The 118900-nt window shown below is 39.2% G+C and overlaps 2 protein-coding genes across 7 annotated transcripts; one reads left to right on the forward strand and one right to left on the reverse strand.

Moving 5' to 3' along the window:
- Positions 1 to 12879: 12879 nt before the first annotated feature.
- On the forward strand, positions 12880 to 34522 carry LOC104606595 (uncharacterized). Of its 4 annotated transcripts, none has more exons than XM_010271884.2 (4): positions 12880 to 13492; positions 13725 to 16270; positions 16369 to 16512; positions 34290 to 34522. In XM_010271884.2, exon 2 carries the CDS (start codon positions 13742 to 13744, stop codon positions 16061 to 16063), a length of 2322 nt encoding a protein of 773 aa, XP_010270186.1. In that variant the 5' UTR covers positions 12880 to 13492; positions 13725 to 13741; the 3' UTR covers positions 16064 to 16270; positions 16369 to 16512; positions 34290 to 34522. The 4 variants fall into 4 exon arrangements, with proteins under 4 accessions (XP_010270186.1, XP_088750810.1, XP_010270187.1 ...); XM_088894684.1 differs by having other exon boundaries at positions 12880 to 13303; XM_010271885.3 differs by having other exon boundaries at positions 12880 to 16270.
- Positions 34523 to 43259: 8737 nt separating this feature from the next.
- Positions 43260 to 109491, reverse strand: LOC104606596 (putative DUF21 domain-containing protein At3g13070, chloroplastic). Of its 3 annotated transcripts, XM_010271887.3 has the most exons (15): positions 108647 to 109491; positions 89975 to 90072; positions 89777 to 89870; positions 83669 to 83746; positions 83183 to 83286; positions 80935 to 81016; positions 80344 to 80483; positions 80185 to 80263; positions 79294 to 79357; positions 64658 to 64749; positions 63092 to 63157; positions 62761 to 62877; positions 46976 to 47149; positions 44495 to 44745; positions 43260 to 44386 (listed from the first exon to the last, which is right to left on the reverse strand). In XM_010271887.3, exons 1-15 carry the CDS (start codon positions 109211 to 109213, stop codon positions 44383 to 44385), a joined length of 2010 nt encoding a protein of 669 aa, XP_010270189.1. In that variant the 5' UTR covers positions 109214 to 109491; the 3' UTR covers positions 43260 to 44382. The 3 variants fall into 3 exon arrangements, with proteins under 3 accessions (XP_010270189.1, XP_088750811.1, XP_088750812.1); XM_088894685.1 differs by having other exon boundaries at positions 43260 to 44745; XM_088894686.1 differs by lacking the exons at positions 89777 to 89870; positions 89975 to 90072.
- Positions 109492 to 118900: the final 9409 nt, after the last annotated feature.

Genomic DNA, 118900 nt, shown 5'->3' on the forward strand with positions numbered 1-118900 from the left:
CGGCGGCTTCCGACGATGTTTCGACGGTTGATAAGAGTTCCGAAGGTGAATGCGATCCCAAGGAAGTCGGGAATTCGTCGGGAGCTTTTCCGGCGGGGAAGTAAATAGAGATGAACACGATGGACGAGAAGAAGCCAAAGAAGAAACGAAAGAATTTTCGAAGATCACGAATCTCCAAGCCCAAAACTCGGAAATCCGCAGTGAGCAGAGAAAGCAGACGAAAAAGAAGAGCAAGAACAAGAACAAGGAGAAACGACGATACCTAACTTTAACGGAGAAGACAATGAATAATATAAAAAGGGTAGTTTGGACATTTAAAAATCACAGTCGAATTTTTTTAAATTAACTGACAGAATGTCAATGGAAGGGAGTCTTTGTCTAATGGTTAAAATTCAGAGAGTCTTTGTCGCAAAAAAAAGTACAAGGGGATTTTATCACTAACCTCATAATATAAGGGGGTCTTTGTAATTTCATCAAACTCTGTTAAAATGTGACGCATATGTGGGTTAATTTTTTGAAAAACTCAATTTTGCCCTTTAGAATCCCTTTAGCAATTCAAATCATTCTCTCTCTTCATTTTCTATGATGTTTAACTCCAAAGCAAGCACATGTTTATCCAAGACTTCTACAATAAATTGGGTCTTTTCTCTGCTTTCATCACAAATAATAAGGGCATCATGCTTAAAGCGGTTCTTTGCAACATTGAATTCAAAGTTCTTGCATCTGGGTTTATTTTCTTAATAGGGATAGTGATGGAGGAGACAATTGAGGTCAGGGCCTTAAAGTTGTTAGGATTGGGGTTTGATTTAACAAATGATTTTAAGTGAAAAGCATGCAAAGGAATATCCAATATATGGAAAGTTTGTTGTGTTAGGTGAGAGAATAGGTAGGAATTGACATTTTCTAGATGTCTGAATGATATGGTGTGTGATAAAAGGACTACCATGTGCTTAAGTTCAGTGAGATGATGGGTTTGAATCACTTCAGGTTTTTTGTTTTGATTTGAATAATTATTTGTGCTATTTGAGCAAGTGTTAAACACTAGAAAAAAAGAGCTCCCTCTAACGTTGGAAAGATGTGTATATTAATTCCTATGTAAATAAGTCAAATCCCTTTTAACTTTCTAATTTAAATTTCTGTTTTTTAACTCTTCTCTATTACCAATTGCAAATGGTTTCTTCTGGATCAACACTAAGCAATAACCCTAGAAATCTTGTTCTATTTTCAAACCTTCCTAGGGAAAATCCCATACTTGATTATATTGATTGGTTTTAAAGCTCAATAAATATTCTTTTTATTCTATATGAATCCTTTATTTTAATCTTCTTTTTATTCCAAACTCTTTGAGATATTGGATGGAAAAAGTTCTTGGGTGGATCAAGACAAGACAATCAAAAAAATATATTGGAACAGGGATTCCCCTGTTTTGAAAATATGAAGAAGTAGTAAGGATAAAAAAGACTTTTTAATGGTTCCGTTAGATATAACTCTCACGGGGGAGGTCTTAGTCCAATTTTTTTTTTTAAAAAAAGAGGGGATGTTTCAGTATTTACAAGAAAATTCAGGGGAGGTTTAAGTCTTTTACCCTATATATTATATTATATTATATTATTTATATTTTAAAATTTTTCTTTATTTTAAGTAAATCTATTTTTTAAAAATTATTTTTTAACGGAGAAATACGAACTGGTCCATTGCAGATTTCTAAATCCCACTGCAGAACTATAAACATTCAAAATGTCAAATACCCCCACTCTACACACCAATGCCTACCCATTAATTGCATCAATTCCGAGCTAGCACCTGCCCCAAATGTATTTTGTGCCTAAAAATTCTGACCCTGGGCTGAATCATCATTCTTCCTTGTTTTAATTAAAAAATTTCGATGATCAAGAATTGAGAACACATGTTATCAAGGGTAGGGATTTGTTTCAAAGTCAAGGATGGGAATGGGGAACTCCACCTCTAAATACTCTTAGTCACTACGAGGGCCAACGTAGCTCAAAGAAGTCTTCTCATATTTATAGAAATATAAGGTCTTCTCATTCAAAACAATTAAAATTAACTAGGGGATCAGCACAATGATTTTCTTCTCTGAGTGTGTGAGTGAAGTTACCACCCTCTTCTCAGCTGTGTAACTTGGATACAGTTTTAGTAACTTCCAATCCTAAATGCGCTTTTAATGCTAAACTTTCGTGGATCACATCAACATGCTCGAACCCCACGTTCCATGCACAACTTGCACACCAACGTTCGTGGATCACATCAACATGCTCGAACCCCACAACTCTGACGTGACAATAGAGTTGCAAAGAGCTATATATATGCAAGGATCTTGTGACCCCATCTAAGGAAATAATTGTTGTTCTGACTTTTCGAGAGCTAGAACCAGAGACTAACAACTCCCCTCAACGAGACGGCAGGTTACTCTCTGATAGCCTCGGTTGTGAATCCACCAAATCAGGCAAGCTCAAACCCTCTTTTGTCATAAACTTAATTTTTCATCTTACTTCATCCTCTAATGCAATATTTATCTCTGGTTCTCTTGGATCACCACCTTTATCTCCGATGGTGAAGGAATCTCACAAACTGCATGGACAATCAAAAAGTTTCACGCCTTGCCCAATGCAAGTTGATGGGAAGAAGAGAGCACTGGAAGAGAATAATATTAAGGCTGGTATAGTGAAAAAACTCAAGCATTCAGACATTTGGTCGAATATGTGTAACCCCAAAGCTTTGTCTCAACCTGATAGTATCATCATTAGTGTTTCAAATGATTCATGGGTCCCTAAGCAGGCCCCCACCATGCCATGAAAATTCTTGCCTGGAACTGCTAAGGGCTGAGGAGCCCCAAAGCAGTTCGACATCTCTTAAAGCTCCTCTACAGCACGAAGTCGGATATTGTTTTCTTATTTGAGACAAAAGCAGATGAATCTAAAGCAAGGTGAATTTTTAATTTCTTCTATGGGTTGGGATGATTACTGTTGTGTTGAAGCAAAGAGGACTCTTTGGAGGCCTAACTAGCTTTACTTTGGCATTCAAATGTAAATTTAAACATCCTCACTGCCAATGCAAACATTATCATTGTGCGTATTTATGATGCTATAGAACAAGGGGTTTGGGACTTATTAAGTACTTATGGTTTTCCAAATAGAGAAGGTAGAAGGCATTTGTGGGACCTAATTGCTAACTACCATACCTTGGGCCCTTTATTGGTGATCTTAATGCAATTATCAATGGCAAAGAAAAGTATGGTGGTTCCACTATTACACTTAGCCAGACAAGAGGATTCCTTGATTTCATAAATGGTTGTGGCCTAATGGGTATTGGTTTCTAGGGGCCTGCTTATACTTGGACTAACAGACGCTATGCTCATTTCTTGGTCAGGGAAAGACTCGACAGAATGCTGGTTCAACCTTCTTGGCTTACTTGGTTTCCTAAAGCAGTTGTTAAACACCTACCAGGCATTGGGAGTGATGATTATCCAAACACTCTCCAGTAGTTGTGGGCCTCAGACCATGGATTTTTTTCTTGGCAAATGTAGGTGTGCCAAGCTCCACCTCAATAAATGGCAAGGTTTTTAAAACCGACCCAGACGACGAACCAATCAGGGGTTTGATTCTCGGGTCAAACGGTCTGATCGTTCGAATTGAATGGTTGACCCATTCTGACAAAAAAAATAAAAAACGGTCAAAATTGTTGAACGGTTCAATCACCAAAATCAACGTTTTTGGCAAAAGTCCAATTTTGGGGAAAAACGGAACCGGTCACCTGACCAGTTCCTAATTTTTCCGATCTGACCATCCAGTCCCGTATGGTTTTGAAAACCATGATAAATGGTATATATCAATCAAAACTGTAATTCAGAACAAAAATCAAGGATTAAAACCCATATTGCAGAAATTGAAAATAATGATTTGACTGACTCAATGTTGTATTGGAAGCAACACTTCAAATGTAATTGGCTCCAACATGGAAACAAGAATACCCAACACTTTCACATGTTAGCCACTAATGGTCGAAGGAAGAATGGTATTTATTGGCTCAAAGACCCCACTAGGGTTTGGAACTCATACTTGGAGGTAACTGAACATACCATTATTTCTTACTATATTTAATCTCTTCACTACTATAAGCTCTTCTTAATCTGGTATGGATGGCTACTTGCTTACTTCCTTCATCTCAACTAAAGAGAATGTGGACCTTTGTACTCTCCAAATGATGTTAAAATTAAGGATGCATTTTTTAATACAACCCCACTAGAAGGGGTCCGGATGTAGTAGGCACGTTAGGCAAGCACAATGAGTGAGCACATAATAGCTGTGTGACATATGTCCTAGTTAATGTGCCTTTCATCCAAACGTTTTTATTCTGATAGATAGAAATTGTCCATTATTTTATTATATTTGTCAAAATAATTAAAAATAAAAAACAATGAAAAAAAAAACTAAATGAATCCCAATTCCCAACACGTTTAGGTTTTATTTTTTCATTATTTTTATTTTTAATTATTTTGATAAAGATATTAAAATAATGGACAATTTCTGTTTAACAGAGCAAAAACGTTTGAATGAAAGGCACATTAACTGGGACATGTGTCATACAGCTATTACGTGCTCACTCATTGTGCTTACCTAACGTGCCTACTACATCCGGACCCCACTGGAAATAGGTCCGGATCTTGTAGGCACAATAAAGTAAACACGTTAAATGAACACTTGATAAATATTTTAACAACTGACAAAAGTGGATATTAATCTTTTTCAAAAATAGGTTAGGGGTATTTTAAGGACAAGTATCAAAAAAATTTCCAAGTGCTCATTTAACATGCTCAGGTCTCCATGCCGTCTTTTATCAAAATGGTTGGGATATTTTGGACAAAGATCTATGCTATTTTATTCAGATCCTATTCATCAATCCCTGTCTCATCTCTATAGTGAATGCTACCCACATCGTCCTCATTCCCAAAAAAGGACAAGCTGCACTGTGCCTCATACTTCCGGCCAATTGGGCTCTCAAGTATTACCTATAAATTAGTTGCTAAAATAATTGCATATAAGCTAAAGCCCATTTTGGGAAAAAAAAAATTATCTCACCAATCACCATATCAGAATGCCTTCACACACTATGATTACTAGAGAGTTTATTCACTCTATGAATAATTGTAAGAAAGGTTGGGGCCACTTTGTGCTAAAAATTGATTTATCAAAAGTTTACGACCAAGTTGATTGGAATTTCTTATTTCATTGTGCGGCTCTCCTTGGCTTTTCATTGGACTTTGGCTCTTTGATTCAGGCTTGCATGACATCAAGTAGTATGAGAGTTGTTATTAATGGTGCTCTAAGTAAACCCTTTGTACCTGTAGAGGTATCCAACAGGGGTGTCCTATTTCCCCACACCTATTTATCATCTATATAGAGTTGTTAACTAGACTGCTCACTGAATCTCTTTCCACTGGTGCTCTTCAAGGCTTTAAAATCAGAAACCCAAGTATCAAGCTCAATCATCTTTTATTCGTGGATGATCTCCTTATTTTTGGTGTATGATGAAGTACAACATTTGAAAGATCTTTTAGAAAGACTTTGATTGTGGTCTGGCCAGCTTATTAATTATGAGAAATCAACTATCTTCTTTACTAAACACACTCCTACTACAGTGAGATGCTGAATTCTTTAGATCTTAGGAGTTTCAGAAATGCATCAACATGAAACCTATATGGGAGGCCCACTTAGAGATTTATTGTTGATGGAGTGAGATCCGAACTGAAGAGATGGAAATCTAGTGTGTTATCTTCATAAAGTCTACACTTTCCTCAATACCTCTCTACCACATGGCTGGACACAATAGGAGTTGAGCTCTATCTATAGAGATTTTTGGTGGGGTCTAACCCAAAACAAAAAAACCCTTGTATCTTAGAGCTTGGAGCTCCGTCCACCGACCATTGGATAAAGGGGGTTTAGGCCTAAATAAATCTCTAACTATAAAACTGGCATGGAGATTCTTACATGAAGATGAAGCAATATAGGCGCAGTGGTTGAAGGCCAAGTATGTGAAACCAAGTGATTCCCCTGTGGTACGGTTGAGTTTGCTGAATTGTAGGTCAAATGCTCATTCACTTTAAATGGGTGGGAAACTCACATTTTCAATGAACCATGGCTTAACCACAGACTTCTTGAGAATCCAGCCTCGTGGTCATTACCTTGCAAAAAGTTATGCCTCAATGATATATTGAATCCTTGGATTATCTCTTCTTCAACTGATCGACGGTTAAGCCCATTTGGCTCTCTTGTATGGGCTTACCTAACGTTGCTCATCCCCTAAAGAGACGGAGGCTATGGCTATTTTGGAAGCCCTTAAATTTGTTAATTCCTTATCAATGGATAATATCACCCTGGAGAGTGATGCTATATATATGCAAATTATTCTCTCACTGAATTATTGCTCTCTGATCCACCTTGGAAAGCCTTCACTATGATTTCGAATTGTAAGGCCCTCTCTTTGTCTTTCTCCTTGATCTCTTTCTTTAATGTTTAACGTCTTTGTGATAGAGCTGCCCACGGGCTTGCGCTTGGTCCTCTGTACCAGACTGTATCGAATCTATTGTACTGCATGAGCATGAGATGAACAATTGATGCATGGATTGTGCCTTACTGGATTCAGAATAAAAAGTTCACCTGAATATTCCCCATTAATTTCTTAATATCTTGAAAATTATAAATGAGCTTCTAAGGAGGAGAAATATTGCTAACTAAAATTTCGACATTTAAACTCTTATTGAAGTTTAACTTGATTCATGACAACACCCCCACCTCTATTAAGGCCTGGGCTACCCCTACAAGCATCATCCACCGTTAATTTAAATAGAAAAGTATGGAGTCTCTAACTCTCTTATTGTTTTTTGGCTTTATAAGAATATTAAGGATTTGAAGGATCAAAGTACTATCTTCACCAAGAGTGGGGTTTCTTTTCAATACACTATTATCCAAAAGCCACCTCTTAATTGCCTTGATAAATAAAACAGTGTGGTTCCATTACAACTAAATGAAACAATGCAAATGGAGTGTAAATCTCGGTTTAGGATAGATTTGTATCCATTACAACTAAAAATCTGTTTGATAAGAAGGTAAATTTTCTAGTGCAAAATTAATCCAATTTTATAATTTATATGAACCATTTTACATTCTACATATTTGCATTCACACTTATTTGCATCGTTTCCAAACATAGCCTTAGCTTCAAGAATTCATTTACACATTTCATTCCAAGGAACCCATAAAATAATGGCCGGAGTGATTGCGATTAGATGATACAATTGAGTCTTTTGAAATTGAGTTTCATCATAATTTGATATTCTAAATAATATGTTGAGAATGATTAAAAGAATGCCAAAAATATGTAAAGTACATCCAAATCTTATTCTTCATAGCAGTGTAAGCAAAAAGATGATTAAACTTTCTAACTATATTATCTACAAATCATAAGGGGAATTGCCCCATGCACGAATCTCCACATAAAGATTGAGATATTAGTTGGAAGATTTGTTTTTCTCAAATAAGTTTTGACCGATCCAAGTTCAAAGTATTAATATAATTAGATATGTTGATGTGGTGTGTCCGTCTATCAGACTTTGTAACAGCTCCAGGCCCAGATGGGATCCATGCGGTTGTTCTGTAAAAGGGCTGACACTTCATTGGAGCTGATATCACCCATTGGGTTCAACAAGTGTTCGGAAACCCAGAAGCAATTGCTGAGGTAAACTCTACTTATTTATGTTTGATTCCCAAGACAGATTCAATTGAAACTCCTAAGGATCTTCGACCAATTGGTTTAAGTAACGTTCTTTATAAAATCATTACAAAAATCTTAACCAAGACCATCCTCCCAAATCTGATTTCTTCAGTTCAGAGTGCTCACACCGGGAAGAAATATAGCAGGCAATACTATTATCACTCAAGAAGTAATTCACTCAATGAGGAAACTAAAGGATCATAATGGATATTTCTTACTTAAACTCGACCTCTCAAAGGCCTATGACAAGATGGAATGGTCTTTCTTGTTGAATGTTCTCCATCACTATGGTTTCTCTGATGAATTTTGCAATTTGATTCACTATTGCTTATCTACTGCAAACTTCTTAGTTCTTTATAATGGAAAGCCGGGTGATTCATTCCCCTCTACGAAAGGTTTGAGATAGGGGTGTCCTTTATCACCCTATTTATCCATAATTTGCACTGAGATTCTTTCTTGCTTGTTGGAAAAGAAGATGCAGCAAGGGTTGATTCATGGTTTCAAATTTGGAAACTCTGGTGTTCGACTCTCGCACCTTATGTTTGCAGATGACCTAATTATTTTTGGCAGATGTAACAACAAAAAAGTATCTCACATTCTACAAGTCTTGCATCTATTCTGTATGTAATTGGTCAAGTTAAGAAATTAATTTTCAAAAGTCATCAATTTTTTTCAGCTCCAATACCCAGTGCTGAGTCAAAATCAAAATAGCACACCTTTTTGGAGTCAAATTCATGAATCCAATAGAGAGATACATGGGTGGTCCTCTATTCCTAGGCCACTCGAAGACTCAAGAATGGCAATATCTGGTTGATAGACTTAAATCAAGACTATTCGGGTGGAAGAAGCAAACATTGCCACACATGGGCAGAACTGTTCTTATCAAATCCGCCCTTCAATCCATGCCACAGTACATAATGCAAAATTATCTCCTTACAAAAACCATTTGTACAGCCTTGAACAATGTGTGTACGAATTTTTGGTGGACAGATTCTGACAAATCCAGTCTTCACCTAAAACCTGGGATATTTTTCTTTCACCTAAGGATCTTGGGGGTCTGGGAATCCGAGATGCTGTGCTTAAAAATCAAGCTATGATTATTAAACTAGGATGGAGATTCCTCACTTCAACTGATTCACTTTGGGCTCGAGTCCTTCATGTCAAATATCTAAGAAGTACTTCCTTTTGGTGTTCCAAGCAAAAATCCAATAACTCCTATATTTGATGGCATTCTTAAATGCAAGGAATTCCTAGAAAAGGGTTGTCAATGGGTTATTGACGATGGTTGGGCTGTTGATGCAATGAATGACCCATGGTTACCATTCAAACCACAATGCTAGAACTCAGAATCTCCCACGAGTAAGATAAGAGTTGCGGAACTCATTAACCAAGATACTATGACATGGCGAAGGGAGGTAATTAATAATTTATTTGATACCCACACAACACAGGAAATATGTGCAATTCATCTTCCAATCTCAGCCTCAGATTTGTAGGACAAACTCATCTGGAAATTCACTCCCCATGGTCGGTATACTACGGCTTCTGGATACCTTCTATTAGCATCTTCCTGGGCCTTTTGTTCTCGAGCACATATTATTTCTAATAAGTTCACATGGCGAGACTTCTGGAAACTGAAGGGTATTCCACCAAAATTTCATATATTCATTTGGCGCACCCCATTCATAATATGCTCCCCACTAGAACTCGGCTGAGAAAAATTTTCAAACACATTGAAGCGCTTTGTCCTTTTTGTAATGAAACAGTGGATCGATCGCATATTCCTGTACTGCCCTTTTGCGTCAGTGGTGTGGTTTGGATCTAGTCTGAGACTCCATATATCTATCTAACTATCTCAACAAAACTTTTTCAGACTGGATTTCTGTTTGGAGCCACTTGAATGTCAGTGAAGATTCAGCAAATAACATGATTTGGAGATGCATCTCAATTGTATGGACCATCTGGAAGGCTCGGAATGATTTAATTTTTAACCAAAACAAATGGAGCCCTGAAATGATTATCAACAAAGAAAACTCACTCTTCCTAAGCCAGAGTCTACCTATTTTGCAGAATTCTGATGCAAACCCTCAAATTGCATCTTCCCGATCTGTTCAAAACCATTGGGTAAAGCCACGTTAGGGATTCCTAAAACTTAATTTTGATGGGGCCAAATCAAATTCTAAGTCGGGGTATTGGTCTGATTGTTCGGGATGATAAAGGAGAAGTTGTGGTGGCTTGGGCTATTCCTATTGTGGCCAATTCGACATCAACCACTAAAGCCTTAGCACTCTTTGAAGGCATCAAACTAGCTTTGCAACTAGATCTTCATTCTATTGTTTTTGATGATGCAAAAATTCTAATTAATTCTTTGTTGGAGGTCAGCCCAAAACCTCCTTGGAGCCTTCTTGTGTTCAGTTACATTCACTCACTGGCAAAGTTTGCGATGTCTTGCTCTTCACCCAAAACTTGGTCTTCAGTTCCAAATTTTTTGAAAAATATTTGCATTTCAGATGGAACTGATAGTTTCTTTGAATGACTATCTACTCGCTTAAATAGGGCAAACCCTGCAACACCAAGGGTTTCATGTATTTTCAAATTAACCTATTCAAGGGGTTGGTATAAGGATTGTGTACCCCCTTAAATAGGGGAAGCCCTAGAACACCAAGGGTCTTGTTTATTAGTGACCCACACGATATACATCGCCTGATACACTATGAAATTTTGATGCTTAGACCAATCTCCAATATCACTAATTGGCTCCCAAGCATATTAGATTGAAATTTTTCCACCTGCCCCTCTCCATTTTATGTAATCACTGTTATATTGCCATCTATTTGACATGATCGAGAATTGAAAGAGCTAATTCAAATCTCCATTAACCATTTGGTTGAAGAACTTGGTTTAACTTGAAGTCTTGAATATTTTGATCTTTTGATTCATTTATAATAGCGTTAAACCCAACTAATTATCAAACCAAAAAAAAAAAAAAAAGAAACATTACCTAACTCATATAACCCATTAGCAATGCTTGAGGACAATATTTTTTAGGTCCATTTGTTTTTCAAAAGGCCACTACTGAGATTAGCACTTACCCAGGTAAATGCTTCTTGTTTCATGGGAAACACTTACATGGGTAAGTTCACTTATCCATGTTCTTTTAATTCCAATATAAGTTATATAATAACAATTTTACCCATAAAAAGCAATGTTAAAATGACAAACTTGTTCCATTATGTTTTGTAAACTTTCCTCCCAAAGAAACCAAATTTACCATAGGCAAGGGTCAAAGTATCGGAAAGGCAATTTTAAGAGATGTATATACACATGTGTATCGGAGAAAAACTAAGATATGCATAGATACGGTTGGAAATACAATAAATACTTTAATAAATCATAAAAATGCATCAATAACACCTCAATGAGGTGTATATACATTAAATTAATATATTCTAATGGTTTTATGAAGAAATATATTGTAGTTAATTATAATTTCATTAAAAACCCCATTCTTAACTATAATTTATAAATTATAATTCTTAAGTTTTAATGTTTTATGGAATGGGAAAACCCAACTCTCCTATCCAACCATAAAACATGCATTGTCACAACTTTTTAGTGAAAACATAATTAATAATTATTTATTATTTAAATAGTTTTTATTTATTATTTATTTCCATAAATTATAAAAAATAAATAAACATTATATAATATATTCAAAAAATAGTTATTAAAGAAGAAATTTCAATTGCTTCTTGGATATGATAGATGATCCATATAATTATAATTATTCAATCATTTTGATCAAATGATAAAATATAATTAATTATTTATTTATTTTTCAATTATAAAAATATAAAAATAAAAATAATTATTAAAGAAGAAATTTCAATTAGTTTGTGGATATGATAGAACATCCATAGAATTATAATATATTCAATTGTTGTGATCAATTGATAAAATTATAATTAATTATTATTTATTTTTTTAATTCTAAAAATATAAAAATAAAAAATATTAAAGAAGAAATTTCAATTGCTCTATCAATATGATAGATAAATCCATAGATCTAAAACATATTTAGTCTGTATAGGCAGAGAAAAAATTACATTTTCAAATTGTTTGTTAATTTATATTTCCCCAATTATCTTCCTGAATTTTCCATAAATCTACTGATAACACAAAAAATTGTGATTTTTAATGTAAGAAATGTAGTTTAACATAAATTTAAACATTTAGAAAAAAAAGAAATTGCACATTTAAAAAAAAATAAGGCTTTAAAAAAGAAATGCAGTTTAACTTTCCCCATCTATTTCCCAAAAAAACAAAGAAAACAAGGCTTTAAAAATAACATCTCTTTCTATATTTATTCTAGTACATTTCTTTGGAATAGTCACTTGAGCCAATTGCACATTTTTAACATACATTGAAAAAATGAAATTGGCCCAAATATTATTTGGTTGTAATAGTCTTCCTTTAATTTGAAGGCTTTTGTCTCAAAGCATTCTGATGCCAAGAGTACAAGACCACCTTCATAAATATGTTTACAAATTCTACCCTCGCTTACCATTGCATTTTGTTCCCAAGTTCTAAAGCACTCCACATAGATCTAACAAAGAGTTGCTAAATAAAAATTCCAAAGCATCAAATATACTATGGATGGTAGGATGATGGATGAAAATTAATACATGTAATTCAATACATTGATCATATATGAAATAAGTTTTTGGTCAAAATTCATAAATCTGTATATAATAATACCATTGGATAGGAGCAGATCTGGTATAGTAATCTGTGCATCAAATATAATCCCCTTATTCTAAATCCATCAGACCCACCACCCCAATAAAATAAGTAATTTGTAAATAAAAATAATAATTATATTGGGCCAAACGGTCAAACCCAGCCATCGCTTGCCCTTCTCCATTTCTCGTTTTCACATAAAATAAATAAATAAATAAAGAAAATAACACTCTTCTCCAGTTCTCCTTCATAACTTCATTCTCTTTCCTTTCCTCCCCCAGGGCCCGTTTGGTTGCCGAAAAGCAAATGAGAAAAGGGTAAGTAAATACTCCCTTTTGATTCGTTTCTCGTTTTGTTTTGACTTTTAAGTCATGGGACGAAAAACCTAAGGATGCGGTTGCTCAAAACCAGGAATGCAGGGTCTCACCAAAACCATGCGACCCCGGTGAGAAACGAAATTTTCATGTTTTTCTTTTCTCTGAACTCCATTAATGGCCGGTGAGAAGACACCACCGACCAGATCGCCATGGATTCCAATGACCACAGCGACGATTGATTGCTGTAAGAGACCTATTTTTGGGTACTTATCTTTTCTCTTCTCTCACTCTCAACAAACATAAGCCGATAAGCGTGGCCCCTCAATGTCCACGTTTGTTGGGCCGCCAAAACCTAAAGGCTCTAGCCCACCAATCGTGGTTTCACCATCGCCGGATCTGCAGAGCAACAACGACAACAGGGGCATCAAAACCTCTTTCGTTATATGATACCGCTACAGGTAACTCATGAATCCATATCGCCGGAAATGGTAAAGCCCCTCAAAACCCAATATCTTATTCATCTCCACAAGCACTGTTCTGCATTGGGTTCTCACCATTTTATCAGGTTTTCATCAGAACCAGACGTTTCTTCCGAATTCCATTTTTCGTCTCCCCCTCGGCAGGATTTCTCCAACTTAGTTTCTAAGGTCTGTGACATCTTACACCAGCTTCAGTGGCAACGCAGCCCTGAAATTAACCGTTTAAGTTCCAAACTGACGCCCCGTCACGTGGCCAGGATTCTGGAAATCCACAAGGACTCGCAATCGGCGCTTCAGTTTTTTTACTGGGTTTCTAAGAGACCTTCTTACAAACATAGTTTGGATTGTTTTGTTATCCTGCTAAATCGTCTTGTTCGTGATAGGCTCTTTGCTCCTGCAGATCATGTAAGGATACTGATGATCAAGACCTGTAGAAATGAGGAAGAGATGGCTAGGGTGATTAATTTTCTTGATGAGATCTGTGTCAAGGGATTTAGGTTTACACTATATACCTATAATACTCTACTGATTCAGTTGGGTAAGCTTGACATGGTTGGAGCTGCCCAAAATGTGTATAAACAGATGCTGAGCAGTGGGATAGAACCTAGTCTTTTAACGCTCAATACAATGATCAATATACTGTGCAAGAAGGGGAAGGTCCAAGAAGCCGAGTTGATTCTGAGTCGGATTTTTCAGTGCGATTTGTCCCCAGATGTTTTCACGTACACGTCTTTGATGCTTGGGCATTGCAGAAACCGTGATATAGATTCTGCTTTTGGGGTTTTTGATCGTATGATTAAAGAAGGTTGTGATCCAAACTCTGTGACATATTCTACTTTGATCAATGCACTCTGCAATGAAGGTAGGTTAGATGAGGCACTAGACCTGCTCGAAGAAATGGTTGAGAGAGGCATTGAACCTACAGACCATACATATACGGTCCCCCTTGCTTCACTGTGCAATGTTGGTCGTGTCAAGGAGGCATGTAACCTGGTGGCTGATATGAGGAGGAGGGGTTGTCGTCCAAATGTACATACTTATACCTCTCTAATCAGTGGATTGTCTCGATTAGGTGCAATTGAGGTGGCAATTGGATTGTTCCACAAGATGTTGATGGATGGATTGACTCCAAATACGGTTACATATAATGCCTTGATAAATGAGTTGTGTATGAGAGGAAGATTTGAATTTGCTCTCAAGATTTTTGATTGGATGGAGAGGCGTGGCTTGCCAAATACCCAAACATACAATGATATTATCAAGGGGTTTTGCTTACTGGGGAAGATTGAGAAGGCAATGGTACTACTTAGTAAAATGCTAAAGGTGGGTCCCTCTCCAACAGTGATAACATATAACATCCTTGTTAATGGATACTGCAAAAAAGGCAACATGAACAATGCAGTGAGGCTATTGGATTTGATAAAAGAGAATGGATTGGAACCAGATGAATGGACTTATACCGAACTTGTCTCGGGCTTCTGCAAGGTAGGCAAGTTGGATTCAGCTTCTAAGTTTTTCAACAAAATGGTTGAACAGGGATTAAGTCCAAACTTGGTCAGTTATAGTGCTTTAATAGATTGCCACTGTAAAGAGGGGAAGGTAGATATTGCCTTGGATTTGATGGAGAAGATGGAGCAAAATGGTTGCTTCCTAAATCTGGAAACCTACAATGCTCTCATCAATGGTTTGTGCAAAGCAAACAAGTTATCCATAGCAGAGAAACTCTGTAATAAGATGGTAGAGCAAGGATTGTCACCAAATGTCATTACATACACGACTTTGATTGATGGGCTATGCAAGAATGGTGGGACAAGCCTTGCATTTAAGGTTGTTGATGAAATGAAAAGGAGGAATTGCCAACCAAATCTTCATACCTACAGTTGTCTTATATATGGGTTATGTCAAGAAGGCAAGGCAGAAGAAGCAGAGATGTTAATTACAGAAATGGAAGGAAAAGGACTGGTTCCTGACAAGGTTACATATACCTCAATAATTGATGGTTTTGTTATGTTGGGTAGGCTAGATCATGCATTCTTGCTTCTGAGGAAGATGATTAATGTTGGTTGCAGACCTAACTATCGGACTTTTGGTGTGTTGATGAAAGGTTTGCAAAAAGAGCATCAGTTTCTTGCAGGGGAGGGTGTGGACATATGCAAAGCAATGAATAGCTGCCACTTAAATGATAAGGATGTTAATACTGAAATATTATGTCGCCTCTTAGTAAGATTGTCAGAATATGATTGTGAGCCTACAATTGATACCTACAGTACTCTAGTAGTTGGTTTATGCAGAGAAGGGAGACCCTTTGGGGCAGATGAGTTGGTTAGAAACATGACAGAGAAGGGTTTACACCCTAATGCAGAAATATGTAATTCTCTATTAGTTTTTTACTGTAAGAATTTGAAAGTGGATGCTGCTTTAGGCATATTAAACACAATGGTAGTTAGAGGTTTTGAGCCTCATTTATTTATTTATAGAGCATTGATCTGTGCTTTATGCAAAGTGAGCAGAACAAATGAAGCTCAATCTTTGTTCGAAGGCATGCTTGAGGGACAATGGAATCCTGATGAGATTGTTTGGACGGTCTTGATTGATGGGTTACTGAAGGAAGGGGAGTCAGAGGTGTGCATGAAGTTTCTCCATATTATGGAATCTAAGAGCTATGCCCTCAATTTTCAGACTTATGTAATCTTGGCTAGGGAAATGTCAAATCAAGACAGCTCTATTGAAAAAGATTGAATATCTGACAAGTTGAGTTTGAGAAGGGTATTCATCCATTAAGGTTCTGTACATGTTAATGGGTTAAAAAATCACATATCTCCTACAGAGACAGATGAAACCTGTCAAGACCACCAAAAATTTAATGATAATGGGTTTGTTCCTTTCTATCCACAAGATGTAAATTTAATTTTGAACATTGTATGCGGCTCCGCCATCTAATAAATGGTAAGCAGAATCATTTTTCCTTTTTACTAAGTGTCTATCTTTTTAAGTTTTAGCTCTCATGTCCTAATAAGGTTTGGACTTGTTTACTTTTGCTCCAGGTGAAAATGCTTAAGGTAATTGAAGTTTTTTTATTGCTTTTGTTTTGTGCCATTGCTTCAGTGCATGAAGGGGACAGTACTGGAATTTCTTAACTATGGAAAAGAGGGCAAAGTTTTGGCATATTGGCATGACAACTTGTTGAGGTACCATCTAAACATGAGTTATGTACTGCTAAACAAAGAAGATTGTTAGTTTATTACTTGTAATTTGCTTCTAAAATTTACATAAACAGAGATGTATGTGTAATTGTTAGAGTTAATGAAACCTGACTCTATGGCAAAGAAGGTTCTTCTAGACCACTATTCATATGTTAGTTGGTGCTCTCCTCTTCGAGTCAGAACAGTCTTCTTTCACTGAAGCCTACAGCTTCATATAAAATGATGAAACCATAAAAATACTTCTGGATCCCATGTCCAAGTCCTATCAAAATTTCATTAGGCTTAGGAAGATTAGAAAGCAGCAGCCTCAAAAACAAGGAACTAGAGAATCATCTATCAATCATTAAGTAGAACCTGAACTCTAGGCTTTAAACAACTGCTTGGAGACTTTCTTCATTGCAATTCTTGACGAGGAACAGCTCTATTACAAGTCTCTTGTTGCAGCAAGGATTATACAAGAATTGCATCTGTATGCCACTGTTCAATTTGCATTTTATTCCATTGATGGAGGGATAGAATTTTCTACTCCTTTCGATAGAGCTCATCCATATGATTGATTCACCATTTATTTTGTAATCACCATTAAAGTGTAGCTACTTCTATTTATCTCTTACTTTTTTGGCATCGACTTGGTTATTGGCTCTATTGTTGAAATTATTGTCCCACCATATCCTTGACATAAATAAAAACCACATTGATAAGCTCCTGGACGGGACTCCTTCCGTTCTCTTAATTATTTGAAGAACAAATAAAGATGGAAAAGAGAAGGGGGGGGGATCTCAACTCCCTGATCTGTTCTCATTTGAGCTTATTTATAGCTTTCTTGCATCAGGACTCATTCACACCAAATGCATGCACAGTCAATAACTAACAATTGATTGGGTAGCGTGGCTTCTTTATGTAGACTTATTTAATAAGAGGCTTGAAGAGATTGACTGCTCTTGGGCTCTCATCCCAACTTGCTCGAACTGCTAGGAATGGGCTTGGGCCATCTTCTCTTGGGCTGCTTCTCCTTTTAGACCTTGGTCCTTGTATTGTTTCACCCCCCTTAAGAACTTGTCTTCAAGGTTCGCATTGGGAAATTGGCTTTAAAGCTTCGAATAATCCTCGCAGGTGGAAGGCTACTCCAAGCAACTAGAGCATGCTTGATAGTCTTTTATCCCACCTTGATCTAGCGAATGCCTATCTGCTATGTCTCTACAAGAAGTTCTTCATCATCTAAAAATTTTCTAGGTAGTGTTGGGTAGGTTACTAGAGGAGGGCCCACACAAAGCTTTAGAAGAGAGACATGGAACATTAGGTGCAATTTTGAAGGAGGAAGGTCTAGACAATAAGCCACCTGTCCAACTTGTTTCACCACACGAAATGGACTGGGCTGGCTTCTGCCAAGCTCATTGAGGTAGTGATGACTGCTGATATGGTTGCAACTTGAGATATACCAGATCTTCGACATTAAATGTCTGCATTTTTGGTCTCATATATTGCCTTCATTCTTTGTTGGGCCCTATGTAAATGCATCTTGAGAGATTTCAGTAGAAAGCATAAATAAAGAAAAATAAGAGAAGTAAGAATAAAAAGATAGTAGAAAATTCTTGGAGAAGAAGAGGAAGAAGAAAGAAGTTGGGAGAAGAAAGGGGTGCCAAAAAGTGTTCTGACCACCCCACACATTAATATTTACATTAAAAGCTAAAGATGTGTACAATGACAATAATGCCCCCACTAAGGCAGCTGTAACTAGAACCACTAAAAATAAGTTGAAAAAAGGTGTTGTCCCAACAATAGATAATAATAAGAAGAAACATAACAAAACATAAGCTGTCAACAATTTCAATATGGTATCTCTTGTAGACAATTGGGTGCCCACTTCTGCCCCTGCTGACAATCCTTTTTCACAAGGTAGGATGCCTGGCAGTTCCATCCCATATAAGACAGTAAACGGTGTTGTGCCGGTTGACACCTGAAAGGAGGTGTTGTACCATATTCAGCCCACGATAGCCACTAGGCTCACTACTTGGGCTTTTCTCTAATCAAACATCTCAAATATGCTTCTAGTCAGTTCACTACTTCCGATTGTCCATCCATCTGTGGTTGGTAACTAGTAGTGTGCAATAGATCCACTCCTTGTGCTTTAAAGTAGGCTTCCCAAAAATGACTCACGAAAAGATCCCTGTTGGTCAAAATAGTGTTGGATGTGCCATGAAGCTTGGCTATCTCTTGAATGTAAGCACATGCCACCAACAGAGCTGTAAAGGGGGATGGAGAAGAGCAATAAAATAAGCATACTTGCTCAACCAATCCACCACCACCAACACTATGGGATTACCAGCCGATTTGAGCAGCCTGGTGATAAATAAAGTTCATGGTGATGTTATCCCGCACCTTTTTAGGAATTGGCAAGGGTTGCAACAATCCAGCTGGAACACTGAGTACTATACTTGTATTGTTGGCAAACATGACATTGAGCCACATAGTCCCAAACTATCTTCTTCATCCCTTTCCAATAGTAGTGTTGGGCTTGCTGTCTATAGGTGAGAACACTGGAATACCATGGAAGAGCTTCAATAACTCCTTATGGTAATCAGATTTGCTGGCTACTACCAAACAACCCTTTTGGGATAAGGTGGAGTCAACTACAACATATCCTGGATTTGTTGTAGGGTCTTTGGTGCATTGTGCTTGAATATGGGCCAAACCAAGATCTTGTTGGGCTTCAAGCTTCAGCTTATCTAGCAAAGGGTATTGAAGCCAAGACACACCCATCATATACAACTCATTCTGTGAAAGGGCACTTGCTACAACATTGGAGGGCCCGTGCTTGTACTCTATTTTAAAGCCATAACCAAGTAATTTGGAGGCTCACCTTTGTTGCTTCGGGCTCGAGATTCTTTGCTCCAATAAATGTTTAATGCTCCAATGATCCCTAAATACTACGAATGTGTTACCCAAAAGATAGGCCCACCACTTTTGGATGGCAAGCACGATGGCCATTAATCCCTTTTCATAGGTCGACTTTAATTGAGTTGTTATGTCAATGCTTTGCTGAAATAGGCCAATGGCGATCATTGTTGCATCAGGACTACCCTAATCCTTTTCCCGTATGCATTAGTTTCCACTATGAACTCCTTGGAAAATGTTGGTAATACTAGAGTGAGCGGGGATAGAGGTGTAAAACAGACCCTTCCTGCTGCCCACGCAAAGTGCGGGTTGTGTTGTGCTGGCCCGCGGGCCGTGCTGCCCTCCCTAGGGATAATTTGGGGGGTCAGCCTGGCACGGCCCACGACCCAAGTATGTGCGGGCCTAGGCCGTACCATGGGCCTGGGCCACAGGCCGTATCGTGGGCCTAGACCGGGCCAGACGAGACCGGATCTGCTCCTCACATAGAGCGCCTCACACGGGCCTCACATGCACATCTTACCATGCATTGGGAACATCTCCCACACTTATAAATTATTATTCACGGGAGATGTTCCCAATGCACGGTGGATGTGCATGTGAGGCGCCCAAGTGTGAGGAGCAAATCCCGTTCTGGGCCAGACTGTTCTTTTTTTTTTGTTTTTGACATTTTTTATTTTTATTTCTTTGCTAAGTAAAACTAAAATATTTAACTTTCCTTTGGGAACTATTTGAAAAAATAAGAAATCTAATAAAGAAATGAAAAAAATACTTAACCAAATAAGAAGTCAAAGAGACAAAGACTCAAAAGTGAATAACAAATTGGAAGAAAAATAGGAATTTATTTCATTTAAATTTGAATGATACAAAGCATACAATGGTTGGATGAATGAAATAAATTAATAAAAGATAAAAGATACAATATAGTTACAAATTGAAAATAAAAAATTACGTTATTAAAAAAATATCAAATAAATTAAATAAAATTAAAATAAAGTTTACAATAATTTGAAAAAATGCTATACAACTATTGAGTAAACAAAAAATATTGACTTCATCATTTTCTCCTATTTGCTCTTGACTTTGATCATTTGCTTTAGGTGAAACATCAGGTGTAGTGTCATGCCCTCTTTTGTCTTGTAATCCATCTTCAACATCCAACCAATCTTTAAAACAGATGCACATCTCTAGACTTTCATCATTCGTACAACTCTTGTCGTCTGGTACCCTAGTACCTACACTAAAACAAGACTCCGATGGAATTGTAGACACCAGAGGGGTTAGTAGATCACATGCTATGATGGCGAGAACTGGATAATTTTTTGCATGTTCACTCCAGGCCAAAATATCAAGATTATTTGTTCCCTCCAAAGTGAATGAAGAATCACCTAAAGTAGAAAAAATTGCTTGTAAATAAAAATTAAGTTCAGTAAATGAACTTGTTGCATGCTATGGTGGCGAGAACTGGATAATTTTTTGCATGTTCACTCCAAGCCAAAATATCAAGATTATTTGTTACCTCCAAAGTGAACGAAGAATCACCTAAAGTAGAAAAAATTGCTTGTAAATAAAAATTAAGTTCAGTAAATGAACTTGTTGACGTGGCAGTGGATTTCTACCTCTTATTAAATAAAAAAGTTTTTCTCTTCCACTACTGGACTCAAGTTTAGAAGTGGAAGATGTAGATATACAAGTTGTAGAATTTTTATTATTCTCTGTTACTTCAAATTCATATAAACTATACATTTCAAATAATAAACTATTAATTTCTTTTTTTTTATTTCCAATTTCAATATTCATATTTTCACAATATGTTTCAAGTAAAATATCTAAACCATCTTTCCTACTCCTAGGATCTAATATTGTAGCTAAGCAATAACGAGTTGAAATGTTTTTCCAATATTTTTTTAAATTTATTTTCCATTATATCAATAATACATTTAAATTGTGGATTCTTTCTATATTTTGCAAAACAATCACCAATCATCATTAATCAATAAGCTAAATTACAACTAGTTGGATGATAAATACCTGATAATTCATTAGTTGCATCATAAAAATGTTTTAAAAAATCTCTTATACAAATTGCCATTTCCCAATCTTCTTCAAATATAATATTTGTTGACACTTTTGCATTATAAAAATCACTAAGAATTTGTTTGTGAGAAATACAACTTTCTAACATAGCATAGGTAGAATTCCATCTATGTTTAACATCTAATGTAAAATGTTTATATTTTAAACCATAATTTTGACATAAATATTTAAAGTCTTGTTTTCTTGCACCAGAACTTTTAATATATATAATACAATTTTTAATTTTAGAAATATGAGTAGAAATAATATTTAAAGCATCCTGAATACATAAATTTAGGATGTGACATGCACATATGACATGAAATAATTTACCATTTAAACATGGTTTTAATTGAGATTTTAAAATATTTATTGCTAAATCATTATTACTAGCATTATCAAAACTAATAAAAAATAATTTATTGTCAATTCCATAAGCATGTAAAGTATTTAAAGTACTTGCAGCAATAGCTGGGCTAGAATGTGGCCATTCAAGCCTAGTAAAACTTAAAATTCTTTTATTTAAAAGCCAATTTTCATCAATAAAATGACTGGTAGCACAAATATAACTTATGTTAAATTTAGAAGTCCAAATATTAGAAGTAATTATAACCAAGGTTCAAAGTATTGATACGTATCAGCCTGTATCGACCGATACGTATCGTATCAGAGCCTTCCCAATACACCCCTACAGGGGGTGTTTTGGGTTGGCAATGGGTTGGCAAGTGGTTCAGGGGGTAGACCGGCCTTAAACCGGCCCCTCTGAACCAGATTAAAAAAAATTAAAAAAATAAAAATGAGTATCGATACAGCCCGATACGCCCTACTGGCGTATCACCTTATATCGATACTTAGAACCTTGATTGCAACTTTAGAATTAAGATCTGATAACATATAAATTAAATTTTGTTTATATGAATAAAAAATTTTTAAAGCATATGATCTAATAGTATTCCTAGAAACTTTTTCAAATTGTGGATTTACAAAATTACATAACCATTTTTCAAGTTTAGTATCTTTAGCTAACAAAAATGGTTGTTCAGCATGTACAATGTATTTTGCTAATTATTGCCTCATTTTTTCTTGAGAATATTTAAAAGTACCAAAACCCCCCGCCCGATTTGTGTTTGTGTTTCTGTTTCTCTCCATTCTTCTTCTTTCTCATGGGTGAGCAAATGTCTGCCCAAATGTCCAATACTACCCTTGCTACAATAGCTAAAGTCTTTCCTACATTTTTGGCAAACAACTCTTTTTCCCTTCCCTTGAACTTCCTCTACTTTAAATATTTTCCAAACTGGGCTAATCAACTTAGTGACCTTTTTCTTTCCCCTAGTATCAATACTAGGGGTGGAAGTTCCGTCAATATCAATAGCATCCATATCGATGCTAACACTACCATGCTGCGACTGAATATCATCGACATTGAACATGTTGGGGAATTGGTTTTGGGAGGAGCCGTCCATTTTTTTTTAATTCTAAAAAATTAAAAATTAATTTAATTGCACTTACTCGGATTGTTGATTTGGAATCCCAACTTGATTTCAATGGTTGAAGCCTTTCAACTCCAAGAGTCCAAGCTTCCCAAATTGCTAACTTGAGATACTTGAGCTGTTGAGCAAGCCTTCTTCTTATTGAAACTTCAATAAAGTTGGTGTGATGAGAATGGTGGAGGATAGGACTATTTATAGGAATTGAAAATAATTCAATTGCCCCAAATACCCTAAAAACTAGCAATTTTTTAGTTGTTGGGAGGGGTATTTTGGTCATTTTAAAGTTATTTATCACTTTACCCAAAATGCCCCCCAAATTGGCTATTATATAGTTGTCGGGGGCATTTGTGTCATTCTTTCTCCCCCCCAAAACCAAAACAATAAATACCCCCATATATAGCTGTTTATAGCTATTAGGGGGTATTTTTGTAAAAAAACCCTAGAAAACTGAATCGGGTGGGCTGAGTGTGGCTCGCTACGGGCCCGTGAGCTGCGCTATGCCGGTCCGTGACGGGCCATGCCCGCGTGCCGTGCCACAGGCTGGGCAGTGCCACCACATGGGCCGCGGGCAGCACGACATGCACAGTCTTGTTGTGCCATGCCAGCCCGTGGACTTGGAACCCCAGGCCCAACACGGCTTGGACCATCGTGCCGGGCTTGGAACGACCCTTGTGCTGGTTCGTGGGTGGCACAACCCGATTTACACCTCTAGGCGAGGAGGACACTGCATGCATGTGGGCCTAGAAGTAGGGGTGGATATGAATTGAGCTGAGCTGAGCGAAATATTAGACTATTTGGGCTCGACTTAGTAGAAAAGCATAAGGTTCGAGTTCAAGCTTGAGCTTGATTTGAGCTAGAAATACTAGTTTGAAATTCAGCTCAACTCAAAAGCTCATATGTTCGAGCTCGAGCTCGATAGTGAGCCAAGCCTACTTGAGCTTGAACTCAATACTTAAAACCACAAAGGCACATCAAAATTGATTGCTCTCATCAAATTAAGAACAATTTGCTTATTTAACATTTAAAACTAATATATATATTGGATTGCACCAATTGAGTTTTTCACGAGCCAAGCTTGAATGGCTTGTGAATAACTTGCTACGAATCCACCCTTACCTAGAAGGCTTGTTCAGCTTGTTCTCCCCATTCAAAAGAGTTAATAAGCAATTGTGTCAAGGGTGTAGTCAATACTCCATACCCCTTGATAAACTGGCGGCAATACCCAATTAAGCCAAGAAAACCTCGCAAGGCTTTCTGAGAAGTGGGCCGGGCCCAACTGGTTATGCCAGCTACCTTCTCAAGGTCTGTTTTTGCACTTTACCCCCCTCATATAATATGCCCTAGGTGCTGAATCTGGTCTGAGTCTTACAATGGAAGTCTGAAAAGGCTGGGATAGGCCTCACAAAGCATATGGTGGCCTCACCAAATATCAGCTTAAAACCTGATGACCTTGCCATCCCCTATGCTGAACTAATGCAATTTAAGAACAAATGCAGGGTTCAGGCAATACCTTCGCAAGGGTGGATGGCTAAGAAAGTAAGAAACTCAAGCGATGGAGAGATTAGGATTTAGGAGCCACCCTTGCTAATAGCACACTCACTATATTTGCTGCTGATTATAAAGGCCCAAAGAGAATTTGAGTCCATCATTCTCCAATGTCACTTACCAAGCAAGACAATATTCTTTTTCTCAATGTGGCCCAATCCCAAACCACCTTTCTTTGGCTCTATCTCCCAGTTGACTAGGTGATCCTTTTTCTTTCCTTCACTCCTATCCCACAAGAAGCTCCATTAAAGCTTTTCCAGGTAGTTTCTCACCTTAGTTGACACTTTAAACATCGATAGGAAATAAATGGGAAGAGTGAAGAGTCTTGCTTTCATCAAAGTGAGTCTACCCTCTTTTGAAAGATAGTTTTTCTTCCTAGTGTACAACCTCTTTTCCTTTCACGCTTTTCAATTACAAGGTCCTAGAAGCTAGTTTTTCTTTGGATTTCCTCACAAGGGCATCCCCAGATATTTGATAGACCACTGTTCGATGTTGCATCCAAATATATATTTTAGGTTATTCAGGAGTTGGTGAGGAGTGTTAATTCCAATGATGCTACTTTTCTCTAGATTTGTTTTCAGCCCAGTGACAGTTCCAAAGCATCTCAATATTCTTTTCAGGGTAAGGAGATATTCAGCTTTTGCCTCAAGGAAAAAAAAGCGTAATCAGTGTCCTGGGGATGGTATGCATACTTTTGAAATTTCTTTACTGATTCTAGAGTTGGAAATTCATGTGGGTTAAAAAAAATTTCTTGGATTGCCTCATGGTGGAAGTAGCTAAAATTCTTTTGTTCAAATAGCTATTGCCAAACATTTAAGGTGGAGTTCTAGATCCATGTCTTATTTCCATTTTTTTTTTGAAGGATAAAAAGGAAATTTTATTAAAACTGAGAAAGAAAGCAGTACATCTCAGAAAAATGGTTGTTTAGATGACAAACCAACTATATAACAAATTACACTGTAAATGACTCAAAATTACAGGGTTCAACTCTAGAGTACTCCAGAAATTCTCTATCAGATCTGACTTGTTCACTTGGTTTAATTCTGGAAGACTGAGAACCCAGGCTGCAATCGAATTGCTCACCCCAGCTAACAAGTATTTGACATTCCTTGCCTTGTCCTCAAAGATCCTTCTGTTTCTCTCTTTCTAGATGAACCAACATACAGCAAAAGGAATACAGCTCCACAAAATTTTGTCTTTCTTGCTTCCTCTGATTTTCGGCCATTTAGAAAATAACTCAGCTGGAACCATAGGATGAAAGACATTCTATCCAAACAGAAAGGAGAAAAACTTCCGCATGAAGTTTGCCACACTGCACGAGAAGAATAAATGGATGACTGTTTTTCCTCCTGATTATACATAAAACAGCAATTTGCTAGCTGCAAGCCTCTGGGTTTCAAGTGATCATAGGTTAAAATACTGTCATGTGCCACCAGCCAAGCAAAAGATTCCATCCTTGGGGGTATTGGGTTGCCCCACAGTCCTTCTACCTGATCTGAATTCCTGCCGTCTCTCAGTAAAATCTTATAGAAGGATTTTACTGAGAATCTTCCTTCTCTGCACTCTTTCCACCATAAGCCATCTGCTGCACCTCTAGAGATATTTATATCTTCTAACTTCTAACTTCTCCAATAACATAATGCATTCTTCCACTTCTTGGTCCAACAAAGGTCTTCTGAACTTTGGGTTCCAAATCACTTTATCCCCTCTCCACTCGTAGTACTGCTCAATGGAAACTTGATGATCTGTCAACTTGTAAAGTCTAGGACACACCACACACAACTTTCCCATCCCAAGCCACTCATCTTCCCAAAACCTTACCCTAAGGCCTTCCCCCACTTTGAACTTCACTAAGCCTCTGAACTCTTGATTGAAACTCATTATTCCTTTCCACACACTTACCCCATAGGAACTTCTTACCTCCCTAGATTCCCACCCAAACCTCACCACTCCACATTTTCCTACCACCACTCTCCACAAAGCTTCCCTCTCACCATCTTGCCCAAACCTCCACAACCATTTCCCTAAGAGTGCTTTGTTAATTAATTTCACCCTTCTCAACCCTAAACCTCCTCCCTCCTTTTCTCAATTTTCCTTGCCACTTCATTGGGAACTTTTAATAGAGAAAGATAATATGTTGGTATTGCTAGACAGAGCACTCTTTATGAGTGTGATTCTCCCACCCAAAGATAATTTCTTGGCTTTCCAACTATCTAGCCTCTTCTCCGCCCTTTCTATTAAAGGTCTCCAGATACTGCTTGCTGTTGTTTTTGCTCCCACTGGCAGTCCAAGATAAGTGAAAGGTAGCTCCCCTACTTTACATTCCAGCACCTCTGCATATTGCCTCACTTGCTCCACACTTAGGTTCCCCACTCCTATCAGTAGACTTTTTTCCAGATTCACCTTCAGACCCGTCAACATCTCAAATTTGGCTAAAATAGCCCTAAGATTCAGCACTTGATTTGCTGAGGTGTCTAAGAATATTAATGTATCATCAGCGTATTGTAGGTGGGAGGTACTTGGGCTTTCATTTCCAACTTTAAAGCTTTCTAACCATCTTCTCGGTACTCCTCTCTTAATGAACAGATTTAGGGCTTCCATGACTATTACAAACAGCAGAGGAGAAAGTGGGTCCCCTTGCCTCAGCCCTCTAGAGGCTTGGAAAAATTCTGATGACACCCCATTGATTAACAGTGAGAAAGAGGCTGATGATATGCACCCATATATCCACCCTCTCCACATCTCTCTGAACCCCATCAACCTTTGCATTTCCTCCAAGAATCCCCATTGAACATGATTGCAAGCCTTTTCAATGTCTAGCTTGCACACTAAACCTGGCCTTCCACTTCTTAATCTTGAGTCTATACATTCACTGGCCACCAGCACTCCATCCAAAATTTGCATCCCCTCTACAAAAGCCATCTGAGTTTCCCCTGTCACCTGAATTACTTTTCTCAGTCTTCCTGCCAGCACTTTAGCCAATAATTTATTGGAGCTGCTTATCAAACTAATCGATCTGAAGTCTTTTATGTTCACAGCCCCACTTTTTTTCTGTAACAATGAGATGAATGTAGCATTTGCCCTCCTGTCAAGAGTTTTGGATTTCCAAAACTCCTTGTACATCTGCATAAAGTGCTCTTGCAAAAAGTACCAGCAACTTTTGATGAAATTAAAGTTGAAACCATCAGGCCCTGGTGCTTTGTCACCATTTATTTTTTTTCAGATCCTCCTTTACCTCTCCAACTTCGAGATCCCTATCTAACCAACCTGCTGAATGTTGTTTAGCTGATTTGGTGCTGCTAATATCTGATTATCAATCTTCTTTTTCTCTTGGAAGTTTCAATTTCATAGAATTACTTCTCTAAGCATTTGCTAGACCTGTTTAAATGGACTATTAACTATGAGGTTAGTCCATCTGAGGAGCAAAATCAAAATATGTTAGTCGTTAGATAGCAGGACAGATTTTCAGGGTAAGACCTCCCACTTCTTCTTCTTGGTCTAGACCAACCAGGGGACTAGGCAGACATTGGGCATGAAGTTAAGGTTGGCAGGCATATCCTGCAAGCGAAGTGCTGCTGTGCTGGTGGGAGGACAAGAGTATGCTAATCGAGTGGGGATGGCCTCTTCTCAGTTAAATCCTTTGCTTGTGGTCTAAGTGGCTCAAGGGTGTCTGGTTGTCCAGTGAAGGGAATCTAGTGCCCTATTCCTCGGTTTAAAATGTCCCTAATTTCCCTAATATTTCCATGACATATTTCCATTTCCATGGGTAGCGACATGAAATTTGACTGGAATCGGCATATTCCCCAGTTAACACTACCGGCACTATGTGGAGTATAAGAGATAGTTTTCATGACATGCATATTCCCCAGTGAAAACTACCAGCACTATATGGAGTACAAGAGATAGTATTATAACATAAGTTGGTGATAATATTGTAGATATGAGGAGCAACAATGTTATTGCCTGCCTGACTTACATGATTACCACTTTGAGCTAACTAAATATTCATTTCAAGCAATGCTTTAAAACACTGAGGTGTGACGCGAGGCTTTCCACTACCTAGAGGCATGAGGCGTAGTTCAGAACATAAGAGGCATAAGCCTTCCGAGTACAAAGAGGTATAAGCCTCCTTAAGAGGAGGGGGCATGAGGAGGAAGAAGAGAAAGAAAAATCTCATTTTTCTTTATTTTAACAAAAGTCTTATGTTAAGAAAAATGAAGATGCATAGCACTAGTTGAGGGGGGGGGGTCTTTCTTTCCCCTTATCTTCCCTTCCCTTCCCTTTCCTTTTCTTATCTTTCTTTCTGTTTCTTCCCCTTCCCTTTCTTTTCCTTTCTCCTCCTTTCCTTTTTTTTTTTTCTTTTTCTTTTTTCTGTCTTTTTACATGAGGTGTGCATGAGGCATACACCTCATGAAAAAAGCGTATGAGGTGTGCATGAGGCGTACACCTCATGAAAAAAGCGTATGAGGTGTACACCTCTTACACCTAAGGCATACGCCTCAGAGGTGTCAGCACCTCTAGCATACACATTAGGGCATTTTGGGGGCACCTTGATTGGAGGTGCGCTTCCAGGCATATGCCTCCCACTGCCTTTTAAAACACTGATTTCAAGTATGAAGTTAAATATTAGTTTTTCTTTGTGTAATAGATTATTTAGTTGATATTCATAAAAAAATAGATTATTTAGTTGATCTATTAGAACCATCTACATTTTCTGTTAGTTAAAGTTTGGTTTAACTCATTCTATCATGAAGCTCTGAATCTTAAGGTTTACAGGGCAACTCCTGAACATATTGTTTTGTCTATAACCTTAGTTAGCTTTGTTTAGTGGTTTGGAACAAGATAATAATTTAAAAGGGTGTGCCTATGCTTCTTTTTTTCATTTCATAAAATACCATTCTATATTTTGCATATTTACAATATTTCCATATGATATTTCCGACATGTTTCTTGTATCTGGATGATCCACGTTTCCACCTACACCGACATTTTAAACCTTGATTCCTCCCTCAAAAATCAACTTCTTAGTGTGGGCTATTGCTCTTGACAAGTGCCTTACCAAAAGCAACCTGGTTCAGAGGGGTATTTCCCTTTAAAATCTCAGCTGTGGTTTATGTGGTTGGATAGATGAATCGGTTGACCATCTGCACATTCATTGCCCGGTCTCTTGTGTGATCTGGTTCCACTTTATCAGAGCTGCTGGGGTAAATTGGGTGATGCCTGGCTTGGTGAAGGATGTGTTAAGAAGTTGATGCTTATTGGGTCTCTCTAAGGGCTTATTCATTTCCTCTTAATTCTTATCTCTTAAGAGGAATCTTTTAACTTTAAGAGAAAAATGGTTGTTCGTTTCCTCTTATCTCTTATCTCTTAAAGTGCAATCATACAACTTTTTGTTTTTCAATGATATTCCCAAAAAGACAAACAAAAATTCTCATATATGGGGTCAAAATGGATATTTGATCATTTTCAGAATTCACAACAACATTCTCTGCATTTAAAGTTCAGAGGAAAGAAAAGTTCAATACCAACATACCTCTTAATGTAATTATTGCACTTTCAGATGTCAGACTTCAGAGCAAACGAATAGGACCTAAGAAAGGCAAATGCATTTGGAAATCAATCCCTGCCGCAGTGATTGGTTCCACTTTCTCAGTGCTTTCTGTTAGGAAGTGTTTCATGGCTGTATTAATACCTGTGGCTTGCTTCAAAGAAAAAGACCAACTTGGTGTTTGTCCCCCAACTGGTGCGTTATGTGCAAGTTAAGTTGTGAAATTGCCTTTCATCTCCTAATCTCTTGTCCTCTTGTTAGCTTTATTTGAAATTGGTTTTCCTCCCTCTTTGGATGCTTTTGGTCTCCTCCTGGCAGGTTGGAAGGATTGTTTAGCCCTTCTGTTTTTAGTTGTACTAAAAGGAGGGGCAGGATCTTGGGGAGATGTATGAGAGCAACGGTGCTATGGACAGTTTAGGAGGAAAGAAATTCAAGAATATTTGAAGAAAGAGAAAGGAGCAAGGAAGCCTTGGTGGAAATCATAACCTTAAGAGTGGCACAACAGGCAAAAACATGCTGAGATGTGGTCACCCCCATTATGTGGCTGGAAGAAACTGAATTTTGATGGGAGTTGTTTGGGTAACCCAGGCCCCTTAGGCATTGGGTGGGGGGTGGGGTAATTAGGGATGAGGAAGGAAACATCATAGCCCTGTACTCCAGGCCTGCTAAACAGGGTGATGTGACAAGATCAGAACTGTAGCTGTAGTATATGGGGTCGAGAGGGCAAAGGAATTGGGAATTGATAATCTAGTCATTGAGGGTGATTTGAGAACTGTTGTCAAATGGCTGAAGAAAGGGGAGGGGGTGACATGGGACCTGAGGAATGACTTCAGGCCATTTAAATGGTTAGCAAAGGACATGACTATCAGACTTAAGTGGGTGAGAAGAACTGCCAACAGCTTGGTAAATGGTCTAGCTAAGCAAGGGGTACAAAGAACTCAATTGTATTTGGCTCACTTGTAATTTCTGGGTGGGGTCAGCTTTTCTATAGCTGTGTTTTTCTTCTCTTTTCACAACCTCTTGTTGTATTCATGCCTATTTTTTATTAATGAAATCACTAGCAGAGGGGGCGCTGCGTTGCAGGGGTTCGCTCATAAACTATCAGGCTCGAGCTTGATTCAAATTAGAGACTTGAGCTCAAGCTCGAGCTCGGCTCAAGTCAAAAGCTCGGAAGTTCAAGCTCGGCTACCTTTGATTGCAGGTCTCTCAAGCAGCCGAGGTCTCCCTCAATTGCCGAGGTGCCAAATTGAGGTCTCCCTCATTTGTTGAAGTTTTGAGCTGAAGTTTCCCTAGTAGGCGAGGTGTCAAGCTAAGGTCTCCCTTAGTTGACAAGGTGCCGAGCTGAGGTCTCCCTTAGTGGTCGAGGTGTTATCTAGCTCGAGCTCGATTCAAATTAGAGACTTGAGCTTGAGCTCTGAAGTTTGAGCTTGAGCTCTGAAATTTGAGCTCGGCTTGGTTCAAACTCAATTACCTTTGATTGTAGATTCCCTAGTAGCCAAGATGCCAAGCTGAGGTCTCCCTCAGTTGGATAGAGAGTGGCATTCTTGTAATTTATGAGAGAGAGAGATGGCATTCTTGTAATTTGTAAGAAAAAGAGAGTGGCATTCTTGTAATTTGAAAGAAAAAAGCAAGAGAGAAAGAGTTAGTAGGAGAGAGTGACATTCTTGTAATTTGAAAGAAAAAAAGGAAAAGAGAGAGAGTTGGTAGAGAGTGGCATTCTTGTAATATCTATGAAAAAAAGGCAAAAAATATTGTTAGATTCCATTTCCCTCATCCTTGGGCCTTCTTACGTACACATTTCAGCTTAATATAGCAAAGGGGGCCATGCGTTGTGGGGGCTCACTCATAACTATCAAGCTTGAGCTTGATTCGAATTAGAGACTTGAGCTCGAACTCGAGCTTGGCTCGAGTCAAAAGTTTGAGCTTGGTTACCTTTGATTGCAGGTCTCTCAAGCAGATGAGGTGTTGAGCCAAGGTCTCCCTTAATTGTTGAGGTGCCAAACCAAGGTCTCCCTCAGCTACTAAAGTATTGAGTTGAGGTTTCCCTAGCAGACGAGGTGTCGAGCTAAGGTCTCCCTTAGTTGACAAGGTGCCGAGTTGAGGTCTCCCTTAGTTGTCGAGGTTCTGAGCCAAGATCTCCCTTAGTGATTGAGGTGCCGAGCCGAGGTCTCCCTCAGTGGTTGAGGTTTCGTCTAGCTCGAGCTCAATTCGAATTATAGACTTCAGCTTGAGCTCAGAAGTTCGAGCTCGGCTCGACTCGACTCGAACTCAACTACCTTTGATTGCAGGTCCCCTAGCAACCGAGATGCTATGCTGAGGTCTCCCTCAATTGAAGAGAGAGTGGCATTCTTGTAATTTATGTGTGTGAGAGATGGCATTCTTGTAATTTGTGTGAGAGAGTGGCATTCTTGTAATTTGAAAGAAAAAAAGCAAAGAGAGAGAGAGTTGGTAGAGAGTGGCATTCTTGTAATTTCTATGAAAAAAAGGCAAAAAATACTGTTAGATTCCATTTCCCTCATCCTCAGGCCTTCTTACGTACACATTTCAGCTTAATATATTTATATTTATATGGATTTCTGTGTTTCTGATAAAAAGAAATAGAAGTAGAAATCCTGAGGAGCTGATTAGTCTCACTGTGGGTAGATTGGGGTTCCGGGTTTCAGTTGTAAATGAGTTCAGAAATCAGAACATGTTCCAGATTTTGAACATGTCAAGTCTGTGGGAAATGCGACTCATTTTTTCCAGTTGGGGGTGTCCTGTGTTCCCCTTCCGGGTGTATGTTGTGTCTTTTCTGCAACAAAGTTACTTTACCTTCTTCCCAAAAAAAAGTCTTGCCTGGATGTGACAAGGCCTATATCTGGACCTGGGCAGGGCCTGCTAGGCCACACCCAATTGCCACTCCCACTTCCCCTCATTCGAGCCTTTCAAAATGTTCGGAATGCAGAGCAGCACTCTTCTCTTGTCAAATATTAATAAAATATCTTCGATGATGTTGATGAGGAAAAAAGAAAAGAAAAAGAAAAAAACTGAAAACGTATCCACACTTGATGCTATAGCACAATGTTGAGAGTTTATTTCTACCATGTTTATGTAGCCATGGCCCAACCACATCAGGAGTGAGGGCCAGAAGGCCCAGAACCACCAAAATGAGGAGTTTTGACTAGTCAGTAAGATGGTTGGGTTCTCCAATCAAGGCTGGTGGAAGGGGGTTTTGGTTGATTTCTAGCGGTGCTAGGCACATTCCATTCAGTGTTATATATATATATATATTCATGACTGATATAAAATGGAACCTTCTAGTTAAGATGCTGACTTTCAAACCTTAAACACTTGTTTGCAGACTTTCTTTGAGAGGGAATGGCTGAAATTCAGTGGTTTGATGCAAATATGGTGTCTCCAGAACTTTTTGTACCACAAGACACCTGAATTCATGTTTTTATGACTCATGAAATAAACAATCTGATTAGCTGTTATCCTGGCTTTCTTATGTTTTAACTGTGTTCCGCACTTGAACAGTTGACAATCTTAAGTGAATTCTATTCTACTTGTGGTGGATGTTAACACTATGGATGTTTGTGTGGTGCATTACTGCACTTGCTAGAGGACAGGCCTACCACCAAAGGCCCATGCAGAAGATCGTTGTTTTTTTTTTCCCTTCTCATCTTTCTTTCTTTCTGTATTACTACCACTGATTTTGGAATTGCTGCACCTAGCCATCCAAGAAATTTTATTTGTCTGGTTGATAAAAGGAAAAGGCTTGACTCTTACCATGAGATCATATTGACTAGTTGGATATCCAAAACTTGTGGTCAAAATGATTCTTTTTTTTTGGTTAAAATGATTCATTCCATAGGAAACAGTTATTCACAGGGATCATACACCATGATTGGTGAAGCATACCCACCTTGTATGCGTGTAATTATGGTATATATGGATTGTAAAGATAGTCCATAGACAAAGGGATCTCTTAAATGACGACTAGTTGAACAATGAGTCCTGCTTACTTTCTTTTGTCTTGTCAACCATGTTCTTTATGCATGTCAACTTGACAAGTTTTGTCTATAATAGCTTGTGTACCTTCACTTTTCTTTTTTGATCAGTTTGTGTACCATCGCTTTAGCAACTGCACAGTCTGCACTTTACTTGATTTCTTTTTATACATAGCAATGAATATGGAATGACAATGACATTTATTACACCCTATCTTGCAGGACTGGATTTGATTTTGATACATCCATTGCATTATAGGAGATTAAAATTCTTCTTGGCCACCTTAAAGGATTGATTTTCATACAATGCCCGGAATTGAATTAAATGGCTAGCTGCTCAGGAGCTACGAGCACAAGTTATCCATTTTATACCATTTTTTCATTCATTTCACTATTAATGATAATATTGTTCATATATTCCTTTAATCCAAATAATAATTTACTTACATCATGCAGACGCCATCTGTATATTTCATGATTCATCTCTTGATTTTAAATTCGGGATTGCAACTTTAACCTTTTGTCCGAAAGAAAAGATTCTCTTTTTTGGCAAAAAAGGGAAAGTTCATATTAACATATTAAAAGTCTACACCCAGTTCATTCAGAGGAAGTTGAAACCTCCTCTCAATTCCTTCCCTGCATACTCTATATTCTATGCTATGAGCTATAGAATTATATTCTGTTTCCTTTATCTTACACGTGACAAAACCTTGTACCAGACTTATAAGATGATCCCTAAACATCTTTTGTGCCCAGTTACAATCAGCTGTTTGATTATTTACAATATTTACTATTGACAAAGCATTACAAAAAACTTCTGAACTGTAAATCTTTTTTGCCTGTGCTTCCTTCAAACCTGGCTATTAGTGCCTTCCATTCCACTTCAGCTGAGTTGCTGGCTGAGACCCTGTGCCCTGCTGCAGCTGACCCTACCTCAATCCTTTATTAGCACATAAGCAATAGAGGCTGAATTGTATTTTTGCATATAAAATTCATCCACATACAAACATAACTGCAATGGAGTTGGAGAGTCATCTTGCTGGTGTGTATAATGAGTTATTTGTGGCGCAGACTGATGATTTGGTCTCAACACAGTCCAAAAATAGCTATTGTAGCTATGTATCGGGAAATCTCCCTTGTCTTTCATGGTGAGATGTTCCTAATGTACAGCTGCAATGGCTGTTGGGACCGTGTTTGGACAAGATCCGAACTCTTTCTATCCACGTCTTGCTAATTATTTACAGTATTGGTGATAGTGAATTCACTTAACCTAGAGGGACATTTTTGTCCAGCTAATTTATCCTACAGCTGTTAGTGATGGATGATAATATTTATAGTTTGCGAGGGCAAAGCGTACCAAGCAATCAGGTAGTATTAATAACTAGGTGGTACTTATTTATGCTTTTTGTAATCAATTCATGCACAAGTTCGAATGAGGCTGCTTTGTATCAATTCGTGCGTAAGTTTTGAGTAAGGCCGCTTTGTTTTTGGTTGCCGGTAAAGTATAATGGAAGCAAAAGTGAAGAGGGTGGGGGTGTGAAATGACTTGCCTTCTTTCTAGTCTTGGATGAGATCATGGTTTTTATTATTTAAAGTTTTAAACTTCAAAATAAAATTTCATCCAATAAAACTTCTGATTTTATCAGTCTCCTTCACATAAGCTTAATATTGTAAGTAGAAAAACCCATTTTTTCAAAGTTTATTTTCAAGGTGCAATTAAATAATTTTATAATAATTATTTTTTCATACAAATATTTTGCCAATAAAATAATTTTCTCGAATCTAAAAGCAGAAGAAACTAACCTCCAAATGTTACTTTTCTAAAATACAAAATTATACGAGGGAAATTCATCCAATACAGTTACAGAGAGGGGGTATTTAATTGACCATGCTGGTTAAAAGTTAAGAAATAGGTTTGTACAGGGATGCTTCTTACTTGACTGATTATAAACCTTACCAAACCCTCAAATAAGTTCAGATTGGTGTTTCACATGCACATTTCAACATGCATTGGGAACATCTCCTGTACGTGCCATTGGGAGATGTTTACAATACACAGTTGTGATTTGTTGTGAGGTGTGTATGGGGTATGTTTTACGGGCACCGATGCGAATTCCCCTCAAATGCTATTTTGCTACACTTATCCTGTATGTACTTCTATTCAGTCTATGACAGAGGTTGGATGGCTCCCCACACAGTGCGCCCCACAGCCCATCCTCGTGCATTGGAAACATCTGTGCATGTCATGGGGAGATATTCCCAATTCACGGGAGGGCTGTGGGGCATGCTCTGTGAAGAGCCTAACCCCTCTTGTCTGTGACACAGGTCACTTGTACTCCAGATCTGCTACTCATAAATTGTTCCCACATCTATAGCCACAGAATACCACTGTCGTCGTGTATTGGGAACACCTTCGCATAAATGATAATGAATGATAAGGGAGAAATTCCCATTGCATAGCTATAATTACTCGTGGATAGAGATGTGGGAACAATTCATGGGTAGTAAATCCGAGCCCAGTGACCTGTTGTTATACATGTGTATATTACCCAGCCATGTATATAATCTGGGATACCTGTCGCAGACTGAATGTAACTGCAGCAGAATCAGACTCATCCTGTTTGGATGTTACAACTGAGACATAAATAACCAAGCCATCTTAACTTTCTTGTGGACGTGAGAAGTAACCAAGCTACCTTACCTTGGTTTTAGACTGTAAGGGAGGTTTAATTGGGCTAATGTCGTGGATGCAATAATGAAAATCCTGAAGAAAAATGGTTGCTGTTATTCATCTTTTGGATGAAAGAAGATTCTGACATCTGAAAAATAATCGTCCAGACTGATGCGAATATTGGCCTCTGGTCAATCAAAAGGGTCGTCCTAGCTAGTAATTGTGTTTCTGATTACAGGGATTAATGAAGACCGGACACAAGCCCACATGCAGCATGTTGGTCCTTTTACACTCATAACAAAGAGACAATGTAGATTGGCACTCGGACCAATCGAGAATCTCCTTATTGGGAGTGGATAGTCCCCTTTCAGGGATAGAAAAATTTCCCTCCTCCTTTTGTTGGGTTAGTTGGTCTCAATCATTCAAATCAAACAGGTGGGTGACCTCATGGTTTTGAAACAGCCAATTGAGCAATGGGACCGAGCCTCAGGCTAACAAAAGAAGAATCCTAGTGTTGCCTTCTATTTTTGTTAAAGGTTAAGAAGAAAACGATGACCACAAGAACTGTCTCAAGATTTGACACTTGTGTTCCTCTTGGAGAATTATTGTACAATATTCTGATTGGACAATCCTCTCAAGTACTATTATTTTTGTCCAAGAGAATGCAACCACTGTTTTTGTTTAGAAACCACAGAGCTGCTTCAGCCTTCTGTTAGATGGACGGCATTGTTTTGTTTGTGAAAGGGAGCAACCCAATATTCGAATTCCACTAGTGTGGAGATGGATCCATTGAAAGGAACATTTTTCTCCTTTAAAATGGAGCAAAAGTGTTGAAAAACCGTCAATTATGATTGGAAATTATCAAAAATGTATTATTTTAAGTTCTTATATATGCCTCTTTTTTTGTATTCGGTGCTATACACTATTAATGATGGTTTTTAAAACCGATTTGGAGACCGAACCGGTTAGGGGTCCGGTTACCGGACTGACTGTTCGATCCGAAAGGTCGGCTCGTTCTAACAAAAAAAAATGGTCAAAATCGTTCGAACGATTAACCACCCGGATCAGCGGTTTGCTGACCAAAATCAACAGTTTTTTGAGAAATCTCAGTTTTGAGAAAGAATGGAACTGATTCCCGATTTTTCCGATCCAACCATCCGATCCAATCCGATTTTGAAAACCATGCCATTAATTTCCCCCTGACCCCTTTTCCCCCAAAATTCTAATTGCGGGATTTGATTCCATATCCCTGAAACAAACCAGTTAACACACCAACGAACCAGCCCTCGATTGGTAAATTCTTATATATGCCAAGGATAAGGGCAGTGAATTCTATGTGGTAATTTTCCTTATTTCTAAAGTTATGCCTACTGATTAGTTCATGTCTCCTTTGCTCCACTCCACGTACAGGCAACAGAGCAGCTCATGTCATTGCCAAATTTGCATGTAATGTCTCTAGGACCTTTTATCATGGTCCATTCCACCTGTACTTATGGATGATTTGGTTCAATGGATTTCTTGAGGAAAAAAGCTATTCCTACTATGTACTGAATCTAGCATAAATTCAGTTTTCTATTATTTAATCTCTTATCAGTTGGGGACAAAAATGAAAATTTCTTTACATTCTTTTGTGTTATTTTGATTGAAACTTGTTGGAAATTTAAATAGAGATTAATTATAAACAAATATAAAATAAAAATAAAAAACACTTCATCTTTGATTAATCTCTCCTCAACGATATTAACAATCAAATGAAAATACCATTGGATGTTTAAAGATATTTTAAAGGTGATTGGGCAGAGGTTGAATACAAAGAGGACACACATAGTGGCCATAGGTGTCAATTGGAGGAAACCTTTAAAGATTTTGGTTCGTAGTCTTAATTAAAGTAAAAGTATAAAGGGTGTCCATAACTCAGTAACTTTCTCCCTTTTTGGCAAGGAGGGAATGCCCCTTTTGATGGTGATAAAGATGCCACATCATCCATGTTTTAAGCTTCTGAAATAATATTCCTGATGTGACTTTGTTATTTACCACTGAAAGGAGCATTCCTCCCTTTTTAAGAGGAACCAAAATGATCTCTCTCTGTATGTATGTATGTATTGCAACTCTAACCAGTGTCCTTGAATTATTTCTGATCTGACACCTTTTCTACCCCACTCCATCCGGTTATTATCAATCACTGTCCAAGTCAAAGAAGTAGAAAGCATTTTAACTGCATTTTAGCTCAAACAGGGGACCATGGGAAAGCACAACTTCTCATCACTCATACTTCTTTTCTTTGATGGATATTCTCATCATTCATACTAGGTACTGTGTTGAGTAATTTTTTCAGAGAAAAGAACGGAGCCTGTCTGGCATCTGTATTATGTGGAAACAGGGGCGGAGCTAGGATTTTTTATTGAGAAGGGCCAATGGATAGGGGGGCCAAAAGTTAAAAAACATGAATAAAGGAGCTAAAATACAAGTAAAATTTAAATAAATTTGAAGGGAATTTTAAAGGCATTGGGGGGGGGGCCATGGCTCCCCTCTGCCACTCCCTGGGTCCGCCCCTGTGTGGAAGAAGTTTGCTTTACGGTCAGCACTGTTTAGAGATGAGCTTCTGAGTTCTGGCACAAAACTACATGGAGGGTTTGGCCAAGAAGGAAAAAGCAATTTTGATTACACCTCCCATGGGGTTTCGGTCTCTGGAGTTCACCTAATAGCTTAGCCCTTTTTTCTTTGACCATAAAACTACAGGGATTTGTTATCGGAAGAGACAGAATTGAGACAAAAGTATTTTATCAAAATGCCCTTAATAGTAAAATATCAGTTCTGTCTCTCAATTATATTCTAAAAATGAAGTACCCTCATGGCCTCATTTACAAATACTGAATACAGTTGTGTCCTGTGGGATAGGTGGTGCTAAGTCCAGCACAGAGGGTAAATATAGGGTACTGTGACTACTGTCCCTAGGGAACCCAGAAACCTTGGATACACTAAAGGGCAGATGCCACATTGGCTGGTTCTACTATAGTGGCTTAGTGCTTGATATATATAGCTGATTGGGACTAATAATTCAATTCTATACTCGATGGCAAGTGAAGGTTTTGATTTTAAGACAGAAGAAGCGAATACAAATTGACCAGCAGAAAAATTATTTGTGTTCAAAATGTTCTTTGACGTTGCTAGTATGTAATTATGTATTACACCCAAAGGTTTGGCAAATTTCATGTGTGCACAAATGGTTGAATGCCACCCATTTACCTTAGGGAACGTCTGGTTCCAGTCAACATCTAAATCATTCACTAAATGGGTTTCTAAGTCACCTTCCTAAATGGAGCTATGGCCTATGTGTAGGCTAGACCGCATGCATTATATTATTAGTCTCAGTACCGATTATTAGGGTTGTTCACGGATCGGGTTGGGTCGGTTTATTGAGATTTTTTCAATCGATCCGACCTGGTCGGGTTACCTGAAATTGAAATCGAAATCGACCATGTGTTAAGTAAAATCGACGTGGTCGGTTTGAATCGGGTTGGGTCGGTTTGGGTTGGTTTCGACTATAAATTCAACCATGGTAATAAATTGGTAGATTGGAGAAAAAAGACTGAAATTTGATGTAAAAAATGACACCTAATTCTATTAGAGAAAGAAGACTGAAATTGGTAGGGGGCAGACCAAGTTATAATAGAAGCTATCAAGAAAATAGAAAGTCAAACTGTATTAGAGAAAGAAGACTGAATTTTGTATATTTCAATAAACCTTTTAATCTAAGTAAAAAATGACACATAATTCTAATTGTAATTAGTTGACTTGTAAAAGACCACAAAAACTATGATCCTTTGATTCTTTTTTTTTTTAACTTTTCCAAAAAAATTCATTGTCTAGTTGTCTTACAATACTTGCCATTAATGTCATTCCTAACTAGAAGACTAGAAATTAAGTTAGGTTGTAACTAGGATAGAGACAACTTAGTTAAGTAGGAACTAAGTAAGTTGTAAATATTAAATAGGAACTAACTACTAACTACTAAGTCGGTTCGGTTTTCATATGACTGACCCGAACCATCGGTTTATGATTTTTTACAACCCGAAACCGACCGGTACTGAAGAAAACCCGGCCGATTCGGATTGGGTCGGTCCGGGTTAATCGGATTGGATCTTCTTATGAACAGCCCTACCGACTACCTACCTCAAACCGTTCAGTTAAACTTCTCTGGCATCAGTCCCAGGAGAAACCAGTTCTGATTGCGAAGAATGGAAGTGGATTCCTCTTAATAACTTCCTCAGAAAATGGGAAGAAAAGTTGATCCAATTTGGTTGAGTATTTTAGCAATTTAGACAAGAAAATGAGAAACCTTGGATGTGCAAAATGAAGGAACTAGTTGATGGAAAAAGAAACTGAGCACTGGGCATTGCTTTGCTCCTTTTGCTCATTTGCACAAGCACTTGCTGGGGTCGGGTGGGTGCTTCACTCTAAAGGAAAGGCTCCTCCAAATCCAATTTGAATGGTCCAGCCAGGACCAAACCTCTTATCCCCACACTAAGAAGCATATTCTTATTCTCCTTTTTAGGGAGAAAGCAGACCCCAATGCCACCATCGCATGAAGAAGTAATGACCAATCACTAATAATCAGGTCGCTCAACCCCATCTCTATACACTTATTGTTCATGTTCATTGGAATGCACTGCCAAACTTGTCCACATCCTGCATGTCCAGAGGATTGGAAGTGGAACCCACCAATCCACCATTCAACTGAGGCGCGCGAAGCCAAACCATTTGTGATTTGTCCAAGGACCATCACCTTTTTGCATTTTTCATGTATTCATTTGTATCCTCATGATTTCAAAATTTTCCCTCAAAGCTCGGTACAAGCTTTTTAACTATAATGCAAACATTATGTGCATGCCACCAAGCGCATAAGAAGGGCTTATCAAGAAGAAAAAGAAAAAAGAAAAAGCCCGTAAGAAGGAACAAAAATACACTGTTTAAATTCTTGTCCTTGTGTGATTTTAAGGGTCATGCGGTTTTTAAAGGCCCATGTCCCGTTATACATGGGTCTAGACAAACTTATTGTGGACCCATTTTTTGTAGGTCTGGACAAACACGTGGCAGTGCTCCAAACCCATGAATGAGGGGGTCCTTCAATGCACCGCATGCCCAGAACGGGTACATAAATTGATGGAATAATTGGTGCATCTCTCAATGGCTTGAGAGGAATCATTTTAAAAACTTGCAAGTTACAACTTGTTCTGAAAGTATGGCTGTCAATGGGTTGGGTCTGGTTTGGGACAGTCTGTATCAGTTGTCTTGATTATTAATCGAGATAAAACCATAAACCCAGAATCATCTTAATCATAATTAGGATAATCAGGTATAACCCATTATATTGGCAGCTATAATTATTTAAATAAATAACAACACAAAACTTGGTTTTTGATAATATAATTTTAATAAAAGTGACAATTAAATAATAAAATATTTATATATGAATAAATCAAGTGTTTTTCATCAAAATCATATTATATATTATCTATCAAAGTTATCCTTTTACATGTAAAACATAATAAAAATTACAAAAGATAAAAAAATACTTTCGATTTAGAATAAGCAAGAATCAGAACTGACCCAATTATTAATCAAGACAAAACCACAGAACCAGAACCGATATAATCAGTTCAATTGGTTTGAGCCTGTTGGGTAAAACCAACCCATTGACAGTCCTATCCGAAAATCAATCAAGAAAAACGAAGCAACAGAGAAGTCAGGATTTGAGAAACATGATGAAATATAGAGGTCCATGGTCAAAGCAACAGAGAACTCAGATTAGGAAGCTTCGATTGATACTGTTGTCTATTATTACCTTTCTGAATTAACTTTTCACTTGCATTGGCCATCAATGAGCTTCGTTCCGTCATCCAAATATTCAATATGAAGATTGAAGAGAAAACAAAAAACAAAAAAAAAAAAAAAAAAAAAAACTAGAAGGGACGAAGACTGTCAGCTGGTAATAGTAAGATCTTCCACTAAAGTCCAACTCTGAAGGGTTGGTGCAGACACCTGCGTTTGACATGCATGGAACGTTTCTTAGTGGACAATCGTAGGACACAGAAAATCCACTGTAGTGGCTTTTCGTATAACGCCAATATATAGTTTAGTAATTTAGTTGTAGTTGGGTGGATGGATTGATTATGACCATCTCTCATGAAGTCATGATTCAAATCAGTCATGACTCGTAAGATATCCACGAAGAGTAGTTCCCTAACGACACCCGAAACAGTGAAACTTAAACCTGTAACTAGTGGCACGAAGTTGATGTCGTGTATGGTAGATTGGTAGGGACCAAATCCAAAGAGGCACGCTTGCTGAGAAATGAGAATAGAAGAGATCAACTACGTATGTGTTGCGGGCATCTAACGGCAGTCATATACTCCCAAGCGATGGTCAGAGCCTGCCTGTCAAACGCACGCGTCCCCCTCCTTTATAAAGAAAAACTAATAGAAGGGGTGTTGGGTTGCAAATAGATGCATCTCCAATATCAACAACAGCTGCAGTAGTATCAACTGCTTTCTAACCTCCATGCCATACCCATCCAACAACTCAAAGACAACAGAATGTCTGGGGAGATGAGAGATGGATTGTAGTGGACTTTGGTAGAGTTCTCCTTATCTCTACTTCCATGTAGAGAGTAGCTGCAGCATGTTCTTAGTTTTCTCTCTTCCATTTTTGGGGTTGGGTTGATGGGGTTCAATTAAAAGAAAAAAAAAAAAAAAATCATCAACTCCAAAAATTATTCCCTCTTCCAACCCTTGTCTTGTCTGGGCATCCTCACCTCTCCTCTCTTCACTCAACAAAACGATAACGAAAAAGGCGCAAGGGAAAAAAAGAACAATATCCCTCCAAAGCCAAAAGGGTTCTTTGAGACAAACCGACAAAGCATCACCCAACCTTTTATTCCCCTAAAGACACTCCTCCAAACACTATCCTCCACCTTCCTTTGGACTTTTCTCTCCCACCCTTTTCTACCCTAAAAGTCTTTTTGCCCCTCAAGCCCACCAACCCAAGCCTCCTTAGATTAGCCACATAACCTTACCTCCTTGGATTTTGCAACTGTGCTGCCGATTCTCCTCACTCCTCTCTTTATTAGATAATCCAGAGAATCAATCAGAGAGCTTAAAGCGTATACACTAATGCAAATAGACAATACCCATTTCCTATATATAGGCGCGTTCCTTGCATGCTCAGTTGTTCACTCCCACCCGTTCCAAGATTCCCCGACTACAACAGAGTTGTCTTTCCAATGGGTAGGCAGAGTAGTGACTCCACCGTTGCCCATTCCTCCATTGCCCTGCTGCAAGAGAGGTTCAGACAGTTACAGAGAGTGAAGGAGATGAGAGAGGAGAGAGAGCTCTTGAGGTTCTATTCAGAATCTGAACGGGTTGCTCCAAGCATGCCTCACGAAACAACTAGGCTGTTCTTCCACTCTGATTTGATCCATCCTCCTAGGCCAACTTTTCAAGGTTCTCTCTCTCACCAACTCAACTCGCGGGCAAACCATGTGGACTTCCAGGCCGTTGAGACCCCACTCATGAAAAATTTATGGCCCAGAACTGTGACACATACACCAAACAATCTTGATGATGCAGACGTTGACACCTCTCTTCACCTGTAAACAAACCTTACATGTTAGTCTCTTTTTATTCTTCTTTCTCATTCTCTCTTTTATTTATTTTTGGTGCTGTAAGAACAGAAAGAGATGGGAGTATGTAATTACTGTTTCCTGTTATTATCATAATCATCTTCATGTTCAGCAATTACATAGCCATCAGAGAGTCCATCCTCCAGTCTCTCCTGGAATGGAATGTCATCGTAATGGCTCTTATCAAATTCTTCTTCACCACTCCATTTCTTTTTCATGATTCTGGGAACCAAGCGAGTAAATTCGTTGACCTCTAGTGTTGCATCATCATGGTTTATACGTTCAAATCGAACTGCACTCACTTTTCTTGCATTCCCTGCCAATATCTGCATCCCATGATAAAACCACAAATTAGTAGGTCAGGTGAATTTTCAAACAAAAACTTAATAAAAGTGTCCCCTTGAGTCTGGTCACATCAGGCACCAAATGAGTAATTTATGTGGACTTTAAGTTTGTTTCATGAAGCTATCCAAAATTTTCTATTTACTGGTAATTACCATAAAAAAGGCCATTACACAATGTTGGTCCCAGCTATCTGGGGTCTAGGGAGGGATGGACTGGATACAGTCCTAACCTTTAGCCTTTTCTTTTTCTTTTTTTTTTCCATTTGTGGCCACTCTCAGACTCGAACCCACATTCTCATACTTGACAACCTAAGATTTTACCATTACATTACACTAAGTAATGGCCCCTATTTACTGGTAATTACCATATATGTCAAAAAAAAGGAAAAATTAAAGAAAAGGCCACAAACTTAAGAAGGCATAGATGATGGCTAATGAAATCTTCCATGTACTTGTAATGATAACCAATAATATAAGTACAAATGATGCTTTAGCAAACTGGTCAGTTTATATCATGGAGAATGTTGTCTTCTTACACAAATTTGTGCTATGCAAGTGGCAAGCATCATTTTCCATGAAAAAAGACAACAGTGGGGGCTCCTTAGAGTGTTCAACAGTGGGGAATCCCTTCTAAGTGTTGTTTTTATTGGTTACAATAGGAAATATCCTGCATTTATTAAAAGAAAATGTCTTGCATAAATTGAGCTGGAGAAACTATATATCTGGAATCACTGGTAAAAAAACAGGATGTAAATAGATAAATTAGATGAGAAGAAATTCAGGGATAGGTCAGTTTATTAACTAAAGAATTCTGGCCTGAAAATTTTTCTGTTAATTACTATCATTCAATTGAGAATGACGTATAATTCACTTTTACCTGCATGCTTGATTTCATAGTACGTTTAAGAGTTGAAATAGGATTGAATTTACGTGATGTTAACAATTCAGAGTTAGGCAAACTTGTTTTACATAAAAAAGTACTGTTTTCCACTGGAAAATATTGGCTCCCTCTTATAGCTAATGGGGCTTCATGAACAAACCGAAGGACATAGTTGAAAGTTTGACTGCTAGGAAATTTTTGAATTACTTTGAATTTTATTGGGCATGAACTACTAGATTCAATAAAACAATTAAAACAGATCCATTCATGTTTAGAGTTAAATTATGATTTAAAGGGAACTATAATAACAAGAGGCTTGGATAAAATTTAAATAACCCCTATTGAATACGAGAGAGAGAGAGAGAGAAAACCAGAAAATGATGTAGCAAATGAATCCAAATCTGCTGTGAAAGAAAATGCTTTAAGCCAATGCTGTGATGTCTATCAGTGTTGGACAGCTGTCTCCTAAACATGCACACGAGGCCTCAAATTCTTACAAGTTCAAACAACTGTCCAACACTGAGGGTTACAGCATTGTTTGCAGTAAATTCCAGATCGTGCCACAGTCGCAGGAAGATTATTGGGTTGTTTAGCTTTTCTTCCCTGGAACATGTCTATAAAAGCCATGCCCTATATTGCCTGGCAAAAACAAAGTTCAAAACAAGGCAAAGAAACACCAGGACCAAGACATCCCATCTAGGCAGTCTATTACCTATCCAACAAATGTTTGACATCATATTTCCTAGGAAGCATATTGCCTAGTGTTGTAGAACCTTTTTTATGTTTTTGTTTTTGTTTTTGGTAAGGAGTGTTGTGGAAACTATTAGATACCTAGTAGGTAACCATTAACAGCAATTCATACTCTTAATGCATTGAGCCCTACCAAACTAAGATAAATAAGAAAGTTATTTTCCTGGTATTTGTAATCCAAGTGCTAGATTTAACATTTCTAACTTGGCATGTCAGAACAACATAGTGGAACCAGATATTGCAAAAGCAAAGCAGGCCCTCATGCTATGCTAGATACAAGGTTCAAAGTATTGATACGTATTGACCCATATCGTGCCAATAGCTTCCCGATACGCCCCTACAGGGGTTGTATCGGGTCAGACCATGGCTCAGAGGGTAGCTAGGACTTAAACCAACGACCCCTCTGAACTGGTTTTGAAAAAATAAATAAACAAAACATAAAAAAAAAGCACCGGCACAGACCGATATGCCCTACCAGCAGCCATTAGACAATATGGCCGATTAACTTGCAAAAATATGAACATTAGACAATATGAACTTGTGTTGACTTCCAAAAATAACACCCCAAGTTGTGAACCTTACCTCCAGTTTAAAAATCTGATGTTTTTCCTTATGATCTTGGCGGTCATTTTCTGCTTCATTATCGTTTTCCTCTTGGTTTGCCGTTTCTAGTACCACTTTGATACTCTCACCTGTCCTGGGGATGTAACCAAATGCTTCACAGATAAAACCTGATACTGTTTCATACTGATGACCCTGCAACACATCAATGAGAAAAAGAAAGAATATATAAGGAATAAAACTCTTAATCCAAAGTGAGCCCTATGAGCATTTGAAAGCAACTTCTTTTTTACCCCCTCCTTTTCGGAACTCCTGGAAAATAACAATCCAAAGTGAGCCCTATGAGCATTATGTGCAGCACATTTTCAAAAGTTGCTTTTCAATGGAAAGAAGAAATTCTCTTTTTTTTTCCAGAGGTAGATTTCTTTCCTTTTTTTTGAAACTGTAGGTAAAGTATTTCATTGATATCAAAATGCCAAAAGTACAATAAGTCCCCTGTACAATGAGAAGTTGTACAGTGGAATAGACAGTAAAACTCATCCAAGTGCAGGTCTGAACTTTATCATGGTATCAGAGCAACTGTGAAAAAGAAAAAAAAAAAAATCAGATCTGCCCAGAATTCTGTTCTCTCGCGATTCAGCCTAGGGTTTTACAGTTTTCTTCATTATCAGTTAGAGATGGGAAAAAGGGCTGAAAAGGAGTGATCACCCTTTCCTTTTGGAGGTTTTCATGCCTCTTGTCAGTGGTTTAGTGGGTGTTTGTGGTGGTTTGTGGTGGTTTGTAGGAAGCCCTCTAATCGATGGTACGAAGGGGGCTGTTTCAGGTGGTGCAGTGAACAGTTGAGTGTTAGGCTGTTTTTCGGTGATCAAATAGGTGGGACATATGTGTGTTTCAGTGAGGATCAGGTGGTTGGTGAGTTACTAGTGCTATGATGTGTATTCAGGTAGTTGTGTGGTAGTTTTTGTGGTGATGAAAGTAAAGAAATCAGTGACAGGTATTGCTGAAAAATTGTGAGTATAGGTGGTTCCACTAGTGTGCAATGTGTTGTGGTGCTGAAAGTGAAGAAATCAGTGATGGGTATTGCTGAAAAATATATATATATATATATATATATATATATATTGTGACTGTAGGTGGTTCCAGTAGTGTGGAGTGTGGTGAAAAGTGATTTAGAAGCTTGATATACAAGAAAAAAAGGGAGGAATTCAGATATGGGAGTTCAGCCCAGTCGTAGTGGTAGCAATGGATTCATGTATGGTCATAGTGGTGGTGGTGGACCCATGTATAGTCATAATGGTGAACGTGTTGGAGGGCAATGGATTCATGTATGGTCGTAGTGGGGGAGTTCGTGGTAGACGTAGCAATGGTCCAAGGAGGTGTACTCATTGTGGTATAGAAGGGCACACCATTAACTTTTGTTATGATTTGCATGGCCCACCTTCAACTTGAGCAAATCATGCAGTGTCCAATGATGGTAGTTCAAAACAAGATATCCAACAAGCTTATCAGATGCCCTTTACATCTATGGATGTCTCCGAGAAGGAGATGATAAGTATCCCTCGTGATGAGTATGAGCAGTTTATTCAGGCCACCTCTCAATAGAATACAACTACTCTTGCACATTCAGGTATGGCTTGTCTGGCATCCAAACCTCTGGAGCTTCCGATCATATGACTGGGACTCTAGGTGTGTTTTCCTCCCTTTCACAGTGCTCCACATCACAGCCTATTACCCTTGCTAATGGTTTCACATCCTCAATTTGTGATGTTGGTAATGTTGACATAGACCCTTTTCCTCTGTCCTCTATTCTATATGTTCCCAAATTCCCTTTTAATCTTATGTCTATTAGTAAGCTAACCAAGTCTCTTAATTGCTCTATTACCTTTTACCCCTCTTCTTGTGTCTTTCAGGATCTCAAGACGGAGAAGAAGATTGGTGGAGGGCATGAAGCTGGTGGACTGTATTATCTTGATGGTGGTGGTGGTTTGACAACAACCCTTCAAACATCCCTTTTTCCTCTTTAGTGGCACTGCAAACTCGGTCATCCATCACTTAAAGCACTGAAGTCACTTGTTCCATCATTGAGTCATCTTTCTGTTATGGATTGTGAGTCATGTCAGTTGGGGAAACATCATCATGTTCCCTTTAGTCCTAGGGTTGATAATCGTATGTCAAACCCTTTTTCTTTAGTGCATTCAGATATTTGGGTTCCAAATAGAATAGTGTCGTACAATGGCTACAAATACTTTGTTATTTTTGTTGATAATTATTCAAGGATGACATGGCTTTACCTAATGAAAGAAAGGAGTGAATTGTTTTCCATCTTCCAAAAATTTTATGTTGTTATTTGCAACCAATTTGGTGTACACATTAAGATCCTTCATTCTGATAATGGTCGAGAGTACTTTTATACACCATTTCAGGAGTATCTGGAACAACATGGCATTATCTATCAGACTTCATGTACCTACACCCAACAACAGAATGGGGTAGCTGAGAGAAAGAACCGTCATCTTTTGGAAATTGCCCGGTCCCTTATGCACCATATGAATGCACCCAAAAATTTTTGGAGTGATGTTGTGCTTACATCTTGCTTCCTAATTAATCGGATGCCCACGCCCATCCTTGAAGGTCATTCTCCTTTTACCACCTTGTCTCCATTTTCTTTTACTCCTAGGGTTTTCGGGTGTGTATGTTTTATTCATAATCTTGGACTTGGAATGGACAAATTAGATGCACGATCCACTAAGTGTATCTTCCTTGGCTATTCTCGAACCCAAAAAGGGTATAAGTGTCATAACCCTAGTTCTCAACATTCCTTTGTGTGTCCTGATATTACTTTCTTTTAGTCTACTCTGTTTTTCTCTAGGTCAAGTGATGTCTCTTCTTCTTCTTAACACTCCCCCTTTAGCTCATAATCATACATGGGATCTCACCACGCTTCCTCCTGGTAAGCATGTTGTAGGTTGTAAGTGGGTATACACTATTAAGTACTTACCTGATGGTAGTGTAAAGCGGTTGAAAGCTAGACCGATTGCCAAAGGATACTCTCAAACATATGGTATTGACTATACAGAGACCTTCTCTCCTGTTGCTAAAATTGGTTCAGTTCGTGTTATGATATCTCTAGTTGCTATGTATGATTGGCCTCTATTTCAGCTTGACATCAAGAATGCTTTTTTACATGGTGATCTTCTTGAGGAGGTCTATATGGAGCAACCACCGGGGTTTGTTGCTCAGGGGGAGGATGGTAAGGTATGCAAACTAAAGAAGGCCATTTATGAACTTAAAAAGTCCCCCCGTGCGTGGTTTGGTAGATTCAATGAAGTGATAAAGAAGTTAGGTATGAAACAATGTCAAACTAATCACTCAGTATTCAGCCATGATTCACATCCTGAGAAGATCTTACTGGTGGTATATGTAGATGATATTGTCATTACCGACAGTGATAGATTAGGGATTGATAGGCTGAAGACCTTTCTGCAGGAGCACTTTCAAACAAAAAACCTTGGTAAGTTAAAATACTTCTTGGGGATAGAAGTAGCAAGGTCTAAGCATGGTATTAACTTGTGTTAGAGAAAGTATGTTCTTGATTTGTTGGAGGAAACAGGATTATTAGGAGCCAAACCGGATAAAACACCTATGGAACCAAATACCAAGTTGAGCAGTGATATGGGTGAGGAGTTTGAAGATCCTAGAAGGTACAAGCAGTTGGGAGCTCCTGGTCGTGGCTTAATATACAAGAGTGGAGGAAATCTTGAAATAAAGGGATACACTGGTGCTGATTGGGCTGGTTTTGTATTTGACAGAAGGTTTACTATAGGTTATTGTACCTTCCTTGGGTTAATTTGGTGACGTGTGTTTCTACTGTTGCTATAGTAGTCCGAACCAATAAGGAGAAGAAGAAAGAGAAGGAGAAGAAGAAGAAGATGAAAGAACTGTCGAATCTGATAGCTAAACCCTATCAGTCGACCTCTTAATAGTGATTAGGCTTCTAATTAAATGTACAAGGATTAAACTGCCCCTACTTAAGTATGGGACAGAGAACCTCTAATAAAACTGCCACATAAGTTCATAACTTAACCAAGGTGAGTTGACTAATCTACCCTTATTCGGCTAACTCTAACACTCCCCCTCAAGCTGGAGAATATATGTCATATAATCCCAACTTGTTACATATATAGTTCACTCTCCCTGAGCTTAAGGCTTTTGTAAACAAATCTGCCCACTGATCACCTGAGCTTACATGTTCTGTGCTTATCTCTCCAGTAAGAACCTTCTCCCTCAAAAGTGGCAATCAATCTCTATGTGATTTGTTCTCTCATGAAAAACAGGGTTGGATGAGATATGGAGCGCAGCTTGATTGTCACAGTACAACTTCATAGGTTTATCCATGTGGAACCCGATTTCTTGTAGGAGATTCCTCAACCACACTAATTCACATGTAGTGTGTGCCATGGCTCTGTACTCGGCTTCAGCACTGCTTCTAGCCACAACCGTCTGCTTTTTACTCTTCCACGTCACAAGATTTCCTCCAAGAAATGTGCAGTAACCTGTAGTAGATCTTCTATCAGACACAGAGCCCGCCCAATCTGCATTCGTGTACCCAATTACTTCGAATTTTCCTCCTGGTTTATACAATAGCCCACGGCCCGGAGCTCCCTTCAAATATCTTACAATTCTAAGAACTGCATCCCAGTGAGATATACAAGGGTTCTGCATAAATTGGCTCACCACACTGACTGCAAAGGAGATGTCTGGTCTCGTGATAGTCAAATAGTTCAGCTTCCCCACTAGTCGTCTATACCTTCCAAGATCATCAAATATTTCCCCTGTATCACTGCTCAACTTAACATTTGGTTCCATAGGAGTCTCAGCCGGTTTTGCACCTAACAGTCCTGTTTCGTCCAATAGATCAAGAACATATTTTCTTTGGCACAGGTTTACACCTTGTCTTGATCTAGCAACTTCTATACCCAAGAAATACTTCAATGTCCCAAGGTCTTTTGTTTGAAAATGATTTTGCAAAAAGACCTTGAGTTTGTCGATCTCCAATTTGTCACTGCCAGTTATGACAATATCATCCACATAGACCACTAATAAAATCTTTCCAGCTTCTGAGTCATAGCTGAACACTGAGTGATCAACCTGGCATTGTTTCATTCCAAAATTCTTCACCACTTCACTAAACTTCTCGAACCAAGCACGAGGCGATTGTTTCAACCCATAAATTGCCTTTTTCAGTCTACACACCTTACCAGCCTCCCCCTGAGCAACAAACCCAGGTGGTTGCTCCATATATACCTCCTCTATAAGGTCACCATGAAGGAAGGGCATTTTTTATGTCAAGTTGAAATAAGGGCCAATCATACATAACTGCCAGGGAAATTAACACACGGACAGAGTTAATCTTAGCCACTGGAGAGAAGGTCTCCATATAGTCCACTCCATACAACTGTGAATACCCTTTAGCAACAAGTCTAGCTTTTAGACACTCCACACTACCATCTGGCAAGTATTTAACAGTATACACCCATTTACAACCCACAACATGCTTACAAGGAGGAAGAGTAGTGAGCTCCCACGTGTGAGTATGCTGAAGAGCAGAGAGTTCCTCCTCCATTGCCTGCCTCCACCCAGGTGAACTAAGAGCCTCTTGGACATTGTTAGGTATGGAAATAGATGACAATAGTGAAACAAACTGGCGATGTGAGGCGGAAAGGCGAGATACTGAAACAAAATTGGAAATGGGATGGAGAGTAGAACTACGTTTACCTTTCCGTAAGGCAATGGGTAGGTCAAGTCCTGAGGGTTCAGCAACAGGAGCAACGACAGGATCCGCGGACAAGGTAGAAGCTGGAGGAGGGACCGGTGTCGTTCGACGTGTATACACTTGCCGAATTGGTGGTCGTTCAGTAGGGATTTGCACTGGATGAGGTGACGAGTCAACTCCAACAGGAACACCCGAAACGGGATCACTGACCGGAAGAGGAAGAGGAAGTAAAGGTGGAGACGAAGATGCTTCAGTTCCTGAGAAGAAGGGAACAGACTCAAAAAAGGTGACATCAGGACAGACATAGCACTTTCGAGTAATGGGATTGTAACACTTGTACCCTTTTTTGAGTCCGAGAGTAGCCAAGAAAGACACACTTAATGGAGCGTGCATCCAACTTGTCTATTCCAGGACTCAGATTGTGAACAAAGCACACAACCAAAGATACGAGGTGTTAATGGAAAGGGAGACAAGGTGGGGAACAAGATAGAGAAGGGAGACCGACCATGAAGAATAAAGGAGGGCATCCGATTAATGAGGAAACACGCAGTAAGTACAGCATCACTCCAAAACCGTTTAGGAACACTCATATGATGAAGAATAGACCGAGCTGTTTCAAGGAGATGACGGTTCTTCCGTTCAGCCACCCCATTTTGTTGAGGAGTGGATGCACAAGAAGTTTGATGAATGATGCCATGTTGTTCTAAATACTGTTGAAAGGAAGTTAGAAAATATTCACGACCATTATCTGAACGAAGAACTTTGATTGGAACACCAAATTGTGTACGTATTTCAGCATGGAATTTTTGAAAAATGGAAAATAATTCACTCCTTTCTTTCATTAAATAAATCCGTCATTCTTGAACAATCATCAATAAAAGTGACAAAATACTTGTAACCATTATAAGACTCTATTTTGATCGGCCCCCAAACATCTGAATGAACCAAAGCAAAAGGACTCAACATACGACTTTCAACTCTAGGACTGAAGGAAACACAACGATGTTTCCCAAACTGACACGACTCACACTGTAACACTGACAAATGACTCAAAGACGGAACTAGTATCTTGAGTGCCTTGAGAAAAGAATGTCCCAGTCGACAATGCCACTGTAGAGGAGTGAGTGAAGTCTGAAGTGCAACTGACGATCCACCACCGTCAAGATAATACAATCCACCAGCTTCATGCCCCCCACCAATCTTCTTCCCCGTCCTGAGATCCTGAAAAACACAAGAGGAAGGGAAAAAAGTAACAGAACAGTTAAGAGTCTTGGTTAATTTACTAATAGACATAAGATTGAATGGAAACTTAGGGACATATAGAACAGATGATAAAGAAAGAGAAGCCATGTCAACATTGCCAACACCACAGATGGGAGAGGATGAACCATTGGCAAGGGTAACAGTTTGAGATGTGGAAGTTTCAGAGAGAGCAGAGAACACACCTGGAGTCCCGGTCATGTGATCAGAGGCTCCAGAGTCAATAATCCAAGGAGAGGTTTTAGATGACAGGCAAGCTATACCTGAGTGGGCAAGAGTAGCAGTAGTGTGCTGTGAAATGGACTGAAGGAACCGCTCATACTCATCATGCGGTACACTCACCATCTCCCTTCCGGAAACAGATGTAGATGTGGAAGGAGTTAGGTCTGCCTGTTGATTATCACTGACATCAACCCCACCAGCAACAGCATGATTGGCCCATTTAGAGAGAGGGCGGCCATGAAGATCATAACAGAAATTTACGGAATGTCCTTCCCTGCCACAGTGGGTACACTTCCTTGTAGAGCTGTCTTTTTCTTTGCCACGGCCTCCCCCTGAGTCACGACCACCACCACGGCCAAATATGGAACCACCACGACCTCCTTGGGAGGCATGTCCTCCCCCTTTCGTACCACGTCCACCTCCTCTGGTTGTCACAAAAGCTGATCTATCAGACTGTGTGGGATTCTCTGTCTGTCCCAAAGAAATCCTGCGAAGCCGAGCAAACACTTCCTCAAGTGTAGGAAGGGTAGAGCCCCCCAATATTTGGGCCCTAACTGGTTCATACTCTGATTTCAACCCTACTAAGAACCTTGTGACATCTAGTTGTTCCCTCTGTTGTTGCTGAACCTTAACATCTGGAGTGAGAGGACGATAGACATTGAGCTCATTTCTGAGGTTCTTCATACTGGCATAGTACTCTTCTAGGGTTTTATTTCCTTGTTGCAGACCAAAGTACTCCTGATAGAGCTGATATACCCTTGTAGTATTATCTTGCCCAAAATACAGCTTCTTAGCATGTTCCCATATGTCCTTAGCTGTATCTAAGAACATGAAGTTGGCACTTATTTTGGGTTCCATACTGTTCCATAGCCATGTCATGATTTGAGCATCCTCCTGTTCCCAATCATCAAACCCTGGAGAGTCAGCCGGTGGTTTATCTTCTTTCACATGCTTCACTTTTCTCTTTGCCTTGAGAAAAACTTCCACCAACTTGGCCCATGGAACATAGTTCTCACCATTCAGTTTAATTGAGGTCATCTGTACACCTAGATAGTCAGAGGAAACCACCACACTAGGTTTCTGATCACTACAGCCATCTCCCATTGCTGCCATGATACTCTTTCAATGCTGCCTCTAATCTGAATTCCCAATCACCAACTAAGTGCTGCTGTCAAGAGTTTGATGTTCCAGAACCTACAGCAGTCCCTAAACACAATGATAGATACACACGCCTTTGTTCTTATCGACACCACTACTGATTTCACAAAAAAAAAAAAAAACACAGACTACACCGACATTAATTCAGCACTTACTAACCACATGCAAGCTCTCTTACAACTACTCAACAGAGTTTGTGCATCACAAGCACCAACAAAAACTCAACTAGTACCATTGCATTACACCTTGTACCATTCGGCCACCTACAGTAGCAGCCCTTACACCATTTGGTCACTGTAAACACAGCCTGTTCTTGGAATTTTTCCAAGAACCAGGGCAACAACCAACCTAGTTCTCTAGGTTCTGATCAGTCCTCTCAAGTTCTTGAAGATTTTCAACCCAGAAATACCAACAGCACACAGAGGAGAGATAACCAACCTTCATTTGAGAGCTTCAGCCAACCATTCACTGCTGAAGTTGTTTTCTTAGGAAAGGAGGTTCTGTGCACCAAAAAAAATAAGAGTTGTGATGTTTCAGGCCTGGGACGAACTGAAGTTGTCACGCACTGAAACAGGTCACGAACTGAAGTTGTCACGCTCTGATACCATGTTTCTACTGTTGCTACAGTAGTCCGAACCAGTAAGGAAAAGAAGAAAGAGAAGGAGAAGAAGAAGAAGATGAAAGAACTGTCGAACCCGATAGCTAAACCCTATCAGTCGACCTCTTAATAGTGATTAGGCTTCTAATTAAATGTACAAGGACTAAACTGCCCCTACTTAAGTATGAGACAGAGAACCTCTAATAAGACTGCCACATAAGCTCATAACTTAACCAAGGTGAGTTGACTAATCTACCCTTATTCGGCTAACTCTAACAACATGGAAAAGTAAGAAACAGACAGTTGTGGCAAGAAGCAGTGCAGAAGTTGAATATAGAGCCATGGCACATACCACTTGTGAACTAGTGTGATTGAATAATCTTCTACAGGAGATGGGATATTCCATTGACACTCCAATGAAGCTTTATTGTGACAACTAAGCTACAGTCCACATCTCTTCTAATCCAATGTTTCAAGAGAGAACAAAGCATATAGAAGTTGACTGTCAGTTTGTGAGAGAGAAGGTGCTTGGTGGAGTGATAGATGCTGCATATGTTAACACAGGACGTCAATGGGCAGACTTATTCACCAAAGGGTTAAGTCAGGGACTATATGATATATACTCACCAGCTTGAGGGGGAGTGATAGTGTTGACTGTATAGGGGTAGTTTAGTGATGTGTCCCATACTTAAGTAGGGACATAATAGTCTTGTTGTTTTATTCTAATAGAAACATATAAATATAACCTAGTCGACTAGATAGAGTGATTTTTCTCTCTTGTTCGAACCAGTTTTCTTCTTCACCTTTCTTCTCTTCTCTTCTCTTCTTCTCTTCTCTAATCTTCCTCTATTTTTAACAGAATTCTAGTGCAGGTCTGAACTTTATCACTTTCAATCCCTTTGAAATGTTAAAATTCTTTTCTAACTCAAAGACCGCATTCTTCTCAAAGAATCTATCTGCCTCCTCCAATCTTTTTTGAAGGTTGTCCCTTACTAGTTCCACAGAAATCAAATTTTCATTAATCCCCACATTGTTTGCCTTGGCAGTTGACTAACCAAGAAACAGATCATTCTTCTCTTTGTTCTTCCGCTGCAAATTAAACTTCTCCTCCACCTCCTTAAAGGCTTCCCTTGCAAAATCCTCCCCTACAAGGAACAACCAACCCAAAATTTTACTCACCTCAACCGCTTTATTTACTGCCGTGTCCAAGTCAATTGAACTTCCTACTTTGATGAGTCTCATCAATGAGAACTTCATCCTCCTCTGGGTCCACACCCTCACAAAATTTCCCTTCTCCTTCCTTTTCTTCTTGAAGCGGTTTCTTTCTGTACCTCCTTTCCTTCTATAAACCTTTGACTGATCTGGTTTGCTCCCATCTTTTACTTCCCTCTCCTTTATCTTCTCTACCTCAATCTCCTAATCCCCAACAACCTCCCCAAACTTCTTTCCCCCCCCCAACTTAAGGAATTTTCTGTTTTTCTACCCCATCCTCCAACTGCCTCCCCTCTTCAAACTCTTCTAAGTCCTTTCCCAGGCCCTCCCTAACGGTAACCTCCCCCTCTCCCCCTTCTTTGTCAACCTCCCTACCCATAGCATCTTCACATAACCCAGAAGATCCAGCCTTTTCATCACCTAAATTTGACGAAACCCTCCCATCATCCATTTCCCTTCTTCCAATGGCACAACACAAGTTTTCTCCTACTGTACAAGCATCTGGGTTCTCCTCTTCCACCTGATGATCCACACCTTCAGTCTTCTTAGAACCAACATTTTCTGTAGACTGGACAGTTCTCCCAACACTGTTATCCTTCAGTCCTTTTTTTCTTTTTGATAAGAGTCATATTCCATTAATTCAAAGATCGGTTACATGAGAATCCCCTTAGGTGCGAGGTGCTGCCTCTCCATACAGAAAACACAAAAATTACATCAAAAAATGCATGACTGTTACAAAAGACACAAATTACAGTTGCACCCAAAACAATGTTTCCCTGTTTGTCCCTTGTTTTGCTAAGACATCAGCAAAAGCATTAGCTGATCTCCCAACCCATTGTACTGTTACAGACATATTCCTTGTCAGCCAATTGAATTTCTTTATCTCATTCTTGTAGTCCCACGTGACATTCTCCAGATTATTTAACCAGTTTACCACTGTCTTAGAGTCCCCTTCAACCAAAAGCTGCTCCACACCCGTTTCTTTTGCAAGAATTATTCCTTGTATTGCAGCTAACAGCTCTGCCCTAATAGAGTTACCAACATCTAAAGGGCCAGAGTATAGTAAGACAGCCTCTCCAGCCTCATTCCTTAGTACACCTCCCAAACCAGAGGGACCCGGGTTGCCCTGGCTACTTCCATCAAAATTCAGCTTCAAAGAATCGTGAGGGGGGACCCAGCTTGTCATTACCTTTATCTTTGAGGAGGAACAACTTGCTACTGATAACCAATCCCTCCAACCGTCAGTAGAGGAGAAATGATCAAACAAATCCAGTGTTTTTAACCAATGTATTGCCCTATACAAAATGCAGTCCTTCAAGGCCTGACTGCTTCTCCCCTTTTCCTGGAAGATCCTGGCATTCCTTTCTTCCCAAACTGTCCATAACAAGGCTGCTCGTGCACACCTCCACATTTTCCTTCCTCTTTTTTGGGGCCAATAGAACATAGAAGGGTTAAAGATTGTACTTACTTCTATTGGCATATCCCATCTACACCCAAACAAAGATAGAAGCCAAACCTAGAGCTCTGTAGTGACACTACAAGATAAAAATAAGTGATAACAATCCTCACCATGAGATCTGCAAAGAGTGCACCAGTTTGGAGAAATACATAGGAAGGGTCTTCTCTTTTGTAGGTTGTCCGTCGTGCTTACTTTACCATGCCACACTTCCCAACACAAAACCATAACCTTGGGGGGAACCAGTCTACACCAGACTTCTTTGGAAGGAAAACTTTGTTGAGAGGAGGTTTGGTACAGGAAATTAAAAAAGGAACCACAAGAAAAAGACCCATTAGGGTGAATGGCCCAAATCCTCTTATCAGGCTTCAAAGAATCCAACCAAACCTTATTGAGGAGACCAAGAAGAGCAAACAAACAATCAATTTCATCCTCCCTTAACCCTCTACGGAAACAAAAGTCCCAAGACAAAGACGATAAATTTAAAACTAAAGAAAGGAATTTTGAAATCACCTCTTTTTTATACAAAGAAATAGAATACAAGGATGGAAAAAGGTCTTTTAGGGGAAGATCTCCCGCCCAAATGTCCTCCCAAAACCGAATAGAGCTACTAGAACAAGCATCATACCTTATACAACTTAGGAACTGCAGAAGAATTTTGTGAATTGCTTTCCAAGGTGTTGCTAGGTTAGCCCTCCTTGAAGCACCAATATCCCATCCACTCTCTGAGCATCCATGAATACTCTTCACCACTTCATGCCACAACCTATCTCGCTCCATAGGCCACCTCCACAACCACTTCCCTAACAAGGCTGAATTCTTCTTAAGCACATTCCCAATCCCTAATCCTCCTTCCTCTTTGCTTCTACCCACAACCTCCCAACTGATTAAGTGGTCTTTTTTTACCTTCTCCCACTTCCCAAAGAAAATCTCTCATTAATTTTTCCAGTTTCTTCACTTCCCTAGATGGTATCCTAAAGACAGAGAGGTAGTAAGTAGGTAGGTTCACAAGGGTAGCCCTTATCAAGGTGATCCTCCCACCCAAAGAGATGTAATTTTTCTTCCACACGGCTAATCTCTTTTCAAACTTCTCTATAACTAGGGTCCAGAACCTACTCTCCCAAGGGTTTGCCCCTAACGGCAGCCCTAAATAGGACAAAGGCCAAATAGAAATGGAGCACTGAAGACAATTTGCAATAGCCTCAGGCCCTCAACCTCCTCAAAGTCCAGATTGACTCCACCAAACATCCAACCACACCATCTTTCCCTGAACCCACACTTCCTCAAAACCTCTACTAGGAACTGCCTATCCACCAAGTCATAGGCTTTCTCAAGATCAAGCTTACATACAAAGCCTCTTTGTTTAGACCTCTTCATCTCCTCCACAGATTCGTTGGCAACTAGGATCTGATCAATTATTTGTCGTCCTTGGATGAATGCCCCTTGGACCTGGCTAATAATGGAGGGAAGGATTTCTTTAATCCTCAAGGACAGCACCTTTGCCAAGATTTTATAGATACTAGTCACCAAACTAATTGGCCTGAAGTCTTTAGGATGGATGGCATCTGATTTCTTTGGAATTAGAGACAAGAAAGTAGCATTAATGCCTCGGCTGACTATATGCTTATCTGCAAACTCATTAAAAACCTCACAAAGATCATTTTTTATCACATCCCAACAAGCTTTGGATCTATTCATTAAGAATACCGTCTTCCTAATCTCTTCTGCTATCCTTCAGTCCTTCACAAAGATGTCTCCTGAATTCGAATTTTGTTTCCTGTAGTCATATTGTGTGATGAACCAAAGATAATCACCCTTACCTTTCACCTCTACACTCTAACCTGTGGGAACCCTTGGACCCTCCATCCCCCTTTCTGCTCTCCTATCAGCCCCATGGTTGTAAGTCCCGAACAAGGAAGATGAAGATGGAACAAAAAGACTGTCGCCAAAGCCCACCTTCCTTCCTAACATGTCTAGTTCAAGTCACATGCGAACTGTTGTTATTAGGCCTGTCAACAAAAAGCAGCCCACTACCATGGTTCCTCCCTCCAAACGCTAACTGTAAAGAACAAGGCCCAATTCCCTTTACAACCCTCTCATTTGATGTGAGAACTCACAAAACCCACGAGGAGGCCTAGGTCCCCCCAAACTAACCCAGTTCAACTCCTCAACCTAGATCAACAAAACCCCAACCTCTTGACTCTTCAGCTTCCCAGTCAACAAAAGGGCACCATGCGCATGCAAGGCTCATTAAAAGCCTTTGTCAGAGCCTGGGATTAAGACTTAACAGGTGTCGCCCCCACGGTAGCCAACGTCCTAACCAAAGCCCCTCAAGAAACATCCAATGGCTGAGAAGAGCTTCCTTCTTTGGGCAACTATTTCTTGCCTTCTTGCAACTTTCATCGCATGCCAACAATTTTCACAGAATGTGAACCTTGCTGCTATTTATCTCAGTTCGGACTGCAGATCATGAAGACAACCTAAGCATGGAGGACTTTTAATTCCAAACTAGGGGTAATCATGGACCAGGCCAGATTTTGATAATACGGGTGTAAGGGCCATAGGGCCAGCACCGGCTCAGCCTAGGCCCTCAATCTAAACATATAGGCACAACCCTAGGCCTCCAGACCTGATAAATTCACCATATTTTTCTTACATTCAAAGTTTCCCATTAACAAGGTTCCATACTGAGCCTTGCTGTGCCTATGTCTTTAGATCCAGGGCCTAGGCTGATCCTGTGCTGGTCCTATGGTCCTTATACCCCTTTGGTCTCCACTAGATAGTGGGTTCATCAAACTTAACTTTAATGGAAGTAGTGCGGGAAACCCAGGTCCCTCAGGCATTGGAGGTGTTTTCTGAAATGAGGAGGGCAAAATAATTGCATTTTTTCAGGCCCAATTGGTGTAGGAGACTCTATAAGGGTTGAGATTATGGCTGTAATGGAAGGTGTGCAAAGGGTTAGGGAAATGAACATTAGAAGGTTGATTATTGAAGGAGATTCCAAGCTGGTGGTGGGTTGGCTGCAAAAGGAGGAGGTTGGATTTTGGAATTATAACAATGAAAGAAAGATATTCAAATGGTTAACACAAGATATGAAAGTAAGCTAGCAATGGGTCAAAAGAAGTGTGAACTCTTTTTCTGATATATTAGCAAAAAAAGGGGCAGATAGAGATCAACTTTTTTGGGCTCAATTGTAATTTTGAGAAAGAGTTTAGGGGAGAGTTAAGAGGGATTATCTCTCTTCATTGTATGCTTAAGCGTAGCCTGTTTTAATATTCAATAAAATTTTACAGTTATTGATAAAAAAAAAGGTTCCGTAACTTAGTGATAGATCATTCAACTGCAATTCAATAGTTAGCCAGTTCAAACCTGGTTCATCTGTCAAAGAAAAATATTTTTAACAGTTTAATTGTAAAAAAAGTCACCATTTATCACAAGTGGGCCAGGCCTCCCTATCTGAGAAAGAAATTATCACTCCCATTCTGCAGTACAGTACCCCCCCCCCTCCCAGAGAGAGAGAGAGAGCACCCCATTCTGAAATAAACTCCCACCTGGCTTGAAACCAAATTATTGGTGAAACTGTGATAAGCCAAAGAAAGGAGAAAAAGTGCAGAAGTACCAAAAAAAAATTTAAAATAGGTTTTTTCATCCTTCTTTGCACCTCTATCTATTGATCCATTTTCTTTCCAATCTATTATTCTTCCATATTTGTTTCTACTTTCTGTGTCTCCTATTTCAACTCAATATGGGACTAAAGTGTCTTTTATGCTTTGTACATCTCATATTGGTTATGCTGAAAACAGGAATGAAGCACTGAAATTTTGCAACATCCGTTGAAGCTCATATCCATTTGCCTTTCTGGCACACAGAATTTAAAGTGCTACCCAAGGAGAGAGACTCCTTTAATTCCAAGCTGAGAGTGAGAAAGCAAGAACTAAAACAAGAGCAAACTAAAGTGGCATCTAGATAGCCAATCCATTCCAAAAATAGAACCATTGTTTAACAGCTCTCACATAAAACAATGGGTAGAAAGAGTAAAAGTAACATGATAAAAGCATAAGGAAAATAGGAAATATAAGGAATAATAGGTAGAAACTTTGTTCTTCATCAAAATTGAAACAGCACACCTCTGCCAATTTGACACTTAGATCTTCTGAAAGATGATCAATAGAAGTATTTGCATCCACGTCATATATTCCCTCTGCTCGCATTACAATATATCCTGTTTTTTTCTGAATCTCCTCCTGTTATATAGAAAAAGTAAATACAAACGATTAAATATTAAGGTGTACAGTCAATAATCAAGATTAATACCATGAAAGAAGATAACCCTTACAATATATCAAGGAGAGTTCTAGAAAGCACAAATTATGCAATGCAACACCATTACATTATCAAGGTCTTAGTGTCAGAACTATTGGAACAAAAACCACAATATCAAAGTCAAATGAGCTTTACCTTTGAATCATTCTCATCAAAAATTTCGCCAACAATTTCTTCAACAACATCTTCCAGAGTCACTAGCTGTGTCATCCATAACAAAGAAAACATCTAAGGTTTGAGCAAAATACATGAGCTTTCCTTGCATAAGAGTCATGGCAGAATTCACATTAATAAACACCAGTGAAAAATCCAAGAAAATTGAGAATTCACCAAGATGGTAGATCCACAACTTAAGCAAAGTTTTCACTTGATGATTTTTCAGGTTTCATTTATTTGAGCAAGTGGGCCTATAAAAGTTAAATCATTGTGGATTTTAGCCCATAATCTGGCCAGCAAGGATGAACTTGAGGGCTGTTTTACAGGTCAGAAAGGGCCACCTCTCCTTCCTTAGGCCCACAACCGATTGCATCAATCAAATGGCTTAGGGATATTGAGGTGAAATACAGCTGGGTGAAGAGAATTGCTAACACATTTGCCGATGGGTTAGCCAAGCAAGGGGTGAATATGGAATCTTTGTTTTGGGCTAATTTTTTATTTTCTTCCCTTTATTCTGTTGGTGGGGAGTTAAGACATTTTACCTTCCCCTATCGTAATTAAAGTTTCACAAAGCTTCACATCATTAATAAAGTTTATTGTTATTGATAAAAAAAAAAAAAAACTATTGCATCAATAAATCTGATTCTTTAGTCTCTGTTGGATCTAGTAGTTTAGCACCTTAGCTTATATATTTCTTGGATTGCATTTTGTTACTTTTCAAAACTTTAAAATTGCTAACTGCTAAGTTTTTAAGTAATAAAAATTTACTTAAGATGCTCAATTCTTAGTCTCAAAAAAGATATTCTTTTCTGGATTCTATTTAAGAGAGAATTTTTGGCACAATAATATAAACATTTATAGCAAATAAATTTATGTGAGCAATATAATTGCAAAGCCACCCAACTATTTCAGCTAGATACAGTATATTGGTCCAGACCAAAAGCTTACAATCACTGGCAAGGATAGACCAAATTATGGGTTTTCTAGCAATAACTATATTATGTTTCAAGTTTCAACAGTACCCAATTAGGCAAATCATCAACATGCCCATCAAGAAGATGTTCATGACTATAATAAATATAGAGTGGCAACCAAAGATATCAAGAAAAGATTAGCTGAATGCAATAGCTGTTCAGTGGGCTGTGGAACCAATGATAAAACTCCACGTCAGTAATAAAATATAAGGGACCCACAATCATTTAACTTTTCAGTGTGGGCCCCATGTATTTATCAATGGCGTGGGGGCATATCATTGGTTCCACAGCCCGCTGAATAGCCATGGTGCTCAGCTAATCCAAATTCCAAGATATCAGTTGCCATCTCTCACCATACAAGAAGCCAAGCATCAGGTGGATCCAAGTGAACAATTACTAGAAACACATTGGTCACACATGAAGTGGGCAACCACCAGTGGCATATCTAAATTGATATTGTTCAGGATAAATCCCAGTGGGGAACGCACGTTTTTAAAATTTTGAGCACTATTCAAAATTCAGACAAAAAAATTGTTAGAAATTAAGAGAAACATCAACGAGATGAACTTACTCCTACAGTTCCACCATATTCATTAAGAACAACAGCCATGTGGACCTTTCTGATGCGAAACTCTCTAAGTAGATTCCAGACAGACATAGAATCTGACATCATTGAAACAAAGTAGGTTTAAACAACAATCTTCTAATAATATTCACGTTAATTTTTCACATTAAACTTCAGTTAATATGATAAGCTTCCAATGATAAGAACAGAATATTCAGGTATAGAAGGAAAAGCCAAGGGGGCGGAGTGGGCCCATCCCCCTCTCTTAACACAGACATGGACAAGAAAAAAGAGATATGGAAAGATTAAAAGGTATGCCACCCAAAAATATGGATATATTTGAAAGGTTTTCTTTGTCACCCTCATTTTTTATCTGTAAACAGAACTTATAAAAAGAATGGTAGCATGATGTAAAAGTATGTAGCTTTAACATGATGCACAGAAAAACAAAAGGCAATGATGTATGGAGGAATATGAAGATGCCTTAAAATGTGTAATTGATAATATGCAACTTAGACACTGACTCAAAGCATTGCATAATTGCCAAACTACATGCAGCTTGGTCCACTAAGCTTAGTGAAGATGAAAAACAATTGTGTTTTTCTGGACCCTTTAAGATCTGATGTGAGACTTTGGTCCCCTAATCCAAAAGGTTACTTCACATGTGCCTCCTTTAAGTCCCTTTGCTCTCCCTCAGGACAAGTTGGTTTCCCAACTAAGGAGATTTGGTCTAAACCTGTACCTCCTAAAATTATTATTTTCTGCTGGGAGGTGTTCTATAGGAAAATCAACATTGCAGAAGAGAAGGCCTTCTATGTGTCTGTCTCCTAATTGATGTGTACTTTGCAGGGCTAATGGTGAGGATTGCTCTCACTTACTTTTAACCTGTTCTTTTTCCGATGCTATTTGGGGTTGGATCTTTGCTTTGTTTGGTTGCAGATGGAATTTGACCACAGTCGTAGATCAAATCTTTGACCCTTCCTTCTTTGTGTGGCCCACAAAAATTGGTAAAACAATGTGAAGGTGCATTAGAGCTGCTGCTTTGTGGACAATTTGGAAAGAAAGAAATGCGAGGATTTTCCAAGAGAATGAGAGAAATATACAGAACGTAAAGGATTGCATTTTGACCAGGGCAATCCATTGGCAGAGATCTTTGGATTCCTTTAAAATATATTCCCTTGATGACATTTGGAGGAACTGGATTGCTGTGGCTAATAGCAGTAACAAGAAGAACAAGGTACCAGCTGTGTGGGTGCCTCCTCCAAAAGGCTGGACAAAGCTGAATTTTGATGGTAGCAGCCAAGGAAATCCGGGTCTATCAGGGATAGGTGGAATGCTGAGAGATAAAGATAGTAATATATTAGCTTTATTCTCAGGCTCCGTGGGTATAGGAGACTCTATTAGAGCTGAGCTTCTAGCGGCAGTACAAGGTATTCAGATTGCAAACCAGTTAGGAGTTCAGAATTTGCTTATTGAAGGAGACTCCAAAGTTGTTGTGGGTTGGATAAAAAATCCAGCTTCAGTTATTTGGTGCTACAGGGATATTATGAGGAAAGCTAATTGGTTTTCAAGGAACATGACTGCTAATTATCAGTGGGTGGGTAGAACAGCTAATACCATAGCGGATGGGTTAGCTAAGCAAGGGGTATCAAGGGAACATTTATTCTGGGCAGCTCTGTAAACTTTCATTTCTTAGTCTGATGTAGTACTTTGTTGTTGTTGCAGAGAGGTACCAGCTCGTGCCTCTCCTTTGGGCAGGATGTATTGTATTTTCATTCTGATTATCATGAATAAATTATCAATCATTTATCAAAAAAAAAAAGATGAAAAACAATTCATCCTTCTTTGAAGCCCTTAATTAAACTCAACTCCTCACCCTTCATTATAGTAGAAAAGTATAGAATATCTGTTTTGATATAAAACCTATGTAAGAAAAAGGAAAAGAAAGAGAAGAGAAGGTTTATGCGGAGAAGAAAAGAGGAGAGAAATTGAAGAGAATGGGAGAAGCCAAAGTTGGAAATAGATGTCACACATTCCCAAGTTGCGTAGATCATGCTCCAACTTGTTTCTTGCAATACCTTTTGTAAGAACATCAGCAAACTGCAAGTTAGATGCAACATATGGTAAGCACACTACTACGGATGTTACCCTTTCCCTTATAAAGTGTCTATCCACTTCTATATGCTCCATCCTGTCATGCTGAACTGGGTTGTGGGCAATGTTAATTGCTGCTTGATTGTCACAGTATAGCATCATAGGTTCTTCAGCCTCAACTCTAATTTCCCTTAACAAGGAATGGACCCAAAACAGCTCCAAAACACCATGTGCCATGGCTTTATATTCAGATTCTGCACTTGACCTTGTCACAATTATTTGTTTCTTACTCTTCCATGAGTATGTTGCTAGTGATAAAAGAATTCGGGCTGAGCTCATCTTTGCCACTGGTTCAAAAGTCTCCAAGTAATCTATGCCATAGGTCTGAGTGTACCCTTTTGCAACCAGCCAAGAGTATTGTATCGAAATTTTGATCCTTGATTGAACCCTCAAAATTTTCAAAACCTGAACCAATAAGCAAGGGAAGAACTTAAAATTTTGTCTAATCAACACATTTTCTTCTTCCACATCTTCTTCTTCTTCTCTTCCACCTTTTCTTTTCTTCTTTCCTATAACAAAAGTAGGGGTTCAGCCCCTATATTTTTTGAAATTTCTTTCCTTTCTTCTTTTTCTTCTCATAAAATGTTGATTTTCTAGACTTAAACATTAAATTTATACTTCTCTTATGAAAATTATGAATAATTATTAAGGAAAGATGGTTATGGAACCTAGGGAACTATCCTAGGATATATGGTTTTACTTAAAAAAAAATCCATCGCCTAAGCGACTAGGCGACAAGGTGCCCCCCTATCGTCTAGCCTCGCCTTGGCGCCCCCCTATCGCCTAGCCTCACCTTGGTGCCTTAAAACTATGCCTTGTAGCTGGTCTAGGGTTTTTACCAAAATCAAGAAAAACTAGAGAAAGGGGAGAAAGTCTTGTTTTGGAAGGACTCTTCATTTTTTACCTAGGAAGTGGTGCCCTATTTTTCTAGGGTTTCTTGAAGTTTTCTGAAGGGGCGGTTCAAGTCCCATCTTGTTTGGGGGCCTTTGGAGGGAGCAGCAGCCTCTTCTCTCTCTTCTCCCGCTCCCACGAAAAAAGGAATCTTTGGAGGGAGGAGCTTCTAGGGTACCAGAAGGATGTTTGAGGTGTCTGAAGGAGATAAATACCTATTTTTTCATCTCAGAGTGATTTCCTAATCTTTTTTTGAGAATTATGGAGGGCAATGGAGTTGAAAACAAACCTGGAGGTGAGATGGGACAAGGGGGAGGAGGTGTTGGAGTCTTTTTTAGGGTCGGGACCATCACTACAGTTAATGGTACAAACTACTTAGAGTGGTCACAATCTGCAAAGATGACCATTGGTGCCTGTGGGAAATTGGGGTATGTCACAAGTGAGGAAGAGAAACCCGAAACTAACTGCTCCCGATGGGTACAAGAGAACTATATGGTAAGGACTTGGCTATGCAATTCCATGTTGCCCCATATAAGTAAAAACTTTTTATGGGCTAACACAGCTAAGGAAATTTGGGGTGGAGTTGCAGAAACCTATTCACAAAATGAGAATGCTGCTAAAGCCTACCAGTTGAGGAACCATGTAATTGCTACCAGACATGGAGATAAGTTTGTTGCTATTTATTTTTCAGCCCTCAAAACCTTATGGCAGGAGATATACCATTTGGAGACTGTGGTTTGGGAAAGTAGCAAGGATGCAACAACTTACCAAAAACTATTAGAGAAGAATAAGGTTTTTGAGTTTCTAGATAGACTTAACCCTGAGTATAACATTGCACGGCAGCATATTTTTTCTAGAGACAGTGTAACTCTCTCTCAGGCATATGCCTTTGTGTCAAGAGAGGAGAGTAGGAGGAATGTGATGATGAGGAACCCAGGCCTTGAGCTGTCTGCTATGGTTAGCACAGTGAAACCAAAGCAGAGTGGAGACAGGGGTGGAAATGAACTCAGGAAATAAGATAAGAAGGATATGATCTGTGACTACTGTAAGAAGCCTAAATATACCAAAGATACCTGTTGGAAGCTTCACCCTCACCTTGTGCCGAGCCGACTTAGAAACAAGAAGAGAAATGTGAATATGGTTGTAACTAGTGACTTATCAGGACCACCTACTACAGATTCCCTGGAGTCTGTTGCAGCAGCTGCAATGAGGGCCAAACTGGAGAGATATGGGCAGTTACTAAACCAAAGAGATACAGTCAGCTGTAACCCATTATCGGGTGGACAGCAAGGTACAGGTGGATCAAGAGGTGGCCATTCTACTTCTTTTGCACATACAGGTAGTTTACATGTCACTACAAACTATGTTTCCACAACAGGTAAGGAGGGACCCCCTTGGATTATAGATTCAGGAGCCTCAAATAATATGACCAACATTTCCACCAATTTCCCCTCATACCACCTCTACTCTGGCAGAGATAAAGTTTCCACAACTGATGGATCACATGTTCCCATTGTTGGGAAAGGGTCTGTCAAGATAACCGATACCATTTTTCTACCCTCTATCCTCCATGTTCCTAGACTAAGTACTAACCTTTTATCTGTTAGTAGTTTGACAAAATTTGAATTGTTCAGTAATTTTCTCTCCTGGTCATTGTGCTTTGTAGGATCTGGAATCAAAAAGGACGGTTGGGAGTGTTGTGAGGTGAATGGAATTTACCTTCTTGATGTGCTTCCTACTCATCAGTGTCATCATGTTAACAAGGGTATTGAGTCAAAGCCAATGGGTCAGATAATGCTTTGGCATAATCGGTTAGGGCATTTGTCTTTTACTTCTTTGCATTTCTTGTTTCCAAAGTTGTTTGAGTCTGTTAATTTGTCCAGTTTAGAGTGTGAAGGTTGTCAACTTGGAAAACATTGTAGATATTCTATTAAAACTAGTAATAAAAGATATTCTTCTGCTTTTGATATTGTTCATATTGATAAGTGGGGGCCATGTCATATTCCCTCTATGGGTGGCTATCGGTATTTCCTTCTGTTGGTGGATGATTATTCTCGATATTCTTGGCTATATCTGATGAGATCCTGTGATGAGGTGCCATCTTTGGTTCGACAGTTTCATCAGATGGTGCTAATGTAGTTTGAGGTACGAGTGAAAGTGTTTAGGTCAGACAATGCCAAGGAATATTAAAAAAAAAAACTAGCATCATACCTATCAGAGCATGGAGTAATCCATCAAAGCAGTTGTTCATTCACTCCACAGAGTAGTCAATCAAGACTACAATCAGTCTTGAATTCGAAAGCAAAAAAGGAAAGATTTTAGAAGAAAAGAAGAAGAAGAGAGGGAGAAAAGAAGAAGCACAAGAAGGGTTTTAGAAAAGAGAGAGAGGGTTGATCTTAATGATCTGCCGACCCACTCTTAATATTTATATATGTTGACTAATTGTAAAAGGGCAAAATTGCCCTTATTGCTTACATGGCAAATAAACTAATAATAAAGCTGAAATAACAAGCCGTAACAACAAACTGAAATAACTACCAACTAACACTGACATAACAAACAAAAAACATATGCTATGCTGCCATACGAACACAATGGAGACCACAGGAGTGGGGTCCACATTAGTGTTCTCTACACTCCCCCTCAAGTTGGGAATAGATATTTGTCATTCCCAACTTGCATAGGTCTACCTCTAATTTCTTCCTTGGAACAGCCTTGGTGAGAAGATCTATGAGTTGCATGCTGGAGGTGATATACGGGAGACACGCTTCTTGAGACAAAATCCTTTCTTTGACAAAATGTCGATCGACTTCGATATGCTTAGTTATGTCATGTACCGGATTATGAGCTATATAATAGTAGCCTGATTATCAAAATACAACATTAATGGCTTCTCATAAGCAATACCCAACTCCTCAAATAATGACTTCAGCCATAGGATTTCAACCACACCATTAGCCATAGATCTATATTCAGCTTCAACACTAGAACGAGAAACAACAATTTGTTTCTTACTCCTCAAGGAGACAAGGTTACCTCCTACAAAGGCACAATATCCAAAGGTAGACCTTTTGTCATCAACACTCCCAGCCCAATCAGCATCTGTATAGACCTCTATCTTCATGTGATCATTATTCGTGAATAATATACCTCTACCTGGATATCTCTTCAAATATGCTAATATTCTCTCAACTGCAAGGAGGTGAGTAGTTCTAGAGAGTGCATATAATGATTGACAACGCTGACTGCATAACTGATGTTCGGTCGTGTGAGACAAAGATAAAGGAGTTTTCCAACCAACCGTTGGAACATAACTTTGTCTTCAAGAGGCTCTCCAACCTCTGCACTGATCTTGTGATTCTGTTCAATAGGTGTATTTGCAAGCTTAACACCCAACTTTCCAGTTTCTGCTAATAGATCTAGAACATACTTCCTTTGAGAAATAAAAATCCCATGTTTAGATCTAGCAACCTCAATACCCAAGAAGTATCGTAGCTCTCCCAGATCTTTCACCTCAAACTCTTGATGAATGAGTTGTTTAAAAGACTCAATCTCACTGTTATCATTCCCTGTCACTACAATATCATCCACATATACAGCAAGCAAAGTCAAGGAAGAATCCACTCTTTTAATGAACAATGTATGGTCTGACTGGGCCTATACATAGCCGAATTTTTCAAGGGCTTGTCTGAATCTATCAAACCAAGCTCTAGGGGACTGCTTTAGTCCATACAAGGCTTTATTCAACCGGCAAACCTTCTTACCTATCTTTGCATCATAAAATCCATGAAGTACTTGCATGTAGACTTCTTCCTGTAAGTCTCCATTGAGGAAGGCATTTTAACATCCATCTGGAACAAGGGCCAAGAATAACTTGCTGCAAGAGATAATAGAACTCGGATGGTGGTCATCTTGGCTACCAGGGCAAAGGTCTCCAAGTAGTCTATACCATAAGTCTGAGTAAATCCCTTTGCAACTAACCGGGCCTTATACCTTTCAATGGAACCATCAGCATTATGTTTCCCAGCAAATACCCATTTACATCCAATCGGTTTCTTTCCTTTAGGCTGGTCAACTAGCTCCCAAGTATTATTCCTCAGAAGGGCATCCATTTCAACCTTCATTGCATCTTTCCACTCAGGAACTGACAAGGCTTCCTGCACTGTTCTGGGAATAGGAATATCAGCAATGGATGTGAGAAAGGACCTGTAAGAGGGGGACAGGCGATCATAGGACAGAAACTGGGACCTGGATCTGATAAAGGGACTATGGTACCTGGATCTGGATCCGTAGAAGGAACTGGGGCTGGCCTAGATTGCTGATGACCGAAATAAACCTGCCTCCACCGCCTGTAATAGACTCTCAAATCCTAACACCTCTGACAACCCTCCCCATTACATCCCTCATCACTCAATGGAACAGGTAAAGGAACTTCTTATGAGTTAACCCCACTCTCACTACTCTCCCCGTGAGGAAAAACCCTAGGGTAATAGGGTACCTCCTCAAAGAAAGCAGCATCCATTGAGACAAATCTCCTCCCAGAAGTAGGTTCATAGCAGCAATAACCCTTTTGAGTTTGTGAATAACCGAGAAAAATGCATTTGGAGGCCTTAGGATCAAATTTGGAACGATGAGGTCTAAGAATATGAACAAAGCAAGTGCAACCAAAGGTTTTAAGGGGAACAGTAAATAATTCTTTATCAGGGTATAGAAGGGTAAAGGGAGGCTTCATGTCAAGAACCCATGAAGGAACTTGAATAATGAGATACACTGCTGTAAGAATAGCATCGCCCCAGAAACGGATAGGCACATTGGAGTTAAACATAATGCTTCTAACCACCTCCAATATGTGCCTATTCTTCCTCTCAGCAACCCCATTCTGCTGTGGTGTATAACGACAAGTACTCTGGTGAATAATCCCATGATCGAGCAGATAAGAGGCCAATGGCTTGGTAAAGTATTCTTTCGCATTATCGGATTTGAAGATTTTGATTTTGACACCAAACTGGGTTAAAATCATCTGATGAAAGATCTGGGTCAGAGCAGGAACCCCATCTCAAGAACGCATAAGGTAAACCCAAGAAAAACGGGTATAGTCATCAACAAACAACAAGAAATATTTGTATCCCCCCATAGAATGGATGTGATACGGGCCCCAAACATCGGTGTGCACAACATCAAAAGAATTACTACTTCTTTTATTACTCAAGGAATAAGATGTTCTACAATGCTTTGCAAGCTCACAACTCTCACATCTAAAATTTGACATCTGAACAGACTCAAACAAATTTGGAAACAAACTCTTCAAAGACCAGAAGGATAAATGACCTAACCGATTATGCTAAAGCATAACCGGACTAACAGACTGAGAAACAAAAGACTTCCTATCTTCATGATCTTTCCAATGAGAACTCTCTCCAAGAAGATAGATCCCATTCGTCTCACGGCCAGTCCCAATCACCTTCCTTGTCTCCAAGTCCTGAAAAATACATCGGTCAGGGAAAAAAGTTACTGAACAATTCTTATGTTTTGTAATACTACTGACTGAAAGCAAGTTAGTATCAAGCTTAGGAACATGCAGAACTGAAGATAAGGAAATGGTATTAGACAACTTGATGTCTCCCTTGCCAGAAATGGGAACAAGGGAACCATCAGCAATGGAGACTTTATCTCTACCAGAAGATAAGTGATAGATAGTGAACAGTGATGGCAAGCTAGTCATATGGTCAGATGCACCTGAGTCTATTACCCAACAATGTTCAATGTTACCTGGAGCTGAAGCATGGTAAGTTGAGGCCCGAGTACCTGAATGAGCAAAGGCTGATGTGGAAGGAGCTGATGATGACTGAGATGATTGAGCTGAATTCCCAACTTCCTTTTTCCAACTGAGTTAGGGCAGCCCGAACAGCAGCTAAGGTGTCTAGAGGCGTGCCTTTTGTGCCCGATGAGGATGCGGAATCGGTATTAGCAGCCATATGGGCATTACCCCTTTTGTTCCTCAGTTTTGCTAGGACTAGATGAGGGTGCAGCTTCCAACATGTGTCTTTAGTATGCTTAGGTTTCTTGCAATGTTCACACACTAGGTCCCGCTTATCTTCCTTCTTTATATCCCTTTTTGTATCACCCCCAGACTTAGGTTTAACTGCTGCCAAGGCTGGTGGGAAGGGTCGATGCTGCATCATAACCTTTCTCCTATTCTCTTCACTATGCACCAAGGAGTAGGCTTGAGATAAGGTCACACTATCCCTTGTTAGTATTTGTTGTTTCACAATATCATAGTCAGGATTCAGACCAGCTAGGAATTCAAAAACCCTATTAGTTTCAACTTGCTTTCTATGAGTCTGTGCATCCATCTGACTTTCCCACTCAAGTGTTTCTAGGTGGTCAATTTCATGCCACAAAGATTTCAAAGTAGAGAAGTAAACGGAGACTGGTTTCTCTCCTTGCTTAAGGTTATTAACCTCACACTTCAATTCATAGGCCCTAGCAACATTAAGGGGTTGGGAGTAAGTCTCTTTCATGACATCCCAGATTTCCTTGGTTGTTTTTACCCACAAATAGTTCCAGCTGATATGTGGTTGCATAGAGTTGCATAGCCATGTCATAACCAAATAGTTCTCCTGAACCCATTTGGTATACATTTGGTCCTCCTTAGATGGTTCTTTCACATCTCCCAACAGGTAGCTAAGTTTTCCTCTACCCCCAATGGCCATCATGGCCGATTGGGCCCATTCTAAGTAGTTGGATCCATCAAACTTCACAGTTGTAATCTGAAAGGCATTCTCAGACATGTTACCAGAATTGCTAGTCCCAAAAACACCTTCCCCCTGATTCTTGAACTCCATTCTTGGTCAAGAATTAGCAATAAAAAACTTTTGAAGCTACTGTAATAGAAAACAGCACCTAAACAACTGATAACAGTCGGCCTAGGTCTTCAAAAAACAAGGAAAAACAGAATTCTATATGAAACCAGTTCAAATCTGATCTGAAACCAATAAAAGTTCTGAATTTTAGGGTTTTCTCTCAAAACCCTAGAAAGAAAAAAAGGTTTTCCAGCCGCACCTCTCAGAATAGACCAAGATGATTCTTTCAAGGTTATTCTCAAGCAAAAAAAACTTACTTTATGAAAGAAAATCTCTGGCCGCCACCTTCTATCTGATGCAGAACCCTAATCTTGGGGATCCGAAGCCTTTTATAATTCTTCCTAACTACTAGAACTCTCCCAGCCTTCTACAATCTTCTTAGTAGTAGTTGCACACTACCAGTAGCCTCCAAGAATCAGTCGATCCTCCTTTGTTGAAAAACTTCTAAACCTAGGAAATTCTCATGTAGTCAATCTAATTAGACTAGCATAAGACCTCCTTCTCTGCAACCAGTTTTAGGTTTTGAACAGAAATTCTGATCGCCACCTTCAGTCTTGATAAAGAAACTGATCTTGGACTCTTTATCTTCCTCTGATTCTTCCTGATTATCAAGAACACAATCCACTCTTTGGACAACTGCTACAGTCTCTGATAACCTCAAAGAATCAGCCGAAAAAGGGATCCTCTTAATCTTCCAGCCCTAGGCAACTCTCATGTGGTTGGCTGGATCAGACTCACATGATAAACCCTAATCCTTGCTCTGATACCAAGTAGTCGATCAAGACTACAATCAGACTTGAATTCGAAAGCAAAAAAGGAAAGATTTTAGAAGAAAAGAAGAAGCACACAAAGGGTTTTAGAAAAGAGAGAGAGGGTTGATCTTAATGATCTGCCAACCCACTCTTATTATTTATATATGTTGACTAATTGTAAAAGGGTTGAATTGCCATTAATGCTTACATGGCAAATAAACTAATAATAAAGCAGAAATAACAAGTTGTAACAACAAACTGAAATAACTACCAACTAACACTAACATAACTAACAAAAAACATATGTTATGCATCCATACGAACACAGTGGGGACCGCAGCAGTGGGGTCCACATCAGTGTTCTCTACACACAGCAAAATGGTGTAGCAGAAAGGAAGAACAGACACATTGTGAAAGTTGCAAGAAGCATGATGATGACCTCTACTGTTCTAGTTCAATTTTGGGGTGATGCAGTTCTTACAGCAGTTTTCTTGATTAATCGGGTGCCTTCTCGTATTGTTGGATATAGCACCTTGTTCAGCCTTTTTTTTCCTGAGGGGGAGATGTTCCATATTCCTTTAAGGGTGTTTGGTTGTGTATGCTTTGTCCATGTTCTTGGTCCTCATCGCTCAAAACTTGACCCTAAGGCAAAGAAGTGTCTTCCTTGGGTAGCAGGAAACTAGAAGGGGTATTGTTGCTATGAGCTAGTCTCTGGGAGTCGGTATGTTACTATGGATGTCACCTTTTTTGAGTCCACACCTTTCTTCCCGAGGGGTTCTTCTCAGGGGGAGTGTTTTGGGGAAGGAAGTAAGCAATCTATGCCACTTCCGGTTTCAGCCCCTTTGTCCACTCCAATGTTTGACCCTCCTATTTCACCTACTTTTCCACCTCCCTTGCATCCTGTTTCTCAGTGTTTTACACGACAGCATTTTCGACTGCACAGGGAGGTTGATTCCACAGTAGAAGAACCCACATCACTTCCTATCGACTCCTCGAAGACTCCAGGTTCGACTAACATTGATCCATGTATGCCCCTTGCTTCCTCTGATGGTTTAGTTCCTATTGATACTACTAACCTCATTGCAGATGACCTTGACCTTCCCATTGCACTCAGAAAAGGGAAGGAAAAGTGTGTTGCTCATTGCATCTCACACTATCTCTCCTACAAACTACAGTGGACTATCTCCTTCCTATCGGACCTTCCTTTCCTCCCTCGACTCTATGTCTATACCCAAGGGTGTTAGTGAAGCTCTCTCCAAACTTGAGTGGAAGACAGCTATGTAGGAGGAAATGAAAGCTTTGATTAAGAATTAGACATGGGAGATTGTGGATCTATCAGAAGGCAAGGAAACAGCTGTATGAAGATGGGTTTATACAGCGAAATACAAGGCAGATGGGAGTACAGAAAGGTATAAGGGCAAGGCTGGTTGCAAAAGGGTATACTCAAACTTATGGCATAGATTACTTAGAAACTTTTGCACCAGTGACAAAGATGAGCTCAATCCGGATTCTTCTCTCACTAGTAGCTACATACTCTTGGCCACTCTTCCAACTTGATGTGAAAAATGATTTTCTTAATGGGGATTTGCAGAAGAGGTTTATATGGATCTTCCAGCTGGTTTCTACGATGCTGTGGAAAAGGTAAAGATATGCAAGTTGAAGAAGTCTCTATATGGTTTGAAACAATCACCCAAAGCTTGGTTTGACAGGCTTAGAAGAGCCTTGGTTGTTTTTTGCTATACTCAGACTCAATCAGATCATACTCTGTTTGTAAAGAGGAGGGGGTCCGTGGTGTCAATTTTGATAGTGTATGTGGATGACATTGTAGTTACAGGAAATGATTTGAGTGAGATTGATTCCTTGAAGGAAAATCTACACAAAGGGTTTGAAATTAAGGATCTTGGGGAGCTAAGGTACTTTTTGGGCATTGAGGTGGAAAGATCAAAGCATGGAATCTTTATTTCACAGAGGAAGTATGTTCTGGATCTACTACAAGAGACAGGGAAACTTGGGGCAAAGGCAGCTAGTACACCTATTGATTAGAACCATAGAATAAATGCTTCAGAAGGTGAACTAGTAAAGGATGTTGGGAGATATTAGAGATTAGTGGGGCAGTTACTATACTTATGTATGACACGACCAGGCATCTCTTATGCAGTGAATGTGATGAGTCAATACATGCATGCCCCACGACTTTAGCATTGGGAGGCCATTGACAGGATACTTTCTTATTTGAAAGGACACCCGGGTAGAGGCATATTGTTTGCTGACCATGGACAGTTGAAGCTAGAGGCTTATATAGATGCTGATTGGGCAGGGTGTCTAGATGACAAGAGATCTATATCAGGAGTTTGCACTCTTGTTGGAGGTAATCTAGTTTCATGGAAGAGTAAGAAACAGACAGTTGTGGCAAGGTCAAGTGCAAAAGCTGAATACAGAGCCATGGCACATGGTGTTTCAGAGCTCCTCTGGATCTGTTCCTTGTTAGGAGAGATTGGATTGAGGTAGAAGAACCTATGATGCTATACTGTGACAACCAAGCAGCAATTAACATTACCCACAACCCAGTTCAACATAATAGGGCGAAGCACATTGAAGTGGGCAAACATTTTATAAGAGAAAGGGTGACTTCGGGGGAAGTTTGCTTGCCATATGTTGCATCTGATTTGCAGCTTGATGATGTTCTTACAAAAAGTGTTGCAAGAAACAAGCTGGAGCATGATCTACGCAAGTTGGGAATGTGTGACATTTATTCCCAACTTGAGGGGGAGTGTTGAGTTATTGGGCCGATGTTCTCTTATTGGGCCAACTTTATTTATTTTTTATTTACATAGTTCAGTTAAGAAGTTATTGGGCCTTAGGCCCATTAGTTTATGTTAAGTTAAGTGGTTCTTTTTAGCTTCTTACAAGTAGCCGACCTACTAAGGGCAAACTTGTACTTGTACATCCTTTTATGAGTATAATTAAAAGGAAGGAGGCGGCCAGATCTAATTCTTTTGGCTTCCTCTCATTCTCTTCTATTTCTTCTTCTTTTCTTTTCTATCAGAAACTTTTCTCTTCTTTCTTCTTTCTTCTTTCTTCTTTCTTCTTTCTTCTTTTCATAAAGTTTATATCAAAACAGCTATCAGAGCTTTTCTACTAAAGGGATTCATCAAACACCATCAGCCAGTTGGGGAAGCATGGGAATGGCCCTTGGTGGTTGACTCATTTCCTGAAACATTGCTGATTCTCTGCACATCAACTTCAAGTGGATCCCTAAGAAGTCAAATTCTATAGCATCTCATGTAATTTTTATTCTTAATACAAATTAAGTTATCCTTCTCAAAAAAATGCACAACATTTATTCTTTTCTAAAAATAAAACACAAGGGCACAAGCATGCACATGTACACTTTTATAAATTTTGGGGGCTTGCCATGTCTGACACCAAGCATCTGTATCCAAATGTGACAACACCCTTGCCCGTACCCAAAGATCATAGGTTTTAATTGATCTCATTCTGCACTAATAAAATCCATGGTTCAGTTCACCTACACACATTCCTCTGGAATTTATGATAACAGAGTGTCAACTGTATCCTCAAAACAAAGGTCCTATTTTGCTATTATTGCAAAGTCATCCAGAAATATTCGCCTATTAACACCGCTGCAAACCCATTAAAACCCATCAATCAATGACATGGATGTTTGCAACTCAAAAAGAGAACTAGATTAATTGTCCTTTCCCTTCCTTCTCTTAAAACAGGACTTCTCTCTCCCAGCATTGTTTCCCATTTTTCTTTCAGATTCTCATTTTTTCGGTTCCTAATGATGTATGTACATGTAAATTATAGGCCAAAAGAACAATTACTGTTCCACCCCTTCTTGTATATCAAGTTCCAACTGGCATTACTACCAAAGAAATAAGCAAAAGAACATTAGGCAGAATAGTATAAAAGAGAAGGCAATTTTTAGTACACAACTGACATCCAAATTCAGCATTACCAGGCACAAAATATGCAGGCTTGTGTGCAATATCCCCCACTTTGGAACTTTCTAGTAGCTCACCCTTCAAAACCAAACAGATTATAATTTTTGCCATTATCAGAAGCTTGTTTAGCCTAATGAAAAAAAAAAAGAAAAAGATAATTTAGCCTAAAAGGCAATAATTTAGATCAGAAAAAATTAAGAAAGGCTTTTTGCATCTACGCCCCCTTGTTTCAGTAATTTTATATATTGCCCCTATGATTTAGGTTTTTCAGTGATGTCCCTATGCTTTACAGATTGACTGCATCCCTTCACCCACACCTAAAAGAAACCTAAAGCCATTAGTTTAGGAAGCAATGAAATTGCCTTTTACTCTTTCAAATTAAAAGGGAATAAAATCCATAAAAATTGATTTTTTTAATTAGAACTTGATATGTCTTGGTTTCTCAAATTTTCTGTTTATTAATTTCTATATTGGAAGAATATTTTAGATTTTAGATAGGAAAAACATGAATTGAAAGATTTCTAAAGCAAAATAAATATGCTTTATTCCTTTACAAATTTCAAGTTAATCAAGGGAAGTTTTGTCACTTTATGATTTTAAGTTGCTTTGGATGGCAGGGTTATGGATGCAGTCAATTTGTAGAACATAGGGAAATCAATACAAAACCAGAAAACATAGGGGGAATATGCAAGTTGCCATAACTTCATTGTATTGGGCAGAATTGTAACTGATTGCTTGAGATTGCAGTTTAGATTAATGTCTCTCTGCAATCTTTATCTATTGTAACTGAATTTCTCTGTTATTAATTAAAATTTCTTGCTGATCAAATATATATATATATATATTTGCAAGTTGCCATAACATGGGGGTATAGATGCAAAAAGCCCAACAAGAAACTAGCTGACCTTTTGAACATAATCAAGTAGATCCATTGCATATGCAATACCCACAATATTGTCAATGCGCTGCTCAAAAACAGGAACCCTAGAAATACATCCATATAGTTCTTAGTACATAACAGTAAGCACTTTTCATTATTGTGCACAACTGGTAGTTTAAAATACCTGGAATATTGATGAGTCACCCACAAGTTGTGGAAATCAATAAGAGTTGCACTACCATCAATTGCAACAATATCTACCAAAGGAGTCATTACCTCCCTTACATGTGTATCTTTTATCTCTAGCACATTTTCAATCATGTCCTGCAAGAGAATCCATAGCAATGTCAACACACAGACAAAAGCAGTTTTGAAGAGTAGGTGGGCACTTTTACTTTATGTTATTTATTTTTTTCAAGGAGAGCTTAGAATCATCAAGAAACAAAGCATTATTTTGAAAGGGAAGTAGTTCATTCAATTACAGTGAAGTTTTGTGGTGAATTTGTTTCTTAGAGGCGTTTATTATGCACAGAACATTGGTTTGAAAGGAGGTGCAGGAGATATAGATATGGAAGAATTGAACCATGATTATGAGGAGGATGAAAATAGCATGAACTAAAATGGACAATAAACATTAGTGGTATAAGTGGGGAAAGATTTATATAATTATAATTCTCAACAATTTGGAACTCAGAGCATCGAGTTGAAAATAGCATGAACTAAAATGGACAATAAACGTAAAACTGCAAAATAACTCGTAAGCATACCCTATTACCTGTTCTTCCTCCTCAATTGCTCCACTCAGTTCTGCCCCTCGCAGCATCAACTTCAACTCATCTTCAGTGACATATGGTTCACTGCATAAAAGAATCAAAGGTTGTTAAGAAATAGCAGAAGCAACATAAACAATACATAATCTTTTTAGGTAAACAATCATAACAAGAGCAGTAATCAGGTCAGATTCAGATCGGGTCCAGCTACATCTGAATTTGATTCAATTATTAAAATGTTAGATCTAAATCCAGTCCAAAATCCAAACTGTTGGATTCAGATCTAATCCGAGTCTTACTTGTTGTGCTTAAAATAAAGAAAAATTGAACTTATTTATTTTTTAATTTATACATAGATAAATTTATATAAAATATTAAATATTAAATTTATTTAGTTAAATTCTATATTATCCGAGATTCAACATCCAATCCAAGTATCCAAGATTTGGATGTTAGGACTTGCATCTAATTAGTAATCCAATCTGATTAAAATCCGAATAAATTAAACATTATTGTTTTATATTTATTTATTTTATATATAAATATATGTATATATATACATATGTATGTATGTATGTATAATATATATACATGTATGTATAATATATGTATATATGTATGTATGTACGTATGTACGTATGTACGTATGTACGTATGTACGTATGTACGTATGTACGTATGTATGTATGTACTTAATGTATTTATTTAATGCATGTATGTATTTAGTGCATCTGACTAGTAATCCAATCTGATTAAAATGCGAATAAATTAAACATTATTGTTTTATATTTATTTATTTTATATATAAATATATGTATATATATATATGTATGTATGTATGTATAATATATATACATGTATGTATAATATATGTATATATATGTATGTACATACGTATGTACTATGTATGTATGTATTTAATGTATTTATTTATATATATAATATATATATGTGTGTATATATATATGTATATATATATATATCCCCAAATTGGTGCTTCTTGTGTAGAGTGAAGGGTGAGGACTGTAACCATTTACTGATATCGTGCTCTTTTGCTGCCAATATTTGGAACTGGGTTGTTGCACTATTTGGGTGCAGGTGGAACTTGCCCACCGAAGTAAAGCTGTTGTTCATTCCGGCTGCCTTTAGGAGATTGACAAAAAGAGGGAAGCTAATGTGGAAATGTATCAGAGCCGCTACCTTGTGGACTTTATGGGATGAGAGAAATGCTAGAATATTTCAAGAAAAGGAAAGAAGTCTTGCTGAAATTAAGGAATGCATAATGACAAGGACAGTCTCGTGGCTAAAATCTTCACACTTGTTGGCAGATTACTCCTTTGATGACTTGAGGAGAAACTGGGCAGCAGTGGCTTCTACAGTCTCCACAAAGAACAAATCACAAGCTGAATGGGAATCCCCACCGGATGGAGTGGTAAAACTGAAATTTGATGGTAGCTGCCAAGGTAACCCAGGGCCATCCGGAATAGGAGGGATTCTGAGAGACAAAGATAGCAACATGTTGTCTTTATTTTCAGGACCAGTGGGTGTTGGTGATTCTGTAAGGGCAGAGATACTAGCAGCGGTACAAGGTATACAGATGGCCAGTCAACTTGGAGTGAATAATTTGATAGTAGAAGGGGATTCCAAGGTAGTAGTGGGCTGGTTGACAAGTCCAGAGACAACTTGTTGGAGCTACAGGGATCTGTTAAAGAAAGTTAAATGGCTGACAAGGAATATTCAGTCAGGTTTCAGTGGGTCAGCAGATCAGCAAATGCAATGGCTGATTCTTTGGCCAAGCAAGGGGTGTCAAGGGGAGATCTGTTTTGGGCCACTTTGTAACTGTGTTTCAGGCTTGTGTTTGTTTAGTGTTTATGACTCAGTCCTAGGGGGAGGTAACACCTCGTGCCTCTTCCTAGGCTGAATGTACTACTATTTTTTGAATTAATAAAACTACTCTCATTTATCAAAAAAATATATATGTATATATATATATATATTATACATACATACATATATATATACATATATATACATATATATAAATGCATACATACATACATATATATGTGTGTGTAATAGGATTATATAATTATAACATTATTTCTTCCCCTTCTATTTGATCATTTGGGTAGCAAGGTGTTTCCGTTGTTCTGATACAATCAGCCTTCTGTTTACTATCAAAAGTACTGACCAATCAAATGGAAAATTCAAACAACAACCAATGAAAACCATATAAAAGAAGATAAAACATACCTTCTTCCTTTCAAACCAAGCATTTTAAGCATTCCCATTGATAGAAAAGTCACAACTCTTCCCACAGGATACAGTACCAAGGAAAGCCATGCCACTGGCCTGGCCTAGAGAGAGTGCATGCAGTTGTCAAAAAAATGGTAACAACCTCATCAAAGTACATGAAGCAACCACCATAAAGAAGAATTGGTGGAAAAAAAGAAGACCACTTTGTTATCATTAACAAAATCACTAAGCTTTGTTGAGTCAACAAATCAAAGGATTACAAAGATCAATCAAAAGCACCAAAATGTGCCAAATACAAAGCCTTCCACAGAGGAAAGACCAAACTTTTTATAAATAAACAGAGACTAAGAATATCCAAAGGAAGAAGCTCCCCAGTACAAACCATTGCTCTCAAAAAAAGAAGACCATATCAATTAGCATAAAATGTGCTAATCACTCATATTTATCTGAACTCCAGGAAAAAGGTGGAAAATTTAAACTTACCACAAACCTAGCAACCTCTGTAGCATGGTGAACTGCTATACTTTTTGGAGTAATTTCCGTGAGGAGCAAAACAGCAACCTGAAATCATTATGGAAGATACTTGGTTTAGTTGACTTACCCTAGGAAACAAAGCATGGCTTCTTTCGTGTTGCCATTTACATGAGACAAAAAGACAGTCAACCCATAGGCTTAGCCCACTTAAACTAAGATTTTAATCATCATCGAACCCAACTTTAATGTTCTTAATCCTAACCAAACATGGTTTAGGTCATGGGCTGGTGGGTCAGGATAGGTCAGGGTAAACCTTGATATCTATATCATAGAAATAGATAAAAACTTAAGGTAAAAATCATAAAAGACAAGAGTTGGGCTCAGATCCTCCTACATCTAAGACAAAGCTATAAACCTCTAACCACTAGACCTACACCTTTCAAATGCTTGAAACATAGTTACCTGCACATGTATGTGTTTTCATGTATGCACATTTTCTTGATAGAAATAAAGAAAAATCAGAAAAGAAGGAAGAGTAAGAGAGAAGAGAGAGGAGAAGAGAGAATGAGAGAAACTGAGATTGAAGAGGCAAAAATCTTTGCTGGCAGTGCCAGCTTTCTATTATACAGTGGGGTGACACCAAAAAAAAAAACAATAATAAAAGGTAAAAAGACCACAGCACCCCTGTGGCCCATAATACATCAAATATTAACTGTTTTAACACCCCCCTCAAGTTGGGACATAGATGTCAATCATGCCCAATTTGTCACACAAGTCATTGTACCGCAAATGATGAAGGCCCTTTATGAAGATATCTACAAGTTATTCTTCAGAGCTAGCATAGGGAGTACACACTTCTCCACTCGTGAGTTTCTCCCCGATGAAATGCTTGTCTACTTCAGTGTGTTTAGTTCTATCATGAAGGATTAGGTTGGCTGCAATGTTGATAGCAGCCTTGTTGTCACAATAAAGTGATAAGGAACTATCAACTGTGAACCCCAGTTCACCTAACAAGTTCTTTATCCACATAATCTCAGCAACTCCATGGGACATTGCTCTATGCTCTGCTTCCGCACTAGATCTAGCCACCACACTTTGTTTTTTATTTCTCCATGTGACTAAATTTCCTCTCACACAGTACCCATTGGTAGACTTTCTGTCATCTACTGCCCCTACCCAATCAGCACCTATGTACACTTCAACTTTCAAATGCTCATGTTTCTGGAACAACAAACCAGCACTTGGAAACTTCTTGAGGTACCTAAGAATCCTCTTGGCAGCCTCAAAATGTGTAATCTTGGGATTATGCATAAATTGACTAAGGACATCCATGGCATAAGCAATGTCGGGGTCTGGTCATGGACAAATATAAAAAACCGCCTATAAGCCTCTGAAATTGCCTCACATCTTTTATAGGTTCTCCCTAACTATCACCCAACATGTGATTTGGATCAATTGATGAATCAATTGACTTCACTCGTAACTTCCCAGTACCCTCCAATAGATCTAGGACACATTTCCTTTAAGAAATGAATATCCCCTTTTGAGAGCGGGCAACTCAATTCCAAGGAAATAGTGCAAAGGACCTAGATCTTTCACCTCGAATTGTGTGGCTAAGAACTCTTTCCATTTTTGTATTTTGTTGTCCAATCACCAATAACTACTATGTCATCAACATACACAATCAGGGCAGCAATTTTTCCTTCACCTTTTTTTGATAAATGAATGAAATTATCATTAATAAAGAAAAAATGAGCATACAAACAACCTAAGAAGAGGCACGAGATGCGACCTCCTCTTTAAGGATGAAAGCAAAAACTCACACTAAACAATGTATGATCTAACTGACATTGTTTAAACCCCATTTGTTGTACGACTAAATAGAACCTATTGAACCAAGCCCGTAGTGACTACTTCAACCCATACAAGGATTTCTTCAACCCGCATACCTTATGCTCACTACCTTTGGCACAAAGCCTGAAGGTTGAACCATGTACACTTCTTCTAAATCACTATTCAAGAAAGCATTTTTAATGTCTAGGTGATGAAGGTCCCAGTCAAAATTAGTTGCCACTGAAAGGAGGACTCTAATGGAGTTCATCTTGGCTACAGGTGCAAAAATCTCGTCTCTGCATAGTCCACCCCATACACTTGTGTAAACCCTTTTGCTACCAATCTAGCTCTGTACCTTTCCATTGTACCATCAGCCTATGTTTGACTATGAACACCCACTTACATCCCACTAGTTATTTTCCTCCAGGAAGATCTACCAACTCCCAAGTGTCATTTTTATGTAAGGCATTAATTTCTTCCTTCATCACATTTTTCCATTCAAGTATAAATAAGGCCTCTACCACATTCTTAGGAATAGAAACGCTGTCAATGGAAGTAAAAAAAGCACAAAAAGAGGGTGAAACATGATCATAGGAAGCAAAGTGAGAGATAGGATGTTTAATAATTCAAAACCTAAAACCCTTGCTCTTAACAATAAGAATATCCAAATTATCAATAGAAAAAGTATCTACATCAATGGGGTCAAACATATCAATAGTAGGAACAAGAATACCCGATTGAGAAGGATCTGCCACTAGAGAGTCTAGTAGTATTGGCAGCATAGCTTCATGTTGTTCCACGACTATTGAAATCTATTGGCCCTTACTACAACAAAAGAAAACACGGAACGAAGGAGGATCAGAAAGAGGAGGAAGCTGAACTTGAGCATGTTTCTCCTCAACCCTACTCTCCCCTCGAGGAGAAACAAGGAAGAAGGGTTCATTCTCAAAAAAGGACACATCCATGGAGACATAATACTTGCAAGACACATAGTATCAGTATTTTAAAAGCGCAAGGCGCAAAAAAGGCACAGAGGTCAATTTGCACCTAAGGTGTAACGTGCAAGGCAAGGCGCGCACCTTTTTGAAACAAGGCAAAAAAATATAAAAAAAATGCTAAAAATAAAAAAAATGTCAAAAAATTCAAAACAAATGCCAAAAATATTTGGGAACATGCAAATGCAATAACAGGTCACTAACAATTTCAAGGTGTCAGTTCTTTCTTTCAACAACACTATTCTATTGAGGTGTTTTAGCACAAGAACTTCAATGAAGAGAACTGCATGAGGCAAAAAAATTCTGTGAGATCGCTATGAAAATATTCTTTCACATTGTCAAACTAGAAGATGTGGATCTCAGTATGAAATTGGGTAAATACCATGTGTTGAAAATTTTGCACATCTCTAGATCACATTGGACAAAGCCAAGTGTATCGAGAATAGTCATCAATCAATGTGATAAAATATTTATAACCCGTTTCAAAAGGTAGAGTAATAGGGCCCCAAACATCAAAGTAGATAATATGAAAAGGAAAATCAGATCTTTTATTTCTCAAAGGAAAATAGTTTCTATAATGATTGCTCAACGGACACGTTACACTACAACTCATTTACTCAAAGGATAGATGCCAAGATGACTATGCCATAAATAGGCCTAACTCTTACTATAATGACTTGTAGACTCTAAAGCAGCAAGACCAGCTTTATTCTCCAACACGTAGAGACCATCCACCATATTACCTATACCAATTGTCCTCCCAGAGGTTGAATCCTAAAAAACACAAGAAGGGAAAAAGGTTACTAAACAATTTAAGGAATGAGTATATACTGCTAATAGAAAGTAAATTAATAGATAATTTATGAACATGTAGCACATTAGAAAGGGTGAGACCAAACAAAAGGGAGATGATTCCTTGACCAGCAATGGTAGAGAACAACCCATCAACTAGTCTCACCTTGTCTCTCCTAAAGAGGAGGTTATACACCTAAAACAAGTTGGACTTACCCATCATGTGATTTGAGGCTCCAAAGTCAATGATCCAAGGAGACTTAAATGTGTGAGATGACACATGGAAGGCAGTGGCAGAGTTACCTAATATAGATGCAAAGGAGGTAGATGGAGTAGGACCAAAGTCCACCTAACAAAGTGTCCTATCATACAGTTCCAAATGATCATGAAAAGAGTTGATAATCTCTTCCTTTGGATCAGAAATAGAAGGATGATCCTGAAATACGGTGGGGGAAGTCTCTTGAGTTGCCACATTTGCTGAATTATACTTCTTTTGGCTTTGTTGGACTGGCTTCTTATTTTGATCAGATATTTTTTGCTCAACTCCTAAGCCCACTTTGGCTTCCCATGAAGATCCTAACAAGTCTCTCTAGTGTGCCTAGACTGTTGATAGTGAGTACACCAAAGTTTGTCCTTGTCCTCCACTCTTTTCTAGGAATCACCCTTCTTAAAGGAGTTACTACCATTCACATTAGCACCACCCCTAGCTATCAAAGTAGTTGGCTCCCCCTTAGAAGTACTCATCACATTTCTTCTACTTTCTTCTAATTACACTAAAGCATAAACTTCTTGAACTAAAAGATAGGTCTTTATTTCCAAGGAGTTGCACCTTAATGGATTCTTACATAGAGTTCAGCCCCAAAAGAAAAGCAAACACCCTCTGTTGGGAAACTAGAGTTTGTAAGCTTTGGCATCATCTTCACGTTTCCAATTCATATTCTAGTAGTGATCCATCTCCTTCCAAATTGAGGTCAAATCTGAGTAATACACTTAGAGACTTCCCTCTCCTTGTTTACATGTAGTAGATGCAGCTTGGAACTGATAAATTTTTGCATAGTGTCTCTGTCCTAAATAGGTGGTTTTTGCTTGTTCCCAAATTTCAACAGCCATCTCGGCCCACATAAAGTCTCTCCTCACCTGTGGGAGCATAGATACAAGCAACCACAACATCACCATACTAGTTTCTTGGTTCCATTTGTCGTGTTCAGCACTCCCAGATCTTGATTCTTTAGCTCTCCAATTGATATACCCTATCTTCCCCTTACGGTAATGTATAGTTTAATTCCTCTCGACCAGTCTAGATAATTGACGCCATTTAGAGGGATAAAAGCCATGGGGAAGGTCATGTCCACACTCCCACTTAGTCCACCATGGCTGAAAGACAAACCCAAGGTAGCTGTATCCTCAAAGGACATGGTGTACCAACCAAAGAATCACTTTCCAGCTACAAACCAGAAGTCTCAACCACACAAAAAAGGTTCTGGTATAGGACAGCAATGTATTAGCGGCTCTGATACCATGTTTTCTTGATAGAAATAAAGAAAAATCAGAAAAGAAGAAGGAAGAGTAAGAGATAAGAGAGAAGAGAGAAGAGAGAGGAGAAGAGAGGAAGAGAGAAACTGAGATTCTAGAGGCAAAATTCTTGGCTGGCAGCGCCAGCATTCTATTATATAGTAGGGTGACACAACAAAACAAATAATAAAAGATTAAAAGACCACAGTACCCCTGTGGCCCGAAATACACCAAATATTAACAGTTTTTAATACAAGTATATGAAACAAATTGTCAGACTAAGATTGGTTCTCCTCTAAGGCCTCAACCCAAGCCCAATCTGATATTCAGGTTTAGTGTGTATCAGACAGGTCACACCCTAAAAGTCACCTGCTCGTTAGTTGAAATTTGTTTAACCTTTTCTTTTTGGGCATGAAAAAAAAATTGTTCCGATAGAGTACAGCAATATTGTTTTCTTGCTTTAGTCATTTAAAGATATACCTTACAAACAGCATTAATATTCTATACCTAATTCCATGCAAAATGGTTGTTATAACATCATTTTTATCACAGAGGGATAGGACACTATAAAAAAGACCCTACAAAAAGGGGTGAACTAGTTGTGGCAAGCTGCCCAACGGGAGATCCTGTGAATACTTTGAAAATTCAAAAGCAAGAACTGTCACAAAGGAAAGAAGGTGTCACAACCAGTCACGCATGATATGAATTAACTAATGCTTATGCCTACTTTCTCCAGAACTGTAAACTTAGGATTGACAAAAAACAGAGGATCAAAGAAAAGCCCAAGACCCAATCAAGAGGGCTAGCCTTGGGAGGACAAGTGCTCAGTTTCGGAAGATATTCAGATTTGGAAGTAGGAAACATGCCCATTTAGGCATAAAAAGTATAAACTAGAACTTCAATCTATTTTGCCTTTTGGTAAGATAAACTTTTTCACTTTTCTATCTTTGGTTTTGACTGATCAGAAACAAACATTGTGACATACAGTCATAACTCCAGTTGCTGCACTGACACCAGCTTCACCAAAAATTGCTGTTGCTGCCTCTGTGACTAATGCAGTTGCTCCAATATTGACCACACTGAGTAGGAAAAATAAAAGCTAGAATAAGAAATCAAGATTGAGCTGAAAACATAGAAGACTGCATTAACAGAATATGTCAAGACAGAAAGTAAAAGTGAGTACGTTGTGCCAATAAGAATTGTTGTTAGGAACCGTGTAACATCACTACGAAGCATTCTGAAGACACCATTTTCAGGCTCTTTTTCAGCCAACTCACGCACCTGATAAGGAAACCACAAATACAAGCCTTAGAAAATTGATACAAGTACTTAATTCAAATAGATAGGCATCTATTATAGTGGTATATAAGCACATAGCATTCACAAACATATGAAACATCCCGTCAAAGAACTATGAGAAGTTAGTCAATCATGCTCTCACTATGGAATTTACTAATCCCAAAATAAAATTCAGATCAAAGACAATATTTTCTCAAGGCTGACAACTTCCTTTAATCCCCAAGCATTATTAATTTATGTCCACAGATCAGCAGAAAACCAAACAGCTAAAGAAAACAATCCCTACTCTGGGATCTAAAAATATCGGGCTGCACTGATGTCTCTTCTCCTAATTTCATCATGTCTTATACAACGCCTATCCAGATCTCGAGCTTGAGGACAAGCTCGTTGCCCAGGAAGGGTGTGATGTTATGGATGCATTCGTGGGAAGGACATACCGCCGCCGGCAGCAGCAGTGAGGGGGGCCCACACAGCAACTTATCTTGCCACATCAGCTCATCTGCTCGCCAATAGTTTATCTTGCCAGCTTGCCAATAGTTTACTTATTCCAGTTCTGTTCTTACTTATCTATTAGAGATAGGAGCTAAGTTCTGTTAGAAGTCTGTTAGGAGTAGGAGTTTGATTTAAAGTTGGACTGTCCTAGTTTAGTCAAATGGAATAAGGAGTCTCCTCTTGTAATCTCCTATTTAAGGAGCTGTGATTTGGGAATAAAGCATTCAGTTTTCCAGTTAAGAGAAGAGTGAGGAGAGTTCGGGTGGTCTCTTGGACAAATCACCCATTCGGTTGCCACAATAGGGTCTGCACGCAAGGGAAGGCGCAAGGGGAAGCAAGAGGTTCTCCCCGTGGACCGACCCGTGACGAGATCCTACGCCCGGGCCCATAACATTCTGGTATCAGAGACTACCGTCATGGGGGAACAGGAGCCATTGTCATCCAGGGTCCACGAACTGGAACATAGGCTCGCAGAGACCAGCATGGAGGTTCGTGAAGTCAAGGATGATGTCCGGGAACTGCGACGCCTGCTGGAAGTGTTCCTCTCCAACAAAGAAAGAAGTTCTAAGGGAACCGCCACCACCAACAGTCGCCGTCCGGACTGGGTAGAGACATCCAGCGAACAGCAGATCGTTGCACCAACAGCCGCAATTATTCCCAAGTATAGCCAGCTGGAATTTCCGTCTTACAACGGCACCAGAGACCCGTTAGGATGGTTGTATCGCTGCGACCAGTTCTTCCGTAATCAGCGCACTGATGACAAAGACAAGGTCAGTCTGGCCGCCTTCCACCTATCGGAAGAGGCACAGCTCTGGTTCTACCGTCTGGAGCAGGAAGAACCCGGGCTCAGTTGGGGGCAATTTAAATCCTATTGCCTCCTCAAGTTTGGACCCCCGTTGACAAGCAACCAGCTGAGCGAGTTAATCAACCTCAAGCAAACTGGAACCGTGGCAGAATACCAACGCCAATTCCAAACCCTTCTCGCCAAAGCAACCTCGGTTCGCACAAATCAGCAAGTCGATATGTTCACTGCGGGGCTAGCAGAACCCCTAAGAGTGGACGTGGAGATGCAACACCCTCCCAACCTGGTCACAGCAATGAACCTCGCACGCGCCTTCGAACGGAAACTGCAGCTCACCCACGGAACCCTCAGTGTAGGTCGGCCAACAACAACCTGGGCTCCTCCGAAGGCAGCAGGAGTGCCTCCTTCTTCAACCGCCAGCAAGGAACCGAGGCTTCCTACCGGTAATCCTTCCAAATCGGCATCAAGTATAGGGAGTAGCAGGACAACACCCCCTATTAGACGACTATCCCGAGCCGAGATGGCAGAACGGCACGCAAGAGGGCAGTGTTTCAACTGCGACGATCTGTACTCCTCCGAGCACAGGTGCAAGAAGTTATTCTGTCTTCTGGTAGACGAACCCGAAGAGGACGAGGAGGAACCTGCAACATCAGACCCCGAGATCTCCCTCCATGCAATCACGGGGATCAAAACCTCACAAACCATGCAACTAAGGGCGCTGGTAGCAGGGAAACCAGTGCGCATTCTCGTAGACTCCGGCAGCACCCACAACTTTGTCAGTGAACAGGCTGCCCGCCGGTTAGAACTACCGATGGAAATCAGGCCGCAGTTACAGGTAGCCGTGGCAAACGGGGAAAGAGTTCACAGCCCCGGAATCTGCAAGGACACCAAGATTCAGGTCGGATCAGAATCTTTCCTTGCTGATTTATTCGTACTCTCCTTGGATGAATTCGACATCGTCCTGGGAGTCAAATGGCTGATCACTCCAGGGCCAATCCTATGGGATTTCAGCGCCCTGACAATGACATTCCAGCTGGACGAAAACCCAGTTACATGGCAGGGGACCAGGATAAGAACAAAGACGCAGTTGCATACACTTCAAGGAGAGAACTTGCGCACCACAGATATGGAAAGGCTCCTCACGGATTTTTCAGCAGTATTCCAAGAACCCAAGGGGCTTCCACCTTCCAGAGCCTGCGATCATCAGATCCCTCTGATAGCCGGATCGGATCCCGTCGTCATCCGACCCTACCGCTACCCACACCGACAAAAGGATGAAATAGAGAGGCAGTGTGCGGATATGTTACAGCAAGGGATCATCCGTCCCAGCTGCTCCCCTTTTTCCTCTCCGATTTTGTTGGTACCCAAGCAGGACGGGACTTGGAGGTTTTGTGTGGACTACAGAGAGCTTAACGGCAGAACAGTCAAGAATAAATTTCCTATCCCCATCGTAGATGAGATGCTGGGCGAACTCCATGGCGCCTAATACTTCTCAAAATTAGACCTCCGGTCAGGTTACTTCAAGGTCCAGATGACTCCCGAAGATATAGAGAAAACGGCCTTCAGAACACACCATGGCCATTTTGAATTCCTAGTTATGCCATTCGGCCTCAGCAACGCTCCTTCCACGTTCCAGTCCCTGATGAACGAGGTATTCCACTCCCACCTCCGCAGATTTGTCTTGGTATTCTTCGACGACATCCTAGTCTATAGCAAGTCGTGGGTAGAACATGTGCAGCATCTACGGACCGTTTTTGAACTCCTGCGACAACACCAACTCTTCCTTAAGCGATCCAAATGCTCCTTTGGGGAACGTCGGGTCCTTTACTTAGGACATGTGATCAACGGGCAAGAGGTCACTGTGGATGAGTCCAAGATTTAGGCGATCAAGGAATGGCCCAGGCCGCAATCTGCCAAAGCTCTCCGCGGATTCCTAGGGTTGACGGGTTACTACCGCAAGTTCGTACAAAATTACAGACTCTTGGCGGCACCACTAACCAATCTGCTCAAGAAGAATGCCTTCCACTGGGATCATACAGCCGATGCAGCCTTTGCAAGTTTAAGAGAAGCCCTCTCCTCCACTCCGGTTCTACAGTTGCCAAACTTTGAGCTCGAGTTCACAGTCAAATGTGATGCATCCGGCACCGACATCGGCGCCATACTACAGCAGCAAGGACATCCGGTCGCCTTCTTCAGCCGCAAACTGGCTGACCGCCACCTTAAATTACCCGCCTACGAACGGGAACTGATTGGGCTGGCTAAGGCAGTACAGCACTGGAGGCCATACTTATGGGGGAGGTCCTTCATCGTCAAGACGGACCACTACAGCCTCAAATATCTGTTGGAACAACGGCTTACCACCTCGCCGCAACAGCATTGGATCAGCAAACTACTGGGTTTCGATTTTTGGGTAGACTACAAGGTGGGAACCTTGAACCGTGCAGCAAATGCCTTGTCTCGCCGAGCAGAAGAAGGCAGTATGCTCCTCCATGCGATCTCCCAGCCCCGAGCCACCCTGCTGGAAGACATCCGGAACACACTGCCACAATCACCAGAGTGGAATGATCTGGTCCAGAAGATACAATCCGGCACGACCAACCCAAACTGGTCCATGCAAGACGGGTTAGCACTCTACAAGGGACGGATATATCTTCCAGCCGACTGTCCCTTAATCCCCTTCGTCATCTCCAGCATACACAACTCCACGCATGAAGGTGTCCAGAAAACATTGCACCGCATCCACGCCGATTTCCACTGGCAGGGCATGAAGGCTTCGGTGCGAAACTTCATTCAGAGTTGCTCTATGTGCCAACAACAAAAGTGGAAAAACTTGCACCCAGCAGGCCTTCTCCAACCACTTTCACTCCCAACTCAGATCTGGGCCAATATTTCCATGGTTTCATTGAGGGCCTACCCAAGGTTGGTGGGAAATCGGTCTTATTCGTGGTGGTGGACCGTTTTTCCAAGTATGCTCATTTCCTTCCCTTATCCCACCCATATAGCACGGTCTCAGTCGCCCATGCCTTCTTCACCCATATTTTCCTACTACATGGGCTACCCGAATCCATCGTCAGTGACAGGGACCCGGTTTTTACTAGCACCTTCTGGAAGGAGCTATTTCGACTATAGGGAACAGCCCTAGCCTTCTCCACCTACCATCCGCAGACTGACGGCCAAACGGAGGTGGTAAACCGAACAATAAAGATGTACCTCCGTTGTTTTGTGGGAGACCAGCCATGGCGTTGGGTGGAATACCTTCCGTGGGCCGAATACTGTTACAACACATCTTATCACTCCTCTCTTGGCATGACTCCCTTCCGGGTTGTTTATGGTCGGGACCCTCCCCGTCTATTGTCTTACAAACCAGGTTCAACACGGTTGGAAGAAGTGGATCGAGGCCTGCAAGACCGCGATGCCCTCCTCACCGAAGTCTCCCTACGCTTACAGCAAGCTCAAGCACGCATGAAGAACGCCTACGATCAGCACCACAGGGAAGTAACCTTTGAACCCGGACAGTTCGTATGGCTGAAGCTCCAACCCTATTGACAACACTCCCTCAGGCGCAGAGCTTTCCCTAAACTGGCCCCCAAATTCTACGGGCCCTTCAAGATTTTACGGCGGATCGGGAAGGTTGCATATCAACTCGAGCTACCAGACCACAGCAGACTCCATGATACCTTCCATGTTTCCTTACTCAAGCCATTTACAGGGACCCCTCCGAAGAAGATACCTCCCCTGCCACCCTTAAAGGACAGCAGACCCATTCTCCAACCTCGGGCTCTTGTCCTGTCCCGCGTCAATCGGGGGACCTTAGAAGTGCTAGTGGAGTGGGATGAACTACCATCAGCTGAGGCCACCTAGATTCCCTGGTCTGATCTTCACAACGCCTATCCAGATCTCGAGCTTGAGGACAAGCTCGTTGCCCAGGAAGGGTGTGATGTTATGGATGCATTCGTGAGAAGGACATACCGCCGCCAGCAGCAGCAGTGAGGGGGGCCCACACAGCAACTTATCTTGCCACGTCAGCTCATCTGCTCGCAAATAGTTTATCTTGCCAGCTCGCCAATAGTTTACTTATTCCAGTTCTGTTCTTACTTATCTATTAGAGATAGGAGCTAAGTTCTGTTAGAAGTCTGTTAGGAGTAGGAGTTTGATTTAAAGTTGGACTGTCCTAGCTTAGTCAAATGGAATAAGGAGTCTCCTCTTGTAATCTCCTATTTAAGGAGCTGTGATTTGGGAATAAAGCATTCAGTTTTCCAGTTAAGAGAAGAGTGAGGAGAGTTCGGGTGGTCTCTTGGACAAATCACCCATTCGGTTGCCACAATAGGGTCTGCACGCAAGGGAAGGCGCAAGGGGAAGCAAGAGGTTCTCCCCGTGGACCGACCCGTGACGAGATCCTACACCCGGGCCCATAACATGATGATCCTCCATGAGTGCCCAATCACCTAGGCGTCATTCTACATGTTAAGTTACTTTGGTATTACCTGATTGTCATAGTTAGGTAGTATATCCTCGAGATAGTCTCTCTATTTTTTGAAAGTAAATAAACAAGAAAATTTATTAGAGAAAACAAAAGAGAAAGACAAATACACAGGTGATAAGAAATCACCCAGTAAGATCAAAACCCAATAACACAAAATGCAAACCCTTCAAACATTCAAATACAATCCAATTTTCCAACTGTTATAAGCAATAAACTAAAGCCCACTGATAGAAAAAACTAAGACATCAAACACCCAGAAATTGTTGTGACTATGTATCATTTGGTGTAGTGGATTGTTCTTGTATCATTTGGTGTAGAAATAGCAAACATGAATTTGCTGGGTTATTCTAGTTTTTCATTTCATTGATAGCAGCATGTTTGTGTTTTAGTGGATGGTCACAAGTTGTGACTATGTGAACTCATGAAACCTAAATCACCCAAGCATGCACTCACTGGTGATTTGATTTATCCTTTGACTTATGGCATATTTGGGTATTCTTAGAGGCTACAAGAAAGTGTTATGATTATGTGAATTCATCACTCAACATGTTAGGCTACGTTCATAATTCTTGATATTCCTAGTAAGGTAGTGGATCCCAGAGGTAGTCTCCATTAGCAGGTGGTTCATGTATCGCTTGGGGTAGCAACAACAAACATGCACTCATTGGGTAATTATGTCATTTAAGTGATTGATAGGAAGTCTATGTTTTATTGGAGGGTTGCAAAAAAGTGGTGTGACCTACTAATCTCACAGTTAGAGTTCAGTGGGAGAGGAGGTCAGCAAACGGGATGGCTGACCTACTAGCTAAGCAAGGGGTGAACAGGGATCATTTATCCTGGGCTCATTTGTAATTTTACTTTGTTTTTGAGGCAGCAACTTGCGCCTCCTGAGAGATATCAGCTTTGTAAGAATTTGTCTGCTTACTTTTATTATTATTAATAATATTCTTGATTATCCATCAAAAAAAAAAAAAGTGGTGTGACCATGTGGAATTATATTCTCAGACCAAGCCAAACCATTTGGTGCGGTTTCTGATATGATTTGGGCCATCCAATTGGGCTTAACCCAATTAGAAAGCCCAAACAACATATATGCATATATGCCTGCATAAATAACAAATATAATCTTTTAGACACCATAAAATTATCAAATCGTCATAATTGGTATGCTATGTAAGCATCAAATTTGGTTCGAACAAGATATTTTTAAGACTCTAAGGTCAATTCCATTAATCATCAAATATAGTTTCAAGAGTTCATTATATATACATGGTTTGGTTTGGTTTCTAAAATTTAGGAAATTGAACCAAAACTGTAAAGTGAAGTTTTAAAGAATCTCAAACCAAACCAAAAAACTTTTATGTCTAGACCAAACCAAACCACCAATTTTAGTTTGGTTCAGTTTGGTTTGGCAGTCTAAACCATATAATGAACACCCCTAATTGTGACTATGTGAACACAGCACAACACATGTTAGGCTACCTTGGCATTTCTTGATTGTCATGGTAAGGTAGTAAACCTTAGAGGTGGGAGTGGATTCGAAGAGCCGAACCAAGCCGGGTATCTGGTTATTCGAGCTCAACTCGGCAGAAAAATATGAGGCTCAAGCTTGATTCGAGCTAGAAACATGAGCTTGAATTCAGCTTGACTCAAAATCACACATGGAACTCAACACTGAGAGAGAGAGAGAGAGTATGTGTGTGTGTATTGTTATCAGTAGTTGGGATCTCCATGGAAAGCCTAAGTGGGCACAAGACTTAAGTAAGAAATCAGCTCAAGAACAGAATAAAAAGCCTATTCAGCAAGATCAAAAGAAATACAATTCAGCAAACATGGTTTCACAAGAGCATCAAACTTCAGGTCCAAACTTGAACCATGATCCCCCTCCTAGTTCTGATCCAAAGGAAGACATCATCAACCCATTCTGTGATCATCTTGAGCTGTATGGTAGATCCCTTTGTCAGATAGACTCTAGCACTGCTCCCTCCACCTCTTTTGCATCTACAACATTAACTCTACCACAACCTTCCATGTATCCTCTCTTCCTTCAGAATCTCTTTGGAGCATCGAACCACATGACGGGTAAGTCAAATCTGTTTCAATCCTATAATCTACTTTCTGAGAGAGATAAGGTGAGACTAGCTGATGGCTTATTCTCCACCATAGCTGGTCAAGGAACCATTTTTCTCCCATTGGGCCTTACTCTTTCAAATGTATTGCATGTACTTAAACTTCCTATAAACCTGTTTTCTATCAGCAGTATTACAAACTCATTAAACTGCTCAATAACCTTTTTCCCTTCCTCTTGTGTTATATAGGATTTGACCTTGGGGGAGACGATTGGTAGGAGTATGGTCGATGGTCTCTATGTGCTAAAGAATAAAGCTGGTTTTGAAGCTACAAAGTCAAGTCTTGCAGCTACAAAATCTATGATCCAGCCCAGTATGAATCATGTCTTGTGTCTTGGCCATTTGCCTTTTGAGTCGTTAAAAATTTTTTTTCTAGATTTGTTTAAGTTAGTGTCTATTTCTGATTTGAAATGTCAAACTTGTCAGTTGAGCAAACATTGTAGAAATCCTTTTCCTTCAAAGAGTAATAAAACTGAATTTCTTTTTCATATTGTTCATTCTAATGTTTGGGGCCCTGTTACTTTATCCTCTGACATTAGTTATAAATATTTCATTACCCTTATGGATGACCATACCCGATATGTGTGGGTATTCCCAATGCAGTCTAGAGATGAACTTCCAAAAATTGTGAAAGATTTTCAACACCCAATTTCAGATTGAAATTCAAATCTTCCAGTCTGACAATGCAAAGGAGTATTTCTACTCGGATCTCATCGAGTTCTTTAACTCACATGGATCCTTCCATTGCATTTCATGTGCTAGAACACCTCAACAGAATGGGTTTGTAGAGAGAAAAAATCATCACCTTCTTGAAGTTGCTCGTAGGTTGTTAATTCATATGAATGTTCCTAAACACTTATGGATGGATGCTATCTTATCTGTTGCTTACCTCAATAATTGCATGCCATCTTGGTGTTGCAATACAGGGCCCCACATCAGCTTTTGTTTCCCAAAAGCTCTATTGTTCTCCATTCCTATATGTGCTTTTGGTTGTCGTTGGTTTGTTCATGATCTATCTCCCTCCCATGGTAAACTTGATCCTCATGCTATTCCATGTGTCTTCTTGGGCCATCCCTCTTCTTAGAAGGGTTACCATTGTTATGATCATGTTTCCCAAAGATGCTACGTCTCTATGGATGTGTCCTTTTTTGAGAGAGTAAGCCTTATTTTCCTATTTCTCCTCAAGGGGAGTGTAGGGTTGAGAAGAAACATAAGCAAGTTCGCCTTCCTCCTCTTCTTGATCCTCCATTTTGGGTGTTTCTTCCTCACCAAAAGGGCCAGTTGGGTTCAAAAGCAATAGAGCAACCTGAAGCCATACCTCCAACATCATCAGAACCTCCGGGAGATGATCCTCCTTTACCAAGTACAATTATTCCGATTGATATGCCTGAACCCCTGAATATTAACTACCCCACTATTGACGATCTTGACATTCCTATTGCTAAAAGAAAGGGTGTTAGATCTTGTTCGACTAAATACCCTATCTCCCATTTTGTTTCTTATGAGAACATCTCACCTTCCTTCCGTGCCTTTCTTTCTTCCATTGACAATACCCCGATTCCTAAGAATGTGGCAGAGGCCTTGTTAGTCCCTAAATTGGTAGATGCAATGAAAGAGGAAATGAGTGCTTTACATAAAAATAGTACATGAGAGTTGGTGGACCTTCCTGATGAAAAGGAACCAGTAGGGTGAAAGTGGATATTCACAGTGAAGCACATAGAGCTGATTGCATAGTGGAAAGATATAAAGCTAGGTTGGTGGCAAAGGGATTCACACAGGTGTATGGAGTTGATTATGCTGAGACTTTTACTCCAATGGCCAAGATGAACTCTATTAGAGTCTTCATTTCCTTGGCCACCAACTTTGACCGGGAACTTCACCAGTTAGATATTAAAAATGCTTTTTTGAATGGTGATCTAGAAGAGGTTTTAAGCAATGTCAATTTGACCATACATTATTTATGAAGAGAGGTGAAGGAAAAATTGAAGCAATAATTGTGTATGTTGATGACATAGTTGTCATTAGAGATTAGACAAGTGAGATTGTAAAGCTATAGAAATTCTTAGCTACTCAATTTGAGGTGAAAGATCTAGGCCCCTTAAGGTATTTTCTTGGAATTGAAGTTGCCTGTTCAAAGAGGGGTATCTTCATTTCCCAAAGGAAACACATCCTAGATCTTCTTCAGGACACAAGTAGCTGGGAGTAAAGCCAATTGATTCTCCTATTGATCCTAACCACAGGTTGGGTGTGATTGTTATGGGGAGACAATAACAGATGTGAAACAGTTCCAAAGGCCTGTAGAAAAGCTTGTGTATTTGTTTATGACTAGACCTGATGTTGCATATGTTGTAGGTGCCCTCTGCCAGTTCATGCATGTGCCTAAGGCTGCCCACATGGAAGTTGCAGAAAGAATTCCCAGGTATCTCAAGAAGTATCTAGTGGTTGGTTTAATCTTCTAGAAGCATGGACACTTAAAGGTGAAAGTGTATACAGATGTTGATTGGGTTGGGTCTATAAATGATAGGAAATCTACCAGTGGGTATTGCACTTTTGTGGGTAGAAACCTTGTCACGAGGAGTAAGAAGCAAATTGTGGTTGCAAGATCCAGCGCAAAAGCATAATACAAAGCTATGTCCCATGGTGTTGCTGAAATGTTGTGGATAAAAAAGCTGTTAAATGAGGTGGGAATTACTATTGATAGTCCTATGTCATTGTATTGTGGCAACAAGGCAACCATCAATATTGCCATTAATCTTGTTCTCCATGATAGAACCAAGCACATTGAAGTGGATAAACATTTGATCAGGGAAAAGATTGTAAGTGGGGAAGTGTGTACTCCTTATGTTAGCTCTAAAGAACAAATTGCAAATATCTTTACCTAGGGATTCCATTACCTGTGGCATAATAACTTATGTGACAATTTGGGCATGATTGATATCTATGTCCCAACTTGAGGGGGGAGTGTTATCAGTGGTTGTACTATGTCACAAGGGCATTTTTGTCCATGTATTTATTTTTATTCTTTAGTTGGGTTGCCCTAATATAAATAGATGTGCTAGAGCCACCAACCCAACTTTTTGACTCCAAATCTTCTCTCCTCTCTGTCTCTTCTCTTCTCTCTTCTATTCAGCATCATTTCTACCAAGAAAACATATACATATATAATTATTTCTTATTATACTATAAAAATATTATGTGTAATATAAGCTTGATTAGGCTCGCGAGCTTCACAACCCGAGCTTCATTGGGCTGGAGCTCAGCTCGAAAAACAAACAAACCTATATGTTAGGCTCCAGTTCGGCTCGAAGCTTGGATTAGACCAAGCCAAATTGAGCTTTTTACAACCCGAGCTCAAATAGCTCATAAAAAGCTTGATTTGTGTCCACCCCTACTTAGAGGTAGTCTTTATTTTTTCATATATTTGTGGGTTATTTTTTGTATCATTTGGGGTAGGAAAAAGGCATGCATTCATTAGATGATATGATTTCTCATTTAATTGTCAACATTCTGCATTTTATTGCAAGGTTGCAAGAAAGCGTTGCAACCAAGTAAACTCATTGAAACCAAATCACCCAGGCATGCACTTATTGGGTGATTTGGTTTTTCATTTGCTTGATAGTATGTTTGTGCTTTATTGGAGAGTTGCATGAAAGTATCGTGGTCGTTTGAACTAATCACTTAACATGTTAGACTACCTTGATTCATAGTAAGGTAGTAGACCCTAGAGGCAATATCTATTTTTTCATAATGTTAGTGGATTTTTAGAGTGCTATTTGGGGTAGTAACAGCAAGATGCACTTTTTTTTTATCAATAGCAAAAATATTTATTGAATTCAATTAAGAACAAGTTACAGAAAAGCGGAGGGAGATAAAGTATCTTAACTCCCCCAAAACAAGGAAAAGAAAAAGTACAAAATTAGAAATAAGCCCAAAACAAATAATCCCTATTCACTCCTTGCATAGCTAGCCCATCGGTGAAGGAATTTGTAGTTCTTTTCACCCAGTTGTACTTTATCTCAACATCCTTTGCCAACCAGTTGAACTTTTTCCTCTCACTGTTGTATTTCCACATTCCTATCTTATCTTCTTTTAACCAATTTATCACTACCTCCGAATCACCTTCAGTAATCAGTCTCCTAATATTCAATTCTCTTGCCCTTTGAATCCCTTCCAAGGCTGCTAAAATCTCATTACTAAGAGAGTCACCTTCACCAATCGGGCCAGAGAAAAGGGCTAGGCATTCCCTTCCTCGTTTCTGAAAACTCCCCCAATACCTGACAGCCCTGGATTCCCCATGCTACTGCCATCAAAATTCAGCTTTATATAACCAGCAGGAGGGGGAATCCAAGAAGGATTTATGACCCTTTTAACCTGGGCAGAACTTGCAATTTCTTTCCATCTTCTCAATAAATCATCCACAGTAAAGTCTAAAAACAGGTCCAGGGATTTCAACCAATGTGCTACCCTTATGTGGATGAACTCTGTTAAGTTCTCAGCATTCCTCTCCTTATATAAAAATAATCTGGAGTTTCTTTCTTCCCACAAAGACCAACACACAGCTGCCCTTATACTCCTCCACATTATCCTTCCTCTTTTACTGGCCAGCTGAAGAAAGATGGAGAGAACAAACTCTGTACATTCAAAGGAGGGTTCCAACTACACCCAAAAAGGGATAAAGCCCAATCCCAAACAGCTTTTGCATAATGGAAAGACACTAATAAGTGGTACTCATTCTCCCCATCTGCTTTGCAAAGAATACACCTATGCGGGGATAAACAAGTCTTGGGTCTTTTTTTCTGGAAAAGATCACAAGTGTTGATTCTTTCCAAGAAAGATTCCCAACAAAAACTCCCAATCCGAGGAGGGAAAGGTTTGCACCATATCTCTTTAACAGGGAAAGACATGCCAAGGGAGGTAGGCTGCTGAATTAGGTTGTTAAAGAAAGAAGCACAAGAGTAAGAACCCCGAAGAGGAGGGGATCCAAATTCTACAATCTTCCTTTTCGGGGTCTAGAAAAACATTTTCAAGCAATGCCAAAAGAGACATAGTGTTTTCTAACTCTGTATCCCTAACCGCCCTTCTCAAGTTCAAATTCCACCCATAACTAGAGGTTGCATCTGAGGGTACTAAAAAGGATGAAATGGGCATATTCTTTAGATCAGAGAGAGCATAGAGAGGGGAACTGGATCATCAACGGAGAGTGCCCTACCCAAGTTTGTTCCCAGAATTTGATAACATTGTTTGAGTTCAAGCCATACCTGGTCAACTGTGAGAAAACTGGAAGAAGGTTATGGATGGCTTTCCAAGGAGATGTGCTTGTAGTCCTTGCCATGATTCTGGTATCCCACCCATTGCCCTCCATCCCATGAATGCTAGCCACTATCTTTGCCCACAATTTATCCCTTTCTAAAGGAAATCTCCATAACCACTTCCCCAATAATGCCAAATTCCTTTTCCTGATATTCCCAATCCTCCTTGTTTCTTGCTTCTTGTTACCACCTCCCATCCCACCCTATGGTCCCTCCTTTCCTCTCCTAGCTCCCACAGAAAGTCCCTCATCAACTTTTCCAACCTATTAGCTACCTGAGAGGGAATCTTAAACACTGACAGAAAGTAAATAGGTAGATTGATTAGGGTTGCCCTAATCAATGTGATCCTCCCCCCAAGGAGAGATAGTTCATCTTCCACGAAGTAATCCCTTTCTCAAATCTTTCCACCATTAGGTCCCAAAACCTACCCTTCCTAGGGTTGTCTCCTAGGGGTAATCCCAAGTAACTCATTGGCCAATCTGAGGTTGTACATCCCATAATATCTACACACTCCCTAACTTCCCTTTCCTCCATGTTTACTCCCACTAAACAACTTTTCTCAAAATTCACCTTAAGATTGGACATTTGCTCAAAGAGTTGTATAACTAGTTTCAGGCTCCGTATCCAATTCATATTCTCACCTTCACAGAACAATACTGTATCGTCTACAAATTGCAAGTGTGTGAGTGGTATCTCCTCCCTTCCTATTCCCACCCCCTTAACAAATTTCTTGGATCAGCTCTATGAATCAATCTCCCTAAAACATTTGCTATCAATATGACTAAGAAGGGAGAGAGTGGATCTCTTTGTCTTATCCCTCTCAATGCTGGGAAAATCCACCACCGTCCCATTTACCAACACTAAGTAATGACAACTCCTCAAACACCCAAAACCAAAGTTACTCATCACTTGCAACAAGAAAGACCAATCCACCAAGTCATAAGCCTTTTCTAGATCCAGTTTACAAACCACTCCTTTTTTCTTTGATTTCTTAAAGGCCTCTACACTCTCATTTGCAATTAGGATTTGGTCTGGAATCTGTCTTCCCTTCACAAAGGCTCCTTGGTAGGTTCAACTATAGTGGGGAAAACTTGCTTAGAGAGACAACACTTGCAATTATTTTGTACAGATTGTTGACCAAGCTGATTGGTCTGAAGTCTTTTGGATGTATGGCATCTCTCTTCTTTGGTGCCAAAGCAATGAAGGTGGAATTCAGCCCTGGGTTAATTACCCCCCTACTATTGAACTCTTCAAATATTAATGTTAAATCCTTCTCCAAGATTTCCCAACAGTCCGGATAGAATGCCATTATGAACCCATCTGGACCCAAAGCCTTTGTTCTATCCATTGAAAACATGGTCTCCTTTATTTCCTCAACTTCAAACTTTCTTTCTAACCACTCCCTGCGATCTGACCCCTACAAAGGCCTTCTAAATATAGATATGAAATGGTCTACAAAGGCCCTTGCTATTTCTGTCGGATGTGAAATAGTTGACCCCTTAACTTCCAACTTGGATATAAAATTCTTCTTCTCCCATTTGCCACAGTATGGAAGAACCTAGTATTGCCATCCCCCTCCTTCAACCATTTGCAAAGGGATTTTTGCCTCCAACTAATTTCCTCCTTGTGCAAGTGATCCTCCAATTGTTTCCTCAAGACTCCCTCCTTGTCCCCTTCTCCAAAAGAACCTCTCTCTTCCTTTAGGTCCAACTCCTAATCTTCTCAACTAAGAATTGTTTTCTTTCTTCTAGTATGACAAACACCAATTGGTTCCACCCTTTAATCCTAAGTTTCAAGTATTGGAGTTTCTTATGAAATTTCATTCCTTCCCAATCCACTAGGGGGTTACATTGCTCCCACCATTCTTTGACCTTCTTGATAAAACCCGGATGGGTTAGCCACATGTTCTCAAATTTAAAGGGAGCAGGCCCATCACTCTTTAAAACTTCCTTACAAATCATTATGGGCCAATAATCGAAAGTAAGTCTAGGGAGTGTTCTAGAGTTAATATTCCCCCAATGTTCTTCCCAATCAGTCAAGAAGAGGAACCTATCCAACTTAGAGCAAATTGGGTTCGAATGGAGATTGGACCAGGTGAAGTTATTGTGCAAGAGATGAAATCTAAGGAGTGTCTTGTCTTATCGCCTTGACAACCGTCTCCCTCCGACGCGGGAAGGGAGTGACCAACACTTCCAAAACCATATGCTAGTAAGCTACCAAAGCCCTAAGCATTCTACGACTTCAAAACCCTTAAATCCATTCCTCCCTTTACCCCAACACAAAATTGATATTCTAGAATCCTCCTTCTATCATAATTTTAATTGGGAAGAGAAGGTCTGAACTTTGACTTTCTTGTTGCTAACAGCATCACACACTTTAAATTTCCCTAGTATTTATCATATATCTATACATCAAAGGAACATGAAGTAGTGGAGCTCACCCCTTCAGAACCATGAAAACACCCCAATAGGCAAATTACTACAGTATTTTGAGGAACTGGACAAGCTCTATAGGAGTCTGACAACAAGCAAATATAGCTGCTTCTATGTTCATGTTTGAAAGGCATACAGCATTTCTACTTGCCGTTATTTGAGTGTGTCGACTGGTATTTAAAATGATATGCAACAAAACATAAAACCCATTTCTACCTTCTATTATTTAAAATGAAATGCAACAGTAACATATTCATCACTTCCAATCCATGCAATGGTGCTCTCTGGTGTGGGTATAGTTAGAGACTGCTATAAGGATTATTGGGAAGAGGTGGAGCAAAGAAGCTTCCATTGTGTGGAAGACTGCTGTCCATGCTTTGATGTGAACTATTTGGTCAAAAAAAACTTTAGAATTTTTCAAAATAAATTTGAATCTGAAGATGGGCTGAAGGCTATTCTAAAGGGGTTAACAGAGAGCATTGTTTCTGGACTGAATTGTAAAAAAATAAAATAAAAGCTTTCTGTTGTTGAATGTTTCTGCGTTAAGTATATAAGGGGGTAGTCGATGCTACCTAAAAGCTGTAACTTTTACTAAATTAATAAACTTTCTGTTGCTGATCAAGAGAGAGAGAGAGAGAGCAAGGATTAGCTGAACATGATGGCTGTTCAGCGGGCTTTGGAACCAATGATAATGTTCCACGCTAGTAATAAAATACATGGGACCTGCACCTTTCACAGTGGGGAACATGAATTTATTACTGACATGGAACATTTTCATTGGTTCCACAGCCCACTGAACAGCCATCGCGTTCAGCTAATCTGAATTCAAAAAAAAAATGGGCTGAAGGCTATTCTAAAGGGGAGAATTTTGTCTTGGGTAGAGAGAGGTTCTTAGGCTGTTCAAAAACAAGAGCTATATGATACAGTTTTTGTAAATCAAATAAACTAACTTTTTTAGAAGAGGTAACCATGAAAAATAAATTAACTATATAGTCCCAATGTACAGATCCTTCATGTACATGGGTCCTATATCTGATTTCTTTTCAAAGGAAGATCCACGAGGGATTTTTCTTCAGTCAATTCATTCTACTCTCTGCTTGGCAAGGTGATTGAATTTGTTCCCTGAATGATATGGCAGCCAATGTCCTAGTCTAGGCCATTGGATAACACAATTGTCCTTTATGTGGCAATTCAAAAGGATCAGTCTCCCACATGGTTGTCAAAGAGTTGCCTAGGTGAACAACCAGGCATTTTATGGGGATCACCTTAGTGCTTACTGTTTACTGTTTATTGTTCCTGGTTTGGGGCACCATGTTGGGAGCTATCATGTGCCTGTTGGCCTGCTGCTCACTATGGAAAGCAGTTTGGTGGCTTTCCTTCAATGAAATATTTCAGTTATTTATCAAACAAATCCTTGGAATTTTTATATGGTGGTGTACAGCTAACTATAAGGACTATTTCCCAATGTTGGTCCCAGGCACCTAGCTATCTGGGGTCTTGGGAGGGGTGTACAGATAACTATATCATATTATTCAAAAAAGGGTAAAAGACTATGACAAAAAAAAAAACAGTTTTCGATTTAGACGTGTGCAAAATATGGTAGGTTGCAAACTGTGACAGCAATGAGAATGAGAGAGTGTGTAATGTACGCACTGCAGAAGAGGTTCAGCCCGAGATTTTACTAATTACCATTACAACAAGTAATGGCCCCTATGTTACCAGTCATAAACAAATATATAACATAAGCTCAATAAAGCCAATACATATTTCTCCACTGCAATATCAGTCTATTCATAGACAATTCAGAATCAATGACCATAAGAGTTTGGCAAAGGTTTTAATGCCAGCTGCCAACCTGATGCAACCCTCCTCCTCCAAACATGGGACCGGTGATATTAGACAAGCTCATACTGGCAGAACATAAGTGCTTATAATTTAATAATGGATATAACATAAAGCAAATGGAATGGCAAAACAGATTCATGTAGCCAACCCCATATATTTGGGAACTTGGGATAAGGCAACGGCAATGACAACAATGATGAATATCAATCCATTCATGGTTATTTCCTTCCTTCCACATAAAGAAATGAAGATGAACCCTAATTATAAACCTTGGAAGGCATTAAGTCAATGTCCATTTTGGGATATACACATTAAGAACTACCAACAACTCAAAAGTAGATGAGATATGTTTAGATATTTGGATATTCGCATGCTGTGCAATACAATGACACCAGATAAAATTCAATGAAACACAGTATAATATCTCTCTTTTTTCCTGTCTGTCATAAATATAGTTCACAAATACCCATAGTTTTTCTCTTCTGGATATGCAACAAATATGCAAGAAGAATGAGGAAGAACATTCTCAGTATAAGTCAAACAGGAATTGTCATAGAGACAAGCTCATTATACGACAACTCCATCTCATATCCCAAAGGGGAAGAGATTTCCAAGGAATGCTTCCCATGATCTCATTATGTAATACACATTCATTCTATAGGACTCCTCCAGTGTTCTAAAGCGTTTTAGGCATTTTGAGGTATAAGAGGTGTCAATTAAACCAACTATTTGGTGCATTGGTGTCATGCGAAACCATTCTAATTTCAGCAATAAGATTACCTTCAACCTCACAAGTTAATCATAGTTTATCAAGAACTTGGGGAGCTCAATGTCTAATCAGTTAGACTTTCATGTATAAGAGGTTCCTCTTGTCTATTTTTGCATCAGCAATGTAATTGCTTCCATCACGTGCTTGTGTGCTTGGTATGCAGAAATGCACGAAAGCGTACTTCTCAATGTAAATAGGCCCAACTCCTAAGCTCTATAAACACCAATCTGAGCAAAGAAAATTAAATAAATAATAACAATAATAATAATAATAACTTTTGATTACACATTCATACCTTCCAAGGCCATAGCGTCGTTATTGCTGTCTCTGCCATGGAGAAGAATGCAGAGAGACCCAAAAGCGCAGCCAAAACCAAACCTTGCTCTTTGAGGACACATAAAACCTGCAATAATTTAGGCCACGCGCCTCGAAGCAACAATCCACTCTGTCCAAATACTCCGTACCCCGCACCAACAGCCCCTTCCATTGCAAAAGCTCTTTGGCACCCAATCACGACCATCGTGGCCAACACCAATCCATGCTTGACCAAAACCTCCAGAAATTTGAACTTGCTATCCGCAACCGAACCTACCACCATCCCACTCTCTTTTTCTTCGATCACGGATTTCAAATGGACGTTACCGTTAATCACCTCAACTTCCTGTAATTTTGACCTGCAGGCATTTCTGGGAATATAAGGATAGACGCGATGTATCGTCATTAAACGAGGATAATGCAGAATTCTTGGGTAAGTCTTGGTTGAGATTCTCAGTTCACGATTACAGGCAACAAAAAATGAAGGTTTTCCTCCATAAATGAATCTAGAACGACCGAGAATTGAAGCTTCTGCTCCTAAATCCATGGATGGCGTGCTCTATAATGATATCAGAATAAGTGAATTCTGAGACAAATTTACAGAACAAACGAACAGAATAAAAGTTCTCCTTGAGAGCTCAAATAGATGCAATCGAGACGTAGAGCTCATTTAGAGTGAGAAACCCTTGAAAGAAAAATGAGGAGCCATTTGCCGGTTCTGTGGGTGAGATGTGTTCATCGTCATCATCTTGGGAAGCTGAAGCCGTGGATTTTGTGTCGAAGCATCTTTGAGCCCATTTTGGTCTGATCCGGACTCCACTGAATTGACATATTCTACCTCTTATCTTTTTTTCCTTTTTTCTTTCTTTTCGGTAAATTACAAAGACCCCCTGTAATATGGGGTCTGTCACAAAGACCCCCTGTAATATGGGGTCTGTCACAAAGACCCCTGTAGTTTGTTTTGCGACAACTGTGAAACAAAACCCCCTTCCGTTAGCCTTCCGTTGAAATCTGCCGTTACAATATTTTTTAATCTTCATATTACCCTTATAATAACAATTTGGAAAAAAAACTGTTCATCTTCTCCGATCTCATGATACACAAACAGCAGCAGCGGACTTTCGAATTCCTCCCTCTCTCTCTCCCGAAGCCGATCTCTGGAATTATCGTGCTAACGAATTCTCTTCACAATCAAGAAAAGTGGCCATAGGCATAGAGTGGAGGTCCAAAACGACGTCGGGCTTAGCACAGTCGCTTATCGTCTTTTCCTCCAGTATCTCGTCAGGGTGAAAGAGAGGTTGATGGGAAGATAGAGTTAACTCATTGTTGTCGTCATTGCACCAGCCAGTCTTCCCCGCCATATGTCAATTATCGAACTGGAAAAGCTGGAACAAGTCAGAATTGATTAGATCAGATAGGCAAAACTCGACCGCATTGAGACCCATCATAAAATCCACTTAATTATCTTCCCCCGGAGTGAACGACGATAGCCCGTCGTAGAATTCTGAGTCAATCGCTGTGGAGGTCGCAACGTCGACCCCAACCGTGGAGGTGGAGGGCACTACCGCAGCACTGGCATCATTAATGTTGACGTGTTCAACTAGCTGGTTGCATGGTGGACTGAGAAAAACTTTGATGCACCTCACTGCCTTGGGCCTAACCACTCTAGATTCCGTGTTGGTCGTCGGTGATGGCTCGATTGGCTTCTTTTTCTTGTTGTTGTCGTCGTCGTCATCTTTAGACACGTTTGAGTGCCTATGAGTAGAAGTAGTTATTGTTTTAGGATGGTCTTGCACCTTCTTTACTAATTTAGTGTTCCAGTAGTTCTTGATTTCATTGTCTGTTCATCCTGGAAGCCTCCTTGCTATCAGCGACCATCTGCACATTATAACACAACCAGTTGCTCCGCACACCGTACAGAAGATTATTATAGCAACTAAACGGATTTCAAAGAATAAAACACCCTAGTTGAGCTGATATGGAGGTTGTGAGCATCGTCATCCCTCATCGCATGACAGGAACCCGAACTTGTGAACCATTCCTCATAATGCCCACTCCATCCTGCATGCTACTACCAATCTCAATCTGGGCGGGATAGACCGAGAACTGCGGGCAGCTCTCATCGCTTGTGACATCAGAGCAGGATGTGGCAGAGCCACCTGCAGTCCCAGTGTCCGACCGAAGAACTTCAGATTCTGATTGATTTCCACCTTGTTGTAGAGAAGCAGTCTGAGACATCATGGCCACCCATAGGGGCAGTAGGCTTGGACTCCTACTGGAGTTGCTTTGTGTTGAAACATCATGACTACTTCTCCCTTGAAGTAGCTCTTTTCTTGATCAAAAAGCAGAGCATAATACAACATGACAAAAGTGAAACCGCGCGGAGGTCCCCGGTGGTTATGAGAATTATGTCTTTGGTGGTCAGTTTGCGGTGACTTGGTTTCGTAGTCTCTGGTGATGGAAATGGCAAAGAGAAACAGGAATCCTTCCAGAAATGAAGTTGTGATCAAGGGTCAATAACTGAAGCTGATAGCTCTGTTCCACTCTAGGTATCAGAAATAGAACCGGAGAGATTATTGTACCGAAGAGCAAAGAAGATGAGAGAAGGGGGAGAAGGTAAGACTTACAGGAATTGAACCTGACAAGGCGTTGAAGCTGACTGTAAAGCCTCGTAGAGTTCCCGAGACTAGTGAGGATTGTTTAGTGAGCGAGTTGTTGCTAACGTCAAGAGTTTTGAGCAATGGAAAAGAACCGATCGAAGGAGGAATTGAACTTGAAAATCGGTTGTCCAAGAGATAAACACCTCTCAATTGGGGAGGAACCCAAGAGAAGTAGGAATCATGACTGTGATAATGGGTTTCCTCCGTCCTTTCATTTTCATTTTGGAGAGTTGGGAAAGAGAAATAATGAGAGAGGGGTGAGGGAGGGGAAAAGAAGAGAAGAAAGGGAAAACAATAGGTTAAATAGGTTTTAAGAGAAAAAGGGCAAAAAATAAAATAGAAAAAATTTAGTGGGGTATTTTGGTAATTTAATACACTCCATCGTTAGGGGGTGTTTATCACGAAACAAAGTACAAGGGGTCTTTGTCACAAACCCCATAGTACAAGGGCGGGTCTTTGTAATTTGCCCCTTTATGATTAAAACGGAACAATAGCCCTATAGTTTTAACTTTTAGGGAAATTGTCTAAAACTCACCATGAGTTTGAGCATTTATTTTAAATTCAAAGTGTAAAACTTATCATATCACTGATTTGATGTTAAATAAATTTAGCGGGTGTTAATATATTACCATTTTTACCTTTATAGAAAAATATAAAATATATACAAAATAAATTAACGAGTATTCATATATTATCATTTTAATATTTAAACCTAAAAAAAGTTTAAAAAATATTTTCAAATATAAAAGGGAGAATGATTGATACTCCCAGTGTCAGAATTTGTAGGTTCAAAGTACATTTGGGATAGGTGCTAGCTCGAAATTTATGCCAATTCATAGGTAGGTACATAGAGTGTGGTTTTTGGTCGTTTTGAATGTTTATAGCTATGCAATGGGAATCAGATTTTTGCATTGGGTGTATTCGTACTTCTTCGAATATAAAATACATAAAAACATGAAAATTACAAAAAATATAAAAAATTATAAAAATTTCAAACAAAATTAAAAAATTATTTTCAAATTATAATAACTATAGAAATTGAAAAACAAAATCAAAAAATAAAATTTGTAGAAAAACACAAAAATTGCAAACAAATAACAAAATATACAAGAAAATTTATAGATTGTAGAAAATAGAAAAATGTAAAAAAACATAAATTATAAAAAACATTAAAAATTATAACAAAACACTAAAAATGCAAAAAAAAAACAAGAAAATTGAAAACTGAAAAAGACCATTTTTCCTCTAACTCACTAATCAAGGGTATTTTGGTCATGAAAATTGTTATTTATGTTGACATGGACACCTCTATTAAGAAGCATTAACGGTGCACTAAGGAAGGTGAGTTTTGAAAAATAAAAACTTCCTACCATGGTGAGTTTTAGTCATTTTGAAGAGTTTGTGGTGAGTTTAAGAGAAATGCCGAAAAACTCACTGAGTTTTAGACAATTTTCCAAACTTTTAGGCTATATTTGGTTTGAAGGAAAATGTAGGGCCAAGTTGGTCCAAAGGTGAATTGATAGACAGATTCTGCCACTATTATTTAGGTTGTGTTTGGTATGAGCCTTTTCCTACCTTTTCTTCCAAGGTCGTGTTTGGTCTGAGCCTTTTCCTACCTTTTCTTCCAAATCAAACATGACATTATACGAAACTCTCAGGTCTCCACACTTGTCACCAATCCTCTTAAATTCATCTCATTTTTAGTTTGGATAAAATATAAAAACCTTTCCTGCATTTTTTGACAATCATATGAACCACCCCTTACCTTACTTTTCAAGAAAACATGCAAAAAAACCTCTCTTCCCTTAATTTTATTTTTGACAGAAAATTGTGATGTTGAGTATTAAGTGCTATAAAATGCCACTTTTGCCTATGAAGGGTGTGTTTTGGTATACATAGAAATAATGTTCGACCACCATAATATTAGTGAGTTAATCAACATTGTTTTATGAATCAACAAGCAACATTAACACTAGTTGTAGCATTTAGTTATGGAAATCAGGCATGCTACATAAGAAGTTGGCAATGTTTTAACAATCGCCCCTAAGGTCAAACTATTTTGCCTCCGGGTTGTGGGTTACCAGCTTGATCGGTCAAGTTATATATATATATATATATATATTATTTTAAATAGAAAATTATGGACAGGCCCATTGCATATTTTTGAATTCCATTACAATCCTATAAATATTCAAAATGTCAAATGCCCCCACTTTATACACCAATACCCACTCGTGAATTGGCATCAATTTTGAGTTGGCACCTACCCTAATTGTACTTTGGGCCTAAAAATTCTGACTTTAGGCTGAACTGTCATTTTCCTTATTTTATATTTCATTTATGTTTTTTAATTCAGTTTTAATTTTTTATTTATAAAAATATTAAAATTTGTGATTTGAAGAGAAAAATGGTTTTTTTCACAAAAATAGCGAGATAAGGTGTGGGGCACATGGATCTCAAAATATTACCAAAAAAAAAAATCACCTCAATTAGACATTGGAGTGCAGAATTATGGCCTCCAGAAGTTTGCATACACAGTTAGTATGCAACCCATGACCCGGTCACTGGATCAACTGGGTCAGCGGTCCAACCATTCGGGTCGGGTGATTTTTTACAAAATCAATGGGTTTTGACATTTATCTGGGTTTTACTTGAACCGAACCCAAAATCTTAACTGAATAATGATTTGAACAATTTAACTGCTCGGGTTAACAGTAGTTTGAAAACACATTACTACATTACTTGGCTATAGACCTACCCATGTATGTTTGGTCACGCATGGAAGCTAGACCTGAATTTTACATGGCATTTAAGCTCCAAGAGTCACTAATGGTCATGGGAATGGAGTGTTACTGTACTTTATGGCGAATAGTGTGAACGAAGTGTTTGACAGAAAGGCAACCAGTATCCACCTAGTCTCATGGCAGAACCAATTGTGTTGAATACGATAATGCCACGTCCATTAGGCCATGTTTGGTTGCAATGCAAATAAATTTGCACTTATATAAAATCATAGCTGTGCAAATGATTTGAGAGTAAATTATGACTTATTTTTATTTTAAATTTTAGCTTATTTTGTTTGATTGCAGTATAAATGAAGTAAATTAAGACATGAATCAAAATGAAATAAAGTCCAAAGAAAAATTAAACAAGAATTTGCATTTTTTACATTTACACTCCCATGCATTTATACTAGTGCAAATTTGCACTGCAATCAAACACAGCCTTAGATACAAAATGGAGCTCTGTGTGTGTATAATTTTGAGCTTTAAAGGGTGCTTGACATTTGAAAGTCCATTTTTCATTTTTTTGGTTTAATGAAAATTAATAAAATTTTATTGCTAGCTTGTTTAATTTACATATTGCTCATCTGTTAATAAAAAGCATTTTACCGGCAAGTACCTTTTGATTAGCGCATGTAAGGTCAAATTCACTTTATTGTTTTGTTTTTAACGCTATGGTCATGGGGGGTATCTCTTTACATGAAAAGCTGAAATACTCCTAAAATTGTTAATTGGATCCATTTAATCTAAGCTTAGTAATGGTTTTTATGGTTCTACCATAAGGTTGTATTTGGTTGCAGTATAATTTTATTTGTACTAGTATAAATACATGAGAGTGCAAATGTAAAAATGCAAACACTTGTTTAATTTTGTTTTGGGTTTTATTTTATTCTGCTTCATGTATTAATTTACTTCATTTGTATTATAATCAAACAAAATAAGCTAAAATTTAAAACAAAAATAGGTCAGAATTTACACTCAAATCATCTACACTGCCATGATTTTGCATCGGTGTAAATTTATTTGCATTGCAACCAAGCACAACATAAAAGAAGGTTGATGGAATGAAAGAAATCATAAGTTATTCTTCCAATCCCCGGAATTAAAAGTTCCATTAGGCCAACATTTTTAACGCAATACATGGATCAGGGAGGTGCAAAGGATGAGATAGCAGATGACGTATAGAGGCAAGCTGCCTACTTGATCAAGTTTTGCAGGAGGTTCGAGTTACCGCAAAATTTGGTAGGTTTCATTTTATTGGAACCTTTCTTTTCTAAGGTAATTTAGTAAATTTATGATGGGCAAAAGTGGCATTTTATAGCATTTAATGCTCCATGTCACCATTTTCTATTGGACAAGAACAAGGGAAGGGAGTTTTTTGAAGTTTTTATTAAGTCGAAACCTCGCGGGAGGTTGAATATGATTGTTAAAAATATAGAGGAGGTTTTTATATTTTACCCTTTTTGTTTTGAAGGTAAATTCATCACAATTTTTGAAACCTCGAGAGATATCCTGTCAAAGTCATGTTGGCATGAACGCAAACATTTTTTGTGAAATGATTATAATATCCCTCAACTTCACGTAACTAGTTTACATGTAGTCGAAGGTGACGGTAACATAAGCGTCAAGCGATATCACATTGGTGTGCCCACACAGGGGCACCCCATATGCACATCTCAACGTGCATTGGGAGCATCTCCAATACTTATTACAGGGAGATTGTTCCCAATACATGTAATGCTGCAACTTGAATCGGGTTAGCCTGAACCCAATCCGAAGAAAGTGATGCTCAAGTTAAGGTTAGGGTTAAAATTCATGAATCTGACATTATTTCGTGTTGGGTTAGGGTTGATCCATTTGGGCAACCTAAACCCAACTATATAGTACATGTCACATTATATAAATATATGTTACATGAGATATCATACATTGATTTGTTTAGATGCATGGTAGTTGTATAACCCCCACCACATACCATCATACGTTAATAACATATTTTATGTTTTTTGAATATTTTATTTTTCATTTATCTTTTATTGTTTGTCACCCATAGCTTGCAACTCATAAAAGATCTATCATAAATCATAACTCATAATAAACTATAGTCGTTTCACACACTTATTTTTGTGAATTTTGTACTAAAATAACTAATAAAAAATCAACAAACAAATACTAATAAAACATAGGATAATATATGTAGTGAAAGTTGAATTAAGATCTGACATTGAGAAGTTTTATAAGATTTTAAGGGGTGGGAAGAAGGTTGGATTGGGTTGAAGGAATTTATTTAGGGTTAGGTGTTTAGAACCTAGGATTGGACTAGGGCTGGCCTCAATCCGACCTAACCCGACTCGACTTGCAGCCCTAAATACACAGGTGGTAGGTACTGTGGGGTGCTTGTGGGGCACCCTCTATAGGGTGCCAATCTGATCTCCTCCCAAGCCAAAATGAAGCCCCTTCTTTTTCCCTTCTTCCACCAATAAAATAAAATTTACAATTACGAAACCTTCCAACCCACAAGTGCTTATTAATAAAGGGATACTATCTAAAACTCAAGGTGACTTTACTTAAACTCATCACGACTTCTCAAAAACTTTGAAGAATCCCTTGTCATTGAGTTTTCATTGTCCAAAACTCACATTCTGTTAGACCACTATTAGTGATCATTAACAGAAGTTGTCCATGTAAACATTTAAGTAATTTACCTGACCAAACTACCTTGAGTGGCCAATCAACCTTATTAGATACTTTTATGGCAAAAAGTAAAGTATTTGAATGATTACCTAGAAAGTGATAAAATACTAGCTTATGAAATTAAATGACTCAAAATCAAGGCAACAAATTAAGAGATTAACCCTATTGATTAGTCTTCATAGGAATGAAATCAGAACAACAAGCTATGAATCAAAATAGGAAAGTTGAAACTAATGAAAACATAAATAAGGAGAGAACGAAATTGAGATAAAACAAATGGAAGGAGAAATTTAGGGGAAGCTTTGCGTTCTGAAATATATAGCCCTTAAAGCTTGCATTTGGTGATAGTGGAATCATACAAAATGTTGGACTAGGTGAGGGTCAAGTATGAATAGAGTTGGGTATCCTACACTTGATGGATTTCCAGTTTGATCCCCGATGAGCTACCGTAGCTAACTAAAATAAAGTGAAGACCTACAAGGGGTGGATGGGATCATGGAATCTAACTGCAAGATTGGATGTTCAATGAGATCCTGTGTGACGAAAAGGGGTGGTTACTGACTAGCTTCTACCTTCTAGCATCTGCTACTTAACGGAGAATTGCCAGTGTTCCTTATTCTTCAAAATTGTTCAAGTATGGAAGGGTTAGGTTTATCAGAAGGAATGCTTAGGCGCTACAAGAGAGGTGATGCCCATAATTGTTCTATTCCTCCGTCATAATTTTGATTGGTGATGGGGTTTTGATTCACCCGACACTTAAATATCATTCATGACTATTAGAGTTTGGTGGGGCACTCACTAGGAAGGTGAGATACACAACAACTAAGCAAGGAAAGATAGGAAATAGTTATAGGAATTACTATAGATGCTTACATGTTAGGAACTCAAAAGGTTCTTATTAATAAAGAAATTAACTAGGAAGGATTTTTTGAGCAAAACAGGCCTAGCTTCTTTCCTCGTTCAATTAATAATCAGCCCAAATAAAGGCCGATGTAAAAAGTCACTAACACTAGCGTTTTCAACTATAGATAAACCCAAGAAACAGAACCCCTAAATCCTAAGGCTGTGTTTGGTTTGAAGGAAAAGGTAGGGAAATCTTTACAAATTTTGTATAGCTTTCCCTATATTTTCCTTCAAACCAAATATAGCCTAATAAATCATGTAATTAATCAACGAATATCAACAATAACAACTCAGATTCAACAAAAAATTCCAAATTAGCTTGAGGATTTGTATAAGTAATGAGCTTTGAAATTGTGTAATTGTAGATGGGAACTGTAAAAGTACATGTGGAGGTAATGTGCTGAAGAAGGGGTTCCATATGATTCGAGGAATAAGACAGTGAACAATACTTTTACCTCGTTGACATCATGAGTTTTAATAGGAGGGTAGCATAGGAAATTTAATAAAACATTATGGCAGATCATTGATAAGGGGCTCTAGAGGTTTTGAAAATGTACGGTGAGTATAAGAGAAGTGCAAAAATGTTATGGGGAGTTTTAAATAATATTCCATTAATAAATAATAAGTGAATAATCACTTACTAGTGTTTGGTGAAAAAGTGATTCTTTCAAACCGGGTAATGATGAAGGGTGATTTGGCCCTTCAATGACACCGCAATATAAGGCATGATAAGACCGCCACATGACACCTTAGCACCACACGAACAACTGCGGATCTCACTAAGTCAAGGAGGTGCATCCCAGAACCAGTCCGAGCACCTTGTGTACAGTTCGGGCACCTCGAGGGAATGACTAGTAGCACCTCATCCAAGGCTGACTTGTGGTACCTCGACAATACCGATCCAAGGGACCTAGGCATGAGGAACAACCGCCCCCGAAGGGCTCACTGACTTGGCTGAAGCCCAAGTGGCAACCTCCTCTGCGTGCTTCTTATCACTCTTGGGGGTCCTCCGGAAGTCAGCTCCTGCACCGATCGTTTCAGAGGAAATTGGATAAGGCACGGAAGCCTAGTCCGCGTACGAAACTACCTTCGAGGAATTCGGACCAATAAGTCATGTCCTCCGGGGATCTCGGACGCAGTGCGTGAAGTTTACACCAACCGACGCCTATATAAAGGCGCCCCCATTTTCTAAGA

This window comes from Nelumbo nucifera, chromosome 1 (assembly GCF_055504915.1).
Source record: "Nelumbo nucifera cultivar China Antique chromosome 1, China Antique-T2T, whole genome shotgun sequence".
Classification (NCBI taxonomy): Eukaryota; Viridiplantae; Streptophyta; class Magnoliopsida; order Proteales; family Nelumbonaceae; genus Nelumbo; species Nelumbo nucifera.

Coding starts and splice junctions, on each gene's coding strand:
- LOC104606595 (XM_010271885.3), top strand. CDS start 13,289: ATGATACCGCTACAGGTAACTCATGAATCCATATCGCCGGAAATGGTA.
- LOC104606596 (XM_010271887.3), bottom strand. CDS start 109,213: ATGGATTTAGGAGCAGAAGCTTCAATTCTCGGTCGTTCTAGATTCATT. Junction 89,871..89,974: donor ACAATTCTTATTGGCACAAC/GTACTCACTTTT, acceptor TTTCCTACTCAG/TGTGGTCAATATTGGAGCAA. Junction 83,287..83,668: donor CAGAGGTTGCTAGGTTTGTG/GTAAGTTTAAAT, acceptor CACTCTCTCTAG/GCCAGGCCAGTGGCATGGCT.